Raw genomic sequence first — 144,179 nt, 5'->3', positions numbered from 1 at the left:
CATCAGCAGATTCCACCGGGGGGGGGGGGCAAAACAGGCCTGCAGCATGTGGATGTCTCCCCAACATCCACAGTCCTAACCACAACATTGATGATCTAAATTCCCCAACCAGATCAGCTAGCATATGAGTACTCATTCTTCAGAATTTGATAAGAAATTTTCACTAAAAGTTCTTTAATTTTATTGATGTTTAATGTTTATTCCTCCTATTTTCTAAACGCTTTCTAATCTACCTGACATAAACATAGAAGCTTCCCTCCAGAATCAAGGAGGGATGTAAGTCAACCCAACACCTCTTGAGGAGCATTAGGGCAGGAAGGAAAGCCAGTTTTGATGGTCCTCTATATCTGACATCTCAAAGTTCCTAACCTCATTATTTTTAAAATTTCAATTAACTGAGAAAGAATTAGAATTTAAAGTTCAAAGTTTGTCATTTCATTTTATTTGTCCCCTTGATTTTCAGAATATTTTAATAGATATTTTATCTATCATACCAGTTTATACAAGTGATGCCCTTTTCACAAGGCAACGCTATCAACCATTGTGTTACAGAGAAGGTATTGGTTAACAAAACGGAGATTTTTAACAATTAGATGAACTTTGCAGTGGCAAAACCCAACTCAGTACGTTTGATAGATTCTTTTATTTTTATATATCCATTTTATTAGTTGCTTTGGGGGATAAAAGAGCGTTCCAAGCTGTTCTGCCGGGCTCTCTGGTAGGAGCCTCCCGAAAATTCAAGGGTACAAATTGCAGACACACATACGTTGGAAAATTCAAAACAATGTTCTTTATCACAAAATTCAAAATAAACTAAGCACTCTTTTTGTATTGCAAAGAACACTCGTCCCAAAACAACTGGGTAGTCTGTACAATTTCCCTTAAGCAGTCATTAAGTACTTAGCTAGCAGCTGTGAAGAAACTTCACATCCCTTCTTCTTCCAAGGAAGTTAGACACACACACACACAAACACACATGTTGCTCTGCTTTGGTTTCAAAGGTGTGAAAAATCAACAAAGTCCAGAAAAAAGCAACACACGATTCCTGAAGAACTGCGATCAGATACTCTTTCACAACTGCCAAACCCACACACTGCTATTTATAGCAGCAGCCCTAATTACTGGAGCCCCACCCAACCACAGGTGGCCTCATTTTCTCTTGTAATAATTCTTTAGTTGTTGTCTCCTATGCATCACTCTACGCATGTGTGGATGTGTCATTAATTCTTGTTCAGAATCCAAAGATGATACAGATGATTGCTCTCCTCCTGGGCTGTCTGCCAAACTCCCCTCTTCCCTGTCATTCATGCTGCCTTGGTCAGAGGAGGCTTCATCGGCAGATTCCATCTGGAGCAAAACAGGCCTGTGGCATGTGGATGTCTCCCCCACATCCACCTGCACATTCCTTGGGGCAGGAGCTGGGGCAGAGCTAACCACAACACAAGCAAGCTTAGAAATCACTAAAGGCAAGTCACTGAAACTAACACAAACTCGCAAATGAGCATTCTTGTGTTGCTTTGTAAGGAATAAACATATGACATTTCTCCAAGGCAGGTTCCACAGATCAGAGCAAGAGAGATACCATCAAAAATTGTATGTAGTGGAAAATGTACTTTTTGTATAATGACATCAGCTAGAATGAAAAATCAGTAGATGTCTGAAGCTGGACCACAACTTCCTTTATCCTTTCCGCTGGCTCTATTGACTTGAGCTAATGTATGTTGGAATCAGGCAGTGTCTGGAAACTTGAAGATTTTCCACTACTGTACTAGAAAGTCCTTTAACTCCTATCACTCTTTTGAATAACAGAATTGGAAGGGACTGTGGAGATCTTCTAGTTCAATTCCCTGCTCAAGCAGGAAACCTTATATCATTTCAGACAAATGGTTGTCCAGTCTGCTCTTTAAAATCTCCAGTGTTGGAGCTCCCACAATTCAATTCAATTCAATTTATTAGATTTGTATGCCACCCCTCTCCAAAGACTCAGGGCGGCTCACAACAACGATAAAAACAATATTACAATGGCACAAATCTAATATTAAAAATAACTAAAAACCCTATCATAATTAAAAACCAAACAGCACATACATATCAAACATAAATAATAACAACTTCTGGACATAACTGGTTCTACTAATTAATTGTTCTAACTGTCTGGAAATTTCTCGTTAGTACTAGGTTGCTTAGTTTCTATCCATTGATTCTTGTCCTGCCTTCAGAATAGATGGGAGAATAGATTGTCTCTTTCTTCATTGTGGAATATCCTTTAAGTTTTTGAGTTTCTTTCCTATAGTGAATCATGTTGTTAACTTGCACATACTACTTACTTTTGTTATTTAAAAAGTAAAGGACCAACTCCTATTCCATTTTAATCTATTTTCCCTTCCTTTTAAAAAAGTAAAAGTACATTAACTCAAAGTAATATATAGCCGCTCCGAGTCCTTGGAGAAGGGCGGCACCCAAATCCAATAAATAAATAAATTAGTAAAGAAATATGCTCATATGTGCTAAGGAGGAGCATTAGATCCACCTAGATTAGAGCAATATTTCTCATTTTAAATTCATGATGGTTGGAAAATCCTAAGAACTGAAGTCCACGAATCTTAAAAATGCCAAAGTTGAGAAACACTGATCCAGAAAATCTCTGTATTTTTTGACTTTATAACATGAAGAGAGAGTTACTCTCTAAATGACCCAGGAAGGCATAAGAACTTGACCTGCCTGCTTATTCATGGCCTTTCTGGATGCTTTTTAAAATCATGGGTTTGTATGTTCCAGCAAGTACAAGGAATCAGGAAACAGTTGCTATGGAAATCTTGAACTCCTAAGGATTGCCTGTGTATTGCTTGGGCATGTTGACTGCTTTCATTGTTTTAATGATGTTGCCAGAGATCACTTCATATGTAATATGAGCTGGCTTAAGGATACTGTATATAATTGTTATGTAAATGTTATTTTATTGCTTTGGGTATTTTTAAATATCCACAATTGTGTAAATTCATGTTTTAGTTGCTTATCTGTAGTGCAAATGGAACAAAAGTTTATGAATTGTATGCTGAGTTGTGCCTTTATTTCATGAACCTGTCAAACTGAATTTGAGTGTCCAATCAATTTTAATTAACAGAGGTTTAATCTCCCATGTTGTTGTAAATATCACCAAGATTTACAGAAAAAAACACATAGAATCAGAGTTTCCTTTAATTTCTCACATTTACAAACAACAATAGCACAATACAATCTTGAATATTCAAATTTTGTGTTAATATTTGGAAAGATGGTTTAATGGTAGACTGCAAGACCACATTGTCTGAGGTCCTGGGGAAAGAGGGATCACATGCTTCGAAGATGTCAAAGAAGAAAAGAAAGTGAAGTGCTGAGAGTCCCTTGGTTTTATGCCTTCTTTTGGGCCCCGCCCCAGGGCCTCCTGCTCCTGTGCAAGAAATGCATTCTGATTGGCTGTCAGACTCCCATAGGGCCATGCAAGGGACAATTCTGTAGACTGTCCTGAGTCCAAGTTTGCTTGAGACTTGCTGGCTGATGCAGTCTTCCCATAGGGCCATGCAAGGGACAATTCTGTAGGCTGTCCTGAGTCCAAGTTTGCTTGAGCCTTGCTGGCTGCTGCAGCCATGTAGGGCTAATCCTATCATGACCTAAGGGTGAAGGTCTTAATCTCATCACCTAGGAGCTGAAGTGGGGACAGGGAGCTGCAGGGAGCTAATTTGTCTTTAAAACACTTTTTTTTTCTCATTAAGGGAAACATATTCTTCCTTTTTCAACATTTCCTAGGATATTTCATTTTTTCTAGGAGAATGCTAACGTCCTACAGAAGAATTGAAGAGACTGAAGTGTCTGTTCTTCTATGCCCCATAAACATGATGATGATGATAATAATAATAACAATAATAACAATAATAACAACAACAGAATTGGAAGGGACCTTGGAGGTCTTCTAATCCAACTCCCTACTTGGGCAGGAGACCCTTCAGACATTTATCTGACATTATTGGCTACTATAGTAATGCACTGGTTTTTAATTCTTTTCTATTTAATTTTAAAGCAAATTGAGCTGCAGCCATATCAGAGCACCAGTAGTACCCTGGGCCCAGTGTCTTGGGTATGCATCAAGTCTTTATGGTCCCTCGGAAGAGAAGCAGGTTAGGGCCATCCTGTCTTGCAGAAGCTATTACACAAGATAGGTACCATGACCGACCAAAATGTTCCTACATTGCCACTATTTCAACTCTCCAAGTCTGCCAAATAAATATGAAAATGAGGTTCTAGGAACTGCTGATTCAGACTTTCTGAGGACCAAATTTGTTTGTTTGTTTGTTTGTTTGTTTGTTTGTTTGTTTATTCATTCATTCATTCATTCATTCATTCATTCATTCATTCATTCATTAGATTTGTATGCCACCCCTCTCCGAAGACTCGGGGCGGCTAACAACAATAAAGAAGACAATGTAACAAATCTAATATTAAAAAATAATCTTAAAAACCCCAATTTAAAGAACCAATCATACATACAAACATACCATGTATAAATTCTATAAGCCTAGGGGGAAGGGAAAAATTTCAATTCCCCCATGCCTGACAACAGAGGTGGGTTTTAAGGAGCTTGCGAAAGGCAAGGAGGGTGGGGGCAACTCTGATATCTGGGGGGAGCTGGTTCCAGAGGGTCGGGGCCACCACAGAGAAGGCTCTTCTCCTAGGGTCCCACCAAGTGACATTGTTTAGTCGACGGGACCCGCTGGGATTTGTGCGGCAGAAGGCGGTCCCGGAGATATTCTGTTCACCTCATTGCTATATCTAGCTGGCAAAGGCCCAACAGCAACAAATATCACCTCATCCCTACTTGACACAAAGGATATTTTAAAAAAAAAAAAAGCAAAGAAGTGATTTGTAGATGACTGATCTGTTAGAGAAATGAATGGAAAATTCTGTCAACTTCATTTCTGTTATTCGGCTTCATGTAAGGAGGAGTTAGCCTCAAGCCTAAGCCAGCATTCCCTTTCAAGGCATGTTAAATCAGAGATCCTCAAACTACAGCCTGCAGGCTGGATGTGGCCCATCAAGGCAAAGTATCTGGCTGGCGGGATTAAGCTCTATCCTTTGTCCCGCCCTTCACTGTCAGCCTTATCTTCTAGCCAGCATTCACTCCAGCCCAGTGAAGGGCTACCAAATTGTTTACTACCACACCGTGGGCGTGGCTTATGCAGGATGTCCTGCATTTTCTTTCGACATCTTTCAGCCCAAAGAGTTCTAAACCTAATCCTACGTAGCTTCTGCTCTGGCAATCTCTCACTACTTACCAGAGCTTACAAAACTTTTGCCAGATCCATCCTCGAATACAGCTCATCTGTTTGGAACCCATATCGCATCTCAGACACCCTTGAAAATGTCCAAAGATATTTCACCAGAAGAGCCCTTCACTCCTCTACTCAAAACAGAATACCCTACGAGACTAGATTTTCAATCCTGGGCCTAGAAAGCTTAGAACTAAAACGCCTTAAGCAAGATCTAAGTATTGCCCACAAGATCATATGCTGCAACGTTCTGCCTGTCGGCAACTACTTCAGCTTCAACCACAACACAAGAGCACACAACAGATTTAAACTTAATATTAACCGCTCCAAACTTGACTGTAAAAAATATGACTTCAGTAACCAAGTTGTCGAAGTGTGGAACTCATTACTGGACTCCATAGTGTCATCCCCAAACCTCCAACACTACCCTTAGATTATCTACGGTTGACCTATCCAGATTCCTAAGAGGTCAGTAAGGGGCGAGTACAAGTGCACTAGAGTGCCTTCCGTCCCCTGTCCTATTGCTCTCCTATATCTCCTATACCTTTCTTCTATTCCTATATCTCTTCTTCTATTCTTTCATTGATATGTTCTATTACTATACCTTCTTTTCTATTCTTTCTTAGATATATTTTACTATGAGTATCTCCTCTATAACCTTCATCATGTATTTTGCTATGTGTATATAGATATATATCCACTAAAACCCTCACTGTGTATTGGACAAAATAAATAAATAAAAATAAAATAAATAAAATTGGGTGCTCTGGAGTGGGGCTCCATTTTTGCTACCCCACTGCGTTCCCCCGTCTGGGCAGTCGCCCACCCCTACTATAGCCACACTTCTTTCACCAGTTGAGCTGCACTTCTGATCACACAGCTGCTGCCGAAGGTAAGGTCAAAGGGTGTGGGGGAAGGCCAGTTGAGGGATGATCTCGTTGGTGTAGCCACAATGTCCAGGGCTGGTATTTGAGTAGGGGAGGGGGCAGTGAACGGCTGCCAAAATTTTTACTACCACACTGTGGGCGTGGCTTATGCAGGACGCCCTCCATTTTCTTTCAACATCTTTCAGTGCAAATTGGGTATTCTGGGGTGAGCTCCATTTTTGCTACCCCACTGCGTTCCCCTCCCCCATCCGGGCAGCAGCCCACCCCTGGGAGGGGGTGCTGCTGCCTTGAAAAGCAGCTCTGGGTTTGTAAAGCACTGCTTTAAGTTATAAGTCTTTGAAAATACTTTTAAAAATAGTCTTTCAGCCCAATAGCCTACTGTAACCCCCATTGTAGAGGTGGGTTCCAACTTACCTCACTGCCAGATTGCTTCCTCCTGTGGAAGGTGGCCGTGCCACATGGGCTCACACGCACTTTGCGCATACACAGTACAAAAACTAAAAAAAAAATTAAAAAAGTCAAAAAAGTCAAAAACAAAATGGCGATGTATGCGCAGTGCCGGAAACTCAGCTTCTGTGCATGTACAGAAAAAGAATTTTAATTTTTTTTAAAAAAAGATAATGTCCATGGACCAGCATCGACCGATCTGGTTCAGTGATGTCATTGTGACATCACCAGCAGGTCACTACTGGTTCAGGCGAACCGGTCCAAACTGGGAGGAACCCACCACTGGCCCATTTACTCTTCTTGAAGATTTTTCTTTCCTGACAGGAAGATGAAAAAGAAACTACAAGGTTTCTCTTCCACACCGCATTTGCTTTTCTCGCACATTTTTGAGGGAGAGGGAGAGAAAGAAGGAGGAAGGGAGAGAGAGGGGGGGTTGATTGTAACCTCCTTGGGGCTGAGGAGAATTGTTGGGAGGGGCTGCTAGACTTGTAAACAGCTTTAAAATGATTAGTAAAAATAAAAGCCAAGCAAAAGCAAATAAAACACCCCCAGGAGGAAAACAAATTAAAGTTTAATTTGTGTGTATTATTTAATGGATTGATATTGGCAAAATGGATGGATAAATTGGCCCCGCCCACCCAGCCACATTACCATCAAGCCACGCCCACCTAGGCATATGGTCACCCAGCCACACCCATCTAGCCAGTCCAGCTCCCCAACAGTCTGAAGGATTGTGAAGCGGCCCCCTGTTCAAAACATTTGAGGACCCCTGTGTTAAATAGTCAATGGAGTTCAGGAACCAGAAAGTGAGACATAACAGTTTCTTCCCTCAAGATCCAAAGAGCTCCACTGTTTCTAGCTAGAATCAACCTGAGAGCAATTCCTCTTTGGTCCCACAACTAAGCTGGCCCTGAGCTGGATCAGAGGCCAGCCTGGGAGGAACACATGGAAGTGCTATTTTATTTATTTATTTATTTATTTATTTATTTATTTATTTATTTATTCATTCATTCATTCATTCATTCATTATTATTATTATTATTATTTATTTATTAGATTTGTATGTTGCCTCTTGGAGACTCGGAGTGGCTGACTAACCAATGACCAGTTCAAAATTATACATATATCTACTCCACTCTTGTGATTTAATATACAATGGCATCAGTGATGGGTTCCTACCAGTATGGTAGGCGACTCCGTGCCAGTAGTGGCCGCCAGATTGCACAATTTGCATGCGACCACTCTGTTGCCAGTCCATCGAGGGGTGCCATCCTTTTTCTTCAACTTTTTGGCTTTTTTGCTTTCTGCGCATGCGCAGAAGCAAAATCTCACCAGGGAGGGACACTTTTGTGCATGAGATTTTGACGATTTTTTGTTTCCGGGCATGCACGCAACCATCCCCTTGTGAGATTTTGGTGCATTTTTACTTCCTGTGCATGCATGGAAGCAAAATCATGCGCAGGATAGGATGCGCACGCAGCACACCGGTGCAACCCACCAATGAATAACATATATATACAAACAGGATTTTAAAAATAAATTTACCAAATGATGTACAGTGGTATGTCTACTTAAGAACACCTCTACTTACAAACTTTTCTAGATAAGAAAGATTTTTTCGTCTCTAGTCAAAAACCATTTTTCACTTAGAAACCTGAGCCTCCAAAACTGTAACTGGAAAAGGCAGGGAGAAGCCTCTGTGGGCCTCTCTAGGAATCTGGGAGGAAACAGGGCCGGAAAAGGCAGGGAGAAACCTCTGTGGGGTCTCTCTTGGAATTTCCTAGGAGGAAACAGGGCCGGAAAAGGCAGGGAGAAACCTCTGTGGGGCCTCTCTAGGAATCTCCTGGGAGGAAACAGGGCCTCCACCCTCCCTATGGTTTCCCCAATCGCACACAATATTTGTATTTACATTGATTCCTACGGGAAAAATTGCTTCTTACAAACTTTTCTACTTAAGAACCTGGTCATGGAACTAAGTTTGTAAGTAGAGGTACTTTATATAAATACTACAAAGTACTTTATACCAGTGATTTTCAACCTTTTTTGAGCTGTGGCACATTATTTACATTTACAAACTCCTGGGGTACACCACCAACCAAAATGACACAAAATGACACTCTAACACAGTATAGATAACATTGTGATGCATTGTATATCACCCTCTGCGGGGGCCTCTTATAAAAGAAAAAGGTCAAATATCTATATACACCATCAGGATAGACATAACCAGCTGAGGCTTCATCTAGTGGTGGCAACATTTACCTCCGGTCCTGACCAGGATTAGAAATCAGGAGCATGGGGAGGAGTAGCAGTTTCAACTACTCACCGCGACCACACAATGACAAGTGTGCGGCAGCCCAAGCGGGAACCTTCCTGGGAGTGGATGAGAGGCGGACTGCTATTGGTTCATTGCTAGTGGTCGGGATGAATCCTAGAAGGTGATTGGTCAGTGAGCGTTCCATGTGCCTCCACTCTTCCTGTCGCTGATAGCTGGAGGGATTGTAAGGGGAATGTTTATGTTCGGATGGAGGCGGCTGGCAGTGGGCTGGATAAATGGCCTCTGCGGGCCATATCCAGCACGCAGGCTGTAGTTTGGGGACCCATGTTTAATTTCCCCAGGGCACACCTGACCATGTCGCGCGGCACACTGGTTGAAAAACACTGCTTTATACAAATAAATACATTTTTATATACTGAAGTCAAGGTTCCATCAACTTTTTCTTTAGGGGAAAAAAAAGGAATGGGGAGAAACTTCTAAAGAGCCAAAAGAGAACTAAATGTCGGCCAGCTAACCATACTAATTAGTTATTGTTTTTTCAGGTTTTTCTGAATGCAAATCCTCAATGATTACTCAAAGTCCTATTTGCCTGGAGGAATGTCTGCAGAGTGCAGCCTGGAAAATCAGGTTGATGTTTGTGATGGTACAATTAAAAGTTTGTTTTGTATCTGCACCACACCCCTGCTTGCATGATTTGTGGTTTCAGAGATTCTTTGAGGTGAGAATAAACTTCCTGTATTTTCCATGAGAGTTGGCTGCACAAAGCAGTCTGGAAGGAAGGCAAGTGGGCTACTTTACAAAAAGTAAGAAATTATCTTGAACGCTTTTGTCTTGCTCCAAACATAGAAACACAGAAGACTGACAGCAGAAAAAGACCTCATGATCCATCTAGTCTGCCCTTATACTATTTTCTGTATTTTATCTTAGGATGGATATATGTTTATCCCAGGCATGTTTAAATTCAGTTACTGTGGATTTACCAACCACATCTGCTGGAAGTTTGTTCCAAGCATCTACTACTCTTTCAGTACAATAATATTTTCTCATGTTGCTTTTGATCTTTCCCCCAACTAACTTCAGATTTTGTCCCCTTGTTCTTGTGTTCACTTTCCTATTAAAAACACTTCCCTCCTGAACCTTATTTAACCCTTTGACATATTTAAATGTTTCGATCATGTCCCCCCTTTTCCTTCTGTCCTCCAGACTATTTATTTATTTATTTATTTATTGGATTTGTATGCCGTCCCTCTCCGTGGACTCTGGGCGGCTAACAGCAGTGATAAAAACAGAATGTAAAAATTCCTAAACTAAAACAGCTAAAAACCCTTGTTATAAAGCCAATCATACATACAAATACACCATGCATAAATTGTAGAAGCCTAGGGGGAAAGATTATCTTAGTTCCCCCATGCCTTACGAAAGGCAAGGAGGGTGGGGGCAATTCTGATATCTGGGGGGAGTTGGTTCCAGAGAGCCGGGGCCACCACAGAGAAGGCTCTTCCCCTGGGCCCTGCCAACCGACATTGTTTAGTTGACGGGACCCGGAGAAGGCCCACTCTGTGGGACCTAACTGGTCGCTGGGATTCGTGCAGCAGAAGGCGGTCCCTCAGATAATCTGGCCCGGTGCCATGAAGGGCTTTATAGGTCATAACCAACACTTTGAATTGTGACCGGAAACTGATGAGCAACCAATGCAGACTGCGGAGTGTTGGTGTGACATGGGCATATTTAGGGAAGCCCATGATTGCTCTCGCAGCTGCATTCTGCACAATCTTAAGTTTCCGAACACTTTTCAAAGGTAGCCCCATGTAGAGAGCATTACAGTAGTCGAGCCTCGAGGTGATGAGGGCATGAGTGAGTGTGAGCAGTGACTCCCGGTCCAAATAGGGCCACAACTGGTGCACCAGGCAAACCTGGGCAAACGCCCCCCTCGCCACAGCTGAAAGATATTTCTCTAATGTGAGCTGTGGATCGAGGAGGACGCCCAAGTTGCGGACCCTCTCTGAAGTGGTCAATGATTTCCCCCCCCCAGGGTAATGGATGGACAGATGGAATTGTCCTTGGGAGGCAAAACCCACAGCCACTCCGTCTTATCAGGGGTGACTATACAGATTGAGTGCATTAAGTCTTTCCTGATACGTTTTATGCTTAAGACCTTCCACCATTCTTGTAGCCCGTCTTTGGACCCGTTCAAAGCCAGGATCTCTTTAATATGGTAGAGAATAGGTGACACCTGGCTCAACAATAGTGCCATGAGATGTATTTTGGAGCCCTAGTGGACAATCACTTAAATGGAACCAGCTGCAGCTGCCAAAATAGTCCACACATCCTTGGCCATATTAGCAGAGGGACAGAATCAAGTTCCCATGAAGTGTTAGTACTTTATAATGCTTTGAAAAGACCAGTTTTGGTCTCCACAATATTAAAAAAAACATACTGAGAGTCTAGAAAGTGTGCAGAGCAGCAAATATAATGAGGACTGAAGGCTAAAACATATGAAGAATGATTGCAGGAATTAGGTATGTCTAGTTTAACAAAAAGAAAGGCTAAGGCAGTGTTTCCCAACCTTGGCAACTTTAAGATATTTGGACTTCAACTCCCAGAATTCCCCAGCCAGCGAAGTCAATGGGTGGGGAGCAACTTATTCTCAAAGCACCTGAACCACAGAACAAGAACCAATGGATGCATATTAATTGAGAGAACCAATCTAGAACTGAGGACAAATTTCATGATAAGTTAGCATAAATAGTCAGTGGAAAACCTTTCCTCCAGAAGTTGGGAGTGATATACGACTTGTGGTTTTTAAGAAGAGATTCAACAAGCATTCGTCCCACAGAGTTGGCCTTCTCCGGGTTCCGTCGACTAAACAATGTCGTTTGGTGGGCCCCAGGGGAAGAGCCTTCTCTGTGGCGGCCCTGGCCCTCTGGAACCAACTCCCCCCGGAGATTACAACTGCCCCCACCCTCCCTGTCTTTCGTAAACTACTCAAGACTCACTTATGCCGCCAGGCATGGGGGAGTTAAGATCTTCCTTCCCCCTAGGCCATTACAAGTTATGCATGGTATGTTTGTGTGTATGTTTGGTTTCATAATAAGGGTTTTTAGTTGTTTTATTAATTGGATTGTTCCATGTTGTTTTTTATCATTGTTGTTAGCCGCCCTGAGTCTACGGAGAGGGGCGGCATACAAATCCAATAAATAAATACAAATCCAATAAATAAATAAGTGGTGTTGGGTTTCCTGCTTGACTAAGAAGGCTAAATTAGAAGACCTCCAACATTTTTCCCAACTCTGTTATTCTAATATGGTATGTACGGAAGCCAAACAAATTAAGCTGATATGCTCCAAAAGAAAGTACCAAACTTCATTTTCAAGAGCATTTCTCAAAATAATTCTTAAAAACAAATGCTTTCAAGCAGCCCCTGGCACCTTATTTTATTGCCTCTTCTGGCATTCCCTATAGGATCCAAGCTACACCTGTTGAATATCTGCCTGCCACACATAACTGTAACATGCCAGAAATAGAAAATGGAAATAGAAAATGACACACCCGCCCTAAGATCCATGGTTATTATTTACTTTCAATAAAGATTAATCACCAGGTTAAAAAGCACGTGATGAGCATATGTGGAAACTGACCAGAGAGATTTCTGTGCACAAGGATTTGCTCTGCCCTTTGCCGTTTGTGACCACACATCCACCCAGGCTGCTTCTTAACCAGAGACCAGCTCTCCCATCAGTCACTCCCAAGCGTTTGAAGCATCCCCTGTAAAGTAAATACTGTAGAAGTTTCCTTTGTTTCCGTGTAAACTGATCTGATAGGATTAAAGCAAGGGTGGTAAAAATGGATTTCAATGCCAGCCCAAGTGACAACCATGAAAAGGGCAGCAGCTGCCGGTCAGAAGAGAAAGAAGGGAGCCTGTTTTCCTGGACCATTCTTGGATACTGTTCATTGAAGATATACAATGCATGGCAAAAATGTCCCCAGTCCATTGTGGACCCAAGATTCAACTCTAGAATAGACTAAATAGGGGAGGGAGGGAGAGGAGAAGGGGAGAAGAGGCAAACTGAGGGAAGGGGAGGAGAGAGTAGAGGAGGGGAGAAGAGGGGGGAGGGGGAGAAGAGGTGGAGCTGAGGGGAGGATAAAAGAGGAGAGGAGAGGAGAAGGCAGGGGGAGAAGAGGCGGAGCTGAGGGGAGGGGAGAGGAGAGGCGGAGTTGAGGGATGGGGAGGGGAGTATAAAAGAGAAGAGAGGAGAGGGGGGAGAAGAGGCAGAGCTTAGGGGAGGATAAAAGAAGAGGGGAGAGGGGAGGGGGAGAAGAGGCAGAGGGGAGGGGAAGGGAGAGGGGAGGAGGAAGATACTTTACTTGGCTGAATGTAGTTAGACATATAAGGAATTTGCAGTGCACAAAGAAACAGCAGATTGTACTGCCATGGGCCACAAATCTATGGAGCAGAGAAATTGGGCCCTACTTTCAGTGCACTCCTTTAAAAACAAAACAAACAAACAAACAATGTGATACCTTTTATTTCCCAAACTCAACTTTGTGACAACTTCCTTAAGGGCTCTCCCTTATTTTCCAAACTCCCAAGACTCATTGTTCACAAATATTTCGAAGTCTTAGTGCCAGTCAAAACACTTTTCTTCTCTATTACCCAGACAACTGTGGTGGGCAGGAGGCTACATTTTTCCTATGACACTTCTCAGCAGTCTATTATCTTCCCCCCCTGGGCATATTTAGGCATGGAATGACTCCCACAAGTACAGTAATTTAAAACTCATTTCCTTTTGCTCACTAAACTGCCTCAGACTAGACCAGTGTTTCCCAACCTTGGCAACTTGAAGATATTTGGACTTCAACTCCCAGAATTCCCCAGCCAGCGAATGCTGGCTGGGGAATTCTGGGAGTTGAAGTCCAAATATCTTCAAGTTGCCAAGGTTGGGAAACACTGGACTAGACCATCCCTTGTCTCCTACCCCTCCCTCCCTCCCTGCTCTGCCCAGCCAAACAGCCCTTCCACATAGCATCCAATGCCATCTGCCATCTTATTGCTCTGGATGGGCTTCTATGTAGCCTCATTTAAAGCTGTATTCAGTCCAAATACTCTTCTGCAGCAGGAGGATTTCAAAGGGTGGGTAAAAGAAACACATTGCTCTGATAGAATCAGCAGAAGGGAAAATACGCTGTCACTGTGTCTCTGAGCATCAGAAGAGCAACAAAACAAATCAAGCAGAGCCAAAGTTCCATTGATATAGAATGACATAATTGATTGGCAGTAGCAGATGTGGAAAATTCTTTAAAGGGGAATAAATTGCCTGAATATATTTTACATCATCAGTGAGTAGAAGCCGTTTGGGTTTTCTGCTTTAGAAAACAAACTGAACAACCAATATGATCCGTATTTTATATACAGAAGGACCCAAATTCAGTCAATGGCATCTTCCATTTAGCATACTTTTCAGAGTATAAGTCACAATGGAGTATAAGACGCACCTTAGTTTCTAGGGAGGAAAATAAGGAAAAAATCTGCTTTACGGGTATTCATCTGGGTAGCGTCCTTAGTCTGGTCAGCTACAGCACATTATTTTATCTCCTGGTTAGGGCTTTAAAAAGAGAGAGTAACAATGAAAGAGCTTATAAGCAGTAAGGGCTAGGAACATTGTTAGTACCTGGTTAGGACTGGAAAGAAACATTCAGAGCAAGTAAAGCAATGGGGGGGGAAAACCTACAAAGACAGGATTTGGAAAAAATCTTTGCAGAGAATAACAATGAAAAAAATTCTAGAGATAACCATAGAAAAAAGTCCAGAATGTTTTCTACCAGGGATTATATGCCAACAACTTAAACAACATCATATTTATTTGATTATTCACATCACTACTGCAGCAAGACTAGTTTTTGCTCAAATGTGGAAAAAAGTAGAAATCCCCCTAAGACGAATTGGTATTAGAAAAAATAACTCAATGTGCAGAAATGTCAAAACTGACCCTAAAAACTAAAGGTAAAGCTGACTCACAATTCTATGATTGTTGGAATTTACTCTACCACTGGCTAGAAAAAAGAAAAAATCCTTGCTAATTACAATATGAACATGTAAAATTTATATATATATATATATATATATATATATATATATATATATATATATATATATATATATATATAAATTTTACATGTTCATATATATATATATATATATATATATATATATATATATATATATAAATTTTACATGTTCATATATATATATATATATATATATATATATATATCCCTGATGAAAACAGAAAGAGCAAGTAAGATAATATTATGATTTACCAAATGAGCTGAATGTTTAAAAAAATCAAACTGTCTTTTTCTTTTTTCTTTTTCGATAAAATCTGTAATGAAATCTAAAGAAAATGTACATAGTTTCGGAGGAATATAGATACTGATCCTGTACACGCCTTTATTTTAATATATAGGTTTCTTTTTTCTTTTTTTTTGTTTTCTGTGTTTCTTATTTTTCTTACTGGATGTAATGTAATGTTTTTTGTATTCTATGTACCATGTACAGTGGTACCTCAAGATACGAACCCCTCGTCTTACGAACAACTCGTGATACGAACCCGGGGTTCAGAAAAATTTTGCCTCTTCTTACGAACTTTTTTCGAGTTACGAACCGGCGTTCGGAGACTGCTGGGAAGCCGTGCGGCTGTTTTAAAAGGTGACAGCCGGGCGGCGGGGCTTCCCAGAAGCCTCCCGAACGCTGGTTCGTAACTCGAACAAAGTTCGTAAGAAGAGGCAAAAATTTTCTGAACCCCGGGTTCGGTTCGGGAGGTTGCTGGGAAGCCCCCCAGCCCAGCTGTCACCTTTTAAAACAGCCGCGCCGCTTCCCAGCTGTCTCCCGAAGCCGAACGCGGAAGTTTGGCTTTGGCATTCGGCTTCAGGAGACAGATGGGAAGCGGCGCGGCTGTTTTAAAAGGTCGCAGCCGGCCTGGGGGGCTTCCCAGCACCTCCCCGAACCCTGAACCCGGGTTCGGGGGGGTGCTGGCAAGCCCTCCAGGCCGGCTGCGACCTTTTAAAACAGCCACGCCGCTTCCCAGCTGTCTCCTGAAGCCGAACGCGGAAGTTCGGCTTTGCCGTTCGGCTTCAGGAGACAGATGGGAAGCGGCGCGGCTCTTTTAAAAGGTCGCAGCCGGCCTGGGGGGCTTGCCAGCACCCCCCCGAACCCCAAACCTGGGTTCGGGGGGGTGCTGGCAAGCCCCCCAGGCTGGCTGCGACCTTTTAAAACACCTGCGCCGCTTCCCATCTGTCTCCTGAAGCCGAACGCCAAAGCCGAACTTCCTCACTTCGGAAAGCTTCCTGGGCATGAAAGCTCGCAAATCCAACAAGAACGAAAGCCAGGAAGCTCTCCCTGGCGGAGACCGTCGGCCACTCAATCGGGCCGGCAGGGAACAGAGCGGAGCCCACATGGCTGTGCTCCGTGACGGGGACCACTGGCTTGCCTAGCGGGCTGGGAGGGAGGCGGAATACGGGAGGAGGAGGAAGAGGAGGAGGAGGGAGGAAGGAGAGAGAGAGAGAGAGAGAGGGAAGCCGCCCGGCTGTTTTAAAAGGTGACAGCCGGGCGGCAGCATTTTTTTTTGTTGCATGGATTAATTGACTTTACATTGTTTCCTATGGGAAACAATGTTTCGTCTTACGAACCTTTCGTCTTACGAACCTCCCCCTGGAACCAATTAAGTTCGTATCTTGAGGTTCCACTGTATTATATTTGTAAATAATTTTTTTCCAAAAAAAAGAAAAGAAAGAGCTTGCAAGCAGGTAAGAGCTGGGAACATTGTTAGCACCTGGTTAGACCAATGGAAAAAATTTGGAGCAAGTTAGACTAATGGAAAAAAAACCCTGCAAAGACTTAGGGCTTGGACAACATTCTTCGCAGAGAGTAACAATGAAATAGCTTGCAAGCTGGTAAGGGTTGGGAACATTGTTAGCACCTGGTTAGGGCTGGAAAGAAACTTATTCAGAGCAAGTTAGAGCAATGAAAAAAAACCTGCAAAGACTTAGGGACTGGAAAACATTCTTTGCAGAGAGAAACAATGAACAAACAAGGTAAGAGCTGGGAAGATCGTTAGCAGTTAGGGCTGGGAGGGAAAAGCTATACAGTATTCAGAGACACACCCAATTTATCAGCCTCCTTTAGGGAGGAAAAAGGTGCATCTTATACTTCGAAAAATATGGCAATAAGGCCGTCAACTATCACAAATATTGCCCCAAAGCCAAACTTAAAAATGATCCTAACTTACATTAGAAAGAATTCATAACTTTTCAAATTATCTCATATGCAGGAGAAAAGATGTCCAAAAATATCGAAATGAACCAAGAATGATTATTCTATTTCAGTTGCTTTACTGTTTAACATACTGCTTTATTAAAAAAGAAAACTGGATTAAAACAAAATTAAAAATAGAAGCAGAAAAATGTATTTAGAGACGACATGATAGCGGTCTTCCAGTAATGAGGGGCTGCCACAGAGAGGTGGAGATTTAGTCTCCAAAGCTCCTGAGGGTAGGACAAGAAGTGTTGGATGGAAGCTAGCTAAAGAGAGGTTCAATCTGAAACTAAAGACAAACTTCTTGACAGTGAGAATAATTACCATATTTTTCAGAGTATAAGATGCACCCCCCCCCCCAAAAAAGAGGCTGAAAGTTTGGGTGCCTCTTATACTCCAAATGTACTCCCTCTGAATATTTTTTTTCAGCCCTAACCAGGGGATAAAATAATTTGCTGAAGATGGCCAGACTAAGGATGCTAGCTAGATGACTACCCAGTAGGTAGATTTCCCCCCTTATTTTCCTCCCACAAAACTAAGGTTTGTCATACTCCAAAAAATATGGTAACCAATAGACCAGCTTGCCTCCTGCAGCTATAGATGCCTCCTCACTGAAGGTTTTCAAGAAAATATTGGGCAACCATTTGTCTGGAATGATATGAGGTCTCCTGCCATGAACCAGAAGACCTTCAAGATCTCTTCCAGCCCAATGAGTATATGACTTGATGACTGAAGTAGTGAAGGGAATACAAAAAGAAATTACTCATAGAAGAATGAAACCGTAAAGATTAAGATCAAATTTATCTAGTCCAGGATTCTGCCCATCTCAAAAATCCAACGTAGCCTCCATTTGATTGGTTTCCACTATCTACTCAATCTAAATTGTGTTTATATATTAAGAAAATTGGCTTCACATTAGCCTAAATCACAATTTACACTTGCCTTAGTTTGATGTGCAAAACTGAATCCTAAAAAAGACTGGGGCTGTGGTAATTAGTGAGGCTGCTATAAATAGCAGCCTGTGGGTTTGGCCATTGTGGAGGATTATCTGATCCTTGTGTTTTGTGACTGCTTTACTGACTTTGACCTTTTGTGTGCTGATTGCCCCCCGCTTTGAAACTAAACCAGTGTTTCACTTTGTGAAAGAAGAAGGACTGTGAATTGCCTCACAACTGCAAGATAAGTATCACAGAACTGATAAGGGACTTGTACAAATTACCAGTTTGTTTGGAGACGAGTGCTCTTTGCTATACCAAAAGAGGGCTTGGTTTAAGTGAATTTTCATTATAAAGAACATTGTTTTGAATTTATAAACGTGTGTATGTCTGAAATTGTATCTGTGCATTTTTGGGAGGATTCTATCAGAGAGCTCGACAGAACAGGGATGATTTACAAATACAGATTATTAGAGTTGAAAGGGACCTTGTAGGTCATCTAGTCCAACCCCCCTCTCAAGCTGGAGTCCCTACACCATTTTGGATGAATGGCAATCCAATCTCCCTTTGAAAGCCTCAAGTGTTGGAGCTCTCACAATTTCCGTAGGCATTTAAACAGGTAATTCATAAACTCTAGATTCCCAATTTGGGAAGAAAAAAAGAAATTCTAATTTCTAGCAACTTTTGTAGTGAAAATTACAGTACGAACTTGACACATCTGCCTTGGCACACATTGTGCTTCCTTTTATCATCACTCCGATGCAGGAAAAACAGTTTCATAACCTAATGACTGTATTTGAGCTAGTGCTTTTGTTCTTTGTTCTCCCTGCTTTGTTTGCCTGAGCGCTTCTGAAGCTCCTTTGTTTCTTCTCCAAAAGGTTGCCTCTTGTCAAAGCTGCAGTTTAAAAATAGGTCTGATAGAACCCAGGCTTCTGGTGAAAAGCAATACAAATAAATATGTCACTCGCGTGAAATATTATGAGACATTTTTTTTGAACACTGGAAAAGTGGCATTTACTCTGTTAGATCCATTTAATAAAAACTGATAGTGATCTATGGCTGCAGTCCTCAACCTTTGAATCTTGGAGGCCCGGAGGGGGGACGGGGACAGGGAAACTGGGCCACATGAGTGGCGGGCCAGCACATAGCTCAACTCACATGAGTGGCAGGCCTACATACGCGAACACGCAGCCAAATAGACCATGCACCCAATAGTGGGCTGCGCCTGGGGGTTGGGGTCATCTGGTCTAAGGCACTTTCAGATCCAATCAAGACTTTCAGATCCAAACAAGTGCACTAGAGTGCCGTCCGTCCCCTGTCCTATTGCTCTCCTAAGACAGCTAGGATAGTTTAATTATCTAATTAAGTGTGCTCAGATGTCAACCAACATGATATGGTGAAAGTTCTTCCAATCATTTGCTGCCTTTCAGCTTTCTAGATCCTGTTGAAAGTACTGTCGCACTTTTTAGCATTTTAAGTCAGATTAACTTAACCCCAGAGTGAAATCTTAAAAATTGAAATATTTTTTAAAAAAAACAGACTGAAGCTTTATGGCAGTGGGGGAAGGTACTTAAAAATTAATCAAATGATGAGCCCAAATCATTAGTCAAATTACAATGACATAATGAGAGGATGACATCATTTCAGTGGCTGGTTCTATGATTTCCAAGGCTTGAGAGTTTGAAGGGGTGGATCCCCATTTATTGAAGTAATGTTAAACTTTTCCGATGGCTTATGAACATTTGTGTTTGTTCCCAAAGAGCTATACAGTAATCCCTCGCTACTTGACATTTCATCTTTCGCAGATTCGCTATTTCATGGGTTTTCAAAGGGGGCTTAAATCCATTAAAAAATTTAAATCCATTAAAAATTCATAAAATTCTTCTACAGTACTACTGTGCTCTATTAAAGAAACTGGTAGAATATCACATGTAGTTCCAGCTGAGAAACATTATAGAATGACTGTTTAATGCCAAGGGTGGGTTTTAAAAGTCCAAATACTTGTTAAATCACGGAAATTCTTTTTTCATGGGTGGTCTTGGAACGCATCCTCCACGAAAAACGAGGGATCACTGTATTTGCAATTTTGGTAGTACAGCTTTAGTAGTAGAGAAAAAGCCAAACAAACAATGCAGAATATAGCTTTCCTACCCTTGTCTTATAGATACTATGCTAAATCTGAAAGTAAATGCCAATATCTTAGTGCTGGATTGAAGAAATGTGCTGGATCACAAAATACTTGGAAAAATCTGATGTTACAAGTCACAGTGCCATTTATAATAACAAGAACCTCATAAAAGGCCTATTTCAAATTCTAATGAAGACTAATGAAGCTCAAGGGTGATTGACAACTTTAAAGTAAGCAACCTCCTGACCACTGCATACCCTATATTCTTTGGCCTTTTAAATAATAATTTTATCATTAAATTAGTGTTATTAATAATATTACCAATAAATAATATTTATCACTTACAAATAGAATAAATGGCTAATACAAACTAAGAAAAATATAAAACATAAAAACTGCAGAGAAAAAATTAAAAGAGAAAGATATAACAGAAAAGAGAGATTTATAAATAAATGACTTCTTCCTTCATCATAACTTCAAACACTTTCAGTAATTTATTCCTTCCCTAGGAACACAACAGAAGATCTCATCCTGTCAATAAACAAATATTTAGATACTTAGTTCTTGTCAAAATGGCACGTGTGTCTATGTGTGTATGTCTTTATCAAATAAACCAAATTTATATTTCTTCCCTTTGATTTTAATAACCTTTTAAATTCCTTAAACAGTGTTCAAAATTTGTATTTCTCATTTTTTTGGTCTCTCCTCAAAAATGCCCAAATTGAAAACTTCTAACACATTTATTGTAAATACAAAATAAGGAAATTACCTTGTCCAAGTCACTGGTTTGTTATTCGTATATTCCTTTTAATTATTACATCAGCTGGTTTTATTTATAAATCCAGTGTAACACTTTCCCCCATATTATTTTTATAAAGTGGTCATCTTTAAAGCTGCAGTCAAATCAGCCTCAATGTCAATCTTGTCCAGTAAAACCTGTTCCTCTTCTATAACCTTTTAAAATTGTTTTTTTTATGATAAAAGACACTCTTAGACTAACTTCTGAGTGCCTTGTTCTCAAATATCTGTGAATTCTTCCAAAGAGTATTTTGTTCCATTTGTTCCATAGTGTTCTGCCGGACTCTGGTAGGAGCCTCCCAAAAATTCAAAGGTACAAATTTCAGACACACACACACACACATTTGAAAATTCAAAACAATGTTCTTTATCACAAAATTCAAAATAAACTAAGCACTCTTTTTGTATTGCAAAGAGCACTCGTCCCAAAACAACCTGGTAGTTTGTACAAGTCCCTTATCAGTTCGTAAGTACTTAGTTTGCAGCTGTGAAGAAAGTCACAGCCCTTCTTCTTCCAGGAAGTGAAACACACTTTGCTCTGCTTTGGTTTCAAAGTGGTGAAAAGTCAACAAACAAAGGTCAGCAAGACATTCATGAAACCCAATAATCAGATAATTCTCCACAAGGGCCAAACCCACACGCTGCTATTTATAGCAGCAGCACTAATTACAGCAGCCCCACCCAACCACAGGTGGCCTCATTTACTTTTGTAATAATCCTTTAGTTGTTGCTTCCTATGCATCACTCTACGCATGCGTGAATGTGTCATTAATTCTTGTTCAGAATCCAGAGATGATAGATAATTGATCTCCTCCTGGGCTGTCTGCCAAACTCTCCTCCTCCCTGTCACTCAGGCCTCCTTGGTCAGAGGAGACTTCTTCGGCAGATTCCACTGGGAGCAAAACAGGCCTGCAGCATGTGGATGCTTCCCCCTCATCTACCTGCACATTCCTTGGGGCAGGAGCTGGGCCAGAGCTAACCACAACACATAAGAGTATTTTGTTCCATTCTGTATTAGTGGGTCTCTTCTCCTTTAATTATATCCTTTAGTTCTTTCGTGTCCCCTTAGAGTCCAATCTTCAAATTCTCATGTATTTTTTCTAACCAATAGCATTTTCCCATCTGTAGGTGTCTTATACTTAATTTCATATATTTTAAAAGAATTCTAAACAACTCATAGAAAGATTCTTACAATTAATTTCAAAACTAATTTCAAATCTAAATGACTCCTTAGTCTATTTATAAATTTTCAAAATTAATGTTCTAATGAATCTTTTGTCATTTAAGTCCATATAACTGCATAAAACATATTTTGCCTAAGATTGAAGGAGACTTACCGTTATAAGACTTGTCCTTCTGAAGGTCCTCAATACACAAAAACCCTTTCAACAAGCAATTTTTTGAGTAATTCAAAAAGGTATGATAAAATAAAATAATAAAATAAAATAAAATGAATGCAGTATCCCTTTAAAAGCATCGACTCTGGCTTGGGCAAAGATGGCATCCTCTTGGCTCCCAGATCTCCAAACCCACTGGAGACTTCTGTCTTACAGACATGTTATCTGAAGCATTTTGGGCTGTTCAAAAGTCCCTTCCAGAGGAATTCCTTCACAGAAAAATTCTGAGAAGTCAGACCATTCACCAGGTCCTCATTCTTCCATGGTTTTCAGTTCACCATTGCATCCCCCACATATCATAAATGGCTTTGATGTTCTTGTGGGGGTGAGGAAAGTGAGCTACAAATGTAGTAACCAAGCAAGGAAGCTGTCAATAAATTAATAGCTGTCAGGGCAGGGAACTGATAACATATCTGAAGGATGTCATATTTGGAGTGAAAAACCTCTGCCAGAAGATCTGAAAAAAACTCACTTGGAAGCACTGAGACTTAAAAATTTCACACTGTGTTTCGGGTATGTAACTTTCCTCCTCAAATGACTTCAGGGAGTAGTTCTGCCCATCTGAGCTAGTGTCTTCTTCTCACTCAAGAGAAAGCTGCTTGTGTTTCCAAGATGCACACCATTCCAAGTCATAAGCGAGTCCACTACTTATTATCATATACCTCAAACCCAGACTCTGTGGTTAGCTCAGGATTCAGTCTGTCACGCAGAACCAGAAAATTGGATCATTCCATAAACTAAGAGTTAGCCTTGAGTTTGACATGAAAACATAGATGTTGAACCGAGCGCTTGCCAAGAATATACTAGTCATTTCTTTTGAGCAGGAAAGGGCTGAACATTTTTCTAGATGAGGCACTATTGCAGCACTGTACAATTCAGTTTTAAATCTCATGATTGATCTTGTATTAGCTAATATTGGGATCCATTTCAAAGTCACTAAGTTGAGAGGGAAGTAAAATTGATATAATGCAATCGGTTGCAAATAGCAACCGCTCATGAGACTTCAGTGAGACTTCAATTTACTATCCCTATTTTCTGATAGCCTTTTGCTTTCTAATCAAAATTATCATATCAGAAATATCTGATTATGGCAATTCGGTATTGGGGAGCAGCCATCATTCACCAGACCATGTAAGTGTTACTTAAGATAGTTCAATCTTCTTTCCAGGTGTGACTTGCTGTACAGTGTTCCCTCGATTTTCGCGGGTTCGAACTTTGGAAAGAACCGTTGTACCTACCTGAACGGTCTTCTCAGTGCACTGGAAGGAGAGTCCAATATGGGTTATTCTCAATCCTATTGGTCGAGACTGAGTTTAAAATTAGCATAATATTAGGCACCGCCCCTTGCCTGCCCCCAGTGAGCTCAGTTTTAAAAACGACAGGTAATATAATCCAACACTATTTTATTGAACTAATATATATAACATCCACCAACTCAACGAACCCAGCTTCCCTGAAACAATCCAATACTGGGTGGGTTTGGACTCTCCTTCCAGTGCACTGAGAAGACCGTTCAGGTAGGTACAACGGTTCTTCTCCATTGCATCTGGAAGGAGAGTCCAATATGGGATATACCCAAGTTCCAAATTAAGTGGGAGGGAGATTGTTAAATCAGGGCAGCTGGAGAGGTACACACCCTCTGTAATACCCTTCTCCCAAAAGATGCCTCAGCTGAAGCATAGGCATCCAGTCTGTAATGTTTAGTGAAAGTAGATGGAGTCTTCCACGTCGCAGCCCGACAAATGTCCTCGATTGAGGCTTGAGTCCTCCAAGCTGCAGACGTGGCTGCACTGCGAGTAGAGTGTGCCGTGACCCCTTGAGGTGGATTCTGAGCTCTAGCCTTATACGCCTCCCCTATGCAGTCCCGGATCCATCGGCTAATTGAACTGGGAGAGACGCCCAGACCCTTCTTTGGTTCTGCAAATGAAACAAACAATGACTCGGACCTTCTAAAGGTCTCGGTCCTTCTAATGTAGATCTTAACTGCTCGCCTAACATCTAGTTTGTGCCACCTAAGTTCTGTAGGGTGACTCCCGTGCGAGCAAAAGTCCGGTAAAATTAGTTCTTGCTTCCTGTGGAAAATCGAGTTAACCTTAGGAAGGAATGATGGGTCTAAACGTAAAACCACCCTGTCCGGATAAAATATACAAAGGTCTGGTCTGATGGATAATGCAGCCAAGTCCGATACCCGTCTGGCCGAAGTAATTGTCACTAAAAAGGCCGTCTTGATGGAAAGGAAGTTAAGTTGAACAGTTCTCAGAGGTTCAAAGGGAGGCCCAGTAAGGGCCTTCAACACCAGGGATAAGTCCCACGACGGAAACCTATGAAGAGGTGGCGGGTGACTGTTAGAAGCTCCTTTAAGAAAATCCCGTATCCAAGGGTGAATTGCCAAGGAGCGGAATTCCGGTAGTCGGATGACGGTTGCCAATGCAGCCACTTGTCTCCTAAGGGTGTTTGGAGACAGTCCCTTTTCAAGGCCTGATTGTAAAAATTCTAGGACAGTCAGAATATGAGCTTGTCCAGGTTGTATGTCTTTACCGTCGCAGAACTTACAAAAGGCTGCCCATGTGGCCTGGTAAATTCTGGACGTGGATGGTCGGCGGGCGGCCTGCATTGTGGCAATGATGCTGTCCGGTAAACAATGCTCCCTCAGTTTGTTCCTTTCAAATGCCAAACGGCTAACTGGAGCCATTGAGGGTCTGGGTGAAGGACTGACCCTTGACTGAGGGAGATTATTTTGTCCGGTATCCTCCAAGGTGGGGAGATCGACAACGCTACCAAGTCCGAGAACCATGGGCGACGTGGCCAATGTGGGGCAACAAGTAGTACCTCCGCTTCCTCCAGTATAATCTTGTCTATCACCCTCTGTACCAGATTTGTCGGAGGAAAAGCGTACAACAGACCGCGCGGCCAGCTCGACCGTAAGGCGTCGATCTTCTCTGCCATAGGAGAGTGGAACCGTGCGTAGAACCTGGGGAGCTGTGTATTGCTGTGAGTGGCGAACAAGTCCAACAGTGGTGTCCCGAATCGCTGTGTGATCTTGCGGAACAGTTGCGGGTCCAGCCTCCACTCTGTAGGGTCCAAGGTTGTTCGGCTGAGCCAGTCGGCCTGGACGTTGTTGACTCCCGCAATGTGCTCCGCAGCTAGAGAAGCCAGGTTGCACTCGGCCCAATTGAAGAGGGCCATGGTCTCCCTCATGAGGCGAGGTGATCTCGTGCCTCCCTGATGGTTGAGGTAAGCCTTTGTTGCTATATTGTCCGTCAGGACTAAGACATGACGTCCCCGAACCAAGGCCACGAAATGTTGGAGTGCCAAAAACACAGCCCTGAGCTCTAGGAGATTGATGTTTACAGGGTCGAGGTCCTCCCTGGTCCAGAGTCCCTGAGTCACCTGGGGACCAATGTGAGCGCCCCAACCCGACAAGCTTGCATCTGTGGTCATGACCAGCTGGTCGGGAGCCTGGAACGAGCAACCCTGGAACAGTGCTGGTGAAGTCCACCAATCCAAGGAGGCCTTGACACTGTGTGGCAATCTGACCGGCCGGTTTGACTGGCTGAGTTTCGCCTTCTGTGCCGGTAGCAGAAACCCTTGTAGTGGGCGAATGTGGTGCCTGGCCCATGGCACAATCCCTATACAGGAAACCATGGTTCCCAGTACCCTGGACAGCAGGGCTAGAGATACCTTTGGTTGTCTCTGGATAGAAGCTATCAAGGCCAAGATACTGTCCAGTCTGTCTGGTGAAAGTGACACCCTGCACGTAGCGGTGTCTATCACCGATCCCAAATGTAGGAGTCTTGTAGAGGGGATCAATTGGCTCTTGGGAATATTGATGGTAAAGCCGTGCTCTTCCAAAAAGGTCATTGTCAGATGGAGGTCTCGGAGTGCCCCTGCCTGGGACTTGGACAACACGATAATGTCATCCAAGTATGCCATCAGGCGGACGGACCGTGCACGGAGATGAGCTGTGAGCACGTCGAGCAATTTTGTGAAGGTACGAGGAGCCGATGATAGGCCGAATGGCATGGCCCGGTATTGATAATGCGTCCCTTCCACACAAAATCGTAGATACTTGCGATGTGGTGGAAATATTGGTACGTGCAAGTAAGCTTCCTTCAGGTCCAAGGAAGTGAGAAAGTCTTGAGGTCGCACAGCTGCTAGAATGGTGTGCAGGGTGTGCATCCTGAATCTCCGGTAAAGGATGAATTGATTTAACTGTTTCAGATTCAGAATTAATCGACAGCCCCCGGATGATTTGGGGACTACGAACACCATAGAGTAAAATCCCATGCCCTCTGTGTGTTTTGGCACAGGCTCTATGGCTTGAATCTGTAAGAGGTGACCTATTTCTTGAAGTAGTTCCTTCCGTTTGGAGGAGGTCTTTGGTGTTGGGCAGTGTAGGAATCGGTTGGGCGGGGGCTGAATGAATTCCAACCGCAGTCCCTGTGTTACTGTCGACAGAGCCCATTTGTCTGAGGAGGTGGTTAGCCAGGAGGCGCTGAAAAGGTGTAATTTCCCTCCTACTGGCTGTGCTAATGCAAAGTCATTTGGGTCGTTTAAACCCACGTTGGCTGGAGCCTCGAAAGGGGCGTCTGTTGGACTGATAACCTCTGGTCCTGTCTGGAAAGGAGGTACGGTCATTCCTGTAGGCATTTTGGTTGTAATTGCCCTGTGAAAAGGATCTAAATTGCTGGTTTGACCGTGATGTGTCCCAACGAAAGGACTGACGTCGATTGTACGGAGTCTGACGACGATCCTGACCCCTCTTGGACCTTGGAAGTATTTTCCGTTTGTCCTTGTCCTCTATGAGGACTTTTTCCAATATGTCTCCAAAGAGTTGAGACCCCTGAAAAGGCGATGATGCCAGGCGCCATTTAGATTTCGTGTCGGCTTGCCAGCTGCGTAGCCATAGAAGTCGGCGTGATGCGAGGGTGGCGGACATCCCTCTACCCGCGAACTTTGCAGCATGTAAGGTGGCATCAGCTGAGAATTCTGCTGCAGCCAACAACTTACTGAGATCTTGGCGCATCCGACCGTCCTCTGGCCCTAAGCGAGACATCATATCCTCGATCCAGACGATGGAGGCTCTGTTAAAAAAGGAAGCAGCCGCTGCTGCCCGAAACCCCCATCCGGCCATCATGTGGGTCTTCCTGAGGAGAACCTCAGCCTTCTTGTCTTCTGGCTTCAAATTGTCTCCCATCTCGGCAGGGACCAGCGCATTGGAAACCAGTGTCACTACTGGTGAATCTATGGGAGGAAACTGTAAGAGGGCCTCTACTTCGTCGTCAAACGTGTAGAACTTCCCCTCTATCACTGATGGTCCCTGGGCCGCAGCTGGATATTGCCACGGTCTCTTGATACTTTGCACAAAAATTTCAGATGCCGGAACATGGTCTGTTTCAGGCTTAGGCTCTTTTAATAGAGTAGAGGATCTTGATGGTACGGCCTGAGATGGTTGGGCTGGATCCTTCAACTCCATTGTCTGTTTTGCTTTATATAACAGAGTTCTGAATGAGGATTGTTTGAACAGTCCAGCTACCAGTGGCTGTTCTGGAGGTGCCTCATCCTCAGACATATCGTAGTCTTTGTCACTATCCTCCATTAATACAGGCTCCTCAGTCACTGATCCTAAACCTGAAAGGGGCGGTGCAGACCAGAGGTCCCGGGTTGGTGCTTGTCTTGGTTGTTGAGGCCCTTGTTGAGCTCCAACCGCTATGCCCTTTGTATAGACATTAGTTAGTAGCTCCTGAAAGGCCGGTGGCATATCCTGCCACATATCAGGTTGATCCCTGAGCCCGGCAGCTGTAGGTGTGAAGGTAGCTGCTGGAACCGCTTTGGCCTGAGGGGAGAAACCCCACACTGGTCTCTCTTGGCACACTGATCCGGGCCTGCTTCTGGGTGCCTGCAGCTGAGCAGGGGTTGCATGATCAGGGGACCAGTCTCTATCCACCCTCTCCCTTGGGGTATGTGGGTCAGCAGCTACATCAAAGCCCAGTGGTGGTCCTGGTTTGGCCAAAGGAGCACTATTGAGAGCTGCCTCCAACTTTTGCTCAAGGGCCTGAATTCGCCTCTCGGCCTCCTTGATGGCAGAGGAAGATGACTGAGATGATTTCCCTTTAATCTTCCCTTTATCTTTGGGCTTGGGCATTTGGGTGGGAGCTACAGGCCCTGAAGAAGGGGCTTGATCCCCATTGCCACTTGTCTCCATGGTACTCACGGTAAGGCAGAAAAAACGGTGGTAAAAGCAAGTAAAGGCACGGAGCACTTTGAATACTGCTGTATGTTTCACCGACTGAAAACTCTCTCAAAATGGCCCCCCGTGTCTGCTGCGAAGTACGCATGCGCGATGTAGCCCTGTCAACCGCCCTTCGCGCCCAAATCAGGTCGCTGGATACTAAAATGGCGGCGGGCAAAGGGAGGGGTAAAGAGAAGGAGTTTTCCCGCCAACCGCTCAAAAATGGCGGGCGCGGAACGTAGCCTGAGGCAAAGGGGAAGCGCGAGGGCTGCCTGCCCCACCGTCCCCACCGCCAGCCTTATGGCCCCGGGTATCATGCCCTCGCATTCCCGGCGGTTTAACTAGCCGCTTCTGGCGTCTCCCGTTGCTCGGCGACCGAATAGCTCTTGGCCGCCGAACATATGATCGTCGGGAGCGCTTTGAAGAAAGCCGCGTTGTTTCTGCAGCGGCGGCGGCGGCGCTCCCAGCGCCTGAATGAGCCTCCGAAGGCTTGTATTTCCCTCTTGTCTCTCTGGTGTAGGGAAAAAATTTATTTTCTTCGGGGGACTTCGCGTCCCCGAGCCTCCCAGTGGGGGGGGCGGACCCCCCCACCTTTGGCTCTCAGCCGAGTTTGGCCACGGAGGCCAGTGACACCAGGCTGCTCCCCTTACGGGACGGTACCCTCCATGAGGGAAGAGGTCTCCTGGGGAAAACACGGTGGGGGGATTCACCCACGGAGGGCAAAAACCCCTTCCATCTTCTGCAGCATCTGAAAAAACAGAAACAACAAGAAGAGAACAGTTAATAAGTATAGAAGATAAAACAATTTAACAATTAAAAAACATTTCTTTATTACAAGCAAACTCATATGTCTCGTTACATTGACTGAGTTTTTAAAACTGAGCTCACTGGGGGCAGGCAAGGGGCGGTGCCTAATATTATGCTAATTTTAAACTCAGTCTCGACCAATAGGATTGAGAATAACCCATATTGGACTCTCCTTCCAGATGCAATGGAGAAACAGCTATACTACGGTTTTTCAAAAATATTAATTAAAAAATACTTTGCAGTTTTCCCCCCCATACCACGGTTTTTCCCACCCGATGTCATACGTTATCGCCAAACTTTCGTCCACATTTAATAAATATTTTTTAAATAAACTTTAATAAATAAACATGGTGAGTAATAATCTAAATGGTTGCTGAGGGAATGAGAAATTGCAGTTTAGGGGTTTAAAGTGTTAAGGGAAGGCCTGTGATACTGTTCATAGCCAAAAATAGTGTATTTACTTCCGCATCTCTACTTCGCAGAAATTTGACTTTCGCGGGCGGTTTTGGAACGCATCCCCCGCGAAAATCGAGGGAACGCTGTACTTATTTCTGAAATTTAAAGAATAAATTACCAAGACTAATTATTTCACAAGACACATAGAAGGAACTGATGAGTAATCATTTCTATTGATAATTTTGTTGTATTTCTACTTTTGTTGTGAGTCAGATATATTTCATGTTTTACTGTTGTCTTGCATAAATTTAAATTATTATTAAGCCATTGTAAGGCTATCAATGTTAGATCTCTCAAATACCTCAGAATCAAATAACATGTTTTCATTTTTATAACATCCAGATTTTAGTTATCCAGAGTGAAATGGCATATGGGGGTCTGAAATTGCTAAAACATTAATAGGCCACGTGGTTCTGCAACCTATTGCTTCTTTCTTGTGAAACATGCACCTGCTCCTTAGTTCTATTGTGAAGACATGATTATCATTAAATTCTGAAATGTTATTTTAAAAAACCCTAATTTGGATCAGATTGTTTTTTTTATTATATTCTTGCTGTTGTGTGTGTAAACAACAGAAAGTGTTGGCAAGTCCCATAGGCAAATACTGCCATCTCATGGCTAGACTGAGCGCAATCATCACTCCTTATAGGAAAGTTGTTTGTAAAGGCTATTGTTAAATACACAGCTGGATATTTTGCCTGAATTAAATAAAAAATGCTGAAAGTATATTAAGTTAATTATACCATATGTGACAGGTCCTGATTATTTCTAGCCCTGATTACTAAGAATTATGGGTGGTGAAATCCAAGAATCTGGAGAGCACCAAACTTAAGTTATTTCATTTTCTATTTCATTTTGCCTTAGTCTTTCTTAGTTTCAAGACCACTTGACACATTTCACAGGCATAATTACAGGCAAAAAGCGAGAAGTATTGCTGTTTCCACCAGTAATGAATGAAAAATCACCAGGAGAAAGCACTGAAATAGAATAGAATCCTATAACATTTGCATGCAACGACCATTCCCCCCCTACAAGAGTCAAGAGATTCATTAGTGAAATTCCTTTAGTGATTTCTCACCCTTTCTTTTTAAAAATCTGAATGTTGAATCAACATAGCCAGTTTTCAGGAAAGGCAAAATTGATAAAACTTGATAGAATTGACTAATCTGTGTCAAAGTTCACCTCAGGGAACTGGAGCAGTAAGAACCTATGCAATCTTGTCTAAATTTGGTATCCACTGCATAATCTAGGTCAGTGGTTACCAAAGTTGGTGGTACCTTAGAAGGCGCTAAGAGGCAAGGGTGGCAGCAGGGGGCACTTAGAGGGCCCAGGGGAATGGCAGGTGGATCGCTGGTCCTGTCTCCGTGCCGCCGCCCATGTCCAACCAAATACTAGATGCTCATCGCTCTTCCCACCACGTGGGTTTCACCACATTTTACAAGTTGGCCACGCCTACTTTGTCACCTGATCACCAAGCCACGCCCACGTAAAAGGTAACTTTCTACTACAGTTTAATATAAATTTGTCTCAATAAGCCAGTATGCTATTTAAGTGACAGCTCTGGGACTTATTTCCAAATCAATTACTATAGAATGCACAATCTAATGTGCATTATAAAGAAAATAGAACACTGAACTGACTTATATTTTTCTGTTATTCATACCCCAATGAATAATATCCTCTTATCCTGTAGGAATATGCATGCACTTGTTAAGAACGGACAATTTATTGAAATACTCAGTGAGATGGAATAAAAAATACTGGCATGAAAAATACAAAATAACCGGTGCTTTTAAAATTCATTAGCATGGCTTAAATTCAAGATATTAAAAACTCTAAAACATTACTGTTTTTGCTATACTATAGTTTAAACTGAATAATTTGTTGACTTGAATACAATAGAATAGAATTCTTTATTGGCCAAGTGTGATTGGACACACAAGGGATTTGTCTTTGGTGCTTATGTACATAAAAGAAAATACTGTATACATTTGTCAAGAATCATGAGGTACAATACTTAATGATTGTCATAGGGGTCAAATAAGCAATCAGGAAACAATGATATCAGACAATTATACACTTATGCCAAAATCTAAATCTATGTCAAGTTGTTAGGTAGGTACATTTGGAAATCTTAGTAATTTTGGTATGATAGAAGTCCTAGAATTTAGGACTTGGATCGTCCCACAATGTCAAAACTGTACTGCCAGTTAGTAGATCGAAGTATTGTATATTAAGAAATATACAATTTCTTACACCAGTCTCTCATTACCAGAATATTACCCAATTATAAATAATAAGCTATCACGACAAAAAAAAATCATGTTGTATGTTTTTATTTTGAGTTGTTTGACTTACAGGCACTGTGCATTGGTGATGTTCTGTAACTCTGCAAGTTCCTCATCTCCTTGCTAATCAAGGGACAATAGGGTGGAAAGTGTTAGGAGAAAAACCTCACAGCAATAGTTCCAGCCTCCAAAAGATTCCTTTGGGTCTTTTAGAAAGATCCAAAAGATATTTGGAGAAACATTTCACTTCTTTAAAAGCCAAAAAAAGCAAAGCATCTTATTTTACAAACAAACCAGCATATTTTCTTTTACAAAAGTATGTAATAAAAGTAATTTAAAAGCTAAATACATTTTTAAAATAGGATGATGACTTGAAGCTGTTTCATGGTCTTCCCCTTTCCATAAATGTGGAAAGAGATTTCAAATGCCAAGCATTATCCTTTAAAAAAAAATTCCATGCATTAAGACTTAGTGTTCTAAATAACTGAAAGTATGACAATAAATAGTACTTTTAAAAAAACAACATTTTTTTCCCATGACACTGAGTCCATAAGGCACTTTCAGCATAGGCTATTATTAAACAGCATAGGAAGCCAGAAGAGGAAAAAACTTCTAAGCAAAGCAATTTACAACAGTACTAAGAAAAGCCAACATTATCTAAGTGATGTATGAATGGAGCAACACTCAATGGGATAGAATCTTTCTGAAAAGCTTCCAGGGACTGTATGTCGATGAATAGCCACCCTCTAAAACAAACGCAATTGTTTCAAGGACAGCACCTCTGGATGCAAGAAACAGCATTAACAGCATTACTGTTCGAAAAAATAGTAACCAGAGGCTATAGAGGGATATGAAATACATTATAAATATGAAAAGTTTCTTTTTTTAAAAAGCCAGGAAATGGCTCGGAAAAAATTGTAACATAAACTAATAGTCTCAACATCCAAGGTTTCTGCAGTATTAGGAGTTCTCCAAGAAAATCAAATGCACCAATAATCTTTCTCTCCCAGTTGTTGACTGTTCAATTTCAGCAATCTAATTCAAATTTTCCAGGAACTTCTATAATGACTTCTATATCCTAAATAGAGAGTCAGATATATTTGCAAGACTGAAAGTAGGAAATCCTTATTTAGAGAGAGTCTTCCTATATTACCTACCAAATTACTTGCCATCTCCTTTCTCATATTCCTTGCCAGGCATACAAACACCACGAAACTTTACTATTACAATACTCTGCTTGCTGATATGTTAGGTCTAGTTTATCTGTCTTCTTACAATGGGCGATTTGGAAGGATTTGCAGGAGCTCACCTGAGAATGCCTCATCGTTTGCAAAAGGGACTGCAGTGCTAACAAAAAGACATTGGGGGGTGGAGGGGTGGCAGTCAGTGCCTTTGTCATTCTGCAACAGCCCCTTTCCTGCCATGTGACCAGGTCATCCCAAGCTAATGGAAGGGTAGAGAAGGGATCAGACCCTTGCTCTCTCAGTAGTCCAAACCAATTTCAGTAGCTAAATGGATGCACCATGTAATGTAACCCGCAAAGGAAAACTTTTGCAGTTGCTACAACTATGTATGTATTGCACAGTAAGCCAACAAGAAATAACTTCCTTATGTAGAAAAGTCTATCTGATGTTAATTATTCCTATAAACTATTATATTCTAATATTTAGGAAAGTTAGTAAGTATAAGTTCCTTTTGTGGGACATTCCCATGAAGAAAGAAGACGTATAAGAAAATGCTTGATATAAGCATGCTTTCAACATCAGTTGCCCCAAATAATGCTAGCTTTGGACATGAGAGGGCAGCAGATAACTACAAATGCATCCTTCACTCTAGAGATAACAATTTACACAAGTCTATTCTCTTTCTGGTGCTCAAGCATATAAGAACTTTTATCACATTTTTTTAATATACAAAAGTATTTTCCGTTTTAGGATGCAGGAGACCTAACTCCTAAGGCCAACGTTGCTATCTGCTTTGTTTAATTTTTCACTTCTTGTTCAGTGTTTCTTTGGGCACATCACATTTTAGTTACACCTTAAATAAAAGAGAAGGAACTTCTAAATTTTAGAACTGGAAGAGAAGGTGGAAGAAAAGTGTCTTGTAGTGCAGATCAGAAAGTCAGTTGGAGGAACTAGGTCGTGCATTGCGGATCCTTAAGTTTTAATGCAGATCTTCACATTGAGACAATTCTGTTAGGATCTCAATTAGATTATCCAGCCCCCAGAGGTAGCCATCCTCTCTGTTCCCTTCTATCCAGGGCACATTGTGCTTCAGAACTTGTCCCTCTGGAAGTGGAGTGGTTTTCCCAAAATCAATCATCCATACTTTGGCCTGCTCCCTCTTGTCATGGATGAAGAGAAGGGAACTCCCAATTACCTGCAAAAGCAAATGCAAAAGAACTGAGTATCCCAGAGCAGGATTAGATTAGATTAGATTAGATTAACAAAGTTTGGAAGGGACCTTGTAGGTCATCTAGTCCAACCCTCTGCTCAAGCAGGGAACCTTACACCATTTCTGATAAATGGCAGTCCAATCTCTTCTTGATGAAGTTTCCACAACTTCTGAGGGCAAGCTGTTCCACTGGTTGATTGTTCTCACTGTCAGAAAGTTCCTCCTTGTTTTTAGGTTGAATCTCTCCTTGATCAATTGCCCTCCATTATTCCTTGTCTGTCCTTTGGATGCTTTCAACAATTGTATCTTCCCTGATCCTTCTCTTCGCTAGACTATCTATGCTCAGTTCCTGCAACTGCTCTTCATAGGTTCCAAATTCTTCTGAAGATAATATTGCAACTTTTGTGTGTGTGTGTGTGTGTGTGTGTGTGCGCACACGTGCGCGTGCGTGTGTATAGATTATGTTGTGTGTGTGTTTATATTGTAAAAAATCAATTAAAAATTAATTTAAAAACCCCAAGATATTGGTATTTAAAAAAATTAAAAACTGAAATTTTAGGTTCTGAATTTTTAAAAGTAGCAATATTTCAACATGTGAGGCAGTAAAAATTGTATTTCGGGGTTCTCAATGCATATAGTTGTGATGTATATGCATTATTTTTGTTGTGAGCCACTCTGAGTCCTCGGAGAGGGGCGGGCATACAAATCTAATGAATAATAATAATAATAATAATAATAATAATAATAATAATAATAATAATAATAATAATGGAGAAGCAGCTAGAGAAACTAGTGAAATACGAAGATCTAAAAATCGAGCTGCAACGACTGGCATAAGCCAGTGAAAGTGGTCCCAGTGGTACTTGGCACGCTGGGCGCAGTGCCAAAGGATCTCAGCGGACATTTGAAAACCATCGGAATTGACAAAATCTCCATCTGTCAATTGCAAAAGGCCGCTTTACTGGGATCGGCAAACATAATTCGCCGCTACATCACGCAGTCCTAGGTGCTTGGGAAGCACCCGACTGGTGATGAAATACGAAATCCATCATAGTGATCTCGTTTGCTGTGTTGTACTGACATAATAATAATAATAATAATAATAATAATAATAATAATAATAATAATAATAATAAATTCTTTTGAAATTTCATGAACCAGATGCTCAATGATTTCCATTTGTGTGATTAGGTGATATAATTCGACCTAGCTCTGGTTTTGTAAAAGACAAAAGGAAAAATGAATAATTTTACCTCATGGGTCATGAAGAATGGTGATATTACCAAAGTATCACGTATCCCCCTTAACCGGTTAAGATAACTGTTCTGGAATTGCAAGGGAAAAAAATTATAAATCATATACAGCGCCTGCATGCGTACGCGCGCGCATACCCACCCATACCCCAAGGCATTATTTCTGAATCAAATAACTTCCTTATCTCAAACCAGATACCAAATGACTTATTAAAAAATGAATAAAATGTGAGGGTAGAGGACAGTATACCTCCTCTTTTTCTCATAGTATTTTGAGTAGTTGGTTCTGAAGCATAGACTGTCCACATTTAACATAAGATATTGGATTATTATGGAGTTATTCAACTTTAATTTTGTTTACACCTTCCTACAAGACAGGACTACAAACAATTTTCAATTGAACACAGCCAGTGTCCCTCCCAGCACTGTTCAACCTGATTTCTCAGTTACTCGGGTTTATGGTGTTGGGTGACTTGAGGTTTTCCTTCTTGGCTGAACTTTCAAAGGTGGCCCAGGAATTTGTGGCCACCATGGCCTTGTACCAAACCTAGCCTCAACCCAGTTGGGAGGCCACAAGCAAGACCTGCTTTTTGTCTTGGAATGACAGTAGATAGCATTTGTACTTTGTTCTGGTCACCAGTTTCTGTGAGAGGTCAGCTCTGCCACTTACACTCTGTAATCAGATCTTGCATTTCCTGACTAGTAAAAGCAGGAAGTAGGGTTAGGGCCAGAGTGGTGATTACATTACTGCTGTCACTGGTTTCAAACTAGTGGTGGACCATCCTCATAGCATAAGTAACTATCACAGTAAAAATGCCTAGAAGTAATAGATTTATGTTTCAGAAATAGATTTTCTATGTCAGAACTTGGGCTTGCATATGGCACTGAAGCCACTTTGATCATACTTGCAGAGGACCTCTAGTGAAATGGGACAATGAGAGTGTTCCTCTCTTGGTCTTGATGGTGTCCTCCTAGATTTTGTATATGGGGGAGCTGTTTTCCAAGTGGTTCTCTTCCTTTTTGAGTAATGGAGGAGAGCTCTTATAATAATAGTGTCTTGCAAGGCTTGACTCTCTCACTTCTTCTTTTTAATATATCCATATATGAAGCTATTGGGAGAAGTCATCTGGCAGTCATGGTGAAGTACTTTCACTTTGCAGATAGAAAGCAGTTGTATATCTTGATCCTGAGCCAAACAAGAGACATGGCTAATGTTCGCTCTTGATGGCTGGAAGCTATCAAGATATGGATGGAAGAGAAGAGGCTTAGGCTTAATCTCAAGATGGATAGCTAGTTCTGGACAGTTTGCACTATCCTAGGAAGAAGTGATTCAAAATCTAAGGCTCTTCCTGCACCCCAGCTCTTTATCAAGGAGCAGGTGACATTGTGGCCAGTCAGGGTCTTTGCATAAATTACATCTCGTGCATCAGGTACAACTTCATGTGAAAAGAGTCTCACACCTTAATTTTTTTTTGAATATTGTAATATGCCTTGTATTAGCTGCTTCAGAATGCAGTGGCTTCAGTAAGGACAGCTATTACAAGGGATTCTTAATGTAGCACCAGGGGTGGGTTCCCCTTACTTGCTGCTACCAGTGTGCTGCACACACAACATGGGTATTCCCATGTGTGTGCATATGCCCCCAGCGTGATTTTGCTTCCATGCATGTGCAGGAAGCAAAAATGTGCCAAAATCTTATGAGGGGAGATTTTCCAAGTACCGTATGTGCGGAAGCAAAAAATTGCCGAAATCTCACGTGCGTGATCGTCCTCTCGTGAGATTTTGCTTCTGCGTATGCATAGGAAGCAAAAAAAAGACCAAAAATTCAAGAAAAAAGATGGCGGTGCACGAAAGTCCAGCACCGGAGCGGTCGCACACAGATTGCACAATCTGGCAGCTGCTACTGTAGCGGAGTCGCCTATTGCACTGGTAGCAACCCACCACTGTGTAGCACCACTATTTCAGGAACTGTGACAGTTGCTAGTTACTTTCCTATAACAACCTATATGGTTTGGGACCTGGATATCCTGCTCCCGCTGTTTCCATTCCCATCCATGTGTTAAGTCCTTTTTTAAAGAGAACATCATTCATAGGGATACTGAGGATGAGTCTTCTTTGTGAAAACTGTCTGCCCACCTACTCAGCCACCCACCATTGTAAGATTAGACTTGTCCCTTTCCTGTTAGCATTCTGAAAATATCTTAAGGTCTGGCTATTTCAAAGCCCTTTGATTATTTTTTTTTCTACAAGGAAGCTCCTTACAGTTGCATGTGTATGAAATTTGTTTATTACTTTGTGCAAAGCTTATTGCAATGGTAATTTATTGTTTGTCTTAATTAGTTTGCTATTTTAATATATTATTTTTTAATCCTTACATTAATTATTTTGTAAACTGTACTGAGTCTGTGGATTAGAATGGTACATTGGCTCCAGAAAATAAACAGAGTTTCTTTCTTCTCATCAGGATAGCAATTTAATAAAAGAAAAGAAGAAGAAAAGGATTCCACTAAAGCTAACTGGGCTTAACATTAATATGTTCAACAAGTTAAGAGACAACACAATTTTGATTATATATTCCAAATTTTATATGCTTCCTTTCAAAATCAATTTCTTCTAAGGAACATTTAAAATTTACAATTTTGTTTATAATATGAAGAGGTTGAAAAACGTTTGAGGAAGATATCATAATTTGAACCAATCTATTCAGGGTTCAGTTTAGTTAAAGTAAGAGTTAGGCAACTTTATTTTGCTCAGTGGCAACATTTTTTGGGGGGGAGACCTGCAAAACCATATTGCTGTGCAAGTGTTGCAAAAAACAATATTTTGGGATTACTTGGGCTGTGGTGTCTATATTGTTTTTACTCAAAGTGAGTGCTATGCCAAGAGATGTATCACTTATTTTAGGGTGCATCACTTATTCATTAGTAAAAAGATTCCCACCCAAATCCCAACATTTTCCTGCTGCTGAATTTTGGCAGCATGATATTGGGGTGGGAAGAAAATTCAAAGGAGCATAAAAATGGATTTGGGGAGAGTTGTGGCCTGCTGATCCTTGGTCAAAGTATTGCCCATTTCATTATCCATCTCCCCTTTTCATTTTGGCATGCGGTTTTGTATGTTAAATTAATCCAACATAAGGAACGTCAAAGGAAATAGCTGGAGTGACTCACCAGAATGTTATGGTTTCCTTTTGTAAATTCTCTGAAGGCCTCCATGACTTGCTCCTTTGTCCGAGTCTTCTTGAAATCCCTGTTCACAGTGCCATCTTCTTTCTTTAAAAAAAAACAATGACAAAAACATGTCTATTGCTCAGAAGAATCTTTTTCTATTAATACCACTTCCTGTTCACTAAACAAAATGCACTATATACTATGACAAAATTTAGAGCAAAAATTTTGACAGTAATCAGAGCTTAATAAAGAGTCACGGGGTGGGGGGTGGGGAAAGACTGCTTTTTTGTTGGTTGGTTTGTTCTGGTGACACTGGAGAAATCTTTTCTATATTTATAACTTTCAGAGAAATAAGTGGTGTCCAGCTGCTGTCATCTTCCATTTGAAACTTTTTTCGAGGGTTTGATGCAAACTATTTTGGATATGATTGCAAAGGAGGTAAAAAAGAATTCATTTCTTGAGCAGATATCATATTGAATAATGCTAGATATGTAGTGCTTCAATAGAATGCATTTTGGCACCAAGGAAATTATAGGACTGGAAAGAATCTATATGTTTACCTCTATGTTTGTATATTAATTTTGAATCTGTCAGGGGACCTGAGGTGCCATAGGATTTGAGTTTCAGAAGTTTGTACCACTGAGTCTAAAGAAGTCTATGTAAATTATGTCTATTGTTATACCCTGATTGAGATGTGTAGTCAATATATTTTTGCATTGTAGGAGTTGCAGATTACAGGGTAATTTTTATCTGAAACCAAATTGTTTGTTAGAGAGTAGGTTGTTGGTTTCTAGGTGGAGCTAATGGATTAGTTTATTGTCTAGGATTAGCTCAATCCTAGGTGATATTCCATTATGTTGCCATATAAGGTAAAAGAAGGTTGTAAGTTTGTTAAACAGTAATGAATGCTGAGTCATAGGGAATAAACTGCAACCTAATTGGGCCAGAGCATTTTTGGATGGTTGTTAGTTGGCTGGCTGAAGCAATCTGAGAGTGAGTTAAGTATTGGGTTAGAGCTGTGGTGTTGATAAAGAGAAACCTGGATTGGTTTAGTATCTACATGTAAGTAAGCTTTATGGCACATAGCTAAAGTAAAGTTTGTTCCTGTAAATAGAAGACTCTATCCATCTTTTCTATGCCATGCATGATTTTATACATAAGAAAATGTTAAAGAGGTTGGCTCTAATGGCTTCATCATTATATTCTTTATACATACTCTGCAAAGATATATTATATTTGGAATGGTTAAGCCTAGACAAAAATATTTGACATTTTACATTAAATGGCAATCACAGATTCATTTCCCATGCACTGTTGCAACAGACAAATCTGAAAGGCTACCTTTATTCCTTCAATCCGGAACCCTAACGTTGCTGTAGAACTTATCGTTTCTCTCCACTGCATGTATCGAGGCTTGGTCACTGCATGTTGAGCGTTCTCTTCCTTAGTCGGAGCCTCAGGATCTACCTCGATCATCTTCTGATACATGTCTTTCCGCAAACTTGGCTTCTTTCTGGCCTTTGATAATTCCTCTTCCACATAGGTCCTGCAAAGCCAGTATATGTTCACATTATCATATTTGGAAATTGATTTATTACTACTGTAATAAATGTCTGGGCAAATGCATAAGTTCCTCCCTATCTTCTCTAGAATAAGACAGGCAAGATGCAGTCATTGGAACATAACTTTTATTGTTGGGCTTCAACAACAAGGAGAAATAGAAATTATTCATCCATACTCTACATCATTTATTGCAATATTATGAAAGTCAACATCATGTATAATCAGTACAATAATGGCATTTTTTGATTGATTCAAGTGAATATATTGGAGTCAATCAGATTTAAATATTACAAGCACTCCCTAATATAGACAGAATTATCCAAGGGCATGGTCCTTCCTATAAAGCCTACTCTGAAAAGCTGAAGACATTTTAGTTTCCAAAGTACATGGTATGACGAGCACCTATGAGTAAAAACAATTGTTTTCTTTTTCAATGATACATACAGTACGTAGCCAGAAATAGTCTGAATCACTAGTTGTTCTGCAAGTTCCATGACAGATATGAATGGTTTCCTTAAGGTATTAAATTGTGTATTTTGGAATGTTTTCCATATCTAAAGTGCTTTCATCATTTACTGACAAGTAGACATGAAAGAATGTTATTTGTACTACAATGAACCTAGGTATGGAATACAGTAGATTCAACACAAATGGGGTATTTTTTTGATAATTTTCCCTATTTGCCCACTAGAGAGCTCTGTCCTCAAACACCAATAGCTATACTTCTTGGAATATCACTGCGGAGTACTTATTCAACGAAAGATATACAACCACCCTGCACTTTTTCAGTGTCCTGTAATCGTAAATATTCTGGTTTACAGATCCTATAAACTACAGATTTAATTTTACTTTAATTCAACGCCACATTTGCAATACACTCCTAGACATGAAAGCTTCTAATATCTGAGCAAGTTGTTTTGTATCTCAAAGGTGAAAGGGTATATATTTATGTGGGAACATCAAACTGAGAAGATCTTACAATATGTGCAATGTGCAAAATATTCATTGACATGTTTATTGATCTCAGAATGATAACATCTTAAATTATGGGCATTTAGTATACAGTGGTCCCTCGATTTTCGTGGGTTCGAACTTCGCGAAAAGTCTATACCACGGTTTTTCAAAAATATTAATTAAAAAATACTTTGCGGGTTTTCCCCCTATACCACGGTTTTTCCCGCCCGATGACTTCATACGTTATCGCCAAACTTTCATCCACCTTTAATAAATATTTTTTTAAATAAACTTTAATATATAAACATGGTGAGTAATAATCTAAATGGTTGCTAAGGGAATGAGAAATTGCAGTTTAGGGGTTTAAAGTGTTAAGGGAAGGATTGTGATACTGTTCATAGCCAAAAATAGTGTATTTACTTTCGCATCTTTACTTCGCGGAAATTCGACTTTCGCGGGCGGTCTCGGAACACATTCCCCGCAAAAATCGAGGGAGCACTGTATAGTTATATTACTGCTCCCATCATCCCTTGCCGTTGGCCAGCCATGCTGACTGAGCTACTGAGAATTGAAAGGTCATACACTACTATCTAAAGCAGGGGTCTTCAACCATGGCAACTTTAAGCCTGGTGGACTTCCCAGAATTTGCTGGTTGGGGAATTCTGGGAGCTGAAGTCCACCAGGCTTAAAGTTGCCACGGTTGAAGACCTCTGATCTAAACAACCAGACAGGTTTCTTTTGTCCTTTCTTAAATCTTACCATAATAACTAGAACTCTGCCAGATTACATTAAACGATCGCATAATCCACTATCTTCTTTATAACTTCCAAGGCCACAAGCAGAGCATGTTTACCAGCAGTTTCTGTGCAGCCATATTCTAAATCTGGTCTTCAAGGTAATGCTTAATAAATGTCAATATATCTCTATTCACAGATTTCTTTGAAAATCACCTGAATTAATGGTTACATAACCTGTATGGAAATGATGCCCATGGATGTGTGAGGAAACAGATTTAGTTTGTCAAAACTAAAATTAGCATAATTGTGCAACTTATGATTTGAGATAAAATTAAAATATTCAACTAATCCTTCTCATTACTCTGCTTTCTGAATATTAGCACCAAGGATTCCCCTATATTGAAATATTCAGGAGACCAGAAATACATTATAGGATTGCGTTCAACTAATCATGGATATCAAATAATTTCATATCCTCTAGTTTTTCTGATTTTTTCCCGATATATACTGTTTTTTACCAAACTTTTTAAAGAACCTAGTAACTCTTAGAACTACTGTGTCTCTATTTAATAATAGAGTATTTTCTGTATATTTTATTTTTAACAGAGCAACCAAGGTTATACAGTGGTACCTCTACCTATGAACGCCTCTACTTACAAATTTTTCTACATAAGAACCAGGTGTTCAAGATTTTTTTGCCTCTTCTCAAGAACTATTTTCCACTTACAAACCCGAGCTTCCGAAACTGTAACTGGAAAAGGCAGGGAGAAGCCTCTGTGGGGCCTCTCTAGGAATCTCCTGGGAGAAAACAGGGCCTCCACCCTCCCTGTGGTTTCCCCAATCACACACATTTGCTTTCTATGGGAAAAAATGCTTCTTCTTACAAACTTAAGAACCTGGTCATGGAACGAATTAAGTTCGTAAGTAGAGGTACCACTGTATATATAATTTAAGAGCTATGCTAAACACACTCTCAAACAGTTACAGAAGAACAGCAAATTTACAGTTGTTTCTAGAGCAAGTAAACTGTAGTAATCTCTCTGACAAGGATGCACTTTTTGGGAGAAATGTGATGGTCAACCCACAGCTTTGAATGTTTTTTCCATTTGTTCATGCAGTTAATTCGATTTCTTGCTTTCCTTAAGTGCAAAGAAATTCTAAATCAAGCAGCCAACAGCCTTTTTCACAAAGAGTAAGTTTAGGAAGGTGAATTTTCTTATCTATCATGGGTATGGAGTAGCTAGAGAGCATAATTTAGTGCATGATATGATTGTATGTATGTTTTTTATATTGAGGTTCTTTGCTTTTATATTTTTAAATGTACAAGTGTTATTTTAGATTTTGAATTATTAGATTTGTCAATGTATATTGTTTTTGTCACTGTTGTGAGCCGCCCCGAGTCTGCGGAGAGGGGCGGCATACAAATCTAATAATAAAAAAATAAAAATAAAAATAATAATTCAATACCCAAAATGCTATTAAAAAGTAATTTATGAAGGACTTTTTCCTCAGGAAACCTGGAAATCATGATTCCAGTTCCACTTTATACAAGAAAAGGCAGCTGGATGCTTTGGGCCAATCACTCTCTCTAAAATCAACCTACAACACAGGGTTGTTGTAGAGAAAATTGGAGGAAGAAAGTGTATTAGGTATGTTTGCTGACTTCAGTTATTTATAAAACATAAAGATGAGATAAAAATAGAAGTCCTAGCTACACTACTACCCCAAATGAGTTAGAATTCCTCTTTTGACAAATTCCCATACTGTATTTCAAATTATGTAAATAAGAATTGAAGTATTCATCAAGTTGCGTCGCTCTTATCAGTCAACATGACCATTTACTTTACTGGTTCAGTGTAAATGGGAGTTAATAGCAAATCAGAATGGTATTAGATTAGGGAAGTTTCTTTTGGATTGTTCTTTCTGTTATTCAGTGGAGAGAACAAACTTTTGCCTACAATCAGGCTTCACTGGTCTGTTTATGCTTAAACTTAAACAGTGAAATCATCTGATTCTTCCTTCTCTGTCAGATTTCAGAGATAAAAATCAGCTTGACCTATAGTGATCGTGCAAGAACAGTGCTGTCAAAGTCCTGGCCAACAAGTTGGATACATCATGCATTAGTCATGCCCATACCCAGTTTAGCAAAGGGGGGGGGGGGAGTCCCAATACGTCATGTGATACCACTGTGACAACCCCTTGTGCAAGAACATCCAATTTGAAATGAACAGTGCGGTCAGGCGGTAGGGAAAGCAAGTAGAATGCTTGGCTGCATAGCTAGAGATATAACAAGCAGGAAGAGGGAAAATGTGATACTGCTGTACAGAGCGCTGGTGAGACCACATTTGGAATACTGTGTTCAGTTCTGGAGACCTCACCCACAAAAAGATATTGATAAAATTGAATGGGTCCAGAGACGGGCTACAAGAATGGTGGAAGGTCTTAAGCATAAAACTTATCAGGAAAGACTTAATGAACTCAATCTTTACAGTCTGGATGACAGAAGGGAAATGGGGAACATGATCGAAACATTTAAAAATGTTAAAGGGTTAAATAAGGTTCAGGAGAGAAGTGTTTTTAATAGGAAAGTGAACACAAGAACAAGGGGGCACAATCTGAGGTTAGTTGGGGGAAAGATGACAAAATATTATTTTACTGAAAGAGTAGTAGATGCTTGGAATAAACTTCCAGCAGATGTGATTGGTAAATCCACAGTAACTGAATTTAAGCATGCCTGGGATAAACATAGATCCATCCTAAGATAAAATACAAGAAATAGTATAAGGGCAGACTAGATGGACCACGAGGTCTTTTTATGCCATCGGTCTTTTATGTTTCTAAATTGAAACTTCAGATTTGCACTAGAGCAAACCAATCAGTAGGTTTTTAACTGCTGCTTTAACAAGCCCTCAGCAGGGTTAGGGCAGGGCAAAGCTAAATTACTTTGCTGGCTATTATAACTACTTTTATTATACAGGTAATAAAATCTACATTTATTTTCAAATATTATTATAAGAATCAGGTTACTCTGTATTTTTGTCTATAAAGAAAAACTAACCTGACTCCCATCTTGCAGTCCATGACACAAGGAGAATCAAAATCAGCGAGGAGATCTTCCATCTGATTATATCTCTCCCCATCCTTCATAATATCTCCGTGATAGGCAGGAACATAAGGCTTAAGGACATCATTCATTAAACGGTCCAAACAACGCTGTTCAGACTCACAATGCTTCTTTAATATCCTTCCATTTGCTGCAGCTTTGAAGCTACCTGAAAGACAGACCAAAACAAAGTTGTTTTTAAAATACAAACTGAAGCATTTTTAAAAATTGCCATAAAGAATATTCCACCCTTTTAAGGAATGCCTTAACTGTCCTACTTGGTACTCTCCAAGATTTCAGTTCCTATAAAATTCAGCAGCATCTGGACATTAACAAGTTGGGATCGGCTATAATTCTTTGCTTTTTCTATTGCATTTAATCAAGGCTAAATACCCTGAAATTTTATAGGTGCTGCTTGCAGGATCAAGTGAAAATGCAAACAAGATTACAGTACTCTTGTTTTCTGACACTGTACACATAGGCACTTTCTATTATGACATTAAATGGATGGCAATAATATCTACTTCAGACAAAGCAGAATAAAAAAAATCGCATAGAATCTTTTCTTCAAATCGGAGATGGGTTCCTCCTGGCTGAACTGGTAGCAACCCAATGGTGACGTCACAGAATCCTTTCTGCCAGTGTTGGTCCATTTTTGGGGGATTTTTAAAAAGATTTAAAAGATTTTTTTTCTAAAAAAAATATCAGAATATCTGATAGGTCCCACAGAGGTGGCTTTCTCCAGGACCCGTCGACTAAACAATGTCATTTGGCGGGACCCAGGGGAAGAGCCTTCTTTGTGGCGGCCCCGGCCTTTTGGAACCAACTCCTCCCCAGAGATCAGAATTGCCCCCACCCTCCTTGTCTTTCGTAAACTTCTCAAAACCCACCTCTGCCGTCAGGCATGGGGGAATTGAAATATCTTCCCCAGGCCTACATAATTTATGTATGGTGTGTTGTGTGCATGTTTTTTAAATTATGGGTTTTTAACATTGAATTATTAGATTTGTATTGTACATTGTTTCTATCACTGCTGTGAGCCACCCCGAGTCTACGGAGAGGGGCGGCATACAAATTTAATAAACAAACAAACAAACAAACAAACAAACAAACAAACAGTTTCCCCCCCTTCTGCACATGTACAGAAGCTGAGTTTCCGGCACTACAGAATCATTGCCATCTTGTTTTCAGCTTTTTTTTTGGGGGGGGGGGGGGGGGGAGAAACGGACTTTTTTTAAAAAAAATTGCACTGTGCATGCCCACGCACTGTAGGAGGAAGCAAACCGGCAGCAGGATAGGTTAGGTTCAAATGGTTTATCCACACACACACCCCAGGTTAATGTGGGAAATGAGACTGAAAAAGCCTCACATCCTAATGGTGAATAAAAGTGTTTCAATAGACTCTCTTACGTACAAGGAGAACTGACCTAAGGCTACCCTCCTATGACCATGAAGCCGAACCCCACATGATTGCCTTATTTATTTACATCATGTCCATGTTATTGACACATGAAATATATGCATCTCATATGCAAGTTGAATGACTATAGAAGAGAATGTTGCTAATCTCACACAGACAAATACTGTGCTATTATATAACTGACTTTCTTTCCGGTCAAAACACAGCTCTTTTCCTGCTTTTTGTACTAAAAGTTATCTAAAAGTTGCGAAGGAATTTGTATAAAGGATAAAAGGGGTAGGGGGGGGGGGTGTCAATAAATTACTCCATGACACTTTTTAAAGCATTTCTGGGTTCCTCATTGTTTTGTTTTGATCAATCCTCTATGTGTGAATAAAAAGGAAAGGTAAATAGAAAGCTATATCCACTACAGTTCAACTAGATTTAGGGCACACCCCTGTTCATGTCAGATCATGCCATTTTCCCTGAGTGGCGGTGCAACTCCATTGCATCAGGAATGTTAGAAGGCAAAATAGCACACGCTCATTACCTACCCTTTAGTGCAGGAGTGAGAATATTTACTCTTTTTAAAGTTTTGACTGAAGGGCCAAGTAACCTCCCAGAATGCCTTCTGTGGCATCACCAGTAAAAGAACCCCTCTCCCACAGAGGACAGCAATCTAGCCTGTACAGTAATATCTCGTCTTATGAACCTAATTGGTTCTGGAAGGAGGTTCATAAGGCGAAAAGTTTGTAACCCAAAACAATGTTTCCCATAGGAAGCAATGTAAAAGCGCTCCGTTGGGCACCACCACCCGGCTGTCACCTTTTAAAACAGCCGGGGGGCTTCTCGGCATTCTCCCAAACCCGAAATTTTCAGAAGGTTACAGCTAGGCGCTGCCGCCCAGCAGAGTGCCGTTTTTGCAATCGGCAGCGGTGTTTTCGGCCGATCTGGAGGCTGAAACGGAGGTGGGGAATCCCAATAGGGAATTCCATGGGCGGAGCTTTGACGTCACGAAGACGTCCTTCCTGGAGGCCACCTTTCGGCCGACCAGGAAGGACGTCTTCATGACGTCAAAGCTCCGCCCATGGAATTCCCCACCTCCGTTTCAGCCTCCAGATCGGTCGAAAACGCCGCTGCCGATTGCAAAAACTGTGCTCCGCCGGGCGGCAGCACTTCTCGGCGGCCTCCCGAACCCGAACCCAAAAAGTTCAGGTTCAGGAGAACGCCGAGAAGCCCCCCGGCTGTTTTAAAAGGTGACAGCTGGGCGGCGGCCCCCAGCAGAGCGCCTTTTTGCGATCTGCGGTGGGTTCGTAAGTCGAAAAAAGTCCGTATGAAGAGGCAAAAAATTTCCAAACCCCTGGTTTGTATCTCGAAATGTTTGTATCATGAGGGGTTCGTATCACGAGGTACCACTGTATTTCCTTTTCTCTCAATGAATTGTGCACAGAATACTGCTGATAGAGACAGGGAGGAGAAAATCTTTTCTTATGACATCTTCACTTTGTTGCTGTAGACAGAACTTTGTGGAAGGGAAAAGCTCTTCCACAAGAGCTTTGGTCTTAATATGCAAAACTTAGAGACTCACATGCCAAAGGTGCTCCACCCCTATTTTAATAATATAACTCAGAGCTGCTTGGGGAGATAACTAGGAACTCTGACTCCTATCACATAGTAACAGATGGAAATTAGAGGGAAGTCTAACATCTAAAAAACTGCATAGGAAACTAGCAATATTGCTTTTCTTACAAAAACAACTTTACAATTCTCTATAGGATATTCTCATTATGGGGAAGGGCTTATAGCATGGGTGTCAAATTGGGAGTAACACATTGCTGTATCATGACGTTTTGTAACTTTCCCCCCATTTGTGGAGCTGGGGTGGGCGTGGCCTGTGCGTGATGCATCCAGCCCAAAGGCCGCCAGTTTGATACCTATCTCTGTACTGTATGGTTCACTCTGAATACTGTTAGAATAGGCGTTGATTGCTTACCTGAACGCCTCTTCTCGTACGGTGAGCGGGTACAGCAGTCACATGGGTTGCTCATGTCCAATCCGGTGGAACTGAGCCTAGTGTTAAAAAAGCTTGCTGGATCCGCCCCTTCCCCAGAATTCGCGAATCCATAGACTAGGCTCAGCTGTGAAGCTCTGTAGTGTTCAACTCTCATTGTTAGAGGAAGAAAGGTTATAGGAAGGTAAAGAAGACACATACAAGGCCGGGAAGTGACTGCTGTACCCGCTCACCGTACGAGAAGAGGCGTTCAGGTAAGCAATCAACGCCTATTCTCCGTACTGAAGGAGCGGGTCCAGCAGTCACATGGGACATACCCAATAGATGGTCCCTAGGGTGGGATTAGATTGCTATCGTGAGAGATAACGGATTGGAGTACCCTTCTGCCGAAGGCAGCGTCCGCTGAAGCGTAAGAGTCAATCTTGTAGTGCCTGATGAAGGAATTTGGCGAGGCCCAAGTGGCTGCTTTGCAGACCTCCTCCAACGGGGCTTGAGTCGCCCAAGCGGCCGAGGTGGCTGCGCTCCTGGTGGAATGCGCTGTGATGTTCCTTGGAACTGAAAGGGAGGCCGACTCGTAGGCCTTAGATATAGTCCCTCTGATCCAACGGCCAATCACTGTTGAAGACACTTTGGTACCCATGACTCTGGGGTGATAGGCTATAAAAAGTGCTTCTGACCTCCGAAAAGGTCCTGTGCGTTGGATATAGATCCTCAGCGCTCTAATGAGATCCAGGGTGTGCCATCTAATTGCCAAGGGATGGTCCCGTTGGAGACAGAAGGAAGGTAAGACAATATCCTGGGCTCTGTGGAACATGGAACTGACCTTGGGTAAGAAGGTGGGGTCCAGTCGCAATACTACCTTGTCCTGATGAAATTGGCAGAGGACCTGCCTGATTGAGAGGGCAGCCAGCTCCGAAATGCGTCGGGCAGAGGTAATAGCCACCAGGAATGCTACTTTAAAGGATAGGTACCTGAGGGACGCCGATTTTAGGGGTTCGTATGGTGCCTGCGTGAGGGAATGGAGAACCCGTGGCAAATCCCAGGATGGATACCTGTGGACCTTGGAAGGTCTGAGGATGGCTATACCCTTGAGGAATTCCTGAACTTCTGGAAAGGAACGGAGAGGCTGTCTGCGGGGCCCCGCTAGGACAGAGGAAATGGCCGCCAGATGACGCCGGAGGGTGCTGGTGGAAAGTCCTTGATGGAAACCCTGCATAAGGAAGGAAATGATCCTGTGTATGGGGATGCACAGGGGAGAGAGGCCTTCCTGTAGACACCACTGGTGAAACTTGGACCACGTATGGTCGTAGATTCGATTGGTCGAACCCCTTCTGGCCTTTAAAATGACCTCCACTGTATCGGGGTCGTGGCCACGCAGTTCTAAGTCTCTCCTGATAACAGCCAGGCGGTGAGGTGGAACCACTCCGGGTCTGGATGGAATGAGGCCCCCTGCCGCAGCATATCCCCCGAAACGGGGAGTCGCCAAGGGTCCTGGACGGACAGCTGTTGGAGATCCGCGAACCAGGGCCGGCGGGGCCAATGAGGGGCGATTAGGATTACTCGGGCCCTCTCGGTGAGGACCTTGTGAATCACGTCCGGGAGAATTGGAATTGGAGGGAATGCGTAAAGTAGGCCTGGAGGCCATGGGCTCCGGAGGGCATTGATTGCTTCCGCTCCCGGGAATGGAAATCTGGAAAAAAAGCGAGGGAGTTGGGCGTTCGCATTGGTCGCGAAGAGATCCAGAACCGGTAGGCCGAATCTGAGGCTGATTTGATGGAACAGGTCTTGATGGAGATTCCACTCTCCTGGGTCTATCGTTGCTCGAGATAGCCAATCCGCCTGGACGTTGAGGCTCCCCGAGATGTGGTCGGCTAGGAGCGACCGAAGATGTTTTTCCGCCCAAAGGCCTAACTTGAGGGCCTCCCTCATGAGGGCCTTGGATCTCGTGCCTCCCTGTCTGCAGATATGGCTTTTTGTGGCAATGTTGTCGGTGAGAATGAGAACGTGCCGGTTGGCAATGCGAGGAGAGAAATGCTTCAGAGCCAGGGATACGGCTCTTAACTCTAGCCAATTGATTGGCTTGGAAGCTTCCTCCGGGGACCACGTGCCCTGGGCTATCATCCCCTGGGCGTGGGCGCCCCATCCCGATAGACTGGCATCTGTGGTGATGACAAATTGATCCGGGCACCTGAACGGGGATCCTTTGTCCATGGCCGGAGACTTCCACCACTTGAAGGATCTGCGAACAATTGGTGGGATGGCAATGCGACGACTTGAGTTGCTGTGCCCCGATCTCTGAAAGGGTAATAGGAGCCACTGTAGTTCCCTAGCATGAAGGCGAGCCCAGGGAATGATGCCTATGCATGACACCATCTTCCCCAAAAGGGAAGACAGGGTTACTATGGAAACTGAAGGTTGAGATAAAATGCATGAAATTAACTCCCCTATACTGATTTTTCTCTCAGGAGAGAGAAAGACCTGGGAGGATTCTGAATTAATAACGGATCCCAGGTGTAAAATGGATGTGGAAGGTTGGAGATGACTTTTGTCAAAGTTGATGGAAAATCCATGGTCCTGTAGAACTGACATGGTGACAGAAAGGTCTGTTTTCACTTTCTCTAGGGAGTTCCCATGAACTAAAATATCATCAAGGTAACATAAGATGTGGATGGGAGACGCCCGGATATAGGCCGCCAGGGACCCCAAGAGCTTTGTAAAGACCCGAGGGGCCGAGGAAAGGCCAAATGGCATCGCCCTATACTGGAAATGCCTGCCCTGAAAAGAGAAACGTAAAAATTTTCTGTGGCATTTGGCTATAGGAATATGGAGGTAGGCCTCAGTGAGGTCTAAAGAGACCATGAAATCTCCCGGGTGGATGGCGGCCAAAATGGATGATAAGGAGTGCATCTTAAACTTCCTATATTTGATGAATAGGTTCAGCTTCTTTAAATCCAAAATAGCTCTCCAACCTCCGGAGGATTTTGGAACCATAAATAGGATGGAATAAAAACCTAGGCCCTTCTGACCGGGGGGAACCGGTTGAATGGCTCTGATGGACAATAAGTGGGAAATGGCCTCCTCCATACGGTTACAATCTGAGGAGGACCTGGGAGAAGGGCAGGAAATAAAACGTTTAGGGGGGGGAGAAGTAAATTCTAAAAGAAGGCCTGTTTGAACAGTGTCAATGACCCAGGGGTCCTTGGAGGTGAGACGCCAATTAGAGGCGAAATAGGCTAGGCGGCCACCTATGGGAATCGAGGAAAAACTACCATCTAGGTTTTTTTGAAGCCCTGTTAGAGGACGCTCCCCTTTGGAAGCGAAAACCTCTGCCCCTGGAGTTCCTACCTTGGGAACGAAAGCGGGGGGAATACTGACCTGGAGATCTCTGATAGGAAGCCGCTTGATCTTGTTGACGCCCTGGGCGACGAAAGGGCTGCGTTTTGGAGGCCTTTTTGGTGGTTGGACCCAATACTTTCTTCTTGTCCGTGGTTTCCGTGAGGAGTGGATCCAGAAGATCCCCGAAAAGAAGGTCGCGCTTTAAGGGTCCCAGAGATAACTGCCACTTCTGACGTACTCCTGCTTGCCAAGGGCGAAGCCATAGGAGTCTTCTTGCCGTTGTAGAAGCTGCAATAGACTTAGCAGAAAATCTAGTAGATTGTAAAGTGGCATCAGCCACGTACTGAGCAGCTGCAAATACCTTGTTGAAGTCTTGTTGACCTCTCAAGTCATCGGGAGGAATATGCTGTTGAAGTTGGCGAAGCCACAGAAGCATGGCTCTGGAGAAAAAGGAAGCCGCTGCAGAACTTTTAATGGCCCAGGAATCTGCGGTGAATCCTCTTTTGAGCATCTGTTCAATCCGCTTGTCCTCTGGGCGGAGGACTTCCTCTGCTTCGCCTGGCACAGCAGCCGCCGAGTGAAGGATCTTGACAGGTTCATCCGGTTTAGGAAAGGATAGGAGCTCCTCATAGGAAGAGGAGAGTTTGTACAACTTTTTGTCCTTGGTTGTGGGATTAAGCCCAGAGGCTGGGAAATCCCACTGCTTAAGTAAGGCATCTTTAAACAATTTAGGCATAGGAATTACCTCGTTATCCTCCTGTTCCTCTGTGAAGTAAGGTAAATTCTCCTCCGGGGGATCAGTGGATGTGGAGGCCTGTTTCTCCTGGGCCGCCAATCCCGTAGAAATTCTAGCTTTGAGGAGGAGAGATTTGAACAATTGAGAGGGAAAAATAGTAATTGGAGAAGGAACCTTTATTTGGGATTCCTCATCATCTGAGAGGCCTTGAAAGGGATCCTCATCCTCCTCCATATCCTCATATTCATCCTGAGAGGAATCTGATTCATCCTGAATAGGAGCTCTAACCGTTGGGGAAGAACCCAAGGGGCGGGAGGGACGAGGAGGTGGAGCAGGTAAGGGAAGCGCATTGATGGCAGAGAGTTTAGCATCAATGGCCTTGGATAACACAGAAAAAATAGATTGGAATTCAGGAGGTAAACTAGAAATATCAGTAGGAATGGCAGAAGAATCCCTGAAGGCCTGGGAGGATCCTGGCTGGGGGGAATCTTCAATAATATCTGGTTCCTCTGGACCTACTCCCCATAGGTTAGGTTGGGGTCTGTCTAGGTTTGGCTCATCCAGAGATAACACAGTGACCCCAGAAGAAGGCAGATTAGAAGCCTCTGGGGGGTCATGACTACTGAGTACTTGGGCCTGTACTTTCAAACGCTTTGCTGATTTGTCATGGATTTTTTGTAGGGCTAGGTCCCTTCTCTTCTCAGCCCTGGTGACTTTGGTCGAGGGGCGGGCCCCTGAAGAAGAGGAGGTCGAGGCCTGGGGGATACTGGTAATCTCATCGCCTGTAGGCCTGGCCTCTCTGGGACCTTGAGTGGTGCCTCTCTTGGGAAAAGTAGCCATAGTCTGACAATTAACAGAAGACAAGGCTGAGCCAAATAACTGAATAATTAGGGAGAAGAATTTCAAAGACTTCCCAAGAGGAATGGATCCTGCTCCTAGGCCTCGGAGCTGCTGAGACTTGAGGGCAATCTGGGCAAACCCAGAGTTCGTGTCCCCAAATACAGCGTGGCCAGCCTCCCTAAACTTTAATTAAAGTAACCAAGGCACTCTGGTTGGAGGCTTAGCCGGTGGAGAATTAAGCCTGAGCGTCCCAAAGCCCACTCCGGGATCCAAGCGGTGGACTGAGGCCTACGCGGCTGGCAGAAGGCCAACACGAGAGGCCTAAAATTTAAAAAAGGGCGCGAAGGCCTTCGCGCCGAAAAAATCGCTCCGTAATAGAAATCTTAAAGGGGAAGCGATCGACTAAGTCCAGGAGACTAGAAACAAGCGTCTCACTCCGCAGGAGGTATTTCTTAAGCCCTTTAACAATAGCACTATAAATAAATCAATGAATCAATACTTGCACCAAAACCTCCAGGCCAAAGGATTAAAGGAATCCACAAGCGGCAGCGGGGATCGTAAACGGCAAAACAGCCGGGGGAAAACGAAACCGCAACTTCTCCCAAAGGAAAAAAGCCGAGCCACAAACGGCTGGTGCTATTAGTGCAAGTAAACAAATAAGGATAAACAATTCTTACTACTTTTGAAGGAAAGATCGAAGGGAAGGTGTTAGAATGTTGAACGAGCTATCACAATACAACCGCAGGATATGCGAACTGAGCGAATTCTGGGGAAGGGGCGGATCCAGCAAGCTTTTTTAACACTAGGCTCAGTTCCACCGGATTGGACATGAGCAACCCATGTGACTGTTGGACCCGCTCCTTCAGTACGGAGAATGCTATTTTCCCCCCAAAGAAACACAGAAGATTTGTTTTATAAGAAATTCAGATGGAGTTGTCTTCAGCAGAAACTTAGGCTTGCTTTGTGCCCAAATGTTAATATAATAGGACAAAGGGAGGATACAATATATTAGTTCCTATGTCAAATATTTCAAGTAGCATGACATTTTCAGACATAATTCAGAGTTAAGCAACATTTTGGAGTTGTTGAGCACAACTGGAATGTTAACAGAAAATCACGGAGGATCACACAAAGCAGCTGTCATAGGAAGTTATGCATACTTATAAAATGGTTGTCATGGCTTGTTTCAAAAGTATTTCCCAAGAATGAGTCTCATGATTTCTTCTAGCCCCCAATTTATTTTTGTCATTTTTCATAGCAGGTGACACATTTCCAGACAAACACGAAATTGCAGCCACATTATTTTTATTTTCAAGGAATGTTTATATATAAGATAGAGTCCTTTTCCTTAAGCAAAAACGATCTCAAAAATCCCAGAGTAACTAGGAGTTGGGTAGCATATAAATTTAATAAATCATTATTATTTAAAATTATGCTAGAAGCTGGTGTCTTGTAATAATTTAATTAATATAGTTTTTAAAGTCAGAACGATGAATTTCTTGGGCATTACTGATTTCCTCATGTGCCTGCTCTACTATGTCTAAAACAAATCAGAAATTTTAGAACAACCTATTGTACTGACATTAACATGACATTATTATGATAAAACAGCAGGAGAAAAATATAAGTACAGTGGTACCTCTACTTAAGAACTTAATTTGTTCCCTGACCAGGTTCTTAAGTAGAAAAGTTTGTAAGTAGAAGCAATTTTTCCCATAGGAATTAATATAAAAGCAAACAATGCCTGCAAACCCATTAAGAAAGAAATAAAAGCTCGGAATTTGGGTGGGAGGAGGAGGAGGAGGAAGAAGAGGAGGAGGACAGTCGCTGCTGAAGGAAGAAGGTGAGGTGAGGGGAATCAAAAAAATCCAAAACTTTAAGGCTTAAAAAAAAAAAGATGGACTCTGAGTGGCGAGGAGGAGCACCCGGCACGAGGCTGCCTCCCATACACTGTGCCAGACAGAGAAACCTAGGCGGGCGAGAGGGGGGAACTTCACGCTCCTTTGACTAAAAGGCAGCTGCTGCTGCTGCTGCTGCTCCCTGCTTTCTCTTCCTTCCTGTGCTGAAGGCTCCCCTCTCCTCTCCTCTCGCTCACTCACTCTGTAGCCAGTGCCTTTCCTTCACTTTTTTCCGGGCTTGGGTTCTTAAGTAGAAAATGGTTCTTGATAAGAGGCAAAACAATCTTGAACATCCGGTTCTTATCTAGAAAAGTTCTTAAGTAGTGGCGTTCTTAGGTAGAGGTACCACCGTACTTACAATTCAATTTACAGAAGTAATTGATGTTGGGACTAGCTAATTATCTTAACTTCCCCAAGAGACTTTCCAAACATTTTCCTTTCACTAAATTAAGTTCCCCTTTGAGAGGGAAACAGCACAATGTGATCTGTAATACCTGCATGCCCTGCTAATTGGATCCAGGGATATTTCTTCTTAAAGGACATAACGAAAGGGGACCAATGCACCATGTTCTTGATTTTCCGCCATGATTTGCTCTAAAAGAAAAAAAGAAAATAAATTAAAGCAAATACCCAGTTTTAAAACTCTGGCTAAATATGAATAGTGAGATCTTGGTGGCAGAACAAGCTCAACCAGGCACCTATATTGAAGAAAACATCAACTTAACAATTCGAGATAAGCCAATCTTCTTAAAAGACTCGTTCAGATGTTCGCACTTTCACGATTTGCTTGCAATTCCCACCATCATACTTGTTACGTACATACCCAATAGAGGAAAAAGAAAGATATACAGTATTTGAAAAGTACGTAAAGGAAGATATCTAAACTTTAAAAAAAACCTCACTCTTTCCATTCCCCACACATAACTGATCTTTTGTTTTTCCTATGCTCAGATTTAAGAAACCCGTTTTTCCAAGAAAGAGATCTGCTTTATTTATTAAGTTTGGACTTAAATGTCACATTAAGCAAACACTGCACCAAATGCAGTCCCACCTTTGATCACATCATCATTATTATTACGTCTCCCACATGCAGATTAGGCGTTGATTGCTTACCTGAACGCCTCTTCTCGTACGGTGAGCGGGTACAGCAGTCACATGGGTTGCTCATGTCCAATCCGGTGGAACTGAGCCTAGTATTAAAAAAGCTTGCCGGATCCGCCCCTTCCCCAGAATTCGCGAATCCATAGACTAGGCTCAGTTGTGAAGCTCTTTAGTGTTCAACTCTCATTGTTAGAGGAAGAAAGATATAGAAAGGTAAAGAAGACACATATAAGGGCGGGAAGTGACTGCTGTACCCGCTCACCGTACGAGAAGAGGCATTCAGGTAAGCAATCAACGCCTATTCTCCGTACTGAAGGAGCGGGTCCAGCAGTCACATGGGACATACCCAATAGATGGTCCCTAGGGTGGGATTAGCTTGCTATCGTGTGAGATAACGGATTGGAGTACCCTTCTGCCGAAGGCAGCGTCCGCTGAAGCGTAAGAATCAATTTTGTAGTGCCTGATGAAGGAATTTGGCGAGGCCCAAGTGGCTGCTTTGCAGACCTCCTCCAACGGGGCTTGAGTCGCCCAAGCGGCCGAGGTGGCTGCGCTCCTGGTGGAATGCGCTGTGATGTTCCTTGGAACTGAGAGGGAGGCCGACTCATAGGCCTTAGATATAGTCCCTCTGACCCAACGGCCTATTACTGTTGAAGACACTTTGGCCCCCATGACTCTGGGATGATAGGCTACAAAGAGTGCTTCTGACCTCCGAAAGGGTCCTGTGCGTTGGATATATATTCTCAGCGCTCTGGTGAGATCCAGGGTGTGCCATCTAATTGCCAAGGGATGGTCTCGTTGGAGGCAGAAGGAAGGTAGGACAATATCCTGAGATCTGTGGAACATGGAACTGACCTTGGGTAAGAAGGTGGGGTCCAGTCGCAAGACTACCTTGTCCTGATGGAATTGACAAAGGTCCTGCCTGATTGAGAGGGCAGCCAGCTCCGAAATGCGTCGGGCAGAGGTAATAGCCACCAGGAATGCTACCTTAAAGGATAGGTACCTGAGGGACGCCGATTTTAGGGGTTCGTATGGTGCCTGCGTGAGGGAATGGAGAACCCGTGGCAAATCCCAGGAAGGATACCTGTGGACCTTGGAAGGTCTGAGATTGGCCATGCCCTTGAGGAATTCCTGAACTTCAGGGAAGGATCGGAGAGGCTGTCTGCGGGGACCCCCTAGGACAGATGAAATGGCTGCCAGATGACGCCGGAGGGTGCTGGTGGAAAGTCCTTTATGGAAGCCTTGCATAAGGAAGGAAATAATTCTGTGTATGGGGATGCACAGAGGGGAGAGACCTTCCTGTAGACACCACTGGTGAAACTTGGACCACGTGTGGTCGTAGATTCGATTGGTCGAACCCCTTCTGGCCTTTAAAATGACCTCCACTGAATCGGGGTCATGACCACGCAGTTCTAGATCTCTCCTGATAACAGCCAGGCGGTGAGGTGGAACCACTCCGGGTCTGGATGGAAAGAGGCCCCCTGCCGCAGCATATCCCCCGAAACGGGGAGTCGCCAAGGGTCCTGGACGGACAGCTGTTGGAGATCCGCGAACCAGGGCCGGCGGGGCCAATGAGGAGCGATTATGATTACTCGGGCCCTCTCGGTGAGGACCTTGTGAATCACGTCCGGGAGGATTGGAATTGGAGGAAATGCGTAGAGTAGGCCTGGAGGCCATGGACTCCGGAGGGCATTGATTGCTTCCGCTCCCGGGGATGGAAATCTGGAATAGAAGCGAGGGAGTTGGGCGTTCGCATTGGTCGCGAAGAGATCCAGAATTGGTAGGCCGAATCTGAGGGTGATTTGATGGAACAGGTCTTGATGGAGGTTCCACTCTCCTGGGTCTATCGTTGCTCGGGATAGCCAATCCGCCTGGACGTTGAGACTCCCCGAGATGTGATCGGCTAGGAGCAACTGCAGATGTTTTTCCGCCCAAAGGCCCAACTTGAGGGCCTCCCTCATGAGAGCCTTGGATCTCGTGCCTCCCTGTCTGCAGATATGGCTTTTTGTGGCAATGTTGTCGGTGAGAATGAGAACGTGCCGGTTGGGGATGCGAGGAGAGAAATGCTTCAGAGCCAGGGAAACGGCTCTTAACTCTAGCCAATTGATTGGCCTGGAAGCTTCCTCCGGGGACCACGTGCCCTGGGCTATCATCCCCTGGGCGTGGGCGCCCCATCCCGATAGACTGGCATCTGTGGTGATGACAAATTGATCCGGGCACCTGAACGGGGATCCTTTGTCCATGGCCGGAGACTTCCACCACTTGAAGGATCTGCGAACACTCAGTGGGATGACAATGCGTCGATTTGAGTTGCTGTGCCCCGATCTCTGAAAAGGCAACAGGAGCCACTGGAGTTCCCTAGCATGAAGGCGAGCCCAGGGAATGATGCCTATGCATGACACCATCTTCCCCAAAAGGGAAGATAGAGTAACTATGGATACTGAAGCATTAGATAAAATGTTAGAAATTAACTCCACTATACTGAGTTTTCTCTCGGGAGAGAGAAAAACCTGGGAGGATTCTGAATCAATAATGGATCCCAGGTGAGAAATGGATGTGGAAGGTTGGAGGTGACTTTTATCAAAGTTGATGGAAAATCCATGGTCCTGAAGGACTGACATGGTGACCGAAAGGTCTGTTTTCACTCTCTCTAGGGAGTTCCCATGAATCAAAATATCATCAAGATAACATAAAATGTGGATGGGAGACGCCCGGATATAGGCCGCCAGGGACCCCAAGAGCTTTGTAAAGACTCGAGGGGCCGAGGAAAGGCCAAATGGCATCGCCCTATACTGGAAATGCCTGCCTTGAAAGGAAAAACGTAAAAATTTTCTGTGGCATTTGGCTATAGGAATGTGAAGGTAGGCCTCAGTGAGGTCTAAGGAGACCATGAAATCTCCCGAATGAATGGCGGCCAAAATAGAAGACAAGGAGTGCATCTTAAACTTCCTATATTTGATGAATAGGTTTAGTTTCTTTAAATCCAAAATAGCTCTCCAACCTCCGGAGGACTTTGGAACCATAAATAGGATGGAGTAAAAACCTAGGCCCTTCTGATCGGAAGGGACCGGTTGAATGGCTCTGATGGACAATAGATGAGAAATGGCCTCCTCCATACGGTTACAATCTGAGGATGACCTGGGAGAAGGGCAGGAAATAAAACGTTTAGGGGGAGGAGAAATAAATTCTAAAAGAAGGCCTGATTGAACAGTGTCAATGACCCAAGGGTCCTTGGAGGTGAGACGCCAATTAGAGGCGAAAAGAGCTAGGCGACCCCCTATGGGAATGGAGGTAAGATTACCATCTAGGTTTTTTTGAAGCCCTGTTAGAGGAAGCTCCCCTTTGGAAGCGAAACCCTCTACCCCTGGAGTTCCTACCTTGGGAACGAAAGCGGGGGGAATACTGACCTGGAGATCTCTGATAGGAAGCCGCTTGATCTTGCTGGCGCCCTGGGCGACGAAAGGACTGCGTTTTGGAAGCCTTTTTTGTGGTTGGACCCAAAACTTTCTTCTTGTCCGTGGTCTCCGTGAGGAGTGGATCCAGAAGGTCACCGAAGAGAAGGTCGCGCTTTAAGGGGCCCTGGGATAACTGCCACTTTTGGCGAACTCCCGCTTGCCAAGGGCGAATCCATAGGAGTCTTCTTGCCGTTGTAGAAGCTGCAATAGACTTAGCAGAAAACCTAGTAGATTGCAAGGTGGCATCAGCCACGTACTGAGCAGCTGCAAAGACCTTGTTGAAGTCTTGTTGACCTCTCAAGTCATCGGGAGGAATATGCTGTTGAAGTTGGCGAAGCCACAGCAGCGTGGCTCTGGAGAAAAAGGAAGCCGCTGCAGAACTTTTAATGGCCCAGGAATCAGCGGTGAATCCTCTTTTGAGCATTTGCTCAATGCGCTTGTCCTCTGGGCGGAGGACTTCCTCCGCCTCGCCTGGCACAGCCGCTGCCGAGTGAAGAATCTTGACAGGTTCATCTGGTTTGGGAAAGGATAGAAGCTCTTCATAGGAAGAGGAAAGTTTGTACAACTTTCTATCCTTGGTGGAGGGATTAAGGCCAGAGGCTGGAAATTCCCACTGTTTGAGTAAGGCATCTTTAAACAATTTAGGCATAGGAATTACCTCGTTATCCTCCTGTTCCTCTGTGAAGTAAGGTAAATTCTCCTCTGGGGGATCAGTGGAAGTGGAGGATTGTTTCTCCTGGGCCGCTAATCCCGTAGAAATTCTAGCTTTGAGGAGGAGAGATTTGAATAATTGAGAGGGAAAAATAGTAATTGGAGGAGGAACCTTTATTTGGGATTCCTCATCATCTGATAAGCCCTGAAAAGCATCCTCATCATCCTCTATATCCTCATATTCATCCTGGGAGGAATCTGAATCATCCTGAATAGGAGCTCTGACCGCTGGGGAAGAACCCAAGGGGCGGGAGGAGCGAGAAGGAGGAAGAGGTAAGGGAGGCTCATTGATGGTGGAGAGTTTGGCATCAATGGCTTTGGACAGCACAGCAAATATAGACTGGAACTCAGGAGGTAAACTGGAAATATCAGCAGAAATGGCAGAAGAATTCCTAAAGGCCTGGGATGATCCTGGCTGGGGGGAATCTTCAATAATATCTGGTTCCTCTGGACCTATGCCCCATAGGTTAGGTTGGGGTCTGTCTAGGTTTGGCTCATCCAGAGATAACACAGGGACCCCAGAAGGAGGTAGACTAGAAGCCTCTGGGGGGTCTTGACTACTGATTACTTGGGCCTGCACTTTCAAACGTTTTGCTGATTTGTCATGGATTTTTTGTAGGGCTAGGTCCCTTCTCTTCTCGGCCCTGGTGACCTTGGTCGAGGGGCGGGCCCCTGGAGAAGAGGAGGAAGAGGCCTGGGGGATACTAGTAATTTCATCGCCTGTAGGCCTGGCCTCTCTGGGACCTTTAGTTGTGCCTCTCTTGGGAAAAGTAGCCATAGTCTGACAATTAACAGAAGACAAGGCTGAGCCAATAACTGAATAATAAGGAGAAGAATTTCAAAGACTTCCCAAGAGGAATGGATCCTGCTTCGAGGCCTCGAAGCTGCTGAAACTTGAGGACAATCTGGGCAAACCCAGAGTTCGTGCCCCCAAATCCAGCGGGGCCAGCCTCCCTAAACTTTGTAATTAAGTAAACCAAGGCACTCTGGTTGGAGGCTTAGCCGGTGGAGAATTTAGCCTGGGACCCCCAAGGCCCGCTCCGGGATCCACGCGGTGGACTGAGGCCTACGGGGCTGGCAGGAGGCCAACACGAGAGGCCTAGATTTAAAAAGGGCGCGAAGGCCTTCGCGCCGAAAAAATCGCCCCGTAAATACTTAAAGGGGAAGCGATCGACTAAGTCCAGGAGACTGGAAGGCGTCTCACTCCGCAGGAGGTATTTCTTAAGCCCTTAAATATTTTGTATACAATAAATAATCAATAATTCAATATATAAATACTTGCACCAGGACCTCCAGGCCAAAGGATTAGAAGAATCCACAAGCGGCCGCAGGAATCGTAACCGGCAAAAACCGCCGGGGAAAAACGAAACCGCAACTTCTCCCAAGGAAAAAAGCCGAGCCGCTTTATTTTTTTCTTTTTTTCTTTTAAACGGCTGGCGCAATTAGTGCAAGTAAATGAATAAAGACAATAAATCTTACTACTTTTTGAAGGAAAGATCGAAGGGAAGGTGTTAGAATGTTGAACGAGCTATCACAATACAACCGCAGGATATGCGAACTGAGCGAATTCTGGGGAAGGGGCGGATCCGGCAAGCTTTTTTAATACTAGGCTCAGTTCCACCGGATTGGACATGAGCAACCCATGTGACTGCTGGACCCGCTCCTTCAGTACGGAGAAATGCGCGGAGCCCACTAAATGAAAGGAGCAGTGAAAAACAAGGGTTGCCCACTTATTTTCCAAACCCAGCTAGAGCAAAGTTGCACCATTCTACTGCTAGGAAATATCCATGGCAGCAGAAAGCAGAGACCCAATATTAGCTAAGACCAGACAAAGCTTTATATTAATTACACAAGAAGTACCTTTACTGTCCTTTTTCTCTTGCAAAATATTTTCAGGCTGAAGGAGTCCCTAAATAAGGTAGTCTTGTTATTATCTTTTACGAAGAAGAATTTTCTCCCCCCAAAAGAGGAGAAACATTAGCTAGCTACATCAGCCAAGCGCCACTTAGAAAACAGAGGAAAGCCTCAGTCCTTCCTGAAGAAAAATAGTTTCCCACAATTTGCACAAATGGAACATGTGGCTAAATTAAGGCCGAGGTGTTTCTTATCTCGAAACCAGAAGGCAGAGTAAACTGTCTAGGAAGAAATATGCAAACAAAAAACAATGGGCAAAGTGGTTAATAGAATAAACAAGACAACATCAAGGATTTTAACTCTAAGCGGCCAAGTATCATAGTCAAAGTCCACACTGAAATGTCGAACAGAGGACAGAATAATCTAAGACATATAAAAGGAACAATATTGGCCATTATGCCTAAAGCAATTACATCTGAAATCTGACACAGTGGAAGGAACTATCCTGTACACACATGACATACTTTAAAAATTTTAAATTATTTATAATTAAGAACATGATAATTTCACAATACAATACAATACATGCCATGCATATAATTTTGAATAATTATTCTCTTATATTGGAACTTTATAATTCTTGGCACACTGCCATTTGCTGTTTTTCCATCATCGCAAAATCATATGTAATCTATGCATGTTTATCTAAATTTCTGTAACAAACTATTGTGAACACACCTTCTGGCCATGGAAAAACTTAGGAGCAGCTATGACATGCTCAAGAAGATAAGTAAAGGAGTGAAATAATTTCAGCAGCTTCTTTTCCTTCATCATTATCCAGACTTGTAGCTTCAGCCAATTTACTGTCAAAAGTGCTAAAGGCATCTTCCTATACCAACATGTGGGTTTCCAAGAAGAATGCCAGGAGTGCTGTACTTTGGCTTTTTTGTTCTTTGTTGGCAGAAAGCCCTGTTGGATTCCCCTTTACTAAAGTGTTTCTTTGCTTTGACTCATGTTTGCTTAATTCTTTTAAAAGGAAAGCCTTACGGAGGAATCTGGGTTTCCATATCAATAAGACTCAACTTGCCCAGAAGAGGGATCCTCCTATGAAAAGGCAAACATTAAGTCACTCGGTCCCAGCATAAAATGTTTCATGAGAGAAGTTACTGTTCTAGAGCCAAATATTTATTTCCACAGTCGTTAGAAATCACAGAGCAGAAAACATATAGCACTTCAAACTTAAGTTGGAAATGTAAACAAAAAAAATTCATTTTATCATGCTTAGTAAATGTATTTTAAAAGTTAAAGCATTTGGATCCAAATATATATTTTGATACAAAGGATTTTCAAGATCAACTGAAGCTGGATTTTTCCCTTTTAAGCTTAACAATGTATTGCCCAGAGTCCAAAGAAGGGCAGACAGGCATTCCACCCAATTCTTTTGTCGGCAGCCCTTTCGGCCCAACTCTTTCCTTGGGGCCCCCAGTCCCAGAGGTTGAACACCCAGAGGGCCAACAGACACCAAGACAGGTCCCCTTTCAGGGTCAGGGATAGGAAATTCACCCAGCCAAGCCATCCCTTCAGGACCATTGGCAGGGAGGCGGTCCTAAATATTACAACTAGTGTTGGGCGAACTGAACTTGCAAAGTTTGGGTTCGTGCCGAACTTTGCAGTGTTCGGCATGCCGAACCCGAACCTTTTTAAAAGTTTGGGTTCGGCGTTCGCTCGAACACCGCGAAACACCGCCGTCCGGGAGGAGAGTGGGAATCCCATCGTGGGATTCCCCACCTTCTTTTGCTTGCGGCGCTGCAAGCAAAAGGAGGTGGGAAATCCCACGATGGGATTCCGGGGGCAGGGCTTTGACGTCACGGAGACTCTTTCCTCCCCGTTTCGTCCGGCCAGGAAGTAGTCTCCGTGACATCTAAGCCCCGCCTCCGGAATCCCATCGTGGGATTCCCCACCTACTTTTGCTTGCAGCGCTGCTGCCGCATTCTTTTCTGTAAAAATAAAAGAAAGCAAAAGGAGGTGGGGAATTTATTTTTACAGAAAAGGACGCTGCTGTTTGGGTGAGTTCGCTGAACCCGAACTTCGCTGGGTTCGCCCAACACTAATTATAACCCAATTATAGAGCTGGAGGACTAGAGCTACTCATCCTATCCTCTCCAGAGGATGCCATGGAGAACTACCTAAATAGAGAGTAAGAATTTCAAATAAGCGCAACTAGATTTTGAATTTAAAACTGATGTAAGTAATTCAGTGAGTTTTCTCATCCACATGCTTGTGCCCAATAAGTTTATGGATTTTTTGGTGTTTTTGTGATTCTGTTTTACCTGGTCTAATTTCTTAATTAGGTGAAATAGCATTCCAATCTGTTGAATCTGTACTCCTATTTACTATAGAACAGTTGGGAAGAAATTCACTGCTTATGGTTTTTTTTTCCTAGCCAAGGTTGGAAAGGAACTGGCGTAAGATAATTTTTAAGAAAAAAAGTATAATATAATCTATCTATCTTTTGTTCTAGAAGCAAATGATATCTCTTAAATGGACAAAAATCTCAATTTTGAATGTGAAAACTTTAAATTCATATTCAGCAGATAAGGAATGGTATTATTATTATTATTATTATTATTATTATTATTATTATTATTATTAATTAGATTTGTATGCCGCCCCTCTCCGTATTCTGCCAGATTTTCTCAATTTGTTTTTTTTCTCTCTCAAAAGAATCTTTTATGTGGAAAAACGGAGGCTAATTTAAGATATTTATTGGCCCAGGTATATGGAGCAACATGTAAAGACTGGAAACAGCATTTTGCTCTGCAAACAAAACTTTCTTTTGTGTAACTCCAATGAATTTTAAGAATATTCAAAATAATTTTAAAGAATTGCCAAATACGGTAAGTCACTTTTTTAAGCTTATGGTGTAAAAGGTCAAAAAATGGTAGATCTTTGTAGCAAGCAAAACATTCAATCTTACAGAGAGTTGGATAGTTTTTAAAGAATAAGAGAGGTTTTTAAGAAAATGCAGCTAAAACAAATACATTCCCTCTTCCTGTACGCAATACAGAAGTCTATTTTGGACAAGGAACAGTGAACTTGTCTGTTTGCAAGCCTTGGCAGGTAGAAACATCTGGTTGAATGGCTTACACCAAAGCTCAGCTATTTCAGATGTTTGGAATTCTCTGAGAATACATAAAGACACTTTGATTTACAGAAAATCCATTTTGGTTAGTTGTGAGTGCTCTAGTCACATCCAAAGACTTCATTATGTGTTGCTGCTTTTTAAAACTCCACCTAATCTGGAATAAAATTATTTGGAGCCTGCTGGGGCTTGAAAGTCAGATCCTGTTACACCAACTCTGAAATAGCTGTACTAGTTTGTTTTCAAAAATGAGTCAGTTTATTGCTTATTTACAAAGTGTGGATATTTTGGATCCAAGTTATTTGAACATCTATGTAAACCTGCTTGGATTTCAAAATCAATTCTATCTATTGTCCTGCTACAAAAATCTTTAAAGTTGGATTATATTTGAAATAGGACCTCCTTAGGACAGGTTTTCCAACCTATCAAATTATCTTGAGCAAAGCATAGATTACACCTGTATGTAATTTCTTTTAAAAGGGTGTTTTTCCCAAGCTTGTAGTTGAAAGCCTTGATGAGCTGCAAAAAGAGCCAATCAGTCAGTCCTGGACCAAATAATGGCTTGAAGTGATGATCAACAAGCCAAAACTCATATACTTGGCATGCAGTGTGAGGGGATAATGAATGCATTGGGAAAAAATGGTTATGCTTGGCAGTGTTGAGGGAAATAGTAAAAGAGAAAAACAACAGATAAGGAGGACAGATGGGATCAAATAAATTATGGAAAAATTCTTTCCTTGGAAAAACTACAGATCATTGCTAGACAAAATTGAGATGACAAGTACCTGTTCGCCCAGTCACCCAAGACTTGAATCTGGTTGAATGGCACCTAAAATATTTTTGAAAAATGATGGCATTAAAAAGCAAACTGCAAACTGAAAAATAGGCTGACCAAATAAATAAAATTACTTCTTATCCTCAGGATTGATTTCCCTATTTTGATTATGACATAAATTTCAATTCTAAACTTCCCAACTATAACTAAAAATTCTCACTGATGTAAAATATTCTGTACTTCATCATTAGCAGTTGGTATTTAGTGAATGGACCGTTTAAAATGAACCTTTTTAAAACAAACAAACAAACAGATGTATAAAAGTTGAGTTAATATCAGATTTTTGGCAGCACCCAGGGCAATCTCTGATTTTTAAATCAACACACTAGTTCTTTGAACAGTTATGATTGAGAAGTTATTTCATTGTGCATTTGGGAACCAAAACAGGAGCTTGGGATTTATTTAGTTGTTTTGATATTATATGGTGTCATGATTTTTATTAATGTTTTATGATTTAAGTAAGAACTTATAGTATGTACTAAATAATATTAGGAACATAGTAAAAAGAGGAACACATACGTTTCCACTGGGATAACTTAGGATGCAGCTTTAAGAAACCAATGCAATCCTGCTAATAAAGTTAGTTTTTTAATATTTTCCTTTAAAAAATATCCATCTGTGAGCAATAGTTCATTCTTCAAAATTTAGAAAAACAAATTATAAAACACAGCTCAGTTTTTAATAACAGAGGTTACTCTAACCAACTTATTTAAAAAATAGATCATGTTTAACAAACTACAGCTTTTAAAACCAAATAAATACCGCTGAACAATCCCAACATTTTAATTCCTTTCAGTTCCTCTTAATTGCTTTTGGTTTACATTTGTCATCAGCTACATCAATGTTGGGCCACCCTTTAGTAATTTAAAATTATATTTGTAATGTTATTGTTTTGCAGACATTGGAACTGAAACTAAGGGTAAGAGGGCTAATGAGCTCTTCAAGGAGCACTCATACAGAAATAAAACAGAAGGTCAAAGCGATGTTTCTCTAGGATAATCTGATAAACATACTGTTTAAAAAGGTTTGTTTTTTTGCAGGTAGCACAGAATTATAGTTCTAAAAAAATTATAGTTCTAATAAAAGGAAAGTGTTTGTGGTGCCAATTTAATTTATAAGTTAGGGAATCAATTACATTTTTGTACTTTTAACCTTTTTTGAAAAACAACATGAAAGCTTAAAACTGCATTTTCAGGTGTTGTAGAACCCTAAAACTGATTCAGTGTATAAGGTAAAGAAATATCTTCTAAACTAAAAGGGAAACAGTCATTGGAAACAGGAAAGTGAAACGTTTTAACATTAATTATGGAACAGCATTTAAAAGACATGCACATGCTTGCAAATCCAAAAGAACAACGCTGAGATAACAGACCAGAAACAATTCTTGCAAAATCTATTACTTTGGGCAGGATGTGTCCATTGTCCTTTACAGTACATATCATACAAAGCAATTACAATCTTATCTGGGCTTTCTCCAGAGTTCATGGCTTATAAATGGAATCACATCCATGAATACTCCAAAAGACACTCTTTTTTTTTGAGTTACATCCCTTATATTATTTCACACCCTTAATCATGTACTGTGTAAAGGTGCCTGTGTAAGAATCTCAAAAATGCAAAAATGAAGATTTTTTTTCTGAGTTTGCAAGATGCAGCATATAAATTTAATAAATTATGATACACTAATACATTATATCACACAAATGCTGAACTTATATCAGGCATCAGAATGTAAGTACAGTGGTACCTCTACTTAAGAACTTAATTCGTTCCGTGACCAGGTTCTTAAATAGAAAAGTTTGCAAGTAGAAGCAATTTTTCCCATAGGAATCAATATAAAAGCAAATAATGCGTGCAAACCAGGGGTGGGCTACTGCCCGGACGGGGGGGGGGGCAACACAGTGGGGTAGCAAAAATGGAACTCCACCCCAGAGCACCCAATTTGCTTTGAAAGATGTTGAAAGAATAATAATAATCCTGCATAAGCCACGCCCACAGTTTCATAATAAAAATGTTGGTAGCCCTTCACTGGTGCAAACCCATTAGGAAAGAAATAAAAGCTCGGCATTTGGGTGGGAGGAGGAGGAGGAGGAAGAAGAGGAGGAGGACAGTCGCTGCCGAAGGAAGAAGGTGAGGTGAGGAGAATCAAAAAAATCCAAAACTTTAAGGCTTAAAAAAAAAGAGAGACTCTGATGCGGCGGGGAGGGGTACCCACCTCCCATACACCAGTCACGAGGTTGACTCCCATACACTGCGCCAGAGAGAGAAACCCAAGGGAATGGCAGGAAACTGGCCAGGCCTTCATTCTGCTCTCAAATTTCCTGGGAAACTTTTCTGGGCTCGGGTTCTTAAGTAGAAAATGGTTCTTAAAAAGAGGCAAAAAAAATCTTTACACCTGGTTCTTATCTAGAAAAGGTCTTAAGTAGAGGCGTTCTTAGGTAGAGGTACCACTGTATATAAATTGGAGATATATTATAAAGCCATTATATTTTATTGCAGACACTTTTGCTCCTGTTTCACATTTATAAATCTAAGCAAAGCAGATTGAACATAAGAACATCCCTACAATATCAGACAAAAGTCCATCCTAAGGCAATTTGTTCCATAATAGTGTTGGATTTTAATAGTCAGCCAGCTGCTTCCAATGTCTTCAGAAACAAGAAATAGAGATGTATATCCCTTTTTGACTATTGTTGTTCCCTTTCAACTGCAATTACAGGCACATTGTGTTTAACTCAGAGTTAACACCATATTCTTAAATAACCCATTATAAACCTACCTTCCTTTTTAAATCATCCCAAATATCACTATATTATGTGGAATACCAAAGGCAACTAATATGCTGCACAAAAATACGTTTTGGTCTGTTTCAAGTTCTCCTTTCCATTAATGTGAATGGGATGACCCAATGGAATTGGGATGACCCAATTCTAAAGTTTTAAAAGAACAAAGAATGATCCCTATCTACTTTCACTACATGCTTTTAGGTACCTCAATCATTTTCCCATCTCAGCCGATTTTTCCCAAGCCAAAGAATCCCAAACATTTCTCATTGGGATGGCATTTGCGCCCCTTGCTAATTTCAGTTGCTCTTTTCTGCATTTTTTTCTAGCTCATTTAGGTCATTACCCGCTCAAGGTTGACTCAGCCTTCCATCTTTCGGAAGTGGGTAAAATGAGGACCCAGATTGTGGGGGCAATATGCTGGCTCTGTTTAAAAGTGAGATTGCTAACATCTTGTAAGCTGCCCTGAGTCTGAAGAGAAAGGCGGCATTAAAAAAAATTAAGTAAATAAATAAAAAAATAAATTTTCAATATGCAACAACCATAACTGTACCTGAATGCCAGATGCAGATATTCTACAGAAGAGCAAAAAGGGGTTACAATGTTATCATTCCCTCCCTCCAATCAATTAACTAATGAACAAAAACACGGAATTTGCCCTTTTTCTAATTGCCATACCTCTTGGTTGAGGCAAAATATTTAATGTAGAAACATAGAAGTCTGACGGCAGAAAAAGACCTCATGGTCCATCTAGTCTGCCCTTATACTATTTCCTGTATTTTATCTTACAATGGATATATGTTTATCCCAGGCATGTTTAAATTCAGTTACTGTGGATTTACCAACCACGTCTGCTGGAAGTTTGTTCCAAGGATCTACTACTCTTTCAGTAAAATAATATTTTCTCACGTTGCTTTTGATCTTTCCCCCAACTAACTTCAGATTGTGTTCCCTTGTTCTTGTGTTCACTTTCCTATTAAAAACACTTCCCTCCTGAACCTTATTTAACCCTTTAACATATTTAAATGTTTCGATCATGTTCCCCCTTTTCCTTCTGTCCTCCAGACTATACAGATTGAGTTCATTAAGTCTTTCCTGATACATTTTATGCTTAAGACCTTCCACCATTCTTGTAGGCCATCTTTGAACCCGTTCAATTTTGTCAATATCTTTTTGTAGGTGAGGTCTCCATAACTGAATACAGTATTCCAAATGTGGTCTCACCAGCGCTCTATATAAGGGGATCACAATCTCCCTCTTCCTGCTTGTTATACCTCTAGCTATGCAGCCAAGCATCCTACTGTAGATCAATTATTGCATGCAGAAATTTATCTTTCCTATTAAAACGGAAAGTCAGACAGCAGTGAATTCTCAAATTGTTTCCAGGCCCCTAACAATAAATATTTAGTGCAAAGCAACTTAAACAGCTCTTAGCTGTTAAGATGAACATGATTCACTAGCAACAGGAAATGCTACTGTAGTTTGAAGAGGCTTAACTCCTCTGAACCAATAACCAATGGTTGAACATTTTCTGCTGTGTTTAGAAAGCCAGTTAAATTCTTGGCATAGCTCACAAAGTATCTTTCTGTTGGCACAGTACTAGCTGCAGTGACACCAGGAAGTTCTGGTATTTCCCTGTTCTTCAGCATCTCACTTAGTGGGGGATGGTGGGGAACACAAATTGTACTTCAAAGCTTGTGCAGAAACTGAAAGGCACAAGTCTGACTATTAAGAAGAAGTGCAGCACAGTGGTTGGTTGCTAAGTTACCACATGACGTACATGCAGAGCCCGTGTCTACATTTTTCCATTACATTCTCCTCAGCTAGGTTAGCCAGCCTGAATTGGAGATGTCCCTCAAACAAGTTGACTTTGTATAGATCAAAATACTTTTAAGTCTTATAAAGAAATATAGCATAAAACCTATCAGGAAAGACTTGATGAACTCAATCTATATAGTCTGGAGGGCAGAAGGGAAAGGGGGGACATGAAAGAAACGTTTAAATATGTTAAAGGGTTAAATAAGGTTCAGGAGAGAAGTGTTTTTAATAGGAAAGTGAACACAAGAACGAGGAGCCCAGTCTGAGGTTAGTTGGAGGAAAGATCAGAAGCAGCGTGAGAAAATATTATTTTACTGAAAGAGTAGTAGATGCTTGGAACAAACTTCCAGCAGACGTAGTTGGTAAATCCACAGTAACTGAATTTAAAAATGCCTGGGATAAACATACATCCAATCTAAGATAAAATACAAGAAAGAGTATAAAGGCAGACTAGATGGACCATGAGGTCTTTTTCTGCCGTCAATCTTCTATGTTTCTATAAGGAAATTGATCTTAAACTCTTAAGGAAAAATGAAAATTTTAAGGAAATTTTAAGGAAAAAGGAAAATTATAATGAAAATTACATTATATGTGAGCATAGTATGACAACAGATGTCCTGATGGAGTTGCACAAAATTTATGCCATGTGTGAAACATAAAAGAACAGAACTGTCTGTCTTCTCACCTGATAAGAAGCAGTATACAGTGATACCTCTTCTTACAAACGCCTCGTCATACAAACTTTTCGAGATACAAACCCGGGGTTTAAGATTTTTTTGCCTCTTCTTACAAACTATTTTCACCTTACAAACCCACCGCCGCCGCTGGGATGCCCCGCCTCCGGACTTCGGTTGTCAGCGAAGCACCTGTTTTTGCGCTACTGGGATTCCCCTGAGACTCCCCTCCATGGGAAACCCCACCTCCAGACTTCCGTGTTTTTGTGATGCTGCAGGGGAATCCCAACAGGGAAATCCCAGCAGTGCAAAAACGGGTGCTTCGCTGGCAACGGAAGTCCGGAGGTGGGGTTTCCCAGCAAAGGGAGCCTCAAGTGAAATCACAGCATCGCAAAAACACAGAGGTCCGGAGGTAGGGTTTCGAGGACCTCGGTGTTTTTGCAATTCTGCGATTTCACTGATGCTCCCTTTGCTGGGAAACCCCACCTCCAGACTTCCATTGCCGGCGAAGCACTCGTTTTTGTGATGCTAGGATTCCCCTGCAGCATCGCAAAAACACAGAAGTCCGGAGGTGAGGTTTCCCATGGAGGGGAGCCTCAGGGGAATCCCAGCAGTGCAAAAACGGGCGCTTCGGCTGGCAAAATGGGTGAATTTTGGGCTTGCACGCATTAATCACTTTTCCATTGATTTCTATGGGAAACATTGTTTCATCTTACAAACTTTTCACCTTAAGAACCTCATCCTGGAACCAATTAAGTTTGTAAGACAAGGTATCACTGTACTTTACATCACAGTTTGATAAACAAGCCATAATATCTGGTTTACATAAAATGCTAAGTCACATTGAATGGATTCACATGTCATGTGAAATCAAAAATAACCACATTATATCTTAGTGCAGAATGTGAAGTCATTAATATTGCGACTCCTATTTTTTTTTAAAAAGAAGTTGTTTATGGGGAAAAATGCTTCACACAGTGGTTTGTTTGGTTTGGTATTTTGGGCTTGATTTTCCAAATTAATGTAGAGATGAATCACAGCTTCGCTTGAGAAATCTGTTCCTTCTCTATTTTGTTTACCGTTCAAATGTCTTCTTAAATAGATACACACTAAAATTATGTGAATGGGAAGTATATGTTCTCCAGGTACAGTCGCAAAAGTACACTGAACAAGATACATGCATAATCAAAACTGTTATGATGTGCAATCAAAACTACTTGACACTTTGGAAGATAAATAAATTTCATGTTCCTGACGAGGGGGGGTGTGTGTGTCACCTATGAACCACGTCTTATGAGGAAAAAGCTGAAGAATGTATTAAAAGGTTATACAATAGTGATCTTCAAATAATACGATTACCCAGATATTGATATAAATACATTTTATTTTGCTCTAGAAAATATAAACCCTATCCAATAGGTTCAAATTATAACAAAGAGAATTTCAATAGAAATTAATCTCAACTCATTATTATTCAAGTAAATTTTGAAGGGTCACGTACTGAAGATGCTATAAGAAAAGTTCTTATCAAACCCCATTAAAACATAAATATACCAAATTAGAATTACAGTTGCAATTGAGGGTTTGTTTTTTGTAAAGCACAGATCTGAATAGATTTTTTTCACCTGTGCAAACAACTGTTTCCTCATCTATTTTTATAAAAATGGATGAGACCACATTTGGAATACTGTGTTCAGTTCTGCAGACCTCACCTACAAAAAGATATTGACAAAATAGGCGTTGATTGCTTACCTGAACGCCTCTTCTCGTACGGTGAGCGGGTACAGCAGTCACATGGGTTGCTCATGTCCAATCCGGTGGAACTGAGCCTAGTGTTAAAAAAGCTTGCCGGATCCGCCCCTTCCCCAGAATTCGCGAATCCATAGACTAGGCTCAGCTGTGAAGCTCTATAGTGTTCAACTCTCATAGTTAAAGGAAGAAAAGTTATAGGAAGGAAAAGAAGACACATACAAGGGCGGGAAGTGACTGCTGTACCCGTTCACCGTACGAGAAGAGGCGTTCAGGTAAGCAATCAACGCCTATTCTCCGTACTGAAGGAGCGGGTCCAGCAGTCACATGGGACATACCCAATAGATGGTCCCTAGGGTGGGATTAGATTGCTATCGTGTGAGATAACGGATTGGAGTACCCTTCTGCCGAAGGCAGCGTCCGCTGAAGCGTAAGAATCAATCTTGTAGTGCCTGATGAAGGAGTTTGGCGAGGCCCAAGTGGCTGCTTTGCAGACCTCCTCCAACGGGGCTTGAGTCGCCCAAGCGGCCGAGGTGGCTGCGCTCCTGGTGGAATGCGCTGTGATGTTCCTTGGAACTGAGAGGGAGGCCGACTCATAGGCCTTAGATATAGTCCCTCTGATCCAACGGCCTATTACTGTTGAAGACACTTTGGCCCCCATGACTCTGGGGTGATAGGCTATAAAAAGTGCTTCTGACCTCCGAAAAGGTCCTGTGCGTTGGATATAGATTCTCAGCGCTCTAATGAGATCCAGGGTGTGCCATCTAATTGCCAAAGGATGGTCTCGTTGGAGGGAGAAAGAAGGTAGAACAATATCCTGAGTTCTGTGGAACATGGAACTGACCTTGGGTAAGAAGGTGGGGTCCAGTCGCAAGACTACCTTGTCTTGATGGAATTGACAAAGGTCCTGCCTGATTGAGAGGGCAGCCAGCTCCGAAATGCGTCGGGCAGAGGTAATAGCCACCAGGAATGCTACTTTAAAGGATAAGTACCTGAGGGACGCCGATTTTAAGGGTTCGTATGGTGCCTGCGTGAGGGAATGGAGAACCCGTGGCAAATCCCAGGATGGATACCTGTGGACCCTGGACGGTCTGAGATTGGCTATGCCCTTGAGGAATTCCTGAACTGCTGGGAAGGATCGGAGAGGCTGTCTGCGGGGGCCCCCTAGGACAGATGAAATGGCTGCCAGATGACGCCGGAGGGTGCTGGTGGAAAGTCCTTTATGGAAGCCTTGCATAAGGAAGGAAATGATTCTGTGAATGGGAATGCACAGGGGAGAGATGCCTTCCTGTAGACACCACTGGTGAAACTTGGACCACGTGTGGTCGTAGATTCGATTGGTCGAGGCCCTCCTGGCCTTCAAAATGACCTCCACTGTATCGGGGTCGTGACCACGCAGTTCTAAGTCTCTCCTGATAACAGCCAGGCGGTGAGGTGGAACCACTCCGGGTCTGGATGGAAAGAGGCCCCCTGCCGCAGCATATCCGCCGAAACGGGGAGTCGCCAAGGGTCCTGGATGGACAACTGTTGGAGATCCGCGAACCAGGGCCGGCGGGGCCAATGAGGGGCGATTAAGATTACCCGGGCCCTCTCGGTGAGGACCTTGTGAATCACGTCCGGGAGAATTGGAATTGGAGGGAATGCGTAAAGTAGGCCTGGAGGCCAGGGGCTCCGGAGGGCATTGATTGCTTCCGCTCCCGGGGATGGAAATCTGGAAAAGAAGCGAGGGAGTTGGGCGTTCGCGTTGGTCGCGAAGAGATCCAGGATTGGTAGACCGAACCTGAGGCTGATTTGATGGAACAGGTCTTGATGGAGGTTCCACTCTCCTGGGTCTAACGTTGCTCGAGATAGCCAATCCGCCTGGACGTTGAGGCTCCCCGAGATGTGGTCGGCTAGAAGCGACCGAAGATGTTTTTCCGCCCAAAGGCCTAACTTGAGGGCCTCCCTCATGAGAGCCTTGGATCTCGTGCCCCCCTGTCTGCAGATATGGCTTTTCGTGGCAATGTTGTCGGTGAGAATGAGAACGTGCCGGTTGGGGATGCGAGGAGAGAATTGCTTCAGAGCCAGGGAGACGGCTCTTAACTCTAGCCAATTGATTGGCTTGGAAGCTTCCTCCGGGGACCACGTGCCCTGGGCTATCATCCCCTGGGCGTGGGCTCCCCATCCCGATAGACTGGCATCTGTGGTGATGACAAATTGATCCGGGCACCTGAACGGGGATCCTTTGTCCATGGCCGGAGACTTCCACCACTTGAAGGATCTGCGAACCATTGGTGGGATGACAATGCGACGATTTGAGTTGCTGTGCCCCGATCTCTGAAAGGGTAATAGGAGCCACTGAAGTTCCCTAGCATGAAGGCGCGCCCAGGGAATGATGCCTATGCATGACACCATCTTCCCCAAAAAGGAAGACAAGGTTACTATGGATACTGAAGGCTTTGATAAAATGCCAGAAATTAACTCCCCTATACTGAATTTTCTCTCGGGAGAGAGAAACACCTGGGAGGATTCTGAATTAATAATGGATCCCAGGTGTAAGATGGATGTGGAAGGTTGGAGATGACTTTTATCAAAATTGATGGAAAATCCATGGTCCTGAAGGACTGACATGGTGATAGAAAGGTCTGTTTTCACTTTCTCTAGGGAGTTCCCATGAATCAAAATATCATCAAGATAACATAAAATGTGGATGGGAGACGCCCGGATATAGGCCGCCAGGGACCCCAAGAGCTTTGTAAAGACCCGAGGGGCCGAGGAAAGGCCAAATGGCATCGCCCTATACTGGAAATGCCTGCCTTGAAAGGAAAAACGTAAAAATTTTCTGTGGCATTTGGCTATAGGAATGTGAAGGTAGGCCTCAGTAAGGTCTAAAGAGGCCATGAAATCTCCCGTGTGGATGGCGGCCAAAATAGAAGATAAGGAGAGCATCTTAAACTTTCTATATTTGATGAATAGGTTCAGCTTCTTTAAATCCAAAATCGCTCTCCAACCTCCGGAGGACTTTGGAACCATAAATAGAATGGAATAAAAACCTAGGCCCTTCTGACCGGCAGGAACCGGTTGAATGGCTCTGATGGACAATAAGTGAGAAATGGCCTCCTCCATACGGTTACAATCTGAGGAGGACCTGGGAGAAGGGCAAGAAATAAAACGTTTTGGGGGGGGAGAAATAAACTCTAACAGAAGGCCAGTTTGAACCGTGTCAATGACCCAAGGGTCCTTGGAAGTGAGACGCCAATTAGAGGCGAAATGGGCTAGGCGACCCCCTATGGGAATAGAAGAAAAATTACCATCTAGGTTTCTTTGAAGCCCTGTTAGAGGACGCTCCCCTTTGGAAGCGAAAACCTCTGCCCCTGGGGTTCCTACTTTGGGAACGAAAGCGGGGGGAATACTGACCTGGAGATCTCTGATAGGAAGCCGCTTGGTCTTGCTGGCGCCCTGGGCGACGAAAGGACTGCGTTTTGTTAGCCTTTTTGGTAGTTGGACCCAAAACTTTCTTCTTGTCCGTGGTTTCCGTGAGGAGTGGATCCAGAAGATCACCGAAAAGAAGGTCGCGCTTTAAGGGTCCCTGGGATAACTGCCACTTCTGGCGTACTCCCGCTTGCCAAGGGCGAATCCATAGGAGTCTTCTTGCCGTAGTAGAAGCTGCAATAGACTTAGCAGAAAATCTAGTAGATTGTAAGGTGGCATCGGCCACGTACTGGGCAGCTGCAAAGACCTTGTTGAAGTCTTGTTGACCTCTCAAGTCATCGGGAGGAATATGCTGTTGAAGTTGGCGAAGCCACAGAAGCATGGCTCTGGAGAAAAAGGAAGCCGCTGCAGAACTTTTAATGGCCCAGGAATCTGCGGTGAATCCTCTTTTGAGCATTTGTTCAATCCGCTTGTCCTCTGGGCGAAGGACTTCCTCTGCTTCGCCTGGCACAGCCGCCGCCGAGTGAAGGATCTTGACAGGTTCATCCGGTTTAGGAAAAGACAGGAGCTCCTCATAGGAAGAGGAAAGTTTGTACAATTTTCTATCCTTGGTAGAGGGGTTAAGGCCAGAGGCTGGGAAATCCCACTGTTTAAGTAAAGCATCTTTAAACAATTTAGGCATAGGAATTACCTCATTATCCTCCTGTTCCTCTGTGAAGTAAGGTAAATTTTCCTCCGGGGGATCAGTGGATGTGGAGGCCTGTTTCTCCTGGGCCGCTAATCCCGTAGAAATTCTAGCTTTGAGGAGAGATTTGAACAATTGAGAAGGAAAAATAGTAATTGGAGAAGGAACCTTTATTTGGGATTCCTCATCATCTGAGAGGCCTTGAAAGGGATCCTCATCCTCCTCCATATCCTCATATTCGTCCTGAAAGGAATCTGAATCATCCTGAATAGGAGCTCTAACCGCTGGGGAAGAACCCAAGGGGCGGGAGGGACGAGGAAGAGGAGGAGGTAGGGAAAGCTCATTGATGGTAGAGAGTTTGGCATCAATGGCCTTGGACAACACAGAAAAAATAGATTGGAATTCAGGAGGTAAATTAGAAATATCAGCAGGAATGGCAGAAGAATTCCTGAAGGCCTGGGAGGATCCTGGCTGGGGGGAATCTTCAATAATATCTGGTTCCTCTGGACCTATTCCCCATAGGTTAGGCTGGGGTCTGTCTAGGTTTGGCTCATCCAGAGATAACACAGGAACCCCAGAAGGAGGCAGACTAGAAGCCTCTGGGGGGTCTTGACTATTGAGTACTTGGGCCTGTACTTTCAAACGTTTTGCTGATTTGTCATGGATTCTTTGTAGGGCTAGGTCCCTTCTCTTCTCAGCCCTGGTGACCTTGGTCGAGGGGCGGGCCCCTGGAGAAGAGGAGGAGGAGGCCTGGGGAATACTAGTAATCTCATCTCCTGTAGGCCTGGCCTCTCTGGGACCTTTAGTTGTGCCTCTCTTGGGAAAAGTAGCCATAGTCTGACAATTAACAGAAGACAAGGCTGAGCCAATAACTGAATAATTAGGGAGAAGAATTTCAAGGACTTCCCAAGAGGAATGGATCCTGCTCCGAGGCCTCGGAGCTGCTGAGACTTGAGGTCAATCTGGGCAAACCCAGAGTTCGTGTCCCCAAATCCAGCGGGGCCAGCCTCCCTAAACTTTTAAATTAAAGTAAACCAAGGCACTCTGGTTGGAGGCTTAGCCGGTGGAGAATTAAGCCTGGGCGTCCCAAAGCCCACTCCGGGATCCACGCGGTGGACTGAGGCCTACGCGGCTGGCAGGAGGCCAACACGAGAGGCCTAAATTTTAAAAAGGGCGCGAAGGCCTTCGCGCCGAAAAAAATCGCTCCGTAAGAATTCTTAAAGGAAAAGCGATCGACTAAGTCCAGGAGACTAGAAGCGTCTCACTCCGCAGGAGGTATTATTTTAAGCCCTTTAATAGTAATACAATAAGGAATCAATAAATCAATACTTGCACCAAAACCTCCAGGCCAAAGGATTAAAAGAATCCACAAGCGGCAGCAGGAATCGTAACCGGCAAACCGCCGGGGGGAAACGAAACCGCAACTTCTCCAAGGAAAAAAGCCGAGCCACAGACGGCTGGCGCTATTAGTGCAAGTAAATAATAAAGATAAAACAATTCTTACTACTCTTGAAGGAAAAGATCGAAGGGAAGGTGTTAGAATGTTGAACGAGCTATCACAATACAACCGCAGGATATGCGAACTGAGCGAATTCTGGGGAAGGGGCGGATCCGGCAAGCTTTTTTAACACTAGGCTCAGTTCCACCGGATTGGACATGAGCAACCCATGTGACTGCTGGACCCGCTCCTTCAGTACGGAGAATTGAACGGGTCCAAAGACGGGCTACAAGAATGATGGAAGGTCTTAAGCATAAAACGTATCAGGAAAGACTTAATGAACTCAATCTGTATAGTCTGGAGGACAGAAGGAAAAGGGGAGTGAGGAGACTTGATCATAACATTTAAATATATTAAATGGTTAAATAAGGTTCAGGAGGGAAGTGTTTTTAATAGGAAAGTGAACACAAGAACAAGGGGACACAATCTGAAGTTAGTTGGGGGAAAGATCAAAAGCAACATGAGAAAATATTATTTTACTGAAAGAGTAGTAGATCCTTGGAACAAACTTCCAGCAGACGTGATTGGTAAATCCACAGAAACTGAATTTAAACATGCCTGGGATAAAAATATATCCATCCTAAGATAAAATACAGAAAATAGTATAAGGGCAGACTAGATGGACCATGAGGTCTTTTTCTGCCATCAGTCTTCTATGTTTCTATGTTTCTATGATGTGTGTGTGTATGTGTATATTATTAACACTGGAATGCCTCAAGCAATTTCAACCAAATTTGTTACGCAGACCAAAGGAGAAGCACCTGATGTTCCCTTCTGTTGGCAGAAGTTGCCCCCAGTGAACTTGGTGCCAGGATCATAGAAAGGATGGAAAAGAGGAGTGCATGGGAGGGGAAAGAGAAAGGCCAGGGATGATGGGCATGGAAGTAATGGCAAGCAAGGCCCCTCGCAATGTTAGACAAAGGCTTCAACGTTTGTGCTTCTTTTCCCCCAATACAGGTTTGGGATAAATATATACCCGAGCAACGCTGGGTTATCAGCTAGTATTTTATATTTTTTTCAAAAAAGACTAGGAAAAATTCCCTGCCTCAGTGCTCATTCACATACTTTAAAAAAATAGACATGTCCACTGGAAATAAGATAGATATAGCAACAATAGTTTAAACAGCCATAACTATATTAAAGACAATATTGTTTAAGGATTGTAACCTAGGAAGGATTGTACCTTTCAAAATATCACTTATTTTCATTACTTTCTATTCATATAGCTCTAGACAAATGGGAAAGTACAGTACTGTATAGTTTACTTTGAACATGTTTTATTATTTTTAGACAGTGGTCTCAATCAGTCAAGAGAATAGGCGTTGATTGCTTACCTGAACGCCTCTTCTCGTACGGTGAGCGGGTACAGCAGTCACATGGGTTGCTCATGTCCAATCCGGTGGAACTGAGCCTAGTATTAAAAAAGCTTGCCGGATCCGCCCCTTCCCCAGAATTCGCGAATCCATAGACTAGGCTCAGTTGTGAAGCTCTGTAGTGTTCAACTCTCATTGTTAGAGGAAAAAGGATTATAGAAAGGTGAAGAAGACACATACAAGGGCGGGAAGTGACTGCTGTACCCGCTCACCGTACGAGAAGAGGCGTTCAGGTAAGCAATCAACGCCTATTCTCCGTACTGAAGGAGCGGGTCCAGCAGTCACATGGGACATACCCAATAGATGGTCCCTAGGGTGGGATTAGATTGCTATCGTGTGAGATAACGGATTGGAGTACCCTTCTGCCGAAGGCAGCGTCCGCTGAAGCGTAAGAATCAATCTTGTAGTGCCTGATGAAGGAATTTGGCGAGGCCCAAGTGGCTGCTTTGCAGACCTCCTCCAACGGGGCTTGAGTCGCCCAAGCGGCCGAGGTGGCTGCGCTCCTGGTGGAATGCGCTGTGATGTTCCTTGGAACTGAGAGGGAGGCCGACTCATAGGCCTTAGATATAGTCCCTCTGATCCAACGGCCTATTACTGTTGAAGACACTTTGGCCCCCATGACTCTGGGATGATAGGCTACAAAAAGTGCTTCTGACCTCCGAAAGGGTCCTGTGCGTTGGATATAAATTCTCAGCGCTCTGGTGAGATCCAGGGTGTGCCATCTAATTGCCAAGGGATGGTCTCGTTGGAGGCAGAAGGAAGGTAGGACAATATCCTGAGATCTGTGGAACATGGAACTGACCTTGGGTAAGAAGGTGGGGTCCAGTCGCAAGACTACCTTGTCCTGATGGAATTGACAAAGGTCCTGCCTGATTGAGAGGGCAGCCAGCTCCGAAATGCGTCGGGCAGAGGTAATAGCCACCAGGAATGCTACCTTAAAGGATAGGTACCTGAGGGACGCCGATTTTAGGGGTTCGTATGGTGCCTGCGTGAGGGAATGGAGAACCCGTGGCAAATCCCAGGATGGGTACCTGTGGACCTTGGAAGGTCTGAGGTTGGCTATGCCCTTGAGGAATTCCTGAACTTCAGGGAAGGATCGGAGAGACTGTCTGCGGGGACCCCCTAGGACAGATGAAATGGCTGCCAGATGACGCCGGAGGGTGCTGGTGGAAAGTCCTTTATGGAAGCCTTGCAGAAGGAAGGAAATTATTCTGTGTATGGGGATGCACAGAGGGGAGAGACCTTCCTGTAGACACCACTGGTGAAACTTGGACCACGTGTGGTCGTAGATTCGATTGGTCGAACCCCTTCTGGCCTTTAAAATGACCTCCACTGAATCGGGGTCATGACCACGCAGTTCTAAATCTCTCCTGATAACAGCCAGGCGGTGAGGTGGAACCACTCCGGGTCTGGATGGAAAGAGGCCCCCTGCCGCAGCATATCCCCCGAAACGGGGAGTCGCCAAGGGTCCTGGACGGACAGCTGTTGGAGATCCGCGAACCAGGGCCGGCGGGGCCAGTGAGGGGCGATTAGGATTACTCGGGCCCTCTCGGTGAGGACCTTGTGAATCACGTCCGGGAGGATTGGAATTGGAGGAAATGCGTAGAGTAGGCCTGGAGGCCATGGACTCCGGAGGGCATTGATTGCTTCCGCTCCCGGGGATGGAAATCTGGAATAGAAGCGAGGGAGTTGGGCGTTCGCATTGGTCGCGAAGAGATCCAGGATTGGTAGGCCGAATCTGAGAGTGATTTGATGGAACAGGTCCTGATGGAGGTTCCACTCTCCTGGGTCTATCGTTGCTCGAGATAGCCAGTCCGCCTGGACGTTGAGGCTCCCCGAGATGTGATCGGCTAGGAGCGACCGAAGATGTTTTTCCGCCCAAAGGCCTAACTTGAGGGCCTCCCTCATGAGAGCTTTGGATCTCGTGCCCCCCTGTCTGCAGATATGGCTTTTTGTGGCAATGTTGTCGGTGAGAATGAGAACGTGCCGGTTGGGAATGCGAGGAGAGAAATGCTTCAGAGCCAGGGAAACGGCTCTTAACTCTAGCCAATTGATTGGCCTGGAAGCTTCCTCCGGGGACCACGTGCCCTGGGCTATCATCCCCTGGGCGTGGGCGCCCCATCCCGATAGACTGGCATCTGTGGTGATGACAAATTGATCCGGGCATCTGAACGGGGATCCTTTGTCCATGGCCGGAGACTTCCACCACTTGAAGGATCTGCGAACACTTGGTGGGATGACAATGCGCCGATTTGAGTTGCTGTGCCCCGATCTCTGAAAGGGTAATAGGAGCCACTGGAGTTCCCTAGCATGAAGGCGAGCCCAGGGAATGATGCCTATGCATGACACCATCTTCCCCAAAAGGGAAGACAGAGTGACTATGGATACTGAAGAATTAGATAAAATGTTAGAAAATAACTCCCCTATACTGAGTTTTCTCTCGGGAGAGAGAAAAACCTGGGAAGATTCTGAATTGATAATGGAACCCAGGTGAGAAATGGATGTGGAAGGTTGGAGGTGACTTTTTTCAAAGTTGATGGAAAAACCATGGTCCTGAAGGACTGACATGGTGACAGAAAGGTCTGTTTTCACTTTCTCTAGGGAGTTCCCATGAATCAAAATATCATCAAGATAACATAAAATGTGAATGGGAGACGCCCGGATATAGGCCGCTAGGGACCCCAAGAGCTTTGTAAAGACCCGAGGGGCCGAGGAAAGGCCAAATGGCATCGCCCTATACTGGAAATGCCTGCCTTGAAAGGAAAAACGTAAAAACTTCCTGTGGCATTTGGCTATAGGAATGTGAAGGTAGGCCTCAGTGAGGTCTAAGGAGACCATGAAATCTCCGGAGTGAATGGCGGCCAAAATAGAAGATAAGGAGTGCATTTTAAACTTCCTATATTTGATGAATAGGTTTAGTTTCTTTAAATCCAAAATAGCTCTCCAACCTCCAGAGGATTTTGGAACCATAAATAAAATGGAGTAAAAACCTAGGCCCTTCTGACCGGAAGGAACCGGTTGAATGGCTCTGATGGACAATAGATGAGAAATGGCCTCTTCCATACGGTTACAATCTGAGGAGGACCTGGGAGAAGGGCAGGAAATAAAACGTTTGGGGGGAGGAGAAATAAATTCTAACAGAAGGCCAGTTTGAACAGTGTCAATGACCCAGGGGTCCTTGGAGGTGAGACGCCAATTTGAGGCGAAATGGGCTAGGCGACCCCCTATGGGAATAGAGGGAAAATTACCATCTAGGTTTTTTTGAGGCCCTGTTAGAAGAAGCTCCCCTTTGGAAGCGAAAACCTCTACCCCTGGAGTTCCTACTTTGGGAACGAAAGCGGGGGGAATACTGACCTGGAGATCTCTGATAGGAAGCCGCTTGATCTTGCTGGCGCCCCGGGCGACGAAAGGACTGCGTTTTGGTAGCCTTTTTTGTGGTTGGACCCAAAACTTTCTTCTTATCCGTGGTTTCCGTGAGGAGTGGATCCAGAAGATCACCGAAAAGAAGGTCGCGCTTTAAGGGTCCCTGGGATAACTGCCACTTCTGGCGTACTCCCGCTTGCCAAGGGCGAATCCAGAGGAGTCTCCTTGCCGTTGTAGAAGCTGCAATAGACTTAGCAGAAAATCTGGTAGATTGCAAGGTGGCATCAGCCACGTACTGGGCAGCTGCAAAGACCTTGTTGAAGTCTTGTTGACCTCTCAAGTCATCGGGAGGAATATGCTGTTGAAGTTGGCGAAGCCACAGCAGCATGGCTCTGGAGAAAAAGGAGGCTGCTGCAGAACTTTTAATGGCCCAGGAATCTGCCGTGAATCCTCTTTTGAGCATTTGTTCAATGCGCTTGTCCTCTGGGCGGAGGACTTCCTCCGCCTCTCCCGGCACAGCCGCTGCCGAATGAAGGATCTTGACAGGTTCATCCGGTTTGGGAAAGGATAGAAGCTCTTCATAGGAAGAGGAAAGTTTGTACAACTTCCTGTCTTTAGTTGAGGGATTAAGACTAGAGGCTGGGAAATCCCACTGTTTGAGCAAGGCATCTTTAAATAATTTAGGCATAGGAATTACCTCGTTATCCTCCTGTTCCTCAGTGAAATAAGGTAAATTCTCCTCCGGGGGATCAGTGGAAGTGGAGGCTTGTTTCTCCTGGGCCGCTAATCCCGTAGAAATCCTAGCTTTGAGGAGGAGAGATTTGAATAATTGAGAAGGGAAAATGGTAATTGGAGAAGGAACCTTTATTTGGGATTCCTCATCATCTGATAGCCCTTGGAAAGGGTCCTCATCATCCTCCATATCCTCATATTCGTCCTGAGAGGAATCTGAATCATCCTGAATAGGAGCCCTAACCGCTGGGGAAGAACCCAAGGGGCGGGAGGGACGAGGAGGAGGAGGAGGTAAGGGAGGCTCATTGATGGAAGAGAGTTTGGCATCAATGGCCTTAGACAACACAGCAAAAATAGATTGGAACTCAGGAGGTAGATTAGAAATATCAGCAGGAATGGCAGAAGAATCCCTAAAGGCCTGGGAGGATCCTGGCTGGGAGGGATCTTCAATAATATCTGGTTCCTCTGGCCCTATGCCCCATAGGTTAGGTTGGGGTCTGTCTAGGTTAGGCTCATCCAGAGATAACACAGGGACCCCAGAAGGAGGTAGACTAGAAGCCTCTGGGGGGTCTTGACTACTGAGTACTTGGGCCTGCACTTTTAAACGTTTTGCTGATTTATCATGGATTCTTTGTAGGGCTAGGTCCCTTCTCTTCTCGGCCCTGGTGACCTTAGTCGAGGGGCGGGCCCCAGGAGAAGAGGAGGAAGAGGCCTGGGGGATACTAGTAATCTCATCGCCTGTAGGCCTGGCCTCTCTGGGACCTTTAGTTGTGCCTCTCTTGGGAAAGGAAGCCATAGTCTGAAAATTAACAGAAGACAAGGCTGAGCCAATAACTGAATAGAAAAGGAGAAGAATTTTAAGGACTTCCCAAGAGGAATGGATCCTGCTTCGAGGCCTCGAAGCTGCTGAGACGTGAGGACAATCTGGGCAAACCCAGAGTTCGTGCCCCCAAATCCAGCGGGGCCAGCCTCCCTAAACTTTTCAATTAAGTAAACCAAGGCACTCTGGTTGGAGGCTTAGCCGGTGGAGAATTTAGCCTGGGACCCCCAAGGCCCGCTCCGGGATCCACGCGGTGGACTGAGGCCTACGCGGCTGGCAGGAGGCCAACACGAGAGGCCTAGATTTAAAAAGGGCGCGAAGGCCTTCGCGCCGAAAAATCGCTCCGAATATGCCTTAAAGGGGAAGCGATCGACTAAGTCCAGGAGACTAGAAAGCCGTCTCACTCCGCAGGAGGTATATTTTAAGCCCTTTAATATATATGCAATAGAGAATCAATAAGGCAATCAATTAATACTTGCACTAGAACCTCCAGGCCAAAGGATTAAAAGAATCCACAAGCGGCCGCGGGGATCGTACACGGCAAAACCGCCGGGGGAAAACGAAACCGCAACTTCTCCAAGGGAAAAAAGCCGAGCCGCAAACGGCTGGCGCTATTAGTGCAAGTAAAACCAATAAGGATAAACAGTCTTACTATTTTTGAAGGAAAAGATCGAAGGGAAGGTGTTAGAATGTTGAACGAATGTTGAACGAGCTATCACAATACAACCGCAGGATATGCGAACTGAGCGAATTCTGGGAAGGGGCGGATCCGGCAAGCTTTTTTAATACTAGGCTCAGTTCCACCGGATTGGACATGAGCAACCCATGTGACTGCTGGACCCGCTCCTTCAGTACGGAGAAGTAGTTGAATGTTATATTCACTGCTTACCGTATTTTTGGGTGTGTAAGACGCACATTTTAACTTCAGAAAGGTGCTTTAAAAATTGGGTGCATCTAATAATAATAATAATAATTATTATTATTATTATTATTATTATTATTATTATTATTATTTATTGGATTTGTATGCCGCCCCTCTCCGCAGACTCGGGGCGTCTAACAACAATAATAAAAACAGCATGTAACAATCCAATAATAAAACACTAAAAGACCCTTATAAAACCAAACATACACACAAACATACCAAGCATAACTTGTAATGGCCTAGGGGGAAGGAATATCTCAACTCCCCCATGCCTGGCGGTATAAGTGAGTCTTGAGTAGTTTACAAAAGACAGGGAGGGTGGGGGCAATTCTAATCTCCGGGGGGAGTTGGTTCCAGAGGGCCGGGGCTGCCACAGAGAAGGCTCTTCCCCTGGGGCCCGCCAAACGACATTGTTTAGTCGACGGGACCAGGAGAAGGCCAACTCTGTGGGACCTTATCAGTCGCTGGGATTCGTGCGGTAGCAGGCGGTTCCGGAGGTAATCTGGTCCACTGCCATGTAGGGCTTTAAAGGTCATGACCAACACTTTGAATTGTGACTGGAAACTGATACTTATACACCGAATCTTGCCGAGGCTGCTTGGCAGCGCCCGGCGGGAATCCGGCAGCTTGGCCCCGGGGATGAGCGGGAGCCTGCCTTTCCATGGCGGTAGTGGCGGCACTCTGGAGCCTGAACGAGCCCATCCCCCAGGACCTGCCCCTCCTGCCATGGAAAGGCAGCAAAGGGAAAAATAAACCTGTCTCCCTCATCTGTCTTTCCATGGTGGCAGGGGCGCTCCGGAGCCTGAATGAGCCGATATCTCAGGACCTGCCACTCCCGCCATGGAAGGGCAGCTGCAGAGGAAAGTCTGACAAGTCCTGGAGGACGGGCTTGTTCAGGCTCCCAGGTGTCGCCATCGCCGCTCCTGTCATGGAAAGGCAGCAAAGGGGAAAATAAGCCTGTCCCCCTCAGATGCCTTTCCATGGTGGCAGCAGCGGCGGCACTCAGGAGTCTGAACAAGCCCGTATCCCAGGAGCTGCCAGAGAAGAAAACAAGGGAACTTCACACTGCCATAGAAAAAAGTGCAAAGCCCACACCGTTCCAAGCACTTCCAGTCCGAAGCCAGCCAGTTTTCTCACCCGAGTGGCCCAACCGAAAAAGTGAACTTTAAAATTTGTGGACTTCAACTCCCAGAGTTCCTCAGCCAGCAAAGGTGGGTGAGGAACTCTGGGAGTTGTAGTCTACAACTCTTAAAGGTTGCCAAGGTTGGAGATCCCTGCTATAGAAACACTCCTTTTAAGGAGTATTTCAGGTTTATCATCATCACCATATATTTCCATGCACGTCATTTGTGAAAATTGGAGTAGTCAAGAGAGGGGTCTTTGAAAACCTCATGGTTTAATAGTAATATTAAGGCAACCTCAGCAGGGAACTATAATTGTAAATGATTCTATCACTAGCCATTTCTGTGACTAAAGGAAAAACTAACAAAATGAATTGTCCTTGTTTGTTTTGTTTATTTGTTTGAGTTAGGAGCTAGGAGTGCAAGAGTCTTCAAATCTGGCAGGTTTAAGGCTTGTGGACTTCAATTCCCATTTCTAAGCTAGCATGACTGGTGGAGGACTCCTGGGAGTTGAAATCCACAAGTCTTGAAGCTGTCAAGATTGAAGTTTGTAAAAAGTGTACATGGTTTTTAAAAGTATACATGGTTTTAAAAAGTATTCTGCTACACTGGTGTTTTATTAAACAATATATGCTACACCATTTGGTTCAGAATACTTTTTTCCTTGGTTTCCCCCTCTAAAATCTAGTTGTGTCCTATACACTGGTGCGTCTCATACACCGAAAAATATGGTATTTGTTTTCTTCAAGACACACAAACTTACATATCGAAATATCCCTCCAAATATAAATAAACCAGGTGGGTATATCTGTAACTGAAACAAACAAACTTAGAAAACGCATTCATGCATCTGAAAACACATTTAAGCACCACTAGTTGTTTCAGGAGAAAAGTTTACCATTTAGTACTCTACTTCCTTAATTAACATGATATGCCCCAATGTCTTGCTGAAATGAGTTTCTAGAGAATAATAAGTTAAAAAAATAGCAGCTGTGGTTAATTGTATTGAAGATAAAAATAAAAACCAAGATACAGGTATTGTAAAAAGAATATTTAAAAAAACAGAACATTTGGATAAAAATCATTTGTATTTGGATAGATTACCTTTAGGTTTATATTTGCCACTGTAACAAGTTTTCATAAAACGCAACTTTCCTCTGCTACAACCACCACCCCAAAAAAAAACCCACCAAAAAATTCCTTCAGGAAATGAAGGAAAATTCATGCTAATTTACAAATCCCTTGCACACCCTCTACAGTGCTTTATAATCTTATAAATATATTATCTATAGCCCCCAGATATCCAAAAGTTGAATATGATCTAAACAATCACCATCTTATTTGATTATTTGTAGAATCCGGGTATACCATATTTTCCGGAATATAAGACACACCTTTTTACCCCCAAAAGAAAGTGAAAACTTGGGTGCATCTTATACACTGAATATAGCCCCACCCAGCCACCCCACCCTTTGGCCTCTGCCTCCCAGCAATTTACCTCTTTGTAGCAAACAGGCCAGAGCCTGATTACCAACAGATTATCGGCTTCCTGACTAGCAGCTGATTGAAGCGGCAGGCAGTCCCATGTGCTAAAATGGAAGTGAAACTAAAGCTGCAAGGAGGCAAATTGCTGGGAGGCAGAGGCAGAATTTTATTTTCTTGTGCTAATCTGTTGCTGAAGCTGGATGCAAGAAGGTAAGTCAATAACTATAAATGTCTATAGAATGTTCAAATTATTAGACTTATTTTTAAAGACTGCTTTATTATTGTTCTAGACAACTTAACAATTTAACAACAAAATGAAGAAGCTTTTTAAAATAAATGCTTGATCAGAAGAGGCCCAGTGCTATTGTATCTTTTTTCAAACAGCAGAGAATAATGTATATTTCCAGAAAGCCACATCAATTTTAACACGATCTGTAGAAGTATAATCTGAAATGTAGCAGTGTCCTGTTTAATATTAAAATAAGGCAGCTGAGTTAAAGCCTGACTTAGTCATGTTTGCAGTAGATCTATTTAAATAATTGGGAGGAATTAGCGTGATAACATTTAAGAAAACTTTCTGGCATCATCTGACATTACTGCCGTAATGTCCATTTCTCCAATTCTTTGCTATTTCTATGGGTCAGGCACACATGCACAGAAATACACAACAGACTGTATATAATCTGTGCTGTTTGCTGGGAGGAAGAGGCAGATTTGCTTTTTCCTTGTTTTTCTCCCAAAAGACTAAGGTATGTTTTATACTCCAGTGTGTCTTATACTCTAAAAAATACGGTAATTGTTGCTAACCTTATTAAACTCTATATAAATTTTGATTCTATAGACAGGGTGGATAGAGGATTTTTCTGACGTGAGAGGCAATCAGGCGGCTTTCTGGACTGAGAAAAAATTGCAAGTGCAATGATATTCTAAGATACAGACCCTTGTGTAGACACAGGAAATTATTAATCATAAAATGTTGCAAGCTGGAGTCACCTATGTTTGCTCAAACTATCAACTCTTGAAAATAATCATAATAAAGGATCTGGAGTTCAAGACTGTCATTTTATTGATATAAACAAACTGCAGATACAACATAGCTACTCTGTTCTACTTAAGAACAGAAAGCACTTTTCTACATAATTAAGTTCATAATGCAAACACAACAAGCTCGTGACTTCATGCTCTACCCTAAATAATCATTTACTGGCAGAACAGCTCATGAGAGAAAAAATGCCAATAGTTTAGACATCAAGTATGTCTAACACTTAAAATAAGTGAAAATAATACTAAAACTTTCGCAACAGTGGGAAAAATTGTTACAGGGCTGTTCTTTACAAGGTACTGCAAAAACTAACAGTTACATTATATTTTTAGGGTGATAGTGTTAAATCCACAACCTGAGAAACATCTTCATTTCTTTAGCAGAGTTTCATGAATTTGCAATCATTGCAATGTTTGACTCAAATTGGGAAGAACCATCTTACCTCTGAAAGATCCTATTCACTCACTGGCTGGTTTTCCAGTGCCTTTTTAAAGTACAGTATAGCTTAATGGAAAAGCCGCAATGTCTGTATTTAGATAGATCATGAAGCTTTAAACTATGGTTTAGAAATCCCAATGGCTTAGTTCACTCTAAAACTATAAATACCATATTACGACTCAATATGATAAGTGAACAGAAGCTATAATGTAAGAGTATAGAAAACTATTTAAACTGCATAAACATCCGTATCTATTTGGTAATGATCTCCCTTCAAGTGATTATATTGTTCTCTTTATTTGAGAAAACAGCTTTGTGTTACAGTAATACTGTAGTGGTACTCAAACATTTTGAGGCAGGTAACATTCTTCTTTGAATGGGTCCAAAGACGGGCTACAAAAATGGTGGAAGGTCTTAAGCATAAAACGTATCAGGAAAGACTTAATGAACTCAATCTGTATAGTCTGGAGGACAGAAGGGAAAAGGGGGACATGATCAAAAAATTTAAATATGTTAAAGGGTTAAATAAGGTTCAGGAAAGAAGTGTTTTCAATAGGAAAGTGAACATAAGAACAAGGGGGCATCATCTGAGGTTAGTTGGGGGAAAGATTAGAAGTAATGTGAGAAAATATTATTTTACTGAAAGAGTAGTAGATGCTTGGAACAAATTTCCAGCAGACGTGGTCGGTAAATCCACAGTAACTGAATTTAAACATGCCTGGGATAAACATATATCCATCCTAAGATAAAATACAAGAAATAGTATAAGGGCAGACTAGATGAACCGTGAGGTCTTTTTCTGCCGTCAATCTTCTATGTTTCTATGTTTCAAGAGTTGCTATTTATAATTATTGATACTTATGTTCTGTTAAAATAGTTGTACAGTATTAATCTATCTGTCTTGGATGCTAAGAAAAATGTGCAGTCTCATTAATTGAAGAGGCTATTTCCTTACCTTAGATAAGATGTGTTAGGGAAACAGTTCTTGCACTGTGGCTGTCCCACTTTGGAACCCCTGGCATTGCGATTCAACCTAGTAAGTTCTTTTTTCTCTGAGAATATAGTGTATGATCAGAGCAAACATCACCAGCGTTATATTTAGCTCTTTCTTGTTCTTAATACTTCTCAAAGTGATTTGTGTTACTTGAACAACACTGCAGCCAATCCATCAGAGATTTCCCACCTCAACTCCATAGCGATTGGCTATTGCTACTAATCAATTTTTTCATTCAAATTTATGCCAAGGTGGAACTATTACTTCATGGCACATATTGTACTAGATAGCAATTGATTCCTGTAAACTACTTGCTCCAATTCAAATAAAACACTTCCTTTTTTTCTTCCTTCCTGACAGAAACAAAGCCATATAAAAAAAATGATAATAGAAATAAAACTGAGGCTAGGAAGGAATCTCTGAAGAACATCTCAAATGCAATGGTTGCAAAAAAACCCAAGGTATCTGGCAAATAGAGATTATCAGCACACATTACTATTATTAAGCTTTTTGACAGCCTCTCTTAATTTTTTTTTTACCAGGGAAGAACCTTGCATTAAAAATACGGTATGTAGCAGTGATAGCGAACTTTTTTATCCTCGCGTGCCAAAAGCATGTGTGCGCACAGGACAGCGCATGTATGTGTGCCCATACCCATAATACAATGTGTGCCCTGCCCCATGCACATGTGCGCATGACACCACCTGCATCCCATTTTGGGCCTAGCAAGCCTCCCTGAAGCCTCCTGGGACAAAAAAAGGGGCGCGAGGGAACCTGCACTCCCCTACGCTGTTACAGACATTATGACAGCCTTGTATGCAGCTTTATTCCTCTCTAGCATTCATCCCACTGTTCCATGATGCATTTCCTGCCTCTCTAGGGTTTACCTTTATCTGCTCCTGTGAGGCACTTCCTGTTCTAGCTATATTCTTGATGTCTTGTATAGGGTTTTAACTGCATTTTGATTAAACAACAGTGTTGCGGAAACCCGAAAATCACCTAACTGGTGGGAGGCACACGCTAGCATCCGTGGTGGAGTTCAACAGCTCTCATGCTGGCAGAATCCTCCGCATACCACTTGTGGCATGTGTGCCATAGGTTCACCATCAAGGTACACCATCAAACCTCTGGCATGCGTGCCACAGGTGACACGTGGAGCCATATCTGAGGGCACATGAGGGCCATGTCAGCTCCAGTGCGCTTATTTTCGGCCTTTTTTTTTGTTGCTCTCCCCAGGCTTCAGGAATGCCATACAATGAAAAGTAACAATACTGTATTTACAAATAACAATAGCATTTAAAAATGTTTAAACAATGGTTGGCGTTGACTATTCTAATTAGAGAATACATAACAAACAAGGGGGCACAATCTGAGGTTAGTTGGGGGAAAGATCAGAAGCAATGTGAGAAAATATTATTTTACTGAAAGACTAGTTGATGCTTGGAATAAACCTCCAGCAGATGTGGTTGGTAAATCCACAGTAACTGAATTTCAACATATATCCATCCTAAGATAAAAGACAGGAAATAGTATAAGAGCAGACTAGATGGACCGTGAGGTCTTTTTCTGCCATCAATCTTCTATGTTTCTATGTTTAAAGAAGAATTACTATTAGTTAACAATAGTGGCTAAAGCTGCAGGGATTTGCCTTCTCTTTCTGCTCAAGATCCCCATGTACAATTGATGGCCACTGTGTGACACAGAACACTGGACTTGATGGGCTTTGGCCTGATTCAGCATGGCTCTTCATATGTTCTCTTATGTTTTTAGGGATTGCCATTGCTAAACAATGCCGTCACATTTTATGACCTCATTGCTTAGTCATGGAAATTCCAGTCCGAATTGCTATTGTAAGTCAAGGTCTACCTGTATTGTCATATATGCAAAGAATATAGAAAAAAAGCATGCAATGAATTGTAAATATGAATGTGTTCTAAGTTCATTGGTAATATATAAGCGTGTTGTGGTTAGCTCTGGCCCAGCTCCTGCCCCAAGGACTGTGGATGTGGGGGAGACATCCACATGCTGCAGGCCTGTTTTGCCCCCGGTGGAATCTGCTGATGAAGGGTCCTCTGACCAAGAAGACATGATTGACAGGGAGGAGGAGAGTGTGGCAGACAGCTCAGAAGGAGATCAATTATCTAGATCCTCCTTGGATTCAGAAGAAGAGTTAATGATACAGCCACGCATGCGGAGAGTGATGCATAGGCAACAACAACTGAGAGATTATTATCAAAGAAAATGAGGCCACCTGTGGTTGGGTGGGGCTGTGGTAATTAGTGAGGCTGCTATAAATAGCAGCCTGTGGGTTTGGCCATTGTGGAGGATTATCTGATCCTTGTGTTTCGTGACTGCTTTACTGACTTTGACTTTTTGTATGCTGATTTTTCCCCGCTTTGAAACTAAACCAGAGCAAAGTGTGTTTCACTTTGTGAAAGAAGAAGGACTGTGAATTGCCTCACAGCTGCAAGCTAAGTATCACAGAACTGATAAGGGACTTATACAAATTACAATTTTGTTTGGAGATGAGTGCTCTTTGCTATACCAAAAGAGGGCTTGGTTTAAGTGAATTTTCATTATAAAGAACATTGTTTTGAATGTTCAAATGTGTGTGTGTCTGAAATTTGTACCTGTGCATTTTTGGGAGGAGTCTACCAGAGAGCCCGACAGAACATAAACATATAGCAGTAAATCAGAAGTTTGACTAGCTTATCCATCTGTTTCAGTATTGGGGTCTAAAACCCTTTTCTACCAGTTCACACACACACGTTTCTGTGCATATGCAGAAGCATATCTGGGTGGGTAGGCAGAACCTCCCGCCACTGGAGCCAACGATTACCGAGCTGAACCAGGAACAACCCACTGCTGATCTGTTTTACATGAATAAATGTATAAACAGTAATCTTTCTAATCTTGTTGAAAGGACCTGTTGGGCATGTATAACACATGTTCAGAGATGTAGCAAACAGTCTCAGTGGCCACCATAATTCTTCAAAAAGAATTATGGCTTCCTCAAATGGTTTGCCCTCTCTTAATAAACAGATGAATCATTTTCACAATCCAGTTATGTTACACCTAATGTTTTGCAATAAAGATAAAATGAAAATGTCCAACCTTGTCTTTATGCATAACTGCTTTCCATTAAACAAAGTTAATAACTTGATATAATATACAGAATGATATATCTTTGCACCAAAGTTTTTCATTACATCCATTAATAGATAAATATAACATTTTTCCTAATTTTAGTTATTATTTTGTAATAATATATATCAAAATTATAAGCTTAACTAAATCAATTTAGCAATAGATATCCTGGAAAATATTTTAACAATATTCCAGTCCAATCTGTCACATGCTAAGTATTGATGGAACCAAAAACCTTCATAAATGTGCAAATAACTTGACTATTTAATTCCAAATGATACCAGAGAGAGGATCATTTCCTTAGGACTGGTCAAATATGCAAATTAGAGCAGATGTCTTTTCCTTTCTCGGATGTTTTGATACTTAAATTAGGTTTGTGCAAATGGATCAGTTTTTTAAAAATATGATCCAACTGATATGTGCTAATGTACAATGTACATGCAAATTGTATGTAATGTAATGTACATGCAAATTGATATATCAGATTGTATGTAATGTACATGCAAATGGATATATCAGATTGTATGTAATGTACATGCAAATTGATATATCAGATTGCTAATTTTAGTCACATTTGAAAAGATAATTGCATAGCCTTGCTTTATGCTTTGAATGTTTCTTCTTTCCTTATGTTAAAATATTTAAGGGAGTGATTATTATGCTTTATCAAATGAAATAAATACACAAGTAATGTAAGTTAATGAAATAAATTCCACCCTCTTTACTCCTTGTCCTTACTATTACCTGATATTATTTCCATATTGTTTCTATATTTTAGTATTATTTTTTCCTTCTTCTTTTTCTTTTGTACATAAAATCAAAGGTGAGATTCACATATTTTGCCTTGCTCCCATTTCACAGTCAGCAGGGAATCAGCTTTAACACACAAAATTCTAAGGACCACTAATTATGAATTTCCTCAACTAGTCCTGCTACAATAATCAACTACATGAAAAGCACTCTCCAGTTAATGTGCACAAAGTTCTGTATTTTTTACTTTATTTATTCCTATGAAATTGATATTGATTGAATTTTCAGGGCTTTGTACTGTCGGGTCACTAGCCTCTTTAAAACTTAAAAAAATAATAATTTGGATGCTGGAATTCTGTTTTCCCTCATGGCCAAGAGTATTGAGAAGCAAACCCCCTCTATCCCCCCCCAAAATATGCTTTATCAAATGAAATGTAAGTAATGTAAGTTAATGAAATAAATTCCACCCTCTTTACTCCTTGTCCTTACTATTACTTGATATTATTTAATTATTTAATTATTAATTATTTTATTATTATTAAATATTATTTTATTATTATTAAATAATAATAATAATAATAATAATTATTATTATTATTATTATTATTATTATTATTATTATTATTAATTAGATTTGTATGCCGCCCCTCTCCGTAGACTCGAGGCGGCATAATATAGTTAAATGCAAGAAGGTTCTTCTAGAACAGCGGTTCTCAACCTGGGGGTCGAACCCTTTTTACAGGAGTCGCCTAAGACCATCGGAAAACATATTTCCGATGGTCTTAGGAACCGAGACATCACTCCTTCATCTGTCTCTAGGCAGGTCCACCCACATGCAAATAGACTATTGCAAAGAAAAAAAAAATCTGTACCATGGAACTTCTGAGCATGTGCAGAAGCTGAGTTTCCAGCATTGTACATGCGTCACCTCCTTGTTTTCAGCTTTTTTCTTTCATTAATTTTTTAAAAAATTTGACACTGCTCATGTGTTTACATGCAAAGTGCATGCGCGCCCATGAGTCGCAGCCACACAGTGCAGGAGGAAGCAAACTGGCAACAAGGCAAGTTAGAACCCACACTCAATTTTGAGTAGTTCGGATAACTGGAAAATACCGCTGGCTGGCCCCAGATTGGGGTGGGAATGAAGATTTTGCAGTATCCTTCCCCTGCCTCACCCACCAAGCCATACCCACAGAATCGGTAGTAAAAAAAATGTGGATTTCACCAATGATCAACATGTGCACATCAGCCACTGCACTGTCCTACACTGCCTTCACATAATATCTGGAGTAAGGATAAAATATTGTTTGCAGGGTGGATCATGTAAAACTAAACTGGCTCAGCTGCAGATACATAGTAAAATTTGTGTGGCATGCAAACATATCTTCTAGAAATGCATAATGGGGCATCTTTATGCTGAAGTACCTTTAAATCAATGTTATAGGAGACTAGATGGATTTACCCCAACCTCTCATATTTACACCACAACCCACCTGAAATCCTTCCTATATGACATTTATATAAAAAGAGGGTTTATTTATACATATTTCAAATTCCAGTTATGATCTGTTTACAAAGAATAAAATATAATAATAATAATAATAATAATAATAATAGTAATCCTAGACTTTCTTCCTTCTTTCATTCTCTATCATATTCTCTGAATATTTTTATACTCAAATCTTGCACTATAACATTGATTTAAAGGTACACCCACACATTTAAAAGGCCCAACCAAATGTGCACACTTGCTTCTAACCAAATGCACCCACACACTTCCCTTCTATCAGCTATAATCTGGTGAAAGTGTTTGGATGAGGCAGACATGCTCACAACATGTATTAAATAGAAATTGACTCTTAATTTACTCATAGTCTGATTTGCCCATTTTAATCTTTAACTATCATAAATATTGCAATCTTTTAACTCAATCAGTAAAAATTACAGCAATGCTAATTAGCACTATTTACAGAACCACTACTGCTGCTATTACTGGAATGATTTACTTTGAGCTAAACCCTCAAAGCAGAAAATTCCACTTGGATAGACATGTTGATAGGCAGTTTGTTTCATAGTTACTTCAGTTTAGCCTTGGGCATGGCTGCTCTAAAACTGCTCAATTTTTTAGAAATATTCAGCTCTTAAAATAGTTAAGAGCAACCCAATAAGTAGAAAGATTTTATAGCCAACCCTTTGATCCTTTGGGGCACAATCCTTAGAATTTTGACAATGACACTGAGGTTGGATCAAAGACCAGACCTTCCCTCATGGGATGTTATTAATGTACTCTCACACTGTATCACAATGGGACATCTCAGGAACACTATTGACGAAGCAGTTAAAGAAGTAATTATAAAAGCTCTGTGATTTAACTGAAGCCCCAGCTTAAACTGGTCTTAGAGGAGTGAGACTTGCAATTGAAGACTGTACAATCTATTTTTAATTTTTTTTCTCTCCTACAAAAGCAAATATTATTATTATTTATTAGACGTATGCCGCCCTTCTACGAGGATTCGGGGCTCACAAAATACAATACAATAATAATATGCGTACAAATTTAATAGTTAAAATTCTAAACTAAAATCCCCTTATATTTAAAAAACAGTCAATTAACTCAATCACATCCACACATAACATTTCATGGTCAGAAAGAGTGGGGGGGCATGCTCTAACTGCCCGAAGCCTGGTGACATAGATAGGTCTCAAGGCTTTTGCGGAAGGCGAGGAGGGTGGGTGCAGTGCGAATCTCTGGGGGGGAGCTGGTTCCAGAGGGCCGGGGCCACCACAGAGAAGGCTCTTCCCCTAGGTCCCACCAGACGACATTGTCTAGTCGATGCAACCTGGAGAAGGCCAACTCTGTGGGAACTAATCGGCCACGGGGATTTGTGTTGCAGAAGGTGGTTCCGTAAGTAATCTGGTCCGAGGCCATGTAGGGCTTTATAGGTCATCGCCAACACTTTGAATTGTGTCCAGAAACCAATTGGCAGCCAAATATATGCACTGCTATATAATAAGTCTCTAATTTTATAGAGTAATTGTCCCAGCAATCCATGGTTTTTATTCATCATTGCAAAACCTAAACCTAGATCAAAATGGTTGGATTTGTGTAACATGTAAATCAAACAAAACTCATAGTTTAATTTGATTGGTGAATAGAGCTTGTTGGTTCCCACGAAATGAGAGATAACTATTTTTTCTTCCATTCAGTCACATCCAATTCTTGAAGACAGGTCTGCACAAGTCTCTGCGGTTTTCTTGGCAAGGTCCTTCAAAGGTGGCTTTCCCATTGCCTCCTTCCTAAGGCTTGGAGAAATGACTGGTCCAAGGTTGCCCAGTTGGCTTTGTGCTTAACATGGTCTCCTTCTTTCTAACTTGATGCCTAAAGTACTGCACCAAACAACAAAAATCTCACTTTTTAATTTGAATCATGAATGTTTCCTTTTGGTTCTCATAAAATGTGACAGCATGATGAGGATAGTAAAAGATAAATGTAAGTCTTCTTCTTAAAGAATTCTCATTTCGTTAAACTCTTTCTAACTTTCATTGCTATTTAGAATAAGAAGCAGGATATTAAAAATATAATTACTAATGTACTAGTCTTATAATGGCTACTCTGTGATTAAAGGTATTACTAAATCCATAAGCATTTTTTTGCTGTTGGTAATAGTTACAAAATAATATATTAGTTAATCATTATGAGAAATCCTAAAACCATTTGTTCTGAGGCATATGGTTTGTTCAACATCATATAACAGTTCCAAATCTGAAGTCAACAAAAAGAAATAGTTCGGAGAATCAGTTTACGCTTTTGTTCCTAAAATTAAGCCTACATATAAAAGTTACCTTATTTGAATATAAATATTCAAATATAGTGATACCTTGTCTTACTAGCTTAATTGGTTCCGGGACGAGGTTCTTAAGGTGAAATGTTTGTAAGACAAAACAATGTTTCCCATAGGAATCAATGGAAAAGCGATTAATGCATGCAAGCCCAAAATTCACCCATTTTGCCAGCCGAAGCGCCCATTTTTGTGCTGCTGGGATTCCCCTGAGGCTCCCCTCCATGCTAAACCCCACCTCCGGACTTCCGTGTTCTGATTCAGCATGGCTCTTCTTATGTTCTTATTGCACATTATGTTCTTATTGCACATTATTAACAAAAAATGGAATTGGAATACTACCTCTGATTTCCATTCCTGTTCTTAAATTTTTTTTAAGGGGGGGGGGGGAGGATGATCCAAAAAGTTTCGGTGTCAGTGATAGAGTAAGAAAGTTGGAGAGTAAGGAGGCAAATTCTGGAATATTGAAGAATTCCAACAAGGCAAATCACATTCTTGTAAAATGATAACAGAGTTTTGTCAAAGGAAGGTACAACTAATTACAACATTTTCATAATCCATGATTTACATTGGTAGCATCATAATTGGATATGGAGAATACCAACCAAGAGCAACAAGTTAATCAATTTTATCAAATAAAAGTATATTCCAAAATAGCTAGACAATCCTTATTTGTGAGAAATATTATTCTTTGGTCAACTATTATATATGTATAATTTGAAAGAAGTAAAGGGAAATACAAGTGTTATATTTTTTAAACTATTTGTTTATTGTGCAATGACTATATCATTTAAGAGCTGTTGGTAGGGATCCATGGACAAATTGTGCTAAATAGTAGACATTAGTATTAATATGTTAAATTGAAATCACCCTGTTGATAATCAAAGAGAACAGTACCATGCACATGACCATTTTGTCAACTGCTAATAAAATGAGCTGAATATGTCAGAGATCAATTATCAAAGGTCATCAGATGCTGAATTTCTTACATATTATGTGTCACATGTTTATTAAATGAAAGAAGAACTGTCACAAGGAAGAACAGAGCTATTTCATGCTAATAAAATCATATGCCTACACTGACTTTGCATTCTTGAGTCAGAAGATAAAACCATAAAGCAGGGAAGGCTGGCATGACCAATACCCAATATAATTAAGGATATGGAAAATAAATCCTTTGTGAAGCCTGAAGTGTAACATAAATGATTGCCAAGAGTAGACTGCAGTAACCAGAGCTGAAGAAGCATCTTGGATGAGAAGAGAAACATCTTCAAAGAAAAACCAGAAAGTCCAGTTGCCTCTTGAAACAGCACATTTGGGACTGCAGTAACATGTTTTACATATACTACACATACTGTAATCACTGCCTGTTTGTTAAAGGCCTGGAGGGCATATAGAGATTTTTTCCATATGATAAGCTTAGTTAGTGATCTTGTCAAGCTATTTCCCCCCCATCTCTATAACATAGATTAATGCGAACAAAGCAACTGCCATAAAGTTGAGACAATTTCCTGCCACTTGTGATTATGCTACATATTCTGCCTCTTTTTTAGAGGAAGAACTGCTATAATTTTCACCTGAAAATGGCTCTGACCTTTTTTTCTCCAAGCAGAAAAAAATACTTAGCCTTTTGAATTTATACTTGTTACCCAGTTGTTTCATTGGTCAAAATACAAAACAACTGTTAACCTTATTAAGTCAAAATTATTGAATCATGCCCTGAAGCACATTTTCAATCCAACAGAGCCAGGTGACCACATTATGCTGGCACTGAAATATAGTGACCACAAAACAAAATAGTATGACTCCCAGGTTATAAGCGACTGACTCTTTTAGAAAGAGGTATGAGGAATGCCTGGAAACAAAAAGATATTAGACTAAAATATACAAATGGCTACAGGAAATAACCCAAATACCAATAGAATTTACACCAGAGTTCTTCCTCCCAGCAATCTTTTTAAAAAACCACAACAAAAGTATTAAATACCTAGTATTACATATTACCACTGCAGCTAGAATAATATTTGCACAATTCTGGAAAAATCCAAAAATCCCGTCATAAAGTACAGTATAATAATTTTTTTAAAATTATGAATGTGCCGAAATGGATAGACTCACAATAGAGTTAAAGGACCAAAGATTCGGATTATTATGAGATCTGGGGGAAATGGTATAAATGGATTGAGCCTGGGAAAAAGAAAAGTAATAGTTAATATAGGAGTATAATGTGTAAATATGTAAACAGAAATGTATAAGTATATTGGATAAAAGAAATACCAGTAATAATAAGTGTAATGTGACTATGTGTAAAAAAAATGGAAATATGTGCTCAAAGTATTATTGAATTATTGTTTTTTAAAAAAGGATTGAAAACCAATAAAATTTATTTTTTTTAAAAGAAAGAGGTATGAGATGGTAAATTTGATGCTTGTTTTATTATTTCCAAAATAATAAATGTACTATTAGGCTATGCCCTATCCTAAATTGCTTTTATCAAACTGTAGTTAAAGCTTTTTATGTCTCACATCACTTTTTCTTTTTAAATGCTTTTTGGTATTCGTGACCTTTTTTGCTAGTTGTGTAGTCTGAAGATCAGCACTTCTGAAAATACATTTTCTTCTGAGCAATAATCTTCCCAATGTCCATGGACTCTTCATATACAAGTTTTATAAGAATATAAACACACCCAGCTTTTCTCCCTTTTTTTTGAATTTTCAAAATGTGTTCCCCATTCTTGTAACAAAGAATTAGAAGTAAAGAATAGTAGCATATTAAGAATAGCCAGATAGCCGTTCAATAATGGGTCTAGGATTTGTTTGTTGCCTGTCCTTCCTGCATTCTTTGTGAATCTGTCATATGCTATTAATCACAAGGTGAAACTTTGCGAAAGATTGTTTCCATATAGTTATTACAGTACAGTTCATTTGGCCAAGTTTTCCTTTTTAGGCCACGAAGACATATGAAGATAAATTTTATTTTATTCATCCCTACACATTTTTGTCAGCTGTTTCCTCCCAGTGGCCTGAAAAAGCAAAATGTAATAAATGCACATCTTGTCTGATGAATTTTTAAATCTAAAAAAAATATAAACATAATATTAACACTACATTAAATTTACAGAAGAGAATTCCCAGGTTAAATTCTTAATTCTGGTTAAAACTTCTCAGCAATATTTTTGGGACAAGCTGTGTGGATTCTTTTTAAATATTTCCCAATACTGTGCTCACAGAACCCAATTAAAAATGTACCCATAAATTCAAATATGAAGATTTTTAATAAAGCTGGATCGCACACCAAATACTTTTACTCTCCCTCCCTGTTTCCTGCCCTCTTTATAAATATAACGGATGTTGTTTGTTTATGAAGCGCTGGTTGGCGTTCCATTTAGCAAACCAGTTGAATAGCACAACTGTTAAATATCTGGAAGAATTAACAACTTTTCCTGAGTTACAGCTTTTTTAATTTGATACAGTGCTATCTGAGTTCAAATGATAACCAGTCACGGTAAAGTTCAAATTAAATTTTAGCTTTAATAGTAGTAACAGTTTTATTTATTATTCATATATAACTAGAAGAGGAATTGAGCTCATTTTGAGTTACAGCTCATTCTACCATGGATAAAATCTGGGTAACATACAAGATAACTATATCTTTGGGATTGTTCCATTACAAATATATGATCTGAAGTGGCACAATTTGTTGGCTGCCCAAAGCTACTGATTTCAAGCTCACAACAATTCCCTATAAACTTCCCATTATATTCTTCAATTCTCAGTAACATTTCTCAGGATATAGTTGCCTTCTACTGTGTTTCCCCGAAAATAAGACCCTGTATTATGTTTTTTTAAAAAAAATTGAAATAAGTGCTTGGCCTTATTGCCACGTACTCAAAAGCCCGACAGGGTTTATTATCAGGGGATGTCTTTTTTTTGGGGGGGGGGGGGGGCAGGATTCTTAGATCCTGAATTTCCACATTGCATTATATGGTAAATTGATTGTGTTGTCTATTTTAACTATTTTCTCTAGTAATCCCTTTGCCTTAGAATTTCTCTCATCCTTCCCTAATTGTTAACGTGCAGACACATATAACTTAAGTCCAGAAATCTACACTAGGGCAGCAAATGACACACTGTAAGTATTCCAACAAAACATATACTATCGTTCCATATGATCATGTAGTCACAAAAAATCCTAAAAATACTTTCCATTGGATACATTGGAATAATAAGACATTATATTAGGGCTTTGTTCTAGTTCAGAGTAAAGTCCAAGCCTTCACAGCCTGGAACAATTTTCAATTTATTCTGAGTGCAACAAATGTCCCCTGTGGGCTCTGTATTAGATTCAAACATCTCCATGATTCCTGAAATCTTGGTCCTCCATTTTGTAATCACTATCCTGTTTCCAAAAGTGGGTTCCTCCCTGGTTCGCACCGGTTCTATAGAACCGGTAGCAAACTGCTGGTGATATCATGGAGCTGGTTCCGTGGATGCCGCCATCTTTTGGGGGGAATTTTTTTTAAAAAAAATGGGGGGGGGTTGCTGATTTTTTTTACTTCTGTGCATACGCAGAAGCCCAATTTCCTTCACTGCACATGCACCGGCATCTTGTTTTCGGTTGAAGGAAGAAGCAATGTGAACCCAGAAAAAAGATATGACTATTTCAATAATTTGAAGAGAGGTACCTCATATACGTTATAAACGCAATACAAAAGATCTCTTTTGAAGCATTGGAATTGCCCTAATGTTTATTTATACTGCTCTGCCATGCCACTGCTTCCTGAAACCAATAAATTTAAGCAGCAATTCATAAAGAAGTGTGTCATCAGGTATTTGAAAAACATGTGACATCTCGTATGTCTCACTGTATGAATTCTTCTCCAAATTCTCAACTGTATATAGTTTTCTGGGGGAATATATAATATTCATGGGTCTAGCTGCAGAAAATAGATACTAAGTCAAATATTTAGTGTAATCTGAAGGGTGTTTTTTTTCCAAGCCCCTGCTAACATCTTTTTCAGCTGTTGATGAAAGAATCCATTATAATTGCTCCAATGTTTGGGCTTCTATTAGGATTTTGCTAATTAAAACTTGAGAAACATAAAAAACCTTATGTTGTGTAGTTTACTTTTGTATCTGAATGCTTGTCATAGAATCGTAACATTACCTCAGTCAACTGAATTGAGTTCATATTGAAAATGACACAAATAGGATAACCTCTACTTATGAACTTAATTCGTTCCGTGACCAGGTTCTTAAGTAGAAAAGTTTGTAAGAAGAAGCAATTTTTCCCATAGGAATAAATGTAAAAGCAAATATTGTGTACGACTGGGGAAACCACAGGGCGGGTTTCCCCTTTTCCAGACCTTTTCAGGCTCTGTTTCCTCCCAGGAGATTCCTAGAGAGGCCCTACAGAAGCTTCTCCCCGCCTTTTCTGGCCCTGTTTCCTCCCAGATTCCTAGAGAGGCCCCATGGAGGCTTCTCTCCACCTTTTTCAGCCCTGTTGCCTCCCAGATTCCTAGAGAGGCCCCATGGAGGCGTCTCCCTGCCTTTTCTGGCCCTGTTTTCTCCCAGGAGATTCCTACAGAGGCCCCAGGGAGGCTTCTCCCTGCCTCTTCCGATCACAGTTTTGGAGGCTCGGGTTTGTAAGTGGAAAATGGTTCTTGAGAAGAGGCAAAAAATCTTGAACACCCGGTTCTTATCTAGAAAAGTTCATAAGTAGAGACGTTCTTAGGTAGAGGTACCACTGTACTGACAATGGCAAATTTAAACTATTTTAATGTGGACTAAATTAAAAGAAGTGTAATACAAAATATTTGTAGACATAATTCTAATGAATAAACTGTTAGTTCTCCACTGAATAGCATATTTGTTAATTGTTATTTGTGAAAAAAGATAGATGCAGACTTTGATTACTAATTCCCTCAACAATTATATGAAAAAAGTAATGCTTCAATAGAACAAAATGTGTATTTTGTGGAAGATATTTAGAGTCCTCTTCAGTTTTTAAAAAATATTACTATTTACACATTTTTATAGAACTGCCTAAAATCACAATTGCTGTTTCCCTTTCCAGACCAACGTCAAAACAATGATTTCCATGTGGAGATATTAAAGGATTATATTGTTTATAAAAATTTTCTTTCTTGTTTACTGTTCTAGTGGTAGCATGAAGGAGATGGAAAACAGACTCATTACTCAAGCCACTTCTTAAATTATTACCATTAAGCTTGTTAAAATAATTGCTTTCAATATGCAAACACTGCTGATTTTTTTCAATCTAGTATTTATTTTAAAAAGTACAGAACACTACAGTGTCTTATTGGATTGGGCAACCTCATTCAATTCCAGGTGTGGAAGAAATACATAGCAAGAAATATTACAGAATAATTTGTTGTCTGACAGAAGTTATCAAATTGCCATTAAGATAAAAACAAATGTACAGTGATCCCCCGTTTATTGCGTCCCCAACCATTGCGAACAGGGTACTTCGCGATTTTTCAACCCGGAAGTCAAAATACCATCTACGCATGCGTGCCCGTTTTTTCTATGGGCACGCATGTGTAGATGGCAACCGGCTTCCCTGGGTCTTCCCCCTCTTGCTGGCGTCAGCGAGGAGTTTCCCCACCGCCCACGCAAACTCCTCGCTGCCGCCCGCCCTTCGCCCGCCCACGCGGTTCATTCTCGCCGCTTTCGAGCTGAGTCCTGAAGCGAATTCGCTCCAGGACTCAGCTCGAAAGCGCGGAGAGCCAGCGTGGACAAGCCGTTCGCTAGCGCTGGCTATCGGCGCTTTTGAGCTGAGTCCTGGAGCGAATTCGCTCCCGGACTCAGCTCGAAAGCGCCGATAGCCAGCGTGGACAAGCCGTTCGCTGGCGCTGGCTATCGGCGCTTTTGAGCTGAGTCCGGAAGAGAATTCGCTCCCGGACTCAGCTCGAAAGCGCCGATAACCAGCGTGGACAAGCCGTTCGCTAGCGCTGGCTATCGGCGCTTTTGAGCTGAGTCCGGAAGAGAATTCGCTCCCGGACTCAGCTCGAAAGCGCCGATAGCCAGCGTGGACAAGCCGTTCGCTAGCGCTGGCTATCGGCGCTTCTGAGTCCGGAAGAGAATTCGCTCCCGGACTCAGCTCGAAAGCGCCGAGAGCCAGCGCGGAGGAGCCGAATATTGGGGGCGGCGCGGCTATTTTAAAATGTCGCCGCCGGCATGGGGGGCTTGCCAGCACCCCCCGGACCCCCAACCCGGGTTTTGGGGGCTGCTAGGAAGCCCCCCATGCCGGCGGCAAACAGCCGCGCCGCCCCCAATCTTCGGTTCCTCGCTAGCGCTGTGGGAGTAAAAACACCATCTGCACATGCGCAGATGGTGTTTTTACTTCCGCAGCGCTACTTCGCGAAAACCCGCTCGTTGCGGGGGGTCCTGGAACGGAACCCTCGCAACGAGCGGGGGATCACTGTAGTTGATTTGAGCCTGGAAAGAATGTTGCTAAAATTGGAAAAACATTTCATGTGAGTTGCATAGGGGTATAGTAGCACTGTGCTTTAACATAAGAAAATCAAGCTGTGCAAGTATACCAAAACATTGCAGACCTGTCTCTTTAATTTCCAGATTACAGAAGCAAATCTCTCCTATTTGGGAACTGCTTTCCTAACACTATGGGTTCAAACACAAGGACAATGTATTTGGTGGAAACTACTCAACAAATTATCTTACTATAGAAGCAACATCATAACTATTTACAAAAGTGTAGTGCTTACAAAGCGATAAAATATAAAATGTCCATGTGAAATTTAGCTAGTTATTACTATTGGTAATGGTAGTCATCTATTAACCAGGGGTGAAATACAGTGGTACCTCTACTTACAAACTTAATTCGTTCCGTGACCAGGTTCTTAAGTAGAAACGTTCGTAAGTAGAAGCAATTTTTCCCATAGGAACCAATGTAAAAGCAAATAATGCATGCAAACCCATTACGAAAATCCAAAACTTTAAGGCTTAAAAAAAAAGCAGCAAACAGACGAAGCAAAGGCAAACGGAGTGGAAACAGACAGCGAGGAGAAGTGAGGAATGGAGGTTCTAACGAAGGCAAATGAGTCAAGAAGGGCAACAAAGGAAGTGCCTGCCCCAAATTGCTTCCAAAATCTCCCTTCCAGACACTTCCTTCACTGCCCAAAATTGCTTCCAAATTCACCTCTCCAGATGCTTCCTTCACTGCCCCAAATCGCTTCAAAATTCACCTTTCCAAACGCTTCCTTCGCTACAAGTAATGGTTTAGTAATACAATCCAGATACATTAAGTGTATAAAATATTATTTACTTTGGCAAATATCATAGCCAAGAACTGTCCTAGTCAAACACAGTTTTAAATCAATCAATATATATACAAAACTAAACGTCTTACTTGTTCAGCTTACAAATACATAAACCAGCATTTAACACACAGTTTCTACTACAGCAGTCACAGAGAACATAATAGAAAATAGCAGAGAGAAAGAACTACACGTCTGGCTCCCTCTAATGGCAATTCATAACATTAACTCTTAAAGCAATAGTGTTTCAATACATTTAAGCATATATTGTTGGTTTGTTTTATATATTGCCAAACTCAACCAGTTAAATACATAGTTCTAACAGGTGGAGCTTCAAGATGGGCTCTCCGACAACTGATAGGCTCCAGCGAACTGGGAGCATTTCACCCCTGCTATTAACATATGGAAATTGAATAGCCTGTAAATCACAATAACAATCCAATTAATCTGTAACCAACCATGCTTTTATTTTAAAATGTGCCTAATCATTTTCAAGAAATATAATAATGCAATTAAAATAACCTTTTCAATCATTGTTTTCTTTGAAATGGGAGGCACAGACTTCAAGAGAAACTAGAAGTATTTTGGTTTTTCCCCAGGTTTCCTATTACAGAATTGGCTAAAGGACTCATCCTCAGCCACTAGGGTGTTTTTTGTTTTCATGAACTGTCATCGGTTTCACATGAGCAACATTTAGATTAAGAGACATATGCTATTTTCAAGATTTTCTTGTTGATCGCAACACAGAGAATTTAGGATGTTCATCTAGTTTTTTGCATGATAAAATATGACCATGGGTAATGATTTGTAAATAACTACATATGGCCAAAAATAAATTCATTAAAAGCCTAAAGGTGCATCTGAAGAGTAAAAATTTTTTAAGGGTCATTGAAAATAACATATTCTGATGAGAATTTAGCCATAAACATATTTTCAAGATGAAAGTAGATTTGTTTAAACTCAGGGGTCCTCAAACTTGGCCATTATAAGACTTGTGGAATTCAAGAATTCTGTAAGTTGAAACCAAAAAACTTAAAGTGGCCAAGAATGAAGACTTCTGGGTTAAAGTATAAACAAAGTTATTTTCAAATTGTGTTTTATAAACATTAAGATAAAACTTTTAAATTTTTCCAAACCCTTAAGCAACCGAGTTTAATTATTTCCTCAGTATATCCTTAGTACAGGAATCACCAAAGTGTGATGCTTTGGAGATTTGGGGTTTTTAAACAGAGAAAATAGACTTCCTGGTTGTGTAGTCATACTGTTTGCTTGTAGTCCTGTTTAAAGATTAGTACTGAGCTAATATTTTAAGTAAAGTTAGATTGATTCTAAGTCAAGATGTCAAATAACAGTGAAAATATGGGAAAAATTACACCATGTTCTCTAATGACATAGATGTTACTTTAAAAGGTTAGTAAATATTTAAATAGCAATTTAAAATAGCTTATAATTTTAGAACATATTTATCCAAATTAAAGCAATCTGATTTTTTTTTAAAAAAAATTATGCCTTATGTGAGTATGTTATATTTGTAAATATGAAAAGCCAGTTTGGTACAGTGGTTAAGGAATCAGGCTAGAAGCCAGGAGTCTGTGAGTTCTACTCCTGCCTTAGCACATGAAAGGTGGCTGAGTAACCTTGGATCAGCCCGTCTCTCTCTCAGCCCAAACCATTTCACAGGGTGGTTGTTGTTGTGAAAATGGGAGGAGGTAGGACTATTGTATTTGCTACTTGAGTTATTTATAAAAAATAATAAAGGTGGTATGTACAATATATACAATCACATGTGTGATTGTATGTACAGTAGGAACAACTCATTGTGACTTCTTGTTAGCTTCTGCATTATTTTTGTTATGGGAACCTGGCAGGAAACATGTAAAATTCTCCTTGTTCAGCGTCATTATTGTTTTAAACAGTTGTTGAATAAATAACCCAAGGACTACCTGCACCAGGTATTTTAATGGAAGATTTAACTTAAGGACTACATGCAGCAAATACTTTAATGGAATATTTAAATTTATAAAAACCCTAAACTAATGAACACTAGCTTTTTCTATTGCTGAACTAAAAAAATGCTTAGAAACTCTGATTGGAACTCCTTTTTAATATTTATTATTATTTTATTATTTATTAATTGGATTTGTATGCCGCCCCTCTCTGAGGACTCGGGGCAGCTCACAACATATCAAAAGTACATAACAGTATACATCTCAAAAATCCAATTAATATGACTAAAAAAACTCCAATATAATTTTAAAAAACATTCATCCCCATTCACTCCATAAATACACTAAAACACTCATTGGTCAGGGGACTAGGATCTAATGGCCCCAGGCCTGGAAGCATAAATAGGTCTTTAAACTTTTTTGGAAGGCAAGGATGGTGGAGGCAGTGAGAATCTCCGGGGGGAGCTGATTCCAGAGGGCCGGGTCCCCCACAGAAAAGGCCCCGCCAAACAACATTGTCTGGTTGACGGGACCCTGAGGAGGCTGACTCTGTGGGACCTGACCGGGCGCTGGGATTCGTGCAGCAGAAGGCGGTCTCAGAGGTAATCTGGCCCAATGCCATGTAGGGCTTTGTAGGTCATAGCCAACACTTTGAATTGTGTCCGGAAACTAATCAGCAGCCAATGTAGACCACGGAGTGATGGAGAAATATGGGTATGCCTTGGAAGGCCCAGAAATGCTAGCGCGGCTGCATTTTGGATGATTTGAAGTTTCCGAACACTGTTCAAAAGTAGTGTAGAAAGCATTGCAATATAGACGAACCTCGAGGTGATAAGAGCGTGAGTGACATGAGCAAAGAATCCCTGTCCAAATAGGCCCTGTCCAAATAGGCGGACATGGGGAAACACCCCTCGCCACTGCCGAAATATGGTGTTATAGAATCAGCTGTGGATCGAGGAGGATGCCCAAGTTGCGAACCCTCTCTGAGGGCATCAGCAATCCCCCCCCCCCCAGGGTAATGGACAGAAAGATGAACGTGTCCTTAGGAGGCAGTACCCACAGCCACTCCGTCTTGTCTGGATTGAGCTTGAGCCTGTTATGTCTTAGGTTGTCAACTCCAGAAAGCTAAATTCTTCAGTCCAGCCTTGGAACCTATAAAGTCAATTTCCGGTAAACACATGACCTGAATTTCAGACTGTTGAAAACACATAAATATTATCTATTTGTAGATCTCTATCTATAATTGATGTGCAGTCTTTTCCATAGTTCCCTCTAAGCTGAGCAGTGAGCAATCGCTCACTTAAAAATCATCATCAACTCAGAGTTTTCCAAACCTGCCCAGAAGCCGAGAGGGAAAGAGTGAGAGGGAAGGAGAGAGAGAGGAAGAGAGGAAGAGAGAGAAACAGATAGAAAAAAGAGAGGAAGGAAAAGAGAAAGAAAAAGAATGGGAGTAAGGAAGAGAGAAAGAAAATCAAAATCTAGTTTGAAACTAGCTCAACTATTTAAGTGGCATTTTGATATTGATAGAGTTGCCCTATTATGAGCTCACTGTTATAGACACACAGTACAGTATTTTATTTTGAAATTCTCTGAGGCAAAACAGGGTGGGGTTTTTATTTATTTGTTTGTTTGTTTATTTATTATTTCTGTGCCGCCCAGTCCCGAAAGGACTGCCGCTCAGACACTATACTTTTCTGCCCTCCCCCCCAAAAAATTAGAGGGAACACTGGTCTTTTCTTTAGAAATATTTCTAACTTACAGAAGCCTGCACATTTATATTTATGCCCCAATTGCATTTAAAAAAAAACACCTGAGGATGCTCTGGTTATTAAGAATAAATTAATTAGTGGATGCACTACAAAGTGAATTTTATTTTGATATTTAAAATGTTCAGGCTTATTTAAATAAACAAATAAATAATCACCCTTAGCAACTATATCGTTAGCCAGGTTTGCATAGATTCTCCAGAAAATACTTTTGGTTCCATTCATTGTCACTTTGTACTTTTTTGACTAGTATTCCAGCAAAAACTTCAAATTAAAATGGGAATCAAATCATACAGTAATGGTTTGCTAGATCTGATTAAGTTCACAACAAAAGGGAGACATTTGAAGAAAAGTGATTTAAAAAGCAATTCATGGACAGAGTTGATGCAAAGATGTTTTATGTAAATTAGTTTTTGATATGTTTCCTTATCTTATTTTGTGATCATAATTTCTTGTTTACCACTTCTTACTCCTTTTCTGCACTTTATATAATGTTGCTTATTCTAAAAGTGAACCGCACAGTGCTTATATATGTACTGTATTTAATTCTAGTGTCTGTTTTTCTTTCACAACAACTATCACTTGCCAAATAATATGTTTATTTGTTTTCCTAGAGAAGAAATAAGAGTGGTTTTATATAGGAAATTAATCTTTTTTGTTATTGCTGTTGTAATCTCCTCAGGAAAAACAAAACCAAGGGCTATGCATATTGCTTGAATAAAATATATCATTATAAACTACAGTAAGCACATTTCAACATTATTTCTCACTCACTGCCAATCAAAGAAATGAATAAGCATTTCATTTCATTACCAAACACATGCAACACTTCTCAATCTTTTGCTTATGTTTGCTCAAAGTAGGCAACGATTTTAGAATGCTTTGCCTTGTGCTTGTCCTGGGAAGCAGAAAAATAGAAGCAATTGTTCTATTTCAGTACGAAGAAACATTTTTCAGTAATTGGCCTTAGCACATGAGGCAATTAAACAGTAACACATAACCCTTTTTTCTACTTCCACCAGGAGCCACCTCACTGTGCCATTTAGAAAATTTTAAAAAAGCGCTGAGCCCAAGAGATCTGAAAGGTGTTGAGTCAGTAAAACTTTAAAAAATATTTTTATTACAAACACAGCATTCATGAACTGTTGTGACTATGTAGCATATAGTTTACCTCAAATCTATCTGCTGTCGTAATATTTTGGAGGTCACAGATAATTTACTCTAAAATGTTATGTTAGGAACCTAGTAGCAGTTATTAAGATAGAGCTTCTACATGTTTCAATAGTTCTGTTAAAAGTTAGGGAGATCTTCCTTCATAAAAAGCTATATTGGGTTTGATAATCTGGAAATTAAAACTCTAGTACATCTAGAGGTTATCAATTTGGAGAAGAGAGATTCACCTCCATAGTCTAACTAACCTCAGCAAGCAAAAATGGACTGACTGCAATAGAACTTACAACTGAGTAAATTTTAAAAACATGCATTTATGCTTGAAAATTCAAAGCAATGTTTTATTAATTGCTTCAAATCCAAAACGAAAGAAAACACACATCTCACAAGTGTGGCAAAAATTGGTGCCTCGGCTTATACTCGGGTCGGCTTATACTCGAGTATATACGGTATGTTTATCCCAGGCATGTTTAAATTCAGTTACTGTGGATTTACCAACCACGTCTGCTGGAAGTTTGTTCCAAGGATCTACGACTCTTTCAGTAAAATAATATTTTCTCATGTTGCTTTTGATCTTTCCCCCAACTAACTTCAGATTGTGTCCCCTTGTTCTTGTGTTCACTTTCCTATTAAAAACACTTCCCTCCTGAACCTTATTTCACCCTTTAACATATTTAAATGTTTCGATCATGTCTCCCCTTTACCCTCTGTCCTCCAGACTATACAGATTGAGTTCATTAAGTCTTTCCTGATACATTTTATGCTTTACCACTTTAATATTTTAATTCTAAAGACATTCTCTTTAGTATTCTTACGAAAATGTTGTATTTAAAATCAGAAAAAGTATCTTAAAAGTCCTTGGGCTCTTGCATTTTTGGCCAAAGAGAGAATAGATTATTCTTACAAGAACTGGAAAACTACATATACACTATTGTGAAAAGAGAGAACAATTAATTCCTTTTTCACTCCAAATCCTATTTAAAATAACTTCTACAATCACCAAGTAAATTAGAGACAATAATCAATTTTCATCAAGCTTGAAAATTTGCAAAATGTGCCATCAATATCATTCATTTTTCCAGTTAGGGGTTATCATAAGTTTTATATAACACAAATGTATATTCTTATTTAAAGCCTCCATAAGAGACTTTTTTATGTTTTTACCAGAGCATACTCTCAAAATCACATGCGTAATTGAACTGAAAGTTAACATTCTTAACTGTCTCTGGGGCAACCTTGCAAATTCTGAAGCTGTTGTTGAAATGTTGCTATATATGGAACTTCCTTTAAAAACAAACATATTGTTTGTAATGCTTTAAAACCTAAAGTACAATCATACTGCTTAACCTAAAACACATGTTCTATTATAGATACAATTTTTAAAAACAGGAATCTATGTTTTTTTAAAGTGATCTGACATGTACCATTATGGTAAATACAGTATTTCTTAATACTAATTTCTTGCATGCCTGTTTGGGGGAATTTATAGTATGAGAAGCTTCCTCTCAAAAATATTTTAGAACAAGCCTGGACCATCATTACAATAACATATACAGGAACTAATCGAGTCTTCGGAGAGAGGCGGCATACAAATCTAAGTAATAAATAAATAAATAATAAATAAAAATAAATAATCATTTTCCATAATAAAAAATATATAGAATTAAAACAGAATGAATATAAAATATATGAGATTGAAAGAGAGTTCTTCCCTTAGGAAAGAAAAATTGTTAAAGTATTATGGATTAAGTTAAACTTGTCATGCAAAAGAAAAAAAGCACAAAATATGCCCAGTGACATTTATCTCATTATTAGGAAAGTTCTGGATTCAGAATATATCAATCATGAATGGGGTTCTTTTTTCCCCAAATAAAGAGAGTTAAGGGGAAAAATGGACTGACTGCAATAGAACTTACAACTGAGTAAATTTTAAAAACATGCATTTATGCTTGAAAATTCAAAGCAATGTTTTATTAATTGCTTCAAATCCAAAACGAAAGAAAACACACATCTCACAAGTGTAAACAACCCAGGTACATATTGTGGATTGTTAGAAGCCAAGACTATACAGAAAGTTGAAGGTATTTAAATCATATCATGTCTTTTCATCACAGTTCTATACTTTAGTAACAGCTTTAGTTAAGTGAAATGAAACATGTGATTCGTTAAAAGCAAATGAAAGCTGAAAATTTTGGAGTAATGTTACATTACATGAATTCCATGCTGCGTGGGGTAAGAACTTAAAACCAGCCTGTTAGATCACAACGTTCATTCATATAGTTCAGAAATCTAACTTAAAAACTAGCCAGTAAGATATTTCTGCAAGTTCATAGGTAAAGCATAAAGATGACAACCATCTAATTATTCCAGACATCCTATATTTATACATTTAAACATATATTTCATTCTTGTCTAATGTATTAAATAATTATTGATAGGATTATTTTTCTTGCTCACAATCTTCTAAAACTTTTTACATTACCATATCTTGTGATATGCAATTCTATAAAATATATTTGTTAAATGTATTTTTGTCTTTCTATAGTCGATTATCAACACCTTCAGCAAACAAACCTTAATTCTCACTGCATAGAAATTGCAGATTTTCCAAGAGCATAATGTGGTATATGATAGATATGAAAGATATGCCTATTCTCTTATTTATTATGAAATTTTAATAATCCTATTCTGCAATACTTGTGAATATCAATCTATTAATCTATTTTTAGTAAACATTCTGGTTTTTCTATATTTATACCTTTGTTTTTATAGTGACTTTATATCATCAGTTCTGTTAGAGCTATGCACAAAACAGTTGGGTTTTCAATATATAGCAAGCTAATAATGAATGTTTATATCTATTGAAGTACTGTAGTTTTAAGAGGTAGTGTTGCAGGTTGCCCTAAGAGGGAGCCAGAAAGCATGATTCTCTCTCTTTACTCTCTGTTTCTTCTGCTGATTCACTGTGACTGATGTAGTAAGCTCTGTTAGTTTGATGGATTTGTAAGTTGTAATGTATGTCTGATATATAAGACAAAGACAGGCTTGTAATACTGTATTATTATTGTATTGAGAGATACTGTCTGTTTAACTTGACTATTTCTAAAGTAAACACTATTTTATACACTTTAATGTATCTGTTTTGTATGACTGAATAATTACTCATATCTCCTGAGTATCTGCTGGAATCCCATGTTTTCCTCCGTGCACGTCCTTGATAACTCAAGGGCTCTGCACATTCCTTAACAAGGTTTATATCAGTTTGCAAATGGATACCTGACATATCCATTAGATTGTGCAAAATCTGTTTTTAATCTGAATTCTTTTTCTTTGAAAAAATAAATTGTGAGTCTATGAGAATGAATTGAAAATGACACTCTCATAGGTACAGAATCAACATGACATCTGTGCTGACAGTTTGTCTAACTGAAGTAGAAATATCCAGTGCAAAACAGAATGTGATTTAGGTTCTAGAATAGAGAAAAATAGCATGTGACATACTTCAAAAGAATGACTAAACTTCATTGGCCCAAGGCAACACTAAGTCAAATGATGAAAAGTCTTGCAATTCCACCAAAAATACATAGCAAAATTATGATATTAAAATTAGAACTGACTCCTTTTCAAGTATGTGTTAATAGCAATTTGGTTATATTAATCAATGGTATACTTCATCAAAAGTATGATGCTGAATATATACAGCATATTAAAATCTTAAACCACGTCTGATTCAAAGAATACATGAAATAAAAACCACTAGCATTACTATTCCTTAATGTGATGTGTAAACCAGACCACTGAGTTACAGGGCATTATCCTATTACTGGATATTACAAAAAGTAATAGAGAAACCTTGTTGAAAGTAACGGAAATGCTCTGCAGATGCTACTGTACTGGCATAGAACATAGTGTTGCTTGGTGTTCTTATCTAGACAAGGATTAATTACATAGTGTATCTATATGGTATCGTACACAATTTATGCAGAACCTTTTTAAATATAGTGATTTAGTATATTTTGGTACAGAGCTGAAACAATAAAATAAGAATTGCTTCAGAGTCTTCCTTTTCCAGATTAAAAATATATTAATTTTGATCTAAAACTTTCTAGTTTAAATAGGAACTATGGATTGAAAAACATATTGAAGTAATATGGTGTTGAGACATCAATGCAAAAACTTGCCCACAAAAAACATGAGTTACAGGAGACAAGCAGATGTTTCTGAAAGATTTCTTCATCATTTGGTGTTGATTAAGAAAAGGATGACACCAGAGGCTTCAGTTATGAGTATTTAAATAAGGTACATCGGGGCGGGTTCTACTTACGGTACCTTCCCCACCGGTTTGCATTGCTACATTTTGCGCGCACATGTCCCCCTATGCAATTTGGCTTCTGCTCATGCTCAGTAGCAAGAATCAGCCCGAAACACAGCTGACGAGTTGATCAGCTGTGCATTGGACAAAGAAATAAAGGTCAGTAATAACCTGGGGGGAGGCGGGGGGGGCTCTTTATTCAAGCAGCGGAACAGGAGTAACCATCCAAATAGGGAAAAATTCACAAAAAAAGATGGTGGCGTGCATGGACTAACACTGAAAGTGACATCACCAGCGGGTCGCTACCAGTTCAGGTGATTTGGTCCGAACTGGGAGGAACCCACCTCTGGGGTGTATCCTACTTCAAGTCATCATTTATTCTATGTCCTTATTAGGACATTCAGTTGAGTAACAAAAACAATAACAACAAATATTTCACTCCTACTTTGAATGATGGGAACTATTATTTAAAAGTTTTAGTACATTTGCTGGTTATAGGGGAAAATTAAAAAGCAAAAGTTATATTTAGACAATAATTTTAAAAATGCTAATAGCAAATGCAAAACTATAAATTTTAAAAAGATATTGCTTGGTAAGTTTATTATTTATGTATTTATTTATTTACTTTTCATATTTCTAAACTGCCCAGGTCCCTCAAAGAGAGGCTCTGGGTAATGTGCAATATAATATAACCCATAAATAAAAAAGTATAAAATTAACATTAAAATAAAAAAATGAATTAGGGTTAAAAATAAATTAAATATCAAAAGGGAAAGAAAAATGCTAAGATGGCTAATTAACATTGGAATATAACAGGTGGGGCGAGCCAAATTTTAACCCCTTTGCAGAAGGCCAAGAGACTGGGAGCTTCCATGTCCCGTGTAGGGCATTATAGGTGATGAGCAACACCTTGAACTGGACCTGTAAATAAACTAGTATCCAGTACAATTCACAGAGCATTATATGTGTCCCTTCTTTGGGCACCCAGTGTGGCTCATCCTGCCGCTCTCTGTACCAGCTAAAGCTTCTGAATACTTTTCAGAAGTATCCATGTAGAGTGTGTTTTAACAGTCCAATTGGGAAATCACCATTTTCTGTATAGATCACGGATTTCGAACTCACCATATCACATTGCCATCATGTGATGTTATGTGGTGTTTTTCCCCTTCGCGGAGCTGGAGTGGGCGGGGCATCTGACCCGCGGGCAACCAGTTTAACACACCTGGTATAGACCATAATGTAGAAATTGTTCTCAGGATCTAGATGCATGAAATTATTTCTAGCAGATAATTAATCAGGCAGTTTTTTAATCGTGGAAATACTATGATATGCTTGCAGATGCATATATTAAAAATTCTTCATACCAAATAGGCAAAGGGGGCAGAACCCAAGTATATGAACACCAAGATAAAATCAGAACAATTTTCAGTCCCAATTATACTTTATGTTTTCATACATTCAGAAGATTGGTTTGCTTGGAAACATTTTTGGATTTTGCAAAGATTTGGAACTATCATCAAAACTGCGTCTTAGATATTGTGCTTCATCATATGAAAACACTGGATGGGAATAATTGAGTGGATTAGACTGCAGGTTCAATTTCCCCATAATTTTAAGATTTCTTCAGTCTGGGACTTTCAGATGTGTTGGAATGGCAATATTCAAAATTCTCAACTACCCATTAGCTATTCTATATAGGAGCTGTGGAAATTATAATCTCAGCATATCTAGAATTTGCCACTTTAGGAAAAACTCGTTTAACAGTATTGCAGAGCATATAGATTCGATTTCGAGAAAGTAAAGGAGCACAAGTATAATATTTGTCTGCTTAACCAGCTGCACTTTTTCTGCTCCATAGTCCTTTTAGAGATAAAATTTTTAACAATGTCCCTTGCTACAAACACTGTATAAAAAAGAAATTCTTACACAATTCGTGACATCATAGATTAGTGATTGCGAACCTTTTTTTCCTTGGGTGCTGAAAGAGTGTGTGGGCATGCTATCGCGCATGCACAAGTGACCACACCCATAATTCAATGCCTGAGAAGGGTGAAAACAGCTTCCACCGCCCTCTGGAGACTGGAAACGGTTCCCCAATTTCTAGTGGACCAGTAGGCTTGTGTTTCGCCCTCCCCAGGCTCCAAAGGCTTCCCTGGAGCCAAGGGAGGATAAAAACGCCCTCCCCCACCCCCCTCGAGGTTCTCTGGAAGCCAAAAGCGCCCTCCCAGAACCTCTGTGCGAGACAAAAATAAAAAATGTTGGAGCTGAGCTAGGGCAACGGCTCGCGTGCTAGCAGATATGGCTCCGCGTGCCACCTGTGACACCCATGCCATAGGTTCGCCATCACTGTCATAGATTGTCAGGTTGGATTCTAATATAACAAGACCAATAGAAAGCTTCTTTCTCAGAGTAATCTTGGTAATCCTATCTTCCCCTCACCAGATTTTAAATATTGTGTTGTGGTTATGATTTAAGCATGATTTACAGATTCCGCCACAACTGGATAATCTTTCAATATATAATGAATATGTACTGAACCATAAATAATAATTTACAGCAAACTATAATTGCTAGATTTACAAAGCACACTAAACTAAAACCAAGAAACCATGTAAATTAGTTATGGCTTAGTTAGAAGTGTGAACCCAGCCATTAAATATTCTAATAGGTGGGCAATGCCTTGCCTTAAGATATAGTGATATCCAGGTACGCAATCCAATGTCCCTGTATTTGTACTTTAAAATGTCCAATTGTATAGTATCTGCACTAATCTTCTTAGCTTTCTTCCCTTACCCACAAGATAATAACTACAGATTCTTCCCTCTGAATTTTTAAAAAAATATTCTGTTTTGATTTCATTCCATAAAGCTCAAAAAATGTGGCAAATCTCAAAATGTGGTACATGCTGTACCATACATAGTGACAGACTTATTTTAATATCTGACCAGATGAAAAATGAGTACAGTATTAGCAAATTTATCATATATATTGGTGGAAATCTCACATGCTTTCACAGTATGTTCGTATGCTTGCAACAGGAATTTCCTGAAGCTGTGAGGTAACTATATTTTGTTAACATGTTGTCTCAGATATATATTATGCAATTTCCCAAAAACATCAAATGGTGAATTACAGTAACTTCACAACAAAAATAATAAGTCCTATGGCATCTTAAAAGTATTAAATATACTCTAATCTGCTCATGCTCTTACTAAAGCATCCAGAATACATTTCAATAAATTTCTAAACTAGGGAATTACATCCCAGCAAAGCAGCTTCTACTTTGACAGTAATGCCTATCTTTGCAACAGCAGCCAGGTTCACACATATTACGTTACAAGATCATGTATTTAAGCATGTTATGATAAATGAGGGGTATTGTGGTTAAGTATAATGTATATACCACTTAGCTATTAACTGTGAGCACAGAAACATTATTTTTGTTTGTTTATTTATTTATAAATCTGGCGTACTGAGTTATGCTTAAAGTCCAGGAAGCTGCTTCAGAAGTTAAATTTTGAGAACTTGTACAAACCAGAAATCAGGAAGCAGAATGAGGATATTAGGGCATATTTTCTGCACATAAAAATGTTTGATTAGGACTAGAAAAACAAGGGAATAAACCAGAGTTAAATATTAACATTCAGTACTGTGAAATAATTTTTTTAAAACACCAATACAGTATTCCCTCAATTTTTGCGGGTTTGAACTTCGCGAAGTCTATACGGCGGCTTTTCAAAAATATTAATTAAAAAATACTTCAAGTTCCCCCCCCCCATACCACAATTTTTCCCGCCCGATGACATAAGTCATCGCCAAACTTTCGTCCGCTTTTAATAAATAATTTTTTAATAAACTTTAATAAATAAACATGGTGAGTAATAATCTAAATGGTTGCTAAGGGAATGGGAAATTGTAATGAGTTTAAAATGTTAAGGGAAGGCTTGTGATACTGTTCATAGCCAAAAATAGTGTATTTACTTCCACATCTCTACTTCGTGGAAATTTGACTTTCGCAGGCGGTCTCTGGACGCATCCCCCGCGAAAATTGAGGGGACACTGTAGTACAGAAAATCTCAAAACATCATTCTGAAAACCTTAATAAGGAATTACGAACTGTCTGTTCAAATAAAGTTTGCCTATAAGAGAACAATATAAGGTTTATTATCTTAATGGGTGTGTTAGCTAAATTAGTATGTTTTGCTTATCAACAAACACTAGAAACAAACTACAATATAGCTTTCTCCAATGTGATGATTTCCAGGTGAACTGGTATATACTGTAATGTGTAGTAAGCTCAGATAGCTTTGAATACTAAGTTATATATTTATTTATTTATTTATTTATTTATTTATTTATTTATTTATTTGATTTGATTTGATTTGATTTGTATGCCGCCCCTCTTCGAAGACTCGGAGCGGCTAACAGTAATAATAAGACAGCATATAATAATAATCCAATACTAAAAACAATTAAAAACCCATTATAATAAAAACCAAACAGACATACAGACATACCATGCATAAAATTGTAACGGCCTAGGGGGAAAGAGTATCTCAGTTCCCCCATGCCTGGCGGCAGAGGTGGGTTTTAAGTAGCTTGCGAAAGGCAAGGAGGGTGGGGGCAATTCTAATCTCTGGGGGGAGTTGGTTCCAGAGGGCCAGGGCCGCCACAGAGAAGGCTCTTCTCCTGGGTTCCGCCAAGCGGCATTGTTTAGTTGACAGGACCCGGAGAAGACCCACTCTGTGGGACCTAACTGGTCGCTGGGATTCGTGCAGCAGAAGGCGGTCCCGGAGATAATCTGGTCCGGTGCCATGATGGGCTTTATAGGTCATAACCAACACTTTTAATTGTGACCGGAAACTGATCGGCAACCAATGCAGACTGTGGAGTGTTGGTGTAACATGGGCATATTTGGAAAAGCCCATGATTGCTCTCGCAGCTGCATTCTGCACGATCTGAAGTTTCCAAACACTTTTCAAAGGTTGCCCCATGTAGAGAGCGTTACAGTAGTCGAGCCTCGAGGTGATGAGGGCATGAGTGACTGTGAGCAGTGACTCCCGGTCCAGATAGGGCTGCAACTGGTGCACCAGGCGAACCTGGGTGAACTCCCCCCTCGCCACAGCTGAAAGATGTTTCTCTAATGTGAGCTGTGGATTAAGGAGGACGCCCAAGTTGCGAATGATTCTCCCCCCAGGGTAATGGACGGACAGATGGAATTGTCTTTGGGAGGCAAGACCCACAGCCACTCCGTCTTGTCTGGGTTGAGTTTGATTTTGCACTGTGACACTGAATGTTGGACTGTACATATTTCTTTGTCCCAAACCACAGAATACTTAATATCCTAAGATTGGAAGTTAGTTAACTATATTGATGTTGCCTCTTAGACAAATATACACATTTCAGAATGAAAAAAAGCTATCATCATCATTTCCTCTAATCTCCTTCTATTGAGGACCTGTATACTGCATGAGCCAAAATGAGGGCTGTATGAGAATATTTATGGACACCTTGCATCCTGGAAATAAATTGTTTCAACACCTACCCTCAAAACGTTGCTATAGAATCCTGCACACCAAGACAACTAGACAGAAAAACAGGTTTTTTCCCCAAACGCCATCACTCTGCTAAACAAATAATTCCCTCACCACTGTCAAACTATTCACTAAGGCTGCATTACTATTACTACTAGTTTTTCCTCATCATTCCTATTACCCATCTCCTCCCACTTATGACTGTATACTGTGACTTGTTGTTTGGATCCTTACAGTTTATATTAATATTGTTTCCTGAATGCTTATTAGAATCCTATGGCAATCATTAAATGTTATAACTCATGATTCTTGACAAATGTATATTTGATGTACACTGAGGGCATATGCACCAAAGACAAATTCCTTGTGTATCCCATCACACTTGGCCAATGAAGAATTCTATTCTATATTTATTTATGCGATTTATATCACAAGATTCCAAATTATATGCTACTTATAGCTGTTCATAAAAAGCCAGAGCTAATAGAACCGGAGAATGCTTGGCACTTGTTCTGGCTTTTTATTTCAGAGTTACAGCATGAAACACCCCCAGTTAATAACAGCTGATACATTTCTCAATAATGAAATAAAATTGTGTGGCAAATTGGCAACTTTTTAAAAAGTAACAAATAGTCATTCTTCCTATTTATTCGGGATAAATGTTAACAGCTGAAACTCTCTGCTCTAAGGAAAGCCTTAAAATTCAAATTAGTAATACAATATGGTTATCTATCCTCATTTTTTGTTCAACCCATGTGGTATTTGATTATGAAAAGTTGAACCTACAGCAATTATAGGCCTATATGAGTTTAAAATCATCATACTAGTTGCAAACAGTATTACCACTATCTCATCTCTCTTTTCAGCACTGTAGTAGATTCATACAAAACCACTATTGTATAGGTAGTAAGTTTAAATAACACTTTCCCCTAATTTAAATTAGTTCTTCAAATGGAAATCTACATTGCAATCTTGGTCCTCAAATAAGCCATCTGATTTATATACAGATAATGATAATGGAAGTAGGTATCTAATGTCCAAAGACTTCTGCAGTACATATGAATTTTTCAAATGATATTTTTTGCTTGCATAATGCTACCCTTTGTTAGAGCAGTCAGCATGTATGCTTGTTTAGAAGAATTAGAAGGTCAAGAATGTCAAGGAATTTTGATTTAAATCAGTAGTTCTTTGACTTTAGTGATTTAAATAATGAGTTAACCATTTTCTTTAACAGATTTTGCAAGGGGCAGGAGCCAAGTCTCCCTTATCTCTGGATTTCATTTGAACTTTATGATTCTGTTTAGATTACACACTTATTTAGGAATAAATCTCACTGGGTGCAGAATGTGGCTGCAGAATGCTTCTCAGCAGATATACACAGAATTGTGCATTAAATTATTAGACTTAATCAATCGCATCTGTTTTGCCACAAAAAATTAGATGTAATCCATTTATGCTCCCCCCTCCCCCACATCCCAAAATCTAATTTCATTATGTTGTAGTTCTTTCCATCAATAAATTCCATGCCAGTTTCTGGATTCCATAATTGATGGAATGGTCCCTTAAAGTCACCTGGAACTGAGATACAAGTTTTATAGTTCAGTTTGCAGACTTAATGCTTTTACTGTTTTTCATTTTTAACGATGTAAGATCAACAGAACGAGTCAAATGCAGGAAAAGTTAATATCACCGAAACTTAATTTTTAAAAGACCATTCTTTTTTTAAAAAAATTGTTAAGGGTATTCTATTTTCATTAAAGATTGTCAGACAAATTTTAGCCATACACCTGGCTCTCCTAATCATCTGAGATATCGCTTACTTAGAACTTACCACTCTGGGTTTATCCAGGGTCTGCAGGAAGGCTGGATTCTGGTCCAAGGATCGCTCAGGATCACTGGAGATGTCTTCTTCAGACTCTTCCCAGGATGAGGAAAAGCCAGTGGAAGAAGCTGAGGAAGAAGACAGCTTCCTCATTGGCATGTCCTTTGGTGGAGCTGCTCCTGTTTTTTCCTCTTCCTGAGCATCAAGGTCTGTCACAATAACAGCAGGAATGTTTGTACCTCCACAGCAGCCCCCACCTTCCACTAGGGACCACCCAGGTTGGGGCAGTGCTGTAGAGATCCCCGAAGGAAGCTGCTGTTCCTGCAGCCCAACAGCATGGGCTTCAGCCATAATCTCAGACAAGGACTGCTTCTCAGAGAATGTCAAAGCGAACAGACTGCTGCTACCCTCCTTGCTGTCAGTCCTGGCAAGGCAAGGCGGGTCTCCTGGAGGGAGAGGCTTTCCAAGGGGCATCTCCATGGCTCCTGAGCCCTGCCCTCCAGAAAAGTCCCTCCTCCACAGCCCAATTTCTATGAAGCTTTGGTTCACACAGCAACCGCTCACCTTGCTTGACCCTTCCAAAAGTTGTGCCTGGCCTTCCCCTGGCTGCCTCGTGATGGTGCTCTTCTCACCAGAGCCCCTCACAGTTTCCTCACGGCTTCTCCATCTCTCCATCTCTTTGGAGTCTTTTTCTTCCTGAGGCTCGCTTCTCAATTCAAAGCCCTGCCTCCCAACAGGCCAGAGATCCCTTTCCCCCTGCCCGGACTCCAGTGCCCTGGAAATCCCATTCACCCTCCCCGTCTGGTTGGAACTGGGCCCTTTCAACAAGGCACATCCTTTGTCCACTGGATCCGAACTCCCCATCTCAATTGGGCTCCTGCTCTCCACCTCTCCTGAACCCTGGGCCCCAAAGGTCTCTTTGGCCTTTGACTGCATGGCCTTTGGGCACTGCTGCTCTGTGAAGAGTCCATTTTCTTTCTCAACAGGAGAGCGCCAGTCAGTTTCTCCTTTGGGGGCCACCTGTAGTATATGAGCGTCCCCAGAACCCTCCTCTGCCTCCTTCTCTACGGCCTTCCCTGTGGTTTCCAGTCGGAACCACAGTTTATCCAACTCCTTGATTCCCTCATCTATCTCTTGTTGCCTCGACTGGGTGTCCTGCAAGGGGCAAGGCCGGCTCGGGGAAGAAGGCGACTTGCTCCTGGGCAGGCGGGGACTCCTCAGGGGGAAAGGGGCGGCCCCCGAGCCGCTCGCCTGGATGTGCGCCTCGAAGAGCCCCACTTTCTCCACCACCTGCACGTTCTGCAACTCCCGCCGGAGTACCCGGGACGTCCCGCCAGCCTCTTTCCAGCCGGGCGAAGGAGACCGGCTCTGGGGACTGGCCCAGGCGGGGCTGCCGAGCTCTCGAGGGGACTGCAAAAACGGCGGCGGGAAGAGGAACGCGGTGGGGGGGGAGCCGCCGGGACGGCCGCCGCTGCCCAGAGGCGAAGGGCAATAGCTGCTGTGCCTCTCGCTTCCCCGGACGGCTTCGGGCGGCCCTGGTCTGCGCGTGGCAGGCGGGGTCTTGCTCCGGCCTCCTCCTCCTCCTCGGCGGCCCCCGCCCTTCTTCTTCTCCTCCTCTTCCTCGCCGCTCTTCTTCATTATCACTAGGCTGTTGAGCGCGTAGCAGAAGACGGCCATAGTCATGGGTCCGGCCGCCGGGGGACAGGCTCGGCTTCCTCCTCCTCCGCCTCCTTCACCCAGGTCGGCTTCTGCCGGACGGCCCACGTCCTCTTAGGAGGGGGCGGCGGCGGCATCGCCCTGGGGACGGGAGGCGCGCTGAGGCGACGGGCAGACCCAGGGCCACGGCTCCATAAACTGCATGGAAAGAAAAGAAAAATAAAAGGGTGAGGGAGAGAGAGAGGCGCGACGGCGAGCGCGCGAAAACGGAGAGTACTCAAACGGGCCCCGCCGATTGGCTAGGGGGGAGACAACGGCTCGACCAATGGCTGCAAAGCTTCTCGCTCCTGAGCCCGGCTTGCTAAACCGCAAAGGTTCAGCGGAGTCCAGCTCCGCCTCTTTTTAAAAAAGTTCATCCCGTCGATCAAAGGAATAGCATATTAACCTGAATCTTTGCAATAATCCAGATTCTAATTTCCATGCCAAGCTCCGGTCCCAGGAGGCGCGGATAAGAGAGAAGGATCCTTTATGTGAGTAATAAAGCAACGATGGGAAACTAAACGTAAACCGCTCGAAACTCGGCTGCAGAAAATGTGACTTCAAGCAATAGAATGATCAGTGCCTGGAATCCACTACCTGATTCTGTGGTTCCTTCCCCAAACCTCAAAAACTTTAACCTTAGATTGTCTGCAGTCGATCTCTCCCGGTTCCTAAGAGTTCTGTAAGGGGTGTGCATAAGCGCACCACTGTGCCTACCTTCCCTGTTCTACTGTCCTATTGGCCTTTTTTTATCATTACTTTTTACTTATGTTTATACAAACTACTACTAGCCTATACATGTTTGACAAATAAATAAATAAACAAACAAACAAGCAAGCAAGTAAATAAATAGAATAGAATAGAATTCTTTATTGGCCAAGTCTTTGTCTTTGGTGCATATGCTCTCAGTGTATATAAAAGAAAATACAGATTTGTCAAGAAACGTGGTACAATACTTAATGGTTGTCATAGGGGTCAAATAAGCAATGAAGAAACAATATTAATAAAAAATCTTAGGACACAAGCAACAAGTTACAGTCATACAGTCCTAAGTGGGAGGAAATGGGTGATAGGAATGATGAGGAAAAAACTAGTAGAAATAGAAGTGCAGACTTAATAAAAAGTTTGACAGTGTTGAGGGAATTATTTGTTTAGTAGAGTGATGGCGTTCGGGGGGGAAACTGTTCTTGTGTCTAGTTGTCTTGATGTGCAGGGCTCACTAAATACCTAGTATCCCCAGATTGCCCCAAGGACCCTTTAGGAAGCCGACAAAACCCGTTTCCTCATGTCTGCTAAAAAGTGACAGCACAGTTTCTCGTCATTTTAACATTGAGAAACACATCATGTGTTGTAACTTACCCCACTCCCTTTGGTGATCTAAACTCCCTCAAAGTGCTAAATGCAACGGTTGGCCACAAACCTTATCAACCTTGAAGTCAATTTTACAACCATACAGTTGAGAGGAAGAAGAAAAGAGAAAACTAGAGGGAGCGTACAGGCCTGTGATGGCTATAGCAACATAACTTAGAAGCCAAGGCTTAACATCTATTTTCCAGTAAAATAAATAAGCAAATAACACAATTGATAGGTGAATTAGAAGAATGCCTCTGAGCATGTGGGGGGGGGGGGGAATTATCTCTCAGCAATAACAATTAATATATGTAGGTGTCACAGGGTAATGGTAGGAGACTGAATTTGGGTCAGTCACCCATAGATTTACTCTTCCCAGCTTTTGGATTCAATGTGGAGCCCATTTTAAGGGAATAAATAGAAGCTACTTAATGCAAGAAGCTTTGTAAACAAAATACCATAATTTCTCCTCTTACTAAATACAGCTATAAGAGCCAGGGTGGCGCAGTGGATTCTGAGTGCAGCACTGCAGGCTACTTCAAGTAACTGCTAGCTGTAGTTCAACAGTTCAAATCTCACCACGGGCTCAAGGTTGACTCAGCCTTCCATCCTTCCGAAGTGGGCAAAACAAGGACCCAGATTGTTGGAGGCAATATGCTGATTCTGTAAACTGCTTAGAAAGGGCTGTAAAAACACTATGAAGCAGTATATAAGTCTAAATGCTATTGCTATATTTGACATTATATTTATCTGTGAGACCGGGCAGGCTGAATTTCTCTTCATTGGAACACATACTTTGGGGCTGTTCTGTGAGTCATGTTTATGTGGTGCCTTTCTATTGACTGATTGGTATGTTGATGGCTGGCATTTGGCTATTGTTTCTTTGTGCTGCCAAGCCCTTGGCTCCTATAATTCCCTGAAGATGGGCCCCAGCATAAGTCCCAAAGTTTGCACGGGTAAATCTCTAGTCCCGGTGACTGGCCCAAATTTGATCTCACAATCAATATTCCCTATGATGGAAAAAAGCTCAATGGCAAGAAGATTGGTCTTCTTGGTCTCCTTAAGTTGGTCTTAAATTCAGATTTGTTTTATAAAAGGATAAAAGTATGACTAAAGCTACAAGTTCGCCTTCTCGGGGTAAACCCCCAAGAGGACACTGAGATGGTCAAGAAATGGAAAAGCTTGAGGTGGTATATTGTAAATTAGTAGCCAATTACCCACATTCTGGCTATGAGTCAGAAAGAAACAAAAATAGGAGGGAAGGAAGTAGCTAAGTATCAGAAGATGCTCCATGAAAATAAAAGAGCAAGTGGACTAAATGTGGGTTTTCTCTTGGGAGGGTGGGAAGGAGAAGTCATGGGACTTAGGAAAACCAAAACTTACTACACAGATTTTTTCTTTTTAAAACAAAAATAACTATGGAAAGGAATGATGGAAGACCTTAAATGCTGGCTTGGGAAGTTGTGATAAGTAATGATACAAGTCTCATCATTATATGCTCTATAAATTGCATTTGAGAAAATGAAAAATAAAATGTTATAATTAAAACAATAGTATCCATAAATATTTGAGACTAAAGGAAGCAGAGCTGTAGCTTTTCTTGTGAATTCATTTTTTTCTGTGGTGGAACAGTATTGTGTAGCAACACTTTGCTGTTTTACTTTATTGCTTTTTACATAACTTTACATAACTTTCAACTGTATCTGTGCTCATTTTTACTTCCCATTACAATACAGTATTGCCTAATGGGAAGATACAAAATTTGTACCTTTCTTACTATTACTGCACCCTCTCCCATCATTCCTGCTAGTGATGGAGAGTGAAGGAAATTGGAATCATCTTGAAAGTCACAACACACATTACTGTCTTTTGGGTTAATTAATTTTTGAAACTTTCAATAAATTGTCTGTTTACTGAAGTTGTTGGGATTATACAGGTAATCCTTAACTTATTAACAAAGTAATGACAGACCTAAAATAGTACTTCTGACCTGGCACAGTTGGGCTCTTTCCAGGGTCAAGTGATTGTATTATGGACATCCAGCAACTGGCCTGCATTTATCACCATCTGAAGTGTACTACAGCCACGTACTCACAATTTATGACTTTTTGCCTGAAATAAGTGTTTACTTTCGGTTTCCAGCAGAAAACATTCATTGCAGAGAAATGATTTCTTAATGACCACAGTTTTCGCTTAACAACAACAGAATTTATGTTAAATTAAATTAACAACTACTGCAGAAAGGTTTGTAAAATCAGGCATGGTCACACGATGGCTGGCATGATTTACATCAGTAATTTCATGCTCAATTATTTGCAAGTCAAAAAATATGACTGTATTCTGTATTAGAGTTAATTCTACTGAACTGAGTGGGATTTATTTCTAAAATTTGACAAAACACAATATATAATTATTTCCTGCTGTAAGAATATACAGTATACTGTAGTTCTATTAGTATTGCATATTTTAGTGTATATTCGGAGTGAGTGGCATATAAATCTCATAAATAAATAAATAAAATATATGTGCTATGCTATTTATGTATTGTGTAAATGTAGACATATCTATAACCACATAATATCCATCTGTGTGGTACTGCTTCTCCAAATATAACAACACCTCTTATTTTTGTATCAATTATATGCTAAGAATTTTCATTGACCCAACAAGACAGTAATGCTATGGCAAATGTAATCGTTTATCTGTCATTCTGTGTGCTAGTTTTGGAGATTTATCCATCTACTTGCCTACAAGAATAACGTGTAGATTTTTTTACTTGCTAATAGGTTTGCCTAATTATTAACTCTGCTTTGAATATTTAAGTTTCTATTCCAGTAATGGCGAACCTATGGCACGGGTGCCATAGGTGGCATGCGGTGTTATATCTGCTGCCACATGAGTTGTTGTCCTAGCTCAGCTCCAACATGTACGTGTGTGCCAGCCAGCTGATTTTTGGCTTGCACAGAGGCTCTGGGAGGCCGTTTTTGGCTTCCAGGGGTCCTCCAGGGGGATGGGGGAGGGCGTTTTTACCCTCCACTGGCTCCAAGAAAGACTTTGGAGCCTGGGGAGGATGAAACACGAGCCTACTGGGCCCACCAGAACTTGGGAAACAGGCCATTTCCGGCCTCCAGAGGGCCTCCAGGGTGTGTGGGAAGCTGTTTTCGCCCTCCCCAGGCATTGAATTATGGGTGTGGGCACTCGCGCATGTGCGATAGCGCCCGCACATGCTCCTTCGGCACCCAAGGAAAAAAAAGTTTGCCATCACTGTTCTATTCTATTGAAACTGAAGTAATATTACATAAGATCACACCAAAATTACTGGAAAGAATAAACCATAATGAATTTTGAATACAGGATTGCCAAAATGTATTCACATAGTCCACAGTCATAGTCACATGGTCAAACAATGAGTTTTGTAATGGACAAATAAGACAATAAGCACATGTAGGTATAATATGTAATGTACTGTTGGTCTATGCACTTTTTCTATGATGTTCCTTCTATACTGCAATATTCATTTTATAACCAAAATTGATATATATTGATATTCTTTTTAATGTCCACTTAGAAGAGTGAGGAACCTGATAACTTTAGGCAATGATATTTGAGTAAATAAAACAACATAATGTGTAATATATACTACGATTATTTTACAATCTTCTATCCACACTGGATTTTTCAACCAAGAGCCTAGTAGTATGTATGTATGTATGTATGTATGTATGTATGTATGTATGTATGTATGTATTTATTTATTTATTTATTTATTAGATTTGTATGCCCCCCTCTCCATAGACTTGGGGCGGCTCACAGCAATAATAAAAACAATGTACAACAAATCTAATATTTAAAATATCTAAAAAACCCTTATTTAAAAAGCAAGAACATACACACAAACATACCATGCATAAACTATATAGGCCTGGGGGAGATGTCTCAATTCCCCCATGCCTGATGGCAGAGGTGGGTTTTGAGGAGTTTACGAAAGGCAAGGAGGGTGGGGGCAATCCTAATCTCCGGGGGGGAGCTGGTTCCAGAGGGTTGGGGCCGCCACGAAGAAGGCTCTTCCCCTGGGTCCCGCCAGATGACATTGTTTAGTCGATGGGACCTGGAGAAATTCTTGAAAGGGGACTCTCAAAGGTGCTTTTTCAAGAGGCAACTGGACTTTGTTTTTCTTTGAAGATGTTTTGCTTCTCATTCAAGAAGCTTCTTCAGATCTGATTGGATATTGAGGAATGGAAGGAAGTCAACGAAGCGGTGGAAGTGATGTGCCGGTGCCTGGAGGCTGTTGGGGCCTGGATGGGTGTCAACAGACTCAAACTCAACCCGGATAAGACGGAGTGGCTGTGGGTTTTGCCTCCCAAGGACAACTCCATCTGTCCGTCCATTACCCTGGGGGGGGAATTATTGACCCCCTCAGAGAGGGTCCGCAACTTGGGCGTCCTCCTCGATCCACAGCTCACATTAGAACAACATCTCGCAGCTGTGGCGAGGGGGACGTTTGCCCAGGTTCGCCTGGTGCACCAGTTGCGGCCCTATCTGGACCGGGACTCACTGCTCACAGTCACTCATGCCCTCATCACCTCGAGGTTCGACTACTGTAATGCTCTCTACATGGGACTACCTTTGAAAAGTGTTCGGAAACTCCAGATCGTGCAGAATGCAGCTGCGAGAGCAGTCATGGGCTTACCCAGGTATGCCCATGTTTCACCATCACTCCGCAGTCTGCACTGGCTGCCGATCAGTTTCCGGTCACAATTCAAAGTGTTGGTTATGACCTTTAAAGCCCTTCATGGCACTGGACCAGAATATCTCCGAGACCGCCTCCTGCCGCACGAATCCCAGCGACCAATTAGGTCCCACAGAGTGGGCCTTCTCCGGGTCCCGTCAACTAAGCAATGTCGGTTGGCGGGCCCCAGGGGAAGAGCCTTCTCTGTGGCGGCACCGGCCCTCTGGAACCAACTCCCCCCGGAGATTAGAACTGCCCCTACTCTTCCTGCCTTCCGCAAACTTCTTAAAACCCACCTTTGCCGTCAGGCATGGGGGAATTGAAACATCCCCCCCCCCCCTGGGCACGTTGAATTTATATATGGTATGCTTGTGTGTGAGTCTGTTAGTTTGTGGGGGTTTTTAAATCTTTAAAATTTTAAATTGTTGATTACTTACGATTTGTCTTTTTACATGTTGTGAGCCGCCCCGAGTCTTCGGAGAGGGGCGGCATACAAATCCAAGTAATAAATAAATATTCCTTGCAGACAGGTGGTCATTCGCCTTCTGTCCAGTTGTCTGCAAGGAATATAAATCCTTACATTCCCCACCATCCAGTCAAAGCTGAAGAAGCTTTTGCAGCGAGAAGTAAAATGTCTTTTTAAAAGAAAAACTAGAAAGTCCAGTCACCTATTGAACAAGCACCTTTGGGATAACCGTGACCTGGATGACTAAGAATCGCCATAGACATTTGGAAGGACTTTTGATAAAGACATGGGTCTGAATACGCTTTTATCAGAAACATGAAAAATCATGTTCCCTACCCTTGATGATCAAGGTAGACATGGAAATGTGTACTTTTAAAGTTTTTGTTTGTTTTTAAGTCTCAATAGCTGATATGCTGGTTTTAGTGGAGGATAATTCTACTTTAAATAAGGTAAATATGCTAGAACAATATTTAATATTTCCCCTTTGTATTGGTTTTTTTCAATTCCCAATAGGTATTTCCATGAAGAAACTAATATGGTATTCAATTAAAATAGAAAAAACAAACAAGTTTTAACAGCCTCTCATCCTGCCCTATGATCCTGATTGAAAATGCCTTGCCCCATTTGTTTGTTTGTTTAATTTATATGCTTCCTGTCTCCCTATCCCGAATGACTGTAGGCAGTAACCTACAATAACTTCATTGCTATAACTCTTGAAGATCAAAATAATTGGACTCCAGTATTTTTTTTTAATTTGGCTTCTTATCAGTGGATGTAGGCCGCAATAAATTTGATACAATTCTTTCCTGTATTTTTTCCTACCCATCTTAAATAACAATATATTATATCATTTATTAACAACCATATAATATTTTTTAAATGCTGAGATCTTACTAAATCTTAGAAATATAAACATTACAGAATCCATTGCCTTAGCCTCTTTCTAATGAAGTAAACATTAGCATTGCTAGAGTTACTCTTAATATTTCTAAGGCTAGGTGTGGCTTGTCTAGTTCCTTTAGATAGTACACTAATTTGGAATAAACTAGAAAAAAGTAGCGCCTTTCTTTTAGCTATCATCTGGATTGTTTTGCTACTTTAATTCAGTGATTTGCTTTTCTTTTATCCTACTGAGTAATCTTGTGCAGCTACATGAGTTTGTAAAGTTGTTGTTGCCCTTTGAACTAAGACTATGCTCTTTGTAATTTATTTCAACGAGTTTCTATTATATTGCTTCTTGGAATATTAATAATTACATGCCTCCAGTGGCAATGTTTTACAACTGTATAGCGAGCATAGTTATATTTATAATTTCATGCACATTTCTTTAACTTTTCACTGACCCATTTTTAAAAAAGTTTTCTTGAATTTCTGAAAAAAGGGTTTATTATCTCAGGTGTCTTTATTCATCTTTTAATCATGTTTCAAATAATATTTATTTCTCACACTTCCCACATTTGCCATGTCTATGCACACAATAGTGCACAAAGTAAAAGGATTGAGTAAATAGGAAGTGCGGTAGCCCTGTAGGGCAGTGACTTATCTACTGGAAGAAGTAGCAATCGTGTTCAACTCTTGCACCCTTGGCAGTTTCTGTCCCTGAAACGGGTTCTTAAAATCGCACTGTTTGTAAAAACCGTGTGCCCAGTATGACAGCGGGAAGACAGCGGCGTGAGTTAAAACATTCTGCAAACTTGCTGGTTGCGGCTGGTTGTGTGTTTGTGTGCAAGCCGAACCCTGTGATGCGTGTCTTGCCCTCATATTATATGGAGGAAACAAATGATGGCAATCTCTATGGAGACCCGAAGATCAGGGCTCCAAGTTTCGCTGGTCTCTGCAACAAGAGTCCATTTAGTTTCTGAAGTGCTTCTCTTGCTATATGGAAGAGAGCTGAATGATATTTTGCTGCCAAGACTTAACTGTTGTTCATAAAATCATACATCATAATATACTCCCTGTCAGTGACTACTTCACCTTTAACAACAACAACACAAGAGCACGTAATAGATACAAACTGAATGTAAATCGCTCCAAACTTGACTGCAGAAAATACGATTTCAGCAATAGAGTGGTCACAGCCTGGAACTCATTACCTGACTGTTGTTGCTTCCCCCAACCCCAAAATCTTCAACCTTACATTATCTACAATTGACATCTCCCCTTTTCTAAGAGGTCTGTAAGGGGCGTGCATGAGTGCACTTTTGTGCCTAATGTCCCTGTCCTACTGTCTTATTATCCTTCCTATGTACTACCTTCTACTTATGTTATGTTATGTTAATATGTACTGTAATACTATACTTGTTTGACAAATAAATAAATAAAAATAAAGATAGTTTCGGTATGATTGTGCTTGTGTGCATCTGTGCGTGTTTCTCTTTCTGTGTCTCTGTGCGTTTCTGTGTGTGTGTTTGTGTCTGCTTTTGTACTACAATACTATACTTGTTTGACAAATAAATAAATAAAAATAAAGATAGTTTCGGTATGATTGTGTTTGTTTGTGTGTGTGTGTGTTTTTCTTTCTGTGTGTTTCTGTGTGTGTGTGTGTTTGTGTCTGTGTGTGTGTGTGTGTTTCTCTTTCTGTGTGTATATGTGTGTTTATTTATTTGTCAAACAATTATAGGGCGATAATTTGTACATATAAAACATTAGATAAGTAAAGATAAAAAGTAGACATGTGTGTGCGTGTGTTTTTCTCTCTTAATCTCTCTCTGTCTCTCTCCTTGTGTGTTTGTGTGTCTTCTAAACTCCGGCACCGATGGAATTTATCTGGAAAAAAAAACCAGCATGCCAGAAGCGCCCCCGCCAAACAAAGCGCTTTTACGCAAGCCCTCAACAACGGAAGCTGGCTGCCCAATTTGACTTAGGCACTTTTCAGAAGGAGCGGTTCGAAGCTCGGGGTTCCCCCCCCCCCCCGCTTACTTACCCATACCCTAACACCTGATCCCCCCCCCGCCCGCTAACTGATCCCAACCTAAACCAGGTCTTTGTTTTTTTTCCTCCAAGGAAAAAAAAGCGACCGCTTTTGAAGCAAGAGTTGGAGCTCAAGGAAAGCAAGAGAAGCGCGCTGTAGGATTAGGATGCGCGCAGAAAGGAGCAAAGGTTGCAAGAGGGAGAAAACGGAGAGGTCGGTCATACCTGTCCGGGGGAGATCGGTGCACCTTGACTATCCCATGGCCAGGGGGGGAAAAACACCTCCGGCCGCGAAGACGCGCAAGACTTGAAAAATTGCCTCTCAAAACAATGTCTTCCTCCAAGATTGTTTTAACCGTCTCTCTCTTGTCTCCGCCTGCGGCGCGTAACTGAAACAAAAAAAAAAAAAACCCGAGCAAATTCTGTTGCTCGGCTGGATCGGTAACTTTTATTATTCCTGCGATTATAGTTGGTTTTTTTCAACCGTTCAGCCGCCGTGGATCGTTACTCGCCTTTTCCAACATCGCCCGTGTCGTTGGGCTGTTGCTTCAGCGTTTGTTGAATGTGCAGGAGGGAGGGGAGGGGGGGTTGTCGGAAAGCAGGAAGGAAGTTGTGAGCCTGTCTGGGGTTGAACTCAGCGGAACAAGTTTCTTTTCTTTACTTTTTTTCTTTTTTTTCCTATTGCTTGGCAGGACCGATGGAGGGAAACATTACCAAAAAAAAAAAAAAGTTTCCATTGTTAAGCGAGCTAAGAACAAAATCTGCTCCACCCTTTGTGGGTTAAAGATACATCGTCCATTTCCCTCCTCCACCACCACCACACACACTCCTTGTTCCTCCTTACTATGTATAACTTGCTTCAGCTATTTAAAACCTTTTTTTTAAATGCTCCAGCTTTTTCAGGAAGAAGATGAGAGGCTGGGGGTTACTGCTTTGCAGACCCGACCTCCCTTCCAAAGGCCTTCAGAGATCAAGTGTAAAACTCTGACCCATGTGAGATCATAGATATTTTCAGGTATAGTAACTACCGGTAACTATAGTGACTAAAGCTCTACATGGCATCGGGCTACAATACCTTCAGGACCGTCTTCTGCTGCACGAATCCCAGTGACCGATTAGGTCCCACAGAGTTGGCCTTCTCCGGGTCCCGTCGACAAAACAATGTCGTCTGGTGGGATCCAGGAGAAGAGCCTTCTCTGTGGCGGCCCCGGCCCTCTGGAATCAACTCCCCCCCCCCGAGATCAGGACTTCCCCCACCCTCCTTGCCTTTTGCAAACTTCTGAAAACCCACCTTTGTCACCAGGCTTGGGGAAACTGACATACCCCTAGCTGTTCCATTTCATGTATGGTTTGTCTGAACTGTATGATTGTTTTTATAAGGGTTTTTAAATTGTTTTTAATATTGGATTTGTATCTCATGTATTATTTATTGTGAGCCGCTCTGAGTCCTCGGAAAGGAGCGGTATACAAATCTAATAAATTATTATTATTATTATTATGTCAATACAACTCAGCAAACGAGATCACTATGCTGGATTTCGTATTTCATCACCAGTCGGGCGCTTCCCAAGCACCTAGGACTGCGTGATATAGCAGCGAATTATGTTTGCCGATCCCAGTAAAGTGGCCTTTTCCAATTGATAGATGGAGATTTTGTCAATTCCGATGGTTTTCAAATGTCCGCTGAGATCCTTTGGCACTGCGCCCAGCGTGCCAAGTACCACTGGGACCACTTCCACTGGCTGATGGCAGAGTCGTTGCAGTTTGATTTTTAGATCTTCATATTTCACTAATTTCTCATTATTATTATTATTATTATTATTATTATTATTATTATTATTATTATTATTATATCTGTAAATCTGTTAAGAGCCTAAGGTTTCATCTTAACTTTTCAGATTAATTTTAATTATCATGGGAGAGGTGTAGTCATAGTGTTACACATTTAAAAGGGAAAGTGGCCCTTTAAAAATATATTCACTCTCTTTAAACCAGTCAAATTACCTGCTGCCTGAAGGGAACTCCAAATTTGTTTTATCACAGAACTGAATAAAACTAAACACTGGGGAAGCCAGCTACCCTCCCTTAGCCCAACCTAATTCACCGGGTTCTCATTCTGGGGTTAAAACAGGAGAACGAAGTGTTATGTATATCCCACCATGAGCTCCTACACAATAGCCAAGGTGTAAATCTAAGAAATAGATAAATATGTTTTCATATATTCCACTGTTTGTTTGTTTTTTAATAATTTTTAATTAAATTTTATTTACATATGTACACAATAACAATACTGTACAAAAAAACAGTACAATACAATACAGTACAGATACATAAAATTAAAAACATAATGGGAAGTGGACGAATGAGCAACAGATCTGTATAGTAATATGAAACTATGTATTCTCTATAGCCAATTAGAGGCAATTCAGATATTCCACTGTTTGGTCTGCAGCTGGAACTCTGCAATTACCCCAACAAAAGGAACTTTTCACATTTGAATTATTATTAATTTAAAAACCAGAAATTAAACACACAGATCTTAAAATCCTATTCATATGATTCACTTCAGATCAAATATGAAGAGGCTAGTGTAATATACTTGAATCTAAATGCAGTGATCCCTCGATTTTCGCGGGTTCAAACTTCACGAAACGGCTATACCACGGTTTTTCAAAAAATATTAATTAAAAAATACTCCACGGTTTTTTTTCTATACCACAGTTTTTCCCACCCGATGACATCATACGTCATCACCAAAAGTCACTTCTCTCTCTCTTTCTCTCTCTTTCCTGTCATTCTCTGCTTCAATCATTTTCTCATTTCTCTTTTTTTCTCCCCTTTTTTCTATCATTTCTCTCTCTCTCTACCTTCCACTCTCCCCCCTCCTGCTCTCTCTCTCTCTTTTTCTCACTTTCTCTCTCCCTCTCTCCTTTCTATCTCGCTCTGTCTGTTGCTCTCTCTCTGTGAGAATGCCTGCCCCGCCTCTCCTGCAGCCCCCTCGCTGAAAGCTGGGACGAAAGCACTCTCAGCTAAGGGACTGCAAGAGGGGTGGGGCGGGCATTCTCAAAGCGCTCAGAGCGGCTAGCAGCCGAATGAGGAGGACGAGAAGCTGTAGCCGCCAGCACTGCTGCAGGAGGACCCGTGCCCCAAGAAAGCTGGTGAGAGGGGCGGATCGGGCGGGCAGGGGGTAGCGGTGAGGGGGCCAGAGGCGCTGGGGGGGTTGGGGGCGGCCAACATTCAAAACAATCTTTGCCAGCCTCCGCACTTTCGTCGCTCCCCGCCCCCAACTTCAAGCCCGGCTCCTTGTGCAGCCTTGGAAAAGGGTGCGCGGGGGTAGTTTTTGGCTGTCCATAGCCAAAAATGGTGTTTTTACTTCCGCATCTCTACTTCGCGGAAATCCGACTTTCGCAGGCAGTCTGGGAACTCAACCCCCGCAAAAATCGAGGGATCACTGTAATGGGAGCTTACCCCGCAATATGTATTTTTGGATCTTCTGTTAGAAACTATTCCACCTTCCTATTTCAAAGAAAGAAAAGCGATATTAGAAGCCCCTGTGATCAGCTTTCCTTAGAAAAAAACTTCTATTTGACCTGGAATTATCTCCATATGACATTTAATTTTATGGATCTCCCAAAAATGTATAAATCAAATCAGAAAATATTGGTGGAATTATACAGTATACAGACATGTGCAATGTGACATACATTAACCTAAAATCATTCCAAACCTAAAATCATAAAATAAGTCTCCGTTAAAAAGAAATAGGAAAGATGCCCTGTATTTCCAGATTACTACATAAAATGTGGTCATTTTTATCTCTCAAGATTTGAACCGGTAAGTAAAAAATTGGTCTATGACACTTATAGTAACATGAGGGGGAACTACAAAATCGGAGCAATGAGAAATTGCTATACAGTGGTACCTCGAGATACGAGTTTAATTCGTTCCGGACCTGGGCTCTTAAGTCGAGCAGCTCTTATCTCGAACGACTTTTCCCCATAGGAATTAATGTAAATAATTTTAATTGGTTCCAGCCCTCAAAAAACTCACAAAGTTAGTCTAAATTATGCAGAAAGACATGTTTTTAATGAAGAAATGTACATGTACATATAAATGAATAATGAAGTTTCTTTCACTTAACTTGTAAACTTTCTTAAACTTTTAAATTTACATATGTTCAACTTCTCTGCCACCCAATCCTGTAGGACAGAGGTCCCCAACCCTTTTTGCACCAGGGACCGGCTTTAAGCGATCAAGAGAGGAATGGGTGAATGAATGGACGGAGGGTGGGAAGGAAGGAAGGAAAGAGGGAAGGGACAGGAACAGAGGAAGGAAGCAAGGAAACTTATGAAAGGGGAGAGTAAGAGAGGAATGAGTGAAGGGAGGGAGGGAGGGAAGAAGGTGGGAAGGAGAAAGAAAAGAAGAAATAGAGGAAGGGAAGGTAAAAGAGAGAAAGAAAAAGAGCAAGAAAGAAAGAAAGAAAGAAAGAAAGAAAGAAAGGGGGAAGGGACAGGAACAGAGGAAGGAAGCAAGGAAACTTATGAAAGGGGAGAGTAAGAGAGGAATGAGTGAAGGGAGGGAGGGAGGGAAGAAGGTGGGAAGGAGAAAGAAAAGAAGAAATAGAGGAAGGGAAGGTAAAAGAGAGAAAGAAAAATAGCAAGAAAGAAAGCTGCAAGCACCCCCCCCCCCGAGCCCCCTAGGCCGGCTGCAACCTTTTAAAACACGCGTGCCGCTTCGCAGCTGTCTCCTGAAGCCGAACGCGGAAGTTAGCGTTTGGCTTCAGGAGACAGCTCCTTGGCGCTTGTATCTCGAATTTGGGCTTGTAAGTAGAACAAAAATATATCTCCCCTCCCAGCTCTTATCTCGAGTTGCTCGTAAGTAGAGCAGCTCTTATGTCGGGGTTCCACTGTATATCTTGGATTACATGATTCAGACTCCCATAGCCATGAGAGCAAAGTCCCTTACATTTAATTATCTTATGCGGAAGGCATTGTATTTTTCAATTAAGCCTATTCTGTAATGAGCAACTGTTATATGGAAGAGCAAATCCATTGATTTTAGATTTTTTTTAAAGGTTAAAAAAATTGGAGTCAGTGACATTGGTTGCCGATCGGTTTCTGAAAGTGTTGGTTATGACCTATAAAGCCCTTCATGGAATCGGACCAGAATATCTCCGGGACCGTCTTCTGCCGCACAAATCCCAGCGACCAGTTAGGTCCAACAGAGTTGGCCTTCTCCGGGTCCCGTCGACTAAACAATGTCATTTGGCGGGACCCAGGGGAAGAACCTTCTCTGTGGCGGCCCCGACCCTCTGGAACCAACTCCCCCCAGATATCAGAGTTGCCCCCACCCTCCTTGCCTTTCATAAGCTCCTTAAAACCCACCTCTGTCGTCAGGCATGGGGGAATTGAGATATTCCCTTCCCCCTAGGCTTATAAAATTTATGCATGGTATGTCTGTATGTATGATTGGTTTCTTAAATTGGGGTTTTTTTACATTACTTTTAATATTAGATTTGTTCATATTGTCTTTTTACTGTTGTGAGCTGCCCTGAGTCTACGGAGAGGGGAGGCATACAAATCTAATTAATTAATAAGTAAATAAATTCAACTGGTGATTTACTTTTATTTATTTTCAGAAAAATTGAGTCAATTTAAGGCAGGAATTATTGGTAGATGTGTTCCATTCACCCATTCTTATATGCATTTACTTGTTTGACTTACGGGTTTACAACATAATTTGGATTAAAATATACAAATATGTAACACTCAGAAATTAAAACAAAATCATGCAATATAAAGCAATAGTAAATTCTGGGAGTCAGCCATGCCAAAAATAATGTTAAAATACATCCGGAGAGACAGTGTGTCCGTTATAACTTGAAACTGCTGAGGTAAAACTGCTGCAGTTCAATAACACTTAGCGGACTGCAGGTTCTCCATCCCTTCAAATAGCCTGTAATATTTTGCCTTCAAGGTGCTACAAGCTACTCTTCTTTGATATGAAACCCAGATATTGGGTTTTGAACATTTCTTATTTAATAAATTCATGATTGAACCTTGTCTTTTTTCAAAGCATAGTTAGATGATTGATCAATCCGAATTCAGAAATTTGCCTCCATTATATGAGCCACCCCGAGTCTTTCGAGAGGGGCGGCATACAAATCTAATAAATTAAATTAAATTAAATTAAATTAAATTAAATTAAATTAATCTAGTCTGGAATGCCAAGATTATGCATTAGGGAAATAAATTGTAACCTGTGAAATTTGTGCCATAAATTCTATCCTGAATGTCATGTGATTTACTGTTGTTTTTGTACAGGTTTTCTCTTTGGTGTAGGATCTGCAATGACTAGCAAGCCACTCTTTGCAGGATCAGAACCACATTAAGCATAGTTTTTATTGAAACGTTGCCTTTCTGTTGAAACTGTCTTTCAGGCCCACATTTCCAGTGCAGTTTACATTAGCTGATAAGATCCAGGAAAACAGTTTGCATCAAAAAAAAGGCAATGTCCAAAACAATCAAATCTGACATTTTAAAAACATCCAAATGAAAAAGCCTGGGGAATATGCACACTGAGCAATATGTGTCTGTCATAAATCAACATCCTCATGCTTGCTCTTGGGCTGCAATCAGTTATGTATATGTATACAGTGATCCCTCGATTTTTGCGGTCTCGATTTTCGCGAAACGCTATACCACGGTTTTTCAAAAAATAATAATTTAAAAATACTCCACGGTTTTTTTTCTATTCCACGGTTTTTCCCACCCGATGACGTCATACGTCATCACCAAGAATCACTTCTCTGTCTCTTTCTCTTTCTTTCCTGTCATTCTTTCTCTTTCTCTATCTCTCCCCCTCTTGCTCTCTCTCTTTTTCTTACTTTCCCTCTCTTGTTTTCTTTCTCTCACTCTTTCGGGCGAGCGGCGGGCGGGCGAACGGCGGGCGAGCAAACGGGCGGGCGGCGGGCGAACGGCAGGCGGGCGGGCGGCGAGTGGCGGGCGGGCGGCGAGTGGCGGGCGGGCAGCGAGTGAACAGGTGAGCGGCGGGCGGGCGAGCGGCGAACGGTGAGTGAACAGGCGAACGGGCGAGCGGCGGACGGGCGAGCGAACGGGGGAGCGGCGGGGGGAGCGGCGAACGGCGGGAGAGCGGCGAGTGAACGGGAGAGTGGTGGGCGGGCGGGGGAGCGGCGAGTGAACGGGCGAGCGGCGGGCGAACGGGCGAACGGGCGAACGGCGGGCCGGCGGGCGAGCGAACGGGCGAACGGCGGGCGAACGGCGAGTGAACGGGCGAGCGGCAGCCGGGGGGGCGAGCGGCGGGCGGGCGAGCGGTGAGTGGCGGGCAGGCGGGCGAGCGGTGAACGGCGGGCGAGCGGCGAGTGAACGGGCGAGCGGCGGTTGGGCGGGCGAGCGGCGAGTGAACGGGCGAGCGGCGGGCAGGCGAGCGGTGAACGGACGAGCGGCGGGCGGGCGAGCGGCGGGCGGGCGAGCGGCAAACGGGCGAGCGGCGAGCATGAGTGAACGGGCGGGCGGGCGAGCGGCAAACGGGCAAGCGGCGGGCGGCGGGCGGGCGAGCGGCCGGCGGGCGAGCGGCCGGCGGGCGGGCGGCGAGGGCGCGCATGCGCAGATGGTGTTTTTACTTCCGCACCACTATACCGCGGAAAATCGATTATCGCGCGATAATCAAGGGATCACTGTAGTCTCTTCTGAATAACCATATGGGTATTGCCAATCTCCTTTTTAGAGGCTGTTCAACTCTATTGCTTCAAAAATGATAATGGTGAAAAGCAACACATTAGTTTTAGAGGTCCTGTGTCTGCAACTATAGGTAGAGCTAGAGCTGAAAGGAGAGGGGGGAATTGAAGATGCTATTGCAGTGGTACCTCTACCTAAGATCGCCTCCACTTACGAACTTTTCTAGATAACAATCGGATGTTCAAGATTTTTTTGCTTCTTCTCAAGAACCATTTTCCACTTACAATCCCGAGCTACCGAAACTGTAACCAGAAAAGGGAAGGAGAAGCCTCCGTGGGGCCTCTCTAGGAATCTCCTGGGAGGAAACAGGGCCTCCACCCTCCCTGTGGTTTTCCCAATCGCACGCATTATTTGCTTTTATATTGATTTCTATGGGAAAAAATTGCTGCTTCTTACAAACTTTTCTACTTAAGAACCTGGTCATGGAACGAATTAAGTTTGTAAATACCACTGTATTTATTAATCAAATTTTTATGGTCACCCATCTTCTCTCAAAGGGGTCGCTGTGCAGCACACAACAATAAATTTAAAAACAATTAAAAGAAATTAAAATATTCATATAAGAACAAGCACATTGAACAAAGCAGTGGAGAAATTGAGGTGAAATCATTATCCAATTATATAGAAAGTACGCTGTTGTTTAGTAGTTAGAATCCAGCATTAGTCACAATCACAAAGGTCACACATTATCACATCTTACTGCTTTTTCTCTCTCTCAGCAAATCTACCTCACGAGGTTTTGATGAGAATAACAAATTGAACAGAGGACTCCTTAATCTCTTTAAAGGAAGGATATGCTAAAAATATAAGAATAAAATATTTACTTAACAGTTATCCTGTCTCTATTTCCATTTTGGGTTCTGTATGTATGCACGCATGCCCTTTGATGTAAAGGCTCATTCACACAACAGCCCCTGTATCATTGGAACCACCAGATCTGGACTGCAAAACTCATAATGAGCCCTGAATGGCAGAACAAAAATAAAGACATACAGTAAAGGTAGTCCTCAAATTACAACT

General features: G+C 41.6%; 1 protein-coding gene across 1 annotated transcript; it reads right to left on the bottom strand.

Moving 5' to 3' along the window:
* Positions 1-32,299: 32,299 nt before the first annotated feature.
* ITPKB (inositol-trisphosphate 3-kinase B) lies at positions 32,300-135,939 on the bottom strand. The gene is made up of 8 exons (XM_070734320.1): positions 135,628-135,939; positions 124,262-126,106; positions 56,156-56,255; positions 45,397-45,610; positions 40,426-40,630; positions 39,085-39,186; positions 35,915-35,986; positions 32,300-34,646 (listed from the first exon to the last, which is right to left on the bottom strand). The coding sequence occupies exons 2-8, from the start codon at positions 125,933-125,935 to the stop codon at positions 34,431-34,433; spliced, it is 2,583 nt and encodes an 860-aa protein (XP_070590421.1). The 5' UTR covers positions 125,936-126,106; positions 135,628-135,939; the 3' UTR covers positions 32,300-34,430.
* Between the last annotated feature and the right edge of the window lie 8,240 nt (positions 135,940-144,179).

Source organism: Erythrolamprus reginae, chromosome 1 (assembly GCF_031021105.1).
Source record: "Erythrolamprus reginae isolate rEryReg1 chromosome 1, rEryReg1.hap1, whole genome shotgun sequence".
Lineage (NCBI taxonomy): Eukaryota > Metazoa > Chordata > Lepidosauria > Squamata > Dipsadidae > Erythrolamprus > Erythrolamprus reginae.
Note: the sequence above shows the minus strand (reverse complement) of the source record. Positions and strands in the feature narration are given on the sequence as shown.

Bases quoted from the DNA above. Each gene is read 5' to 3' on its own strand.
- ITPKB (XM_070734320.1), bottom strand. From the start codon at position 125,935: ATGACTATGGCCGTCTTCTGCTACGCGCTCAACAGCCTAGTGATAATG. The intron at 56,256-124,261 runs GTAAGTTCTAAG...TTTTTCTTTTAG, and splicing joins CCCTGGATAAACCCAGAGTG to AGCAAATCATGGCGGAAAAT. The intron at 45,611-56,155 runs GTATTACAGATC...TCTGTCTTTCAG, and splicing joins CCAATTAGCAGGGCATGCAG to GTAGCTTCAAAGCTGCAGCA.